The 121,896-nt window shown below is 34.3% G+C and overlaps 2 protein-coding genes across 3 annotated transcripts; both read right to left on the reverse strand.

The window, feature by feature from the left end:
- Positions 1-35,445: 35,445 nt before the first annotated feature.
- On the reverse strand, positions 35,446-121,650 carry LOC141451047 (uncharacterized). Of its 2 annotated transcripts, none has more exons than XM_074122066.1 (8): positions 121,439-121,650; positions 54,014-54,140; positions 45,148-45,244; positions 44,731-44,925; positions 43,975-44,032; positions 40,978-41,091; positions 40,819-40,899; positions 35,446-39,974 (listed from the first exon to the last, which is right to left on the reverse strand). In XM_074122066.1, exons 2-8 carry the CDS (start codon positions 54,135-54,137, stop codon positions 37,272-37,274), a joined length of 3,372 nt encoding a protein of 1,123 aa, XP_073978167.1. In that variant the 5' UTR covers positions 54,138-54,140; positions 121,439-121,650; the 3' UTR covers positions 35,446-37,271. The 2 variants fall into 2 exon arrangements, with proteins under 2 accessions (XP_073978167.1, XP_073978168.1); XM_074122067.1 differs by lacking the exon at positions 121,439-121,650 and adding an exon at positions 70,049-70,067.
- On the reverse strand, positions 94,889-96,658 carry LOC141451526 (general transcription factor II-I repeat domain-containing protein 2-like). Its single transcript, XM_074122964.1, has one exon. It carries the CDS (start codon positions 96,656-96,658, stop codon positions 94,889-94,891), a length of 1,770 nt encoding a protein of 589 aa, XP_073979065.1.
- Positions 121,651-121,896: the final 246 nt, after the last annotated feature.

Consider the following 121,896-nt stretch of genomic DNA (forward strand, 5'->3'; position numbering starts at 1 on the left):
TACTATTATAACATGAACTAGATATGTTCTGGAAAAACATTGAATTAAGCAATAAATTTAAATTTTGTACACAAAGCAAGAACATATTAGTTTTCTCTTCGTTTCAATCAACACTAGTTTTAAAAATAATTATTGCTGTTATAACTTTGTAAATTACGTGTCTCAAAGAAGCCGGTGTTTGGATGAAATGATGGAAAAGTTAGACGGTGGGACGTCTGATGTCTGCTTTTCAAGCAGATGTCTAGTCTTCTAGCTGGAAGTGACCCTGGTTAGTACCCGAAATTTTTTCAGGTTTTCCAGGCTGTGCTGAACAAGTCAGAATATCCATTAAAGCTAGGATGAAAATGTAAAACTAGATTTATGAACTAAAACAAGTGACAGCACAGGGACTCCAAGGAGTTTTTAGCTAATGACAGAAACTAAGTTGGCGAAGTTAGGAGAACCTCAGCCATTCATAGGTCCAAGTTATAAAGGTGCCAGAAACCAGAAGTGGAAATTAAAAGAAGTAGACATGAGAACCTTACAATTTAACTCTTCAGTATTATTAACTGAGAAGAAAGGTTTTAAGAAATCCATAGTGACACGAATTAACAAACATCAACGAGTGTCTTGTCACTTGTTTAACATGAAGTTGATTGCCGGCTAAGTCTGTGAAGTTAGAAGAATCTTTAGCATTACCGAGCGGGAATAAATGCTCTTACAGTTTTGCAAAATTAGGATCTTTAGAATCGACGAGATTCTCGAAGGACGGCTTTATAAACTTGTCTTTAACGGATTTGAAAAGTACTTTAAATGGATTTGTAGGTTTAAACCAGTGTGTAGAGCCAGTGATGGCGAACTTTTTGAGCTCGGCGTGTCACATACAGAAATATTCATAATTTTTGGATATTTGCAACTATAGTAGAAAGTTTGCCAGATCCTTATTCCCAATAAATACCGTAATTCCTTCAAAGCACCCCACAAATCGCTCTATTATTATTCAAAATTATATAATAATTTTTTGTCTCTGTTGATTCATGTCACCCACTGACACGCGTGTCATAGGTTCGCCATCACGCGATTGACTGAAGTGTCAAGACGGAAGTTACTGTTTTCTATCGGATAGGTTATGGCACATCTATGGCTTACATTCTGTGCCTTAATTCACCCGCCTCAAAATAAATAAATCACCCAGAGTAAAGACTAGAAGTTTCTTCCGAATTCAGTTTTACGGAAAAAGACGATTCCGAATGAGGTTCACTGTGGTTGCCCCTGGATAACAGTTTCAAATTAGAACGTAGTCCTCTCAAAGTGAACAATGTGCTTGCTTGCCCGAGAAATGTAAAATTTAAGAATTTAGTTACTTCAAACTACGCTTCTGGTAACTCCATATTTTCTCTATTCTGATTTTATAAACATTTTACTGCGCCAATGTCAATTTTGAAAACTGAATGCGATCTCGTTACTTCTTGTTAGAACAGTTGAAAAAATTTTAAAGTCCTGGATAAAAGACAGCTTTCCGTCATTGTAAGCAGCGTACTTAACCACATCGCTTTTATTTGAAAACAGTTTTAGAGAGTGACAATTATAGAAAGGCGATTGCGATAGCAGTGGCAGTAACAATTAAAAAAAGAAAAGTAATTATGCGTAATTTTTCGGTCGAATTTGGAAGGCTGTCAGCAGACATAAAATGAGTTCTAAAAAAAATAGTGCCACCAAAAAGAAGTAGTCTTAAAACTTTTACAGTTAACTTACTTCAAACTAATGGTCAATGTTTTCAGTGAGGGAAAAGTGACAATTAAAGTAGTCATCATGTAACATCATCTAACTCAATGGGATTTGCTTAGATTGAGGTGAACAATGTTTTCTTATGATTTCTCAAATCAAAAGAACTAACTCAACTATTAACTGTAGAAAATCTTGCTATGAATTGGGACATTATGTTGCCGAAAGATACCACCTGAAGGGCAAGAAACGCAACAACCCAATTATTGCAGAGTTTCGAATTCAACCCTGCATTGTTTACTTAATTATAACATCAATAATAATAGCGCAGCGTCTGTGACGTCTGGAGTAAAGGTTTTTGCTTAATATTAATAGGTGTTTGAAATCTTACTTGACCGTTGACATTTTCAATTGAAATTAGGAACTATTCTTTCTCCGTTGAGTCATACTGATTTGGAGTTCCGCCAGGCAACATTCCAGGTTCAAATTCTGCAAATAATCTACGTTTCAGACACGACGATTCTTTTAATTCATGCCGAGGATACAGCCGTATTACCTACCAATAACATTCAGTAATAGCGCTCAAAAACCTATAGACCTAATTCACCTTCATTTGAGAAATGGTTTAAAAGTACGCTGTAAAACAAAACGTGACAAATAATCTTCACTCTCCAAAGAACCACTCTTTTTCCTCTCATTTTTAACCAGATTCCTTTTCCAATGATCAGCGTAATCCTCAATGAAGTGTAGTGTTACAGTTGGATAGCTTCTTTTATCTTTACCTCGAAATAAGAGTAACTTGGAATCCTCGTCATGGACGACTTAAGAAAACATAGCTCAACAGAGATGCTTCCGCAAACTTAAAAAACTACTAGACAATAGGTAAAAACTCTCCCTAGAAAACCAAAGACTTACGAGGGTCGTTTGAAAAGTCCGTGCAAAGTCAGAGAGATAGCACCACTGGCGCGTATCGAGGTTATGTTTAGTTAGTAGCATCTCTTGGAAGAACACACACCAAGTTTCAGCCAGATCGGTCTATTTCTTTGTATTTGGCATTCGTTTGAATCGAGGAAGTCGAGTGATTTTCAAAAAATGGACGAAAAAGAATTTCGTGTGTTGATTAAACACTACTTTATGAAAGGCAAAACGCCTCAGGAGACTAAAGAGAAGCTTGATAAACATTATGGTGACTCTGCACCTTCGATTAGAACAGTTTATAAGTGGTTTCAAAATTTTCGGAGTGGCCATATGGGCACAAGTGACGCTGAACGTTCTGGACGCCCTGTTGAGGTTACTACTCCAGAAATCATTGATAAAATCCATGATATGGTGATGGATGACAGAAGAGTGAAGGTGCGTGAGATTGCTAGTGCTGTGGGCATCTCGAATGAACGGGTACATAATATTTTGCATCAACATTTGGACATGACAAAGCTATCCGCAAGATGGGTGCCGCGATTGCTCACGCTTGACCAAAAACGAAGTCGTGTGAAGTGTTGCAAGGACGGTTTGCAGCTGTTCCAGAAGAATCCGCAGGACTTTAAGCGTCGTTTCGTCACTGTGGATGAAACATGGATACATCACTACACTCCTGAGACCAAAGAACAAACTAAACAATTGATTACCAAGGGGGAATCTGCGCCAAAAAAGGCGAAGACCGTTCCTTCGGCCGGAAAGATTATGGCGACTGTCTTTTGGGATTCGCAAGGAATAATCCTCATCGACTATCTGGAAAAGGGTAAAACTATTACAGGTGCATATTATTCATCGTTATTGGACCGTTTGAAAACCGAGCTGCAAGAAAAACGCCCACGATTGGCCCACAAAAAAAGTCCTTTTCCATCACGACAACGCACCAGCTCACACCTCAGCAGTTGTGGTCGCAAAATTAATGGAAATAGGGTTCCAACTCGTTTCACATCCCCCCTATTCTCCAGTCTTGGCTCCCTCGGACTACTATTTGTTCCCCAATATGAAGAAATGGCCGGCGGGAAAAAGATTTTATTCAAACGAGGAGGTGATTTTAGAAACGAATGGCTATTTTTCAGACTTGGACAAATCCTATTATTCGGAAGGGATGAACAAACTAGAGCAGCGTTGGACGAAGTGTATAAGCCTAAAAGGAGACTATGTTGAAAAATAAAAAGGTTTACCCCAAAAAATTAAGTAGTTTTTATTTTTGCATGCACTTTTCAAACGACCCTCGTATTTTCGATAAGACTGATTTGGAGTTCCGCCAGCCAACATTCTAGGTTCAATCCTACACCCAATATACTCTTCAGATGCAACGTCTCTTCTAACCCATGGCGAGCATTCAGTCCATAAGGGACTATGGCCGATCAAACTATCATAAGCCAGAAAATCAATTTTATGGATCACTCTCCTATTTTTAACTTTTAATAAAATTCAAAACGCATCATAATAGAAAGATTACAATTTCATTAAATTGAGAAAAATGATTTTTTTTTTAGATTCTTTATATTATAAGCTTAAAACGCTTCATCCAAAATAAGCGGAGAACGGAGCGTGATAACAATTTGCAGGACAGGACAGCGGAAACAGAAAATAAAGTTTAGAAACACTCTCTAATTATTAGGCGAGTAATCATTTTAATAAAAACACACATTTCTTAAAAGTTTCGAAAACTTACCAATATATTGCCATTGTCAGTTATTAATGCCCCTTTTTTTAAGTACTAAATATTAATTTCCAGTTTTACATATTGTGACAACCAAAAAACAAAAAAGAAGATCATTGTAACTTGATGAATATTTAATATGAATAATGTATTATAAATGAATGGATTGAATATTTCAACAGTTCCTAATAAATAATACAAAAGCAAGACTGCTTGTTTTATTTCTCCGTCTATATCAATAAGTTTGTTTTTATTTATTTTGCCATTTTCATTGTTAGTGAAAGATTTTAAAGAACAATAACTGAACATTCATTTACAGATAACGAAACAATTAGTAATAATAATTTTACTTTGATAAAAAAAATGTAATAAAATCTTTTATTGCACAATTAAACAATAAAAACAAACAATAGGTAAGTTTATGATAAACTTGAATTACTGTTGAGTAATTATTTATATGAGAAATTAAATATAATAACCTTGAAGACAAGATATTGTATAAAAAGAGGCTGTAACATCCATTTTACTATAAAATAAAAATCTACTACAGCTATCTTTTATTAGATAGACATAATGTGGTTACTGTAAATTGTACAATGTATGAAGGGTGTGCAGGTGAACTTTAGTTTGCAAGTGGGTTTAATAAACCCAGGTGGTGTGTTATACTGCAGCACAATATGACAAAATGAAAAAATTCTGTGCTTACACTTTGAATATGGCTGTTGAAAAGCTATAATTGAGCGATATGGATCAGTGGCGTGGCTTCCTATTTCAGCACAAATGAGCATATTTGCAAAACTTATTAATGAAGACTCAACGTTCAATAATTATATAAAAAACGCTTAAACCAGCCATTTACATTCTTGCACTTGTCTACTCTGGATGGAAATTGATGATTGTACGTACATCTTAAGGAGCCGAAGGTTGCTTTTTTCGGCTATTTTCGGGAGTTGTCGAAGAGATGAGGCGTGCATAGAATTCAATCATTTCGCCATATAAATATTTATTTAAACACTGGGCAGTAAATGCGTTTGTCAGTTCCTGACAAGCGCAAAATTCCCTTTTTTACTTTATGTGATTTTTATAAAATTTATCATTCCTATTTTTTCAGGCAGGCTTTACGTCCAACTACCAATTTCGCAGACGGAGACGAACAACAAACATACTTTACTATAGAGTTCTCATATTAAATATTAAATAAATCCAATGCCTGGACCGGTAATCGAACCCAGTACCACAATACATCTTGCCCCTGGCTACTAGTAAAGCAGATGACACTAAATCTGACATCAGAGGAGTACCTACCACCTATCGGTGGCTCTCCAATAATTGGACTGCACCGCGGGCTCTTTATAATTCGCTGGATCAGCGCCATTTCAATCGACAGTTTTGATTATGAGGAAGAGTCAAAGATGAAAGTTGGAGGGTGTTATTTATTTAATTTTTTCATCGAATTTAACTTTCAGCTATTTAATTTTTTTAGTTACAGACACCCACACATAGATGGAAACCACTCACACCGACGAATTTGTAAAAAAATTTTTTATTTCGCTCAAAGCATATTTCCGTCTAATTTTTTTTTTTTTTTTTTTTAATTTAATTGCTATTCACAATCTACAAAAAGAATAAAATGTAATCAATGAATGTGATCAAATCAGACGTCATGACTGGATCAGCTTGAAGAGACAAGCTGCTCACTGGTAACACTCTCGCTGGAGGTTCTTACATTACTGGAGATGTCACGAGGCCAACAGCATTTCAATCGTCGTGGAGGACGATCTGGAATCGTTTTGGAAGCAAGATTTTGAACAAGAAGACTTGTACAGAATGGAAGAGAGTCAATGAATTTTCTATATTTAGATTTAGATTCGTCAGTTACGTATGAGATTTTGAGGTCGTTATGGAGGGTGGAGTTAGAGACATAAAATGGAGAATTCGTAATCTGACGGAGTATTTTGGATTGGAAGGACTGTATTCTTTGTGAATTGGAAAGTTTGGCTGAACCCCACAGCTCAAGACCGTAAGTCCAGATCGGTTTAAGTTCGCTCTTGTATATTAGTCGTTTATGTTCCAGTGGTAGCTCTGATTGTCTGCCAATTAGTTGTAACAGTAGTTTGTTTCGTCGGTTGAGTTCAAGTCTTTTCAGTTTAGTGTGCGGATTCCACGTTAGTCTTTTGTCGATGTACATCCCAAGGTAGCGAACTAAATTAGCAGAAGGAAGAGGAATTGAGTTAAAACTTATAGAGGGACAAGAATTACGACGCAGAGTAAAAGTTATCTGTTCGCACTTTTGAGTATTGAATTTGACTCGCCACTTTTTAGCCCAGGGTTCTAGTTTGTGTAGATGAAACTGTAGATGAGAGGAAGCTGTGGTGGCGTCTGAGTTAGAAGAGAGAATAGCAGTATCGTCAGCGTAAGTGCAGAGCAGTGTGTTTGAGTCAGTTGGTAGGTCAGATGTGTACACAGTATAGAGAAGCGATCAGGAGAATACTACCTTGAGGTACACCAACCCATGCCAGAGAGTAGTCGGAAGAGGCAGATCCACAACTTATCTTAAAGAAGCGGTCGGTAAGAAATGATAGTATAATTAAGTAATAAGTTGATGAAAGAGCTCTCTATAACTCCCACAATATTCCTGGGTGCCAGACTCGATCAAAGGCCTGAGCCAAGTCGAGAAAGGCCCCGCAGTATTATTGTTTCCGCTCCAGAGAGGAAGCAATGGCGTCTACTACTCTGTGACACTGGTGAATAGTGCTGTGCTGTTGTCGAAAGCCAAACTGATGTGTTGGAATTACAGTCGTCGAAATCTTAAATTTGAAAAATCTTCAGTAACAATTCCTTGAATTACTCTAGTAAAAATTACAACAGTATCTTCTTCAGATTCGACCTTGCTGCAGAAAAAAAATGAAAAGACTGAAAATGTTCGTTAGATTGCTTAATTCTTTTTTTTTAATTTTAACTGGAGACACTAGATTACAACCATTGAAGTTACCTGACACCATTAGTTGCGTTTAACACCAAAGCGAACAATAACATGAATAAGTAAGCACCAATTACGTGAAGTATACGAAAAGGGGGAGTTAGGTTTGTACATTGATTTTAGTTGGGTTCATATTATGTGGCTTCTTGCGGTTTTCAACTTCTCCACATTCTAATTATGGCCGTTAACTTCAACTATCAACAATGAAATCGCACTTCTGCGACGAACTTGTTTTATTTTGTAATCTTTTGTTTGTTTGTATTTTTTCCTAATGTTTTCTTGCTTAAAAACGAATGTGCGCACATTCTTTTTAATGTTCATTAAGGTCCTTCCAATGTGTGATGTTCGATTTCTTACCAGTCATAATTCTCCTTTACCCTTTATTTCTTCTTTTCCTTGGTACACCTGTATTTTTATTTATAATTTACCCCCCCCCCAAAAAAAAATTAGTGAATGTGCAATTAGCGAATTAGGAGGTTTATTTCATTCATAAATTAAAACAAAAAGTTGGTCACACTGCTTAGATAACCTTCATTTATCAGCTGATCTGCCTGGCAAGTTACCGGCGGCCATCTTTAACTTGTTAGAATTACCTCTTTATTAACACGATTTTTTAAGGGAACATTAGTGCGTGATAAAGTGAAGTTCTATTTTATAAATTTTGTTTAAGTTATACTTAGTGCGTGATATTCAGTTTTAGTGCGAATAGTGTTGTGAATATTAATTGGCTAAAACTATCTCCATTTGGGTTATGATTGTTGCAGTTTTGTGCTGACGGGTCGAAGTCCGGAGTTATGTCGATCTAGCTCACTTCTTGATCTTTCTAATTTTGTAAAGCAGTCCAACGGGTCAAAATTGTCAAATACATCAGCTAAATCAAGAAATATAGCTGCTTTGTACTTGCTGTTTTCTACTTTATGCATGATATGTTCAGTTACTTGCTTTACTTAATGTAATTGATAAATACTTTGACCTGAACCTAATTGGTAAGATGGTATTTTGTAAGAGTCAGACCAGTAATAGTTGTTAGCAGATAAATTTATCCTGACGAAATTATTTAAACTAATACATCCAATGCTTGAGTTACAAGTGATTGTCGACAGGAGCACTTTATGTCAGTTAAATTACTCTAGTGTTTTCAAATTTCTTTAGTTTGTCTCACCTTTCCTTTGTGGAAGTATTACAATCGTGCAGATTTTCGATATGCCGGAAATAAATAACTTCTGGCCCTTGAACATGACGGAAGTAGTTGGTGCAAATCCTTCTATATAAGAATGCCTTTTTTATTTTATTTATTTATTTATTTTTTGTACAATTGCTGAAATAAAATTAAAGAATCCTAGTAGGTATTGAAGGGATATGCATGTTTTGTGTGTAGGTACTGTTTTAGAATTGTAAAATGGAAGTTGTGAGAACGTAAGCTGGAAAAACTGAATCATACTTTATACATATGTCTCGTTTACGAAGTAAGTATACGTGGCGAATATCTTGGGAAGGCTATTGTTTTGTCCTCGGTTTGGGCAATGTTGGTTGTACTTGGTAATTTATTCATAATGTTTGTGGTATAACTGCTATTTGTGGCTATTATGCGAATGATGTTGAGTTCTCACTCATTGTTGGTCAGTACAAGAGGTTTAATTTTCAATCTGTCAGGTGTCTGAGAGCGACTAGTTTATGTTGAATAGGATGGTAGGAACTGTTGTGTATAATAGTGTCAGTGGACGTGGGCTTTCTGAATATTCCGAATTCTAAGTTGTTGTCTCTTATAGTAAGTGTGATGTCCAGGAAGTTAGGAGTTTTGTCCTTTTCCTATTCTTTTTTTAAAATTCTTTCTTAACAAACGTGCTAAATCATAGACGCAATTTGAACTCACAGCAGTAGGCGTTCATTATCTTTAATCTTAAATTTAAACGCAAGCATTGAGTAAGTAAATATAAAAACCCTTTTTCATTTTTGATTTTTAAAATGTAATTATAAGAAGAAGGATGAAAGGGCTGGCCTTTTGAAATTTGATCATAAGTAAATGGGAACAATGTGAGAGCACTGTTGAGAAGTTTGGTTGTTATCCTTGGAGCAGGAGGTGAGCTCATTGCTTCAAGGTGATCGTCTGCTGTAGCCAAGATATATATAAACAACTGTGAGTGTAAGATAGATGAGAGATATCTCGGTAATGGATGTGATGAGAGTGGATGAGAAATATTTCAGGTGATAAATGAGGAGATATAAGGGAGTGGCTGATTATAAAAGAACAACAAGTAGTAAAAAAAAGGTACAAGAAAGATGATGAGGAACAAGAACTAAAAAGGAACAAAAAAAAATCTATTTGGTTAGGAGCAACCGAGCTATGGAGTGGGAGGTCTACGAAGGGGTACAAGTTGGGGGAGAGAGGGGCTGTAAAATGGCCGAGGGTCAATGTCCCTGTTTTATACATGGACCAAGCGCGGTGGTAACTCGGCAGGCTGTTGAGGAGGACGGGTGGACCAGCCACGTGCCTCGATACTCACCAATACAAGCGCACTTTCCCACCCGAGTGAAATTCCTGTTATCCGTCGTCGAGTATTCACTTGAATTGAGCTCCAAATTTAAGTTTTCCTGGTCTTTTGTATTCAAATTCACAAATTTACCTAAATTGGTTGTTAACCTCGGAACTTTAAGTATTTATAAGAGCTCACAAACCTATTAATAATAATTATTCTAAACAAGTTAGCAATTTTCTTCATTAAACTGGAGGCATTTTAATGAAGTATTGAGGAAGACCTATTAATATATTGTTTACCAAAAGCACATGAAATGAACAGCTTCTTTCATTAAGCAGAGGCGATGCCTCCGAAAGCATTTTTCCTCACCCAGATTTAAATTTGCTGGTGATTCTATTTCAACTTAATATTTTTCTTACAACTTTTGTCCGTCTATTTGGTCTTGAGACTTAATTCAATCAAAGACCTCATGAGACTTATTTTTTCATGTTCGGACAACAAAATCGACCAAAATCAAAATTAGAATGCCATAAATACCTTTTAAATTTAATAAAGAACAGAGTAGATGTATCTATCATTTATTATTTAATGATAATTAATATTTTGTGAAATTTTAAAATGTTAACCATTTGCATTTAAATTGAAATAAATTGAGTTAAATTATTTGATAAAAAATTAAATTCTAATACTTTCTTGACTGGGTCATTTTCATAGTTATTATAACTAATATTGCGGCTCCAGAAAGCTGGAACTAGACACTTGTTCCGCTGCCTTATTATTTTAAACTAATTTGTTTGGAGATTGAATTGCGATTCTATTCTTTATTAGAACAGTCACGGCACATCTGAGCCTCAAGTGATTTCTTTTAGTGATCTAATCATTCCTCTAAAATTAAAAACCAATATCCCAAAACATTAATCCTGGCGACTTCGCCAAACGAGGAATGTACGAAATACTAGCTTTAAGATATCCTAGCTATTATACTATGCTTCTTCAGATACAGAGAGCAGTAGATAACTTCCTGGCTAACCTGGCTTGCGAACCAGAGAAGGCACCTTTGAAGGCACAGTACATGCTGCACAAGCTGCGTAAAGTGCATTATTTAAAAAATTAAGGAATAAGTTTGATCCTTTAAATGAAAGATATTGATCTCTTAAATATGTGGCAGGAGGTTTCCAATTTTTATGGTAATTAAACGCAACTCTCCCAAAATTATTAAACCTTCTTGTTTGTAACATATGTAAAATTATTTTTTAGCCATTTTGTGTATGCTGAGAACATTTAAAGCTCCTAACATTTGATTTTTTTTAGAAACTTACTTCCCAATATTAAGAAAAATACTAGCTTTACTGTCTTGGCAATATTTTCAGTAGAAAGGAGATGAAAAAATACATAAAAATGACCTATCGCGTGCTCTTCTTTCTCTTTGATAACTAGTGAAAAAATTGAAATATGATTAATAAATATCAGATTTTGAAATGGCCTAGCACCTTTAATTTTAAAGATATCGAATTGCGCTTTCCGGTTCCTTTCATAACTTTTTATACTCTTTAAAACTGTGTATATGAAAATGGGGGTCAACTGCAAACCCTTACTTTTGGACGCGCGTCAGCCGCGTATGCGGGCAGGAATCTAAAATCAAGTCACATATTCTGAAACTAGAGGTGACGGGTAACAAATTTTTCCTCTACCATTTTTTTGCTCAGATCAACCGTTTAAGCATGAAATGCATTTTAGCCGTCTTAAAATGAACACCCTATAGAATTTTATACATACTCGTATAATAGCAACCACATACGAGGGTCGTTTGAAAAGTCCGTGCAAAAATAAAAACTACTTAATTTTTTGGGGTAAACCTTTTTTATTTTTCAACATAGTCTCCTTTTAGGCTTATACACTTCGTCCAACGCTGCTCTAGTTTGTTGATCCCTTCCGAATAATAGGATTTGTCCAAGTCTGAAAAATAGCCATTCGTTTCTGCAATCACCTCCTCGTTCGAATAAAATCTTTTTCCCGCCAGCCATTTCTTCATATTGGGGAACAAATAGTAGTCCGAGGGAGCCAAGTCTGGAGAATAGGGGGGATGTGAAACGAGTTGGAACCCTATTTCCATTAATTTTGCGACCACAACTGCTGAGGTGTGAGCTGGTGCGTTGTCGTGATGGAAAAGGACTTTTTTGTGGGCCAATCGTGGGCGTTTTTCTTGTTCGGTTTTCAAACGGTCCAATAACGATGAATAATATGCACCGGTAATAGTTTTACCCTTTTCCAGATAGTCGATGAGGATTATTCCTTGCGAATCCCAAAAGACAGTCGCCATAATCTTTACGGCCGAAGGAACGGTCTTCGCCTTTTTTGGCGCAGATTCCCCCTTGGTAACCCATTGTTTAGATTGTTCTTTGGTCTCAAGAGTGTAGTGATGTATCCATGTTTCATCCACAGTGACGAAACGACGCTTAAAGTCCTGCGGATTCTTCTGGAACAGCTGCAAACCGTCCTTGCAACACTTCACACGATTTCGTTTTTGGTCAAGCGTGAGCAATCGCGGCACCCATCTTGCGGATAGCTTTGTCATGTCCAAATGTTGATGCAAAATATTATGTACCCGTTCATTCGAGATGCCCACAGCACTAGCAATCTCACGCACCTTAACTCTTCTGTCATCCATCACCATATCATGGATTTTATCAATGATTTCTGGAGTAGTAACCTCAACAGGGCGTCCAGAACGTTCAGCGTCACTTGTGCCCATACGGCCACTCCGAAAATTTTGAACCACTTATAAACTGTTCTAATCGAAGGTGCAAAGTCACCATAATGTTTATCAAGCTTCTCTTTAGTCTCCTGAGGCGTTTTGCCTTTCATAAAATAGTGTTTAATCAACACACGAAATTCTTTTTCGTCCATTTTTTGAAAATCACTTGACTTCCTCGATTCAAACGAATGCCAAACACAAAGAAATAGACCGATCTGGCTGAAACTTGGTGTGTGTTCTTCCAAGAGATGCTACTAACTAAACATAACCTCGATACGCGCCAGTAGTGCTAACTCTCTGACTTTGCACGGACTTTTCAAACGACCCTCGTACATCCCGGTATATACTTGAGTTCAAATTAATTTTAACTTAAATTAATAATAATTTTCAATTATTACTAACAAGATTTTAGAAACTGTAATTAAAGAAGCTAGGTTTGGACCAATATAAAAGTTTGCTAAAAAGATACAAGATGTACTATTTCTGGTAAAGATTTCATATTGATATTAGGGTGAATTTCAAAATTTGTAGAAATCCCTTTTTAAAGATTTAGAAAGTCAAAGACAGAGACATTACACAAATCTCATCTTGAAATTTGATAAATTTGGTGTCTTAAATTTATAATTTAAAATTCTGTTTGATTTGATAAATAGACGAAGCATTTCCTTAATAGAAAATCATTTTCACAGCGATCAGAGCGTAACAAAACGCTCATCTTATTTGTTTCTTATGTCTATTACAAGGTAGACATTAAAGATTTGACGTAGAGGTTTATTCTTCAGCGTCATTACTGTTTTGTTGTCACGGTCGGTGCCACAGACTAATTACAAACCGGACCGAGCGGTTCGGTTCCCTTTTATCAAACAATAGGCCTAGGGTGTCTTTGTGTAGATTTTTACTTCTTGACACAAAAGAAAGTTAACTTCTAAAGGTTGAATGCCACTCGCTTCAGTGATTCTATCTTAGTCATTCAATTATTATTTAAAATAATTATTTTAACCCTTTATGTATCTATTATTTTAAATAGATCGGCCCAAAATGCAGAAAAGTATGCAATCAACTTTAAGAAAATATTGTGTTGTAGAGTAATCTTTATCGTTTTTGGAGACTTATCATTAATCCAAAAAAATCGGAAAGAATATTACCAATTTCAGTCATTATTTTCAGTTTTTCCCGAGCTTTCGACTTTGGGATTAGGTCACCTTCAGAGCTAAAGAGAGGTTACTATTGAGAATTATTTTTTTCTCTACATTGTAATATGTAAGGTTAATGTGTCTTCTATGTTATCCTGTCTGCATAGAATGTACAATTCTATTTCGTAAACCTTTAAAAGGAGAGGCTTTTTTCTTTGGAGAGAGTGTAATAAATAATAATAAAGCATTATCCTTAATATTATTATTAAAATTAAATAAGAATTCGTGCCAAACAAAACTTAATGTTGCGTATTTGAAAGTATGTTCTTCATTTTATATAATCAGTGTTTGGAGAAAGTATAGGAAGAAGACGAACTCATGTTGCAGGAAGTTAATGATGTGTTCATTTGCACGAGTGTCATTATAACAAAAAATAATGATTAATAACATATATGATATAATGATAGTTATTATAAGAAAAAAATTATTAACGCAATCATTCAAGTAAAGAAAGAAATAGTTGAATAAATTCAACTCATTCATTCATTAATAGTAATCATACACAATATGTTTTTGATGCAACACAACTTCAAGACTTCTATAAAATTATCGCCTGGTTGGAGCTCATATTTTTAATCGCAACTCATTATGCCCAACAATCAGCCTTCTCTAGCTTAAAATCTAGGAATACATTCATTTAGAGATCGCTAAAATGGTAAAAATCTGAAAACTTTTACATTGAACAGAATTTATATTTATTGATTCTTAAATTTTATGCCTAGAATTCAAAAATTCTGTATAATTGTTTGTTTATAAATATTTTTAATTCATTATTATGTTATTTTCAGTTCTAATTACGAGGGTGGTTTGAAAAGTACGTGCAAAGTCAGAGAGATAGCACTACTGGCGCGTATCGAGGTTATGTTTAGTTAGTAGCATCTCTTGGAAGAACACACACCAAGTTTCAGCCATATCGGTCTATTTCTTTGTGTTTGGCATTTGTTTGAATCGAGGAAGTCGAGTGATTTTCAAAAAATGGACGAAAAAGAATTTCGTGTGTTGATTAAACACTACTTTATGAAAGGCAAAACGCCTCAGGAGACTAAAGAGAAGCTTGATAAACATTATGGTGACTCTGCACCTTCGATTAGAACAGTTTATAAGTGGTTTCAAAATTTTCGGAGTGGCCATATGGGCACAAGTGACGCTGAACGTTCTGGACGCCCTGTTGAGGTTACTACTCCAGAAATCATTGATAAAATCCATGATATGGTGATGGATGACAGAAGAGTGAAGGTGCTTGAGATTGCTAGTGCTGTGGGCATCTCGAATGAACGGGTACATAATATTTTGCATCAACATTTGGACATGACAAAGCTATCCGCAAGATGGGTGTGCCGCGATTGCTCACGCTTGACCAAAAACGAAATCGTGTGAAGTGTTGCAAGGACGGTTTGCAGCTGTTCCAGAAGAATCCGCAGGACTTTAAGCGTCGTTTCGTCACTGTGGATGAAACATGGATACATCACTACACTCCTGAGACCAAAGAACAATCTAAACAATGGGTTACCAAGGGGGAATCTGCGCCAAAAAAGGCGAAGACCGTACCTTCGGCCGGAAAGATTATGGCGACTGTCTTTTGGGATTCGCAAGGAATAATTCTCATCGACTATCTGGAAAAGGGTAAAACTATTACAGGTGCATATTATTCATCGTTATTGGACCGTTTGAAAACCGAGCTGCAAGAAAAACGCCCACGATTGGCCCACAAAAAAGTCCTTTTTCATCACGACAACGCACCAGCTCACACCTCAGCAGTTGTGGTCGCAAAATTAATGGAAATAGGGTTCCAACTCATTTCACATCCCCCGTATTCTCCAGACTTGGCTCCCTCGGACTACTATTTGTTCCCCAATATGAAGAAATGGCTGGCGGGAAAAAGATTTTATTCAAACGAGGAGGTGATTGCAGAAACGAATGGCTATTTTTCAGACTTGGACAAATCCTATTATTCGGAAGGGATCAACAAACTAGAGCAGCGTTGGACGAAGTGTATAAGCCTAAAAGGAGACTATGTTGAAAAATAAAAAAGGTTTACCACAAAAAATTAAGTAGTTTTTATTTTTGCCCGGACTTTTCAAACGACCCTCGTATGTTCCTTTTGTTATATTTATTTAGTACAAAAAAGGAGTAAAGTAATGCCTATTTTTACAGGCGATCTTTACATTCAGTTACCTTAGGTGTCATGGTCGGAAGCGACTAGCAAAACGAACTTAACTATTAATTTTTTAAATCAACCATTAAATAAAATCTGAGGTTTAAACGGGGAATCAAACACAGCACCACAATACTTTAAGGTTTCCAGGCCATGCCTCTAAACGCTCGGCTACCGTGGTGCCTTTTTTATTTTGTATTTCTGTTCTAAAAAAAATTGTGTCTCAACTACAGAATTAAATTTATTTATACATCCATTCAATAATCAAGTTAATAATATTAAGCTTCTTATATTCTTAGTAGCACTCTTTTTTTGCGACTGGATACAACTTGCCGACTAGCGTAACATATCTTCCAATATAGAAGTGGATAGATATTTTATTTGGCTGCAATCGCTGAATTATGGGCCAATTATTGTACCATTATTGTAAATCCATTTGATTGATGAAAAAAACATCAATAAAAATCAATTTAATTTTGAAGCAACTAAAGCTCAAGTTGATCTAATATTTTAAATTCAATCATCTAACTAACCTTTAGCAGATATCCTTTTCTTTTAAGAATTTCTCTTCTAAATTATTGAAACGATTGCAGACCAAATTCAATTTTTATGAGTGTTTTGATTCCCTCGTCTAGTTGCCAATTCTCTGCGCTAAGGTGGATGAAACCTGAAGTCGGTAAATGAAATCTCAGCTTCCTAAACTGTAAAACAAATAACCATTTATTCACAAATATTTACATTTATGTAACTGACTTCTCTTTTTAAAAATTTACACGTGAGAATATGCAAACAGTACCTAGAAACTGTATAAAGTCGTTGATTTTATCCGTATTTTAGCGCATATTTATTATATCCATGATCAGTTTCAGATTTTTATTTACCATCAGAGGTAAATAAATATGTTTGGTATAGAGATTTCACCTCAATTATACTAACTGACTGACAAATGCTTGAGTACGACGGTTAAAATAAATTATATTATCTACCACTGCGGACAAAATCACATTTTCAATATACATTAACACTGCATTGCCAATCTGGAGTCCATTTGACTGCAGAGAAATAGGAATGGCTCTGTTTGCCCACATCTCATAGCTATCCCGAAATTTTCTTAGATATGCTATCCCCACTCTCTCACCATTCGAAAGTCACTGTGCTGAAGACCATGGAATTCTTAGTTTCTTTTTGCAGATTAGTTTACTTGAATCATAAGAGTCATTTTGACTCCAGATTGGCATTACACGTAAATATATCGGAGTCATTTCGACTCCTGATTGATAATATAAGTAGAATTTCTGTTATTAACTTGGCTCCAGATTATTGCCTAAATGCTTATTTGATAAATTTACATAATTTCCATAGAAAGTATCAAGGCACAAAAGAAAGCCTCTTTCTAGAATTGATTTTCTGTCCGAATTGCAGCCAAAACTTGCAGCGAATTGGGTAATTTCCGATCCATGTCAACAGCGCACAGCAATTGAAAAAATAGTGAATGTAATTTAAAAGAATGAAAAAGTCCCTGATCAGAAGGCAGTCAATCAGGGTTCTAGAAAATACTGAAATTACTGCGATCCTAAGTTGAAGTTAATTCCTTCAGCGTGAAATGTTAAAACCGATTTGTGGACAAAATTTGTTTTTTCGTTCTTAATTCCTATTCTTTCTCATCCTTTAATGCAAATTTTATTATTAAAATTGAAATCAATATAAAAAAAGATAAAAATATATTATGGAGTGAATATGACTCCACATTGGCAATAACTAAGTTCGAGCATTGGCAATGCAGTATTAAACAGTTACAAACTACAGCAAGAATCTTGTTGCACCTGTTTAATAAACTCCTTACAATTCAAAAGTACGAGATAAAGAAGGCGCTTTTCGGCGTAATATTTTTTGCAAAAAGTATCTTGACAGATTCACACGCTTTGTAGGGTTAATTAAAATAATTAATTGACCTTAAATCTTTTTTTTCTATATTTCGCTTATCAAAATCCGCGATATGTAAATTATTCTTAGATTACTTTGATTAATCGCCCAGACATTTATTTATATCTGTAAACATATTTTATAGAATAGGAAATGAACTTTCTAATGTTGTTGGAAATATTCCTTTTTTGATAAATGTTCAGTTAGATCATTAACTTCGGCACGTAAGGTTAAAGTGCAAACACTAATTCATTAAAGACATTAACTTGTCTTCCGATCCACGCGTCCAGTTAATTTCTGTTTTATGATTGTCACTATAAAGAGTTTCTGTAAATGTTTATTTGTCTATCAATAACTTTAAAATAAATAAATTAAAATTTTATACTTTAAAAGGAATTTTCAAATAAGTGACAAGTTTTTTAAGTAAGTACCGCTTTGAAATTCGGCCGCTAGTGGCGGTCGGCATTTAGCACATGCGCGATGTGTACCTACATCAGTCAGGAAGAAACCGGACATTATTAAGGAAACATTCCACCGTATTTACATTTGTTTGTGAGTATTTAAAATGCCTCCGCCGATTGTAAAATACGTGCTATGATTCTTTTTCTTAGTGCTATAGATGTGAAGTCGAATGAAATCCATCGTGGTACGGAAATAGGTTAGAGATTTTAAAGATGGCCGTATGAATCTTCATGATGTGAAACGAATTTGGCGACAATTCAGTCTTTACTGGAGACTTGGTGCAGAAAGTTGACGGAAAAAGTGAAAGAGTACAGAACGCTTTATGATTTCATCGTTATCAAAATGAGTTTCCTCAAAGTGTCAAGAAGTGTTCTCTATGAAATTGTGACCGGACGGTTAAATTATCGAAAGTTGTGTTTACGTTGGGCACCGAAAATGTTGACTAAGGACGGATAGTCCTGATCTAGAGCCCAGTGACCATCATCTGTTTCTGTATTTGAAGATTGGGCAATCAGCGCCACGACAACGATGTCTAGGTCAAAACGACCGTGTTGCAGTGGTTGCCACATCAGACGGCAGACTTCTATGAGGATAGGATTCGAAAGCTGGGTTGTACGACACGAAAAAAGCCTTAATTAATGTAGAAAAGTAGATTTAGGTACCAGGCTTTCATATTCTCGTGTAAAGTGTAAAATACGCCTCTTATTCTAGATTTTGATAAATCGTATTTTCGTTCAAAGCTGTCCCTTACCACTAATGATATAGCTAAGATTAATCTCTAGCCTCTTATCTCTTTTTATAACATACCTCAATAAAATTATTATTAATTTTGTTTGGAAAGGTAATAGCTATGCAGTTAGCGTATTGGATTCCCATGCAGAGGACCCGGGTTCGAATCCAGCTGCTGACCCTTAAATTTTCTCTTCCTTGGAGCTTCTTACAGCTAACTGTCCGGTGATGGACAATGTCTGTAACAAGAGAACACCATCCAGAGGCAGCCAGTGCACTGAAAATAATCTCAGATGTTGATGCGCGGTTCTGGATTCGGTTATAGACAATTCTGTGCCGAAGACTTCCTTAAAACGTATTACACAATAATATGCCAACTAAAAATTGCTTTAAAAGAAACAATTTTAAAACTAGATGAACAAATATTAGTGTTTCCAGTTTTTGTATTCATCCAGACTTTTCTTCCACTTCCTAGACTACTGTGCTAATAGTTGGATAGTTGAAATGTGTTAGATAGTTTGAAAAAAGTGTGTTTTAGGATCTATTGGGGGCTACACTTTAATACGTAACTGATTGAAATTGCATCCTCTTTTGTAGGGAAAAATTGGGGATGCATGTTTAGCAAATAAGCTATTTTGTGCATCTAAAGTGGACAACTATGAGAATGAAAAGGAATAAAACAGGAAAATTACCTAAATTACAATTTGTAATTCTTTAAAAATAGAAAATAAAAAAATTGCCGATGAAAATGGTACGCCAAAGAAGAAGAAGAAGACTTTGAATAAAGAAGGAAATAAGCGTAACAAAATTCTAAAAGCTTTTGTACCAATATGTCAATGACTGGGTTCAATAGAGCAGAAAGAAAAGTGGATTGGTAGCGTGCAAATGGGTCCGCGGGTCAACCACCGGTTAGACCCATTCATCCTGTGTGTACATATAGATATAGTTTGCTGTATTCACGCGATGTGTTCTACAGTAGCACTAGTCTGCAGTATATAGTTGGACTGATGTAGTTTTGTGTATATACTCGTACATACACACATACTACTGTATTTTCATCGCTCTTATATTGTGTTATTGCCACTGTTGCTAACAACACTTGTCTTTTATATTTAGTCCTATCCTATTCATCTTCGAGACGTCTCTTAATAGCACGTACTTTTCTTGTCATCGAATATATATAGCCGTGGGAATATGAGTTATTAATTTCATTAGAACACTCAACATACGAAGTATAGCTATTAAATAACGAGACTATTGCTTTAAAAAAGATAATTTTAAATTTATACATATTTAGTTATTATCACCTTCAATATACACCCCTCCCCTATCCCTACAACGCTCCATGCGAATTTACCATTGTCCGAAACAGTGCTGGAAGTCTTTTTCTGTGAGCTCCTGCATGACGCGTGCCGCTTTTTCTTTCACAGCTTCAACGGACTGAAATCGTATTCCTTTTAATGCAGATTTGACTTTGGGGAACAGATAAAAGTCATATGGGGCCAGATCAGGCGAATAAGGCGGTTGGCCTAAAACTGGGATGTTGTACTTGGCTTAGAAACGTCTTGACAGACAATGCAGTTGTCTTGATGGAGAACCCATGACTTGTTCTGCCACAAATCGGGTCGTTTTTTTCCTTACTCTTTCACGGAGTTGAGCAAGCACCTCACGGTAGAAATGTTGATTAATTATAATCGATATTTTCATCCGTTTAGGACGTGGAAGGGCGACCCGGGCGGTCATCATCTCCGACGACTTCTCGGCCATCTTGGAAACGCTTGAACCACACAAAAACTCGCGCACGTGATTAACATTCATCGCCATAAACTTCTTTTAATAAAAGATAAGTTTCAGTAGTGGTTTTACCCAGTTTCATGTGTAATTTCACGTCAATTCGTAGCTCTACTACATGTGTAGTATCATGTATTCAGCAAAACGAAACTAACACCTCTTACACAAACGACGGTTCCAGTCAGACAGATTTCTCTACAAACACGTGAGACGATGCAATCGAAAGAGAAGGCTTTACGCTGCACAGCTGTCGGTCGTATGATTTGGCGCATGCATCTGTATCAGCATCAGTCTCGTTATTTAATAGCCACACCTCGTATTTACTTTTTTTATTTTGTATTACGTAACGCAAGAGGATGTATTAAAAAGCTGCTATTTTTCGATTCAAAATTTTCGCCGAAACAATTTTCATTTGAGTATTCTTTTTTGCAATAGTATGATAAGTTCTAGCAAATAAGCGCGCGGAAAATGGTCGCTCACTTTACACTTGTAAATTGATATAGTGCGAAAATTCCTTTGATATATTTTTAGATAATAACATCGCATTTACTTTATAAAATAAGAGAAACCATCTCAGTTAGATTTAATAAGTCAGAAAATAATTCAGTTCCAAAATTGACTTACAAAATCACTTAATTTGTTAGCAATAATTAATTAACATAACAGTGTAGGTTAGAATAAGTTTCTTTGCTGTTTTTTTTTTAAATAAATTAATTAAAACTCCATTTTTCTGGATGTTTTTATAGGGATAAATTAGCTGAATGGAACTAAGTTGATTTAGTGTAAATAATATATCTATCTGCATGCAGCAAGTGGTTTGATTGATTGCGGAAAGTATATTCATAACGCAATCAACTTTTCGCCTTCCTAATCGTATGGTAAAGACATTTGCTCTTAACAATCATAAAAAGAATCATTTTTCACATTAGTAACACACTAAATTATTTTCTACACTTCTAAAAAAGAATGTTATCTTGAAAACAACGTTATCTTAAAAAAAAAAATGCGTTATCTCGGACTTTTTCTCGACAAGTGCCTTACTTGGAATCCCTATACTCGACTCAAGCGACAGGAACTTTACTTACGTCACCGAATGACCAAAAGACTCCTCGACAAACGCTTCAAATTGTCTCTTAAGAAGAAAAAGATACTCTATACAGCTCTATTAGCCCCAATCTGGACATACGGACTTGAACTGTACGTTACAGTAAAACGTTCAAATCTCAATCGTATCCAATCAATCCTTCAATCGAAAATCCTACGCACCATCATTAACGCTCCTTTCTACGTAAGCAATCACACCATCCACACTGACCTAAAAATCCCTTTTGTTCTTGACCTAGCCAAATCCCGTTACACCAAATTTCATTCCAAACTTTCCCAACACTTCAATCCGCTCTAATACACAACCTGTCTATTACTCTTCCCACAAATCCTCGCCGAAGACTGAAGCGTCGATGGCCTCGTGATCACCTGATCGCATGACAGAAAAGGGCATCCTTCGCATTCACTTCAACGGCATCCTGTGTTAGTCGACTCATGATGGACCATCGTTGGATGGCCCTCATTCAAATCTTTCAAACCATGTTTATTTAAATATTGTAATCCGATTTACTTGTTGCCAATAGGCAGTTTGTAAATTAAATAGAGTTAAAAAAATAAAAAATAAAAAAGAACCTTGAACCAAGAACCTGTCACACTAAACTGTGAATCTCAATCTTAAATACGAGCTGCAATAAAAATGATGTTGAGAATCATATTTCTAGTATTTCCTTAAATTAGGTAAAAATCAGAGTCGAATAATTTTGTATAAATAATTAGGTTTCCAACATCTGTGCTGAGTGCTGTGTGGACATTTTCAATCTCTTACAATTTTATTTAATTTTTTTAAATATATTAACAAACCGGTTGCAAAAGTTGAAGGTTGCACTTTTAAAACAAGTTTTTGTTTTTTGCTTTTATTATTATTATTAATAATTATTAATTCTCACATTTCAGATTGTGAAAAGGGCCTAATTCAGTATTGTTTAAGAATTCTCAACAATGATAATTCAAGTTTAATAAAAAGCTGACAAATATGTAGCACTTAAAACTTCACAGGTTAGACTCAAAGCTAAGAGATCTGTTAAGAGATCTCAAAGCTAAATACTTTTTAAAGTAACAATACAAAATATAATTTTTTTTTGTTTAACCACATAGTTACGAGTGCGTAAAGTCCCTCGCTAGTGACATGAACTTATTTAACGCAATAATATATCAATGATTGTTGATTAATATCAGTGATCATGTTTGCAAGCATATTGATATCGTGTCTAAAATTAGATAAACTTACTATATTTTACACAAATTCTTTTAGCCTATTCAGCTTTAGAAATTAACATGAAAATGGGGTTTTAATTAATTTTAATTAGGCAAAATAAGCAATAAAAAAATAACATAACTAAATCTTTATAGTTGGGTAAACTAATATTAATAATAATTGACTTTCATGAACACAGCAATCAATGGTCTCCCTTCAAATAATAATAGTAATAATGATAAAATTTGAACATTTATGTGCTGAAAGACGTAATTATAGAACTAATCAAAAAAATGTGGGTACGCTGCCTTTGAGCCTAAAGGAAAATTACGCAGATGGTATTTTAATTAATACATAAATTAATAATCAGAAAAGTGCCTGTCCTAAAATAACCTAGCTTGTAAGAAAATTTGGAAGTAACCTTTTCAATTCATTAGAAAATAGATAACCAATAGCAAAGCACATCTTTGCATTCACAATCAGAGATTGCTTGTTAGTAATTGAGGAGTGTCTTTCAAACCTGCTGAAGTATATCTGCTATCTAACTTCACTTAATATTCGAAACTGGAGACTGGCAGACTTGATACTAGGAATGGAATGGTTAGGAATTTTGGAAGCCAAAGAGATTATTCTTATAACTCATAGACCTTCTTCTTAAAAATATATTATCTGTAAAATTCGTTCTTTATAGTAATGCATTATAGAATATTGGTAGTTGAAATTTGTTGTAACATGTCGCCGTGTATTCCGGCCGTCTGACATTTAGACACTTGGAATTTAACAATGATGAAATGTCAGATGTCACTCGTTAATGCACAACTGAATTGACATTTCTAGTATTGATAGAATTTACTGAATGTTATAGCAAGTGATTGAATACTATAATATATAAGCCATAGATCTAAAGATGCATAAATTCAGGTTGCTACTGTACGTTTTTAAATACTCTTAAAAAAAACTATTATAAATTTTGGGGACTAAGCGTGATTTTTAGATATATCTATGTGTTACCTTACCTTTAATTCCATAAATTCCCCTACCTTCTAATAATATCACCTTTTTCTTACGTTAAAAATAAACAACTCAGCGCACTCAAAACATTTTTGACTAGAATGGCTGACCTCTTTTTTATTTAAATAATAATTTTTCTTAATGACCACTAAACATATGAATATTGTTGATTTATATTTGCCAGAGTTTGGTCAATAAATTTCTTTAATTATACACTGTTTGAATCGTTGTCTACTTCAAGGTTTGGATTGTTGTTAAGGCCTTCATACTTTGTATTGTGTACATGTGTGCTGGTTATTGTTAATAATTTATTTAAAGTAATTATTTCGTTTAATAAATAATAATAAAAGAGAATTTTTAAATTATGACTTTTAGATTTTTGGGGTGAAACATTGGAATTTGCTGAAGGTTGTACAGAATAATGGTTAGGTAGTGGTCAAGCCAAATTCTCTGGCTCCTTTTTAGGTAGAGTTTCATTGTTCCTAAGAATATGTGAAGTTATTAGGTTTTCTAAAGGAAGGAGATCAGGTTAGTTACGGTAAAGCGAGTGATGATGTCGAAAATAAGACAAACATCAAGTTCCTCGTCTTAACTTTGGACAACAAACTGCCCTTCTTTATACATGTTCAGGACAAAGTGAACTCTGGTAAACTGACTACAAAAATACTCTTTCCTTTACTCTCTCGAGGCTAGACAATTACTGTACAGAACAAACTGCTCCTCTATAAAGTGGACAACAGGCCGATGTTACTCTAAGCCCTCCAGACTTGTAGCAGTAACATTAAGAAACTCCAGACAATACGGAAGAAATTTCTCAGACTTGTGACAGACTCTCCTCAACTCATAAAACTTATTAAAAAAATCTACACAATGACAGTGGCTGAATGTCTCCCTCTTTTCTACTTTTAATAGAATGATTTTTTTTTTTCAGCGTTGTGTACCTTTTAGAAGGTGCGTATAATGAGGAAGACGAATTAAACAATGTGAAGTTGACGATACGGCATGACATGAAGGTCGCTAGCTATTGTGTTCTATCAGTGCACACCAACCTTATCGTCTACCTCATCCGCTTGTACATTCTGAGCTCCTATTTTCTCCGCCTTTCCGAGTATAATGGATTTAATCAAGAATTATAATTATTCTTTAGTTTTCACATTTGTAATTGAATCATTTAATTCAATCTAAATCATTCTCCTAAATTTTATTTTCCTTAATCATAGGAAAAAGTATCATTACAGATGGTAAGGAAACATAAGAGGAACCGTCTGAGATTCCGAGCCGAAGAGTTTTGTATTGGGATGATTGGATACGAAGGGAATTGGAAGGTTTGGTTGAATCCCCGTGTCTAGTTCCGTAAATCCAGAAGGTCGAATAATTGTAAAGCAAATTAGTCTTTTGTTTTGTTTGGAGTGTTTTCCTAGTGAACTTTGTATAGTTCGTAACTTGTCGTCTTATCTTTTATATCGGACCCGAGGATTACTGGTGAGTCGACGCCTTATCCCAGATATCGTACTTTGTCCGTAAATGGGGCAACTATACCTTATCATAAAGTAGAAGAGATGAAGTTGTTTTTATTTTTAAGTATTTTTCAATTGTGAAACCAGTTTACTAGATCCGATAGATGATTACGTAGGGCTCCTTTAGCGACAACCGGATCGGTGTTAAGAGGCAGGAAAGCTGTATCATCATCGAAGAAGGACACAACTAGTTAATGAATGTTATTTCTACACAGCTACTCTGTTCAGTGGAATGCAGATCAGAAAGTGAGACGAACTGCTGCAAAGACTTAGATAGCGTTTGAGGATATAGTTAGTCTTTTGAATGAATTTCTTGAATAATCATAATCTTACGTTTATTTTATTTTTTTCTTTGTGTTAATATAATTTTATTTTTAAATAATGATTAATCGAAATATTTTTACATTTTTTAAAATATAAATTTGACTTTTTTTCTTTTTTAAAATTGTATAACGTTCATAAAAATAAATTTTCATCTTTGTGCATCATAGACCACCGTATCAATGTCTTACTGTCGCAGCATGACGACCTCTTCTAGAGTGACAGTAAACTGTGTTACTACTAGAAATTTATTTAACCAACTGGTTTTCAGTTGGCTGTAAGTGACAAAAAGTTGACATATACCCGGTGATATCACATATCGCACGAGGATAAGTCAACTTAGCGGATCCAGAGAAAATGTATCGCAGGTAAAAAATGTATTTAACATCTATACCTACCGCAGTTAATATACAAATTGCGTTCAAAGGCAACCTCCGAGGGGAAAACTCTTAAGAGCAGTTAGATGAATTCCATGATGGAACCTCGCTTGTGAGTCCTATAGAAATCTTAGGGTACGTTTACAACGGAGCTGTGAGTATAGATGATAGCAGAGATGAAATGTAAGCACGATTTAAAAAACAAAATATTGTTTAAAAGTAAATAATAAAATAATAACCAAAAATAATGAGTAAAGACAGCACTAAATAATTTTTCGACGTCCATTTTGAAGCTCCGATACTGGAGTTCAGCTAGCAGAAAAATGAAAAATTCAATTCTATCATCTATGCTCGTTTATAGCAGTGCGTATAGAATCACTAGTCGAAGCTTCGTTGTGCACGCTCACATAAGAATGTACTAGGTTATTCTATAAGCGCTGATGCATCACTGCTATCATCTCCGCTATCATCTATGCTCACAGCTCCGTTGTGAACGTACCCTTAGATAGTAACCTTTGAACTAATTCCTTTCTTGGGTAGCTAATCCCTTTCTTGGGAAGGGATTAGCCCTTCTTAGGGTTAGCTAATCTCTTCCTTGGAATAGAATTAGTATGTTGTTGAGTTGTTTACTAATCTCATCACAATTAAACCCTATAAATCAGAAATTTCTATGGTTCTTTTTTTAATACTTATGCGACCAATAGAGAATGAAAATAAATGAAAAAAAAAATTAATTTATAAATAATAAAAAATAAAACTGATCTTGCATTCTCAGACCGAATTTGTAAAACTTTCACAAAATTTGCATATTTCTGAATTTCATATACATATATACATTGAAGTAAGACAGGACGACAATTGAGGTCAATGCCTGTCTTGCCCTACTGTCGCTATCGCCCAGATTGGAGGCAGTTCCCAAACAGGAGATATTATAACCAGCCGGATTTCAATCCAGGACCTCCTAGTGTTGACGCTATAAATCATTTTGATTTCACTAATTTATTATCTATCACTTTCTATTGAATGATATAAAGATTATAATTTATCTCGCCTTATCTTAAATGCATCGTTAAGATATGGCTAAAAAAACCGGATTATTTTTTGTAAGAAACAAATTAATTTTATTTAAATAAAATAAATATTTCCGATCGGAAATTTCTTAGGAGTAACAGGAGCGTGTGTAATGGCGTCCAAATCCTCTTCATTGCGATCTAGGGAATTCATGCTTTACGCGCTTTTGATTAATTCAATCATTTGAATTCCTTTCAATTCAGTTAATTAATCATAATTAAACTGATAAAGCCGTTGAAAATAACGCTAAAGGAAGTATACATGCTTATATCCAGACGAACTGGTAAGTTTCAATTACTGCGGCAATGTGAAACAAATTCCCTTCAGCTAGTAATTTATCTGTGATGTGGCCAGGCTAGAGCCCTTTTAGGACGCACTCCCGCTGACACCCTGCCTTGCACATTACTAGACCGCAACCCTACGCTAACCCTCACGGTTAGTTCGTGGCCCTAGGCCACCCTTATAACTCCCCTAAATCATTTTCACAACTTCCACACTATCCTATACTCTATAATGAAAATATATTTTCGTAATATAACTTCAATATAAGAAAATTTTATTAAATAACTAGCTGTAACCCGTTTATACGTTGCTGTGTTTGAACAAAAAGGCAGTTTTGATACCTCAAACATAATTTATTAATGATCAAATGTATACAATACATCGAAATGAAAATTAACAATAAAATTATCCCTACTTCAGAGTACAGTAGTGTCCTTGCAAAGGTAGCATTTCTACATAATGTGAAAAATTCAGTTAATGTTGTTGGCGGTGGTGACATTGCTCTTGCACGTACATTTTCTGATGTAAAATACACACTTTGTCCATTTTCAAGATGTAGTGCAAAATGAACAACCGTTGGATATCGCTCTTGAATGGAAAATGATAAAATACGCCATACAGCCTCATTGCTACTTATGAAGCGTCCCAGTTGATATTGGGTGACTTCATCGTTAGATGCAGTTGTATTTTCCTCTCCAAACACTGCCATATCGCTTCCTTTGTTCACATATTTGCAAATATATTTTATAGCTTTCACTGAATTGCAGTACCCAACATTTATGTGTGCGTTATACGTTTTTAGTAGTAATGAAGAATATGGTACTACCCAACGATTATCAACATCAATAGTATTGTTGAGTTCTTTTAGTTTAATGGATTTTCCACCATCTTCGGTATAATTTATTCTCGTATTAATAATTGCAAAAAACTGTTTTTCATGGTTTTCATGGTTACACTTTCAACAAATATTACTAATTAAATGTTATTTTGATATTTTTGGGATATTTGTTCGGGAGCACCTAGAGCCCCAACTATGATTTAAAAAAAAAAATCCAAAAACCTTCCCGGGGATATACCTAATACTTTCCCAAATTTTCACGGCGATTGGATGTATGGTTTTTGAATCTATCGAGTACAAACAAACAGACACACATTCATTTTTATATATATAGATTAAACAGATATTTTTATTATTGCCTTCTTTCATAAAAGCCTAAGTTTTTGTAGAATAGGAGGCTGTATTTTCGCATTTTGAATTTGTAGAAAGCAATATAAACAACAATTCTACCTACCATTCTTATATTTTAATTCTTTTATGGTTAAACATGTAATTTTTAAAAATCCACAACTAATTACTTTAAAAAAAAATATGTATTTACCTTCTTAAACGTTCATATAGACTGAAGACATTGTGGATTTGTATAAAAATAAGCCATTAGTTAGTCTGAAACCAATTTTTAATAAGTTTCGAAACATCCAGAGCTCATCATCAGTCTATTTTGGAAAGATTCAATTATAAGTGAGCCGTTCACTGCACAAATCGATTAACAACTTGTTGAAATATCTTAAATTTAAGTGTCAAAGCTCTTGGTTCAGTCACAGCTTTTTATATTTATTATAAATTTCCCAAATAATAAAGATTAACACCATTAAACGGTAAAACGTTTTCGGCCATCGAAGAATAAATAATTTATTTCAGAAGCTATTTTGGTTAACTCCGTGCTCTGATGTAATTGGTTGCAATAATTAAAATCATATTCAGTAGCAGGCTTCAATAACGGTAAATTTATTTGAATTTATACTATAAACAAAATTATAAAAAACAATATACATTATTTCATTGCAGTTCTCCATTTTTTGTTTTATGGAGCTAATCGAGTTGTGCTGTGAACGGCTCATGTAGTAGTAGAAATTTGTAATTATTTATTCCATCATACATTTCGACAAAAATTGTAAACAACAAAATTACAATTTTTGCCATCCATTCGTTGGTAATTTAAATCAATTAGGACAACATTATTATCAGACCATGAGGTTCGAAGTTTAAATCTGTTCCTTGCCATTAAAATATATTACTATGCTGTGAAAAGAATTTACTTACAGTAAACTAAAATTTACTTACCTTTATATTTACAATTCATTAACATTTTAGATAACACAAGTACGAGGGTCGTTTGAAAAGTCCGTGCAAAAATAAAAACTACTTAATTTTTTGGTGTAAACCTTTTTTATTTTCCAGCATAGTCTCCGAATAATAGGATTTGTCCAAGTCTGAAAAATAGCCATTCGTTTCTGCAATCACCTCCTCGTTTGAATAAAATCTTTTTCCCGCCAGCCATTTCTTCATATTGGGGAACAAATAGTAGTCCGAGGGAGCCAAGTCCGGAGAATAGGGGGGATGTGAAACGAGTTGGAACCCTATTTCCATTAATTTTGCGACCACAACTGCTGAGGTGTGAGCTGGTGCGTTGTCGTGATGGAAAAGGACTTTTTTGTGGGCCAATCGTGGGCGTATTTCTTGCAGCTCGGTTTTCAAACGGTCCAATAACGATGAATAATATGCACCTGTAATAGTTTTACCCTTTTCCAGATAGTCGATGAGGATTATTCCTTGCGAATCCCAAAAGACAGTCGCCATAATCTTTCCGGCCGAAGGAACGGTCTTCGCCTTTTTTGGCGCAGATTCCCCCTTGGTAACCCATTGTTTAGATTGTTCTTTGGTCTCAGGAGTGTAGTGATGTATCCATGTTTCATCCACAGTGACGAAACGACTCTTAAAGTTCTGCGGATTCTTCTGGAACAGCTGCAAACCGTCCTTACACGATTTCGTTTTTGGTCAAGCGTGAGCAATCGCGGCACCCATCTTGCGGATAGCTTTGTCATGTCCAAATGTTGATGCAAAATATTATGTACCCGTTCATTCGAGATGCCCACAGCACTAGCAATCTCACGCACCTTCACTCTTCTGTCATCCATCACCATATCATGGATTTTATCAATGATTTCTGGAGTAGTAACCTCAACAGGGCGTCCAGAACGTTCAGCGTCACTTGTGCCCATATGGCCACTCCGAAAATTTTGAAACCACTTATAAACTGTTCTAATCGAAGGTGCAGAGTCACCATAATGTTTATCAAGCTTCTCTTTAGTCTCCTGAGGCGATTTGCCTTTCATAAAGTAGTGTTTAATCAACACACGAAATTCTTTTTCGTCCATTTTTTAAAATCACTCGACTTCCTCGATTCAAACGAATGCCAAACACAAAGAAATAGACCGATCTAGCTGAAACTTGGTGTGTGTTCTTCCAAGAGATGCTACTAACTAAACATAACCTCGATACGCGCCAGTGGTGCTATCTCTCAGACTTTGCACGGACTTTTCAAACGACCCTCGTACACTACCTGTAACCTTATTTAATCAGTCAGCTAATATGTTGAAGACGGAAATATAGTTTGAAATCGAAATCTCTACCCCAATCTGATTAATCAACTTCTAGTCATGGTTGAATGTACGAAACGGGTCACAAATGCAACAAAACATGCCTGTGCCATGACGGATAAAATCAGCGAAACTATAGTTATTCTTGAGGAGTTTACATTGAAAGCTACAGTCACTACACACCGACAGAGCTCTTTCTGAAATTTTGGAACGTATTGAAAACTATAAAAGGAGATTTCAGACTGAATAAATAACTTATTTGGGTATAAATATCCATAAAACAAAATAACTCTTATTAAAATAATAATAAGAAAACTTAATACTTAATTAGGGAAATACCATGATGAAATCGATTTCAGGCCTTGTTTTATTCAAACATATTCACATAATTATAGTTTAGGTCAATATGTGTAGTTACTGGGCTTCACAGCTGACTGAATCGAACGTGTTTTATGAATTATTTCTAAGTTTTCTTCAACTATTTCCATATTCAGAGAAATTTCAACGCAATCATAATTATTTTTAATGATTTACTTTATTAAAAATTTAGTAAATGGTAGGTAATAAATGCAAAGTATATTTTGTTAAATTATGTAAATGCTTTTAGCTTTTCAAATTCAGGGTGAACTATAAGAAATAGCAAAAAACTAAGGACAGTTAGATATCCTTCATAAATTAATCTATTATATAAGAATTCTAATCCAATCAATTGATTATTGAAAATACTAGCCTAGGTGTTAACATTCAGAAAAGTTGAAACATTTAAGTTACTTTAACTTAACATGTCAATTGTATATAGTGCCAATTTCGATAAATTATGGAAATACGATCAAAGTTTCGGCTTTTATAACTTACTTACCCTTTGTAAGAACCAAAAAATATCAATAGCGATTTTAAAACAGAACCTAGTCATTTACAAACTATAATTTTAACTTACTGGAGCTTTCAGATGAAAATGGTTTGCTTCAGTGATAGCAACATTATAACAATGTTGATATTGTGCTTATTTATGGTTTTAGATACCGGGATGGTAATGCTCTTCTCGTGTTAATAGAATACCAACACGGAGATTTCCGAATGGACGTCAACATTCATTATGTTCCAGCCATCAAGTGGAACTAGTGATGCTCGTAAATATGGTGGTGTAAGGTGGTCCTATATACGTCTAGAGACTCGTGAAGAAGTCCAAGTCTAGAAAAATTAACCGAAAAGTATTTATTGATGACGCTTAGAAAAATGGCCTCGCCAAAACGTGGTTCGAACCATTGGTTGAAAAGCCATAAAAGTGGATGATTAAATTAGTTTGATTAACGATTGAAATTGAACTAATTCGGTGATTAAAATTAAAGTTCAATTTAATTCTCAGATTTAATCATAATTTTTTTAGTTTGATTAACGATTAAATCTGAAATTTAATTGATTAGGTAAATAATTGTCATATGATTAAAATTACGATTAAATTCGCTGATTAAATTCTGATTTAAATTAAAAATAAATTTAATCAATTAAATTTAGAATTTAATTTTTTTTTTAATCAGTGCCCAACTCTGTCCCCGGGAAGGTTTTTGCAATTTTTTTTTAATAAAATCAGAATTGGGGTTCTAGGTGCTCCCGAACAAATATCCCAAAAATATCAAAATAAAAAATAATAATTGGATGTAATGTTTGCTATGAAGAAAATTTTTGACATTTGTTACTACAGTTTACTCTGGTTATGTAAATAATGTTCATGTATTAACAAATTAAATGCCCCTCAACCACCCAAAATTTATTGGCGTTCCAAAAGAGAGTTGACAAAATTTTATTTTGTCTTTTATATAAACTTAGAAAGCGTTAAGCATTATAAATGATTATAATAATCTTTGCAGCTAAAATAAACTTTACTCACTGACTGTTTTATTTTCGGTTCAAGGTGCGTCAACATCTGAGGTTATTGGCGCCCGGAGCTATTTTCAGAGCACTTCCGGCCTTCAGAAAGTGTTCTTTCGTTACAGCAACAGTGTGGACGGTGAGCTTCAAGGAAGAGAAAATCTAAGGATCATCAGCGAACCCGGTGGCACTGCTTAATCTTTGATCGATAGCACTTCTTTCTCTTTGATTCACCAAAATCTAATCAAAGTTTTTGATTTTGTACTTTTAGCTGAATAGAATGTTCATTTACAACAGCATTCTTTACAACTTTGAAAAAAAGGAATTGTGCGAATAATAAACCAATCTCAAAATGTGTTCTTTCTGCAAGTTCTACAGCTCATTTTTTTAAAAAAATATTATACTTGGCATCCTTTTTTCACTATTAGAAGCAGAATTAGAAAAGGGACAGGACCTACGCCCCACGGCACCACAGCCACATGTGACTTATTGTGCCTTCTATTTTGGATCTACTAGACGAAACCTCCTCTAGTAAGGAGATTGAGGACTTTCCATACTAGTTCTTTTTGCGCTACTATCTCCTTCGGCCTCAACGTTCCAAAGGTTTCATAGCGCAACCACTCGATTGCAACTCAATCGAATAACTGGTGAGAGACCGTCTCCACCTCTTCCTGACGCAGTCTGCACAATGGTTTCGAGCTAATAAGCCCCCACCTTGTGCAGGAACCTGAACCTACCATGCCCCGTGAATAGGCCGGTAATCATAGTAATCTGATTTCTGCCCAAGCACAGAGTCTCTTCGGACCTTTGTTTAAACAGCCAAGGCATTATACTCTTACTATCTTTGGCCCTAGGACACATTATCCAGTTCTTTTCATACTCTCTCCAGATCAAATCTCTGAGAGCCGCAAAAACTGCACCCTTGGTGATCTCCAGTGCAGGTTCCGGGCCAATTTTTCATTATTAACTACTTGCCTGCTTTTAGTTACCTTTAACAAGTGGGCGGAGTTCCTCTCCAGAACTGGTCCTGCAGCGTTAGAGCTAAATTCACAGTCTATTGAAAATTTACGTAACTCTTTCCTTTAAAAAGAAATTAATTCAAATGTTTAAATTCAGGAAACTTGGAAAAAAGAAGCTATTATGTTTTGTTTAGTGCTTATGGAACTTCTAGAACCAAGTCCTTCTCACATTATTCGACGTCATCACTCCTACAGGTGCTTTAGACTACGCCGTCTCTCAAGAGGAGTTTGTTGTCCATTTAATCAACCATCAGTATCAGTTAATACTATTAATAAAACTTTTATTTAATTTTAAATCATTCTTACCTTTAAATTTTATTAAAGAATAGACTAATTAACGTTTTAAGATTAACATTTAAATGATGTAATATCTTTGTATTATTTTATAACGTATAATATAATTATATATTACATAGTAATATAATGTAAAATTGTACTTCGAGCTTCAACAACAAAATAAGGCAAATTTACCTTCATTATAGAAGTGATTTTGAAAATTTTTGCTCAAATTATTACCAATTTAACAAGAATCTGCTGATAGAATCTAAGCTTTTTCTGCAAATAGAGCTTCAAGTTGTTTACCAATTTCTAACCTAAACAGTCGTCGGATGTTTCATCACAGACAAAAATAGTTCTACCTAGAATTTGCTTCGTTCAAATTTTGTTCCTCCACAAATTGAGCAATGTGATGGCCAGGATTGCAAAATCTTGGTTTGAATGTTGTAAAGCTATGTGGATAATGGAACTATATTAAAGTAAAGGGCTTAGGCTAAGGCTTCTCTTAGGTTTCAAGGCTGTGATTATCCAAAATATTTTTTATAACAAGAAAACGTTTTTATTAATCATTTTAGCTACCTTTATATTTACAGCTTCTAAATTAAAAATTAAAAAATTTAGAAAAATTAGATGATGTTTTTCATCGTAAAAATAAAAAAGTATTGCTGCCATTTAAACATAAATATTTATTCTTTATTCTCCTCTTCTATCGATTATTTATTAACTGAAAACTACTAAAATTATTGAGATATTTAGGAAAAATTGTTTAAAAAGAATGTTAGAAAGATGATATACAAATCTTGAGATCCTTCCAAATCTCCTCTCTCCAAGAAGGTAGAAATTCCAGATCTATAATCCAAAGTGTCCTTAGCTAATTCAAAACTCTTAGTTATTAATATAATTTAACGCACGAATCTAATGTTTTTGTTACAAGCTGTTCGCTGTTAAATTTAATGTAAAGGAACACACAAAATCTAAAATAGCAATTCTATTTTAACACATTAAATAAAATCTAAGGCCACAAAGACCGGGAATCGAACCCAGCACTGCACAACACTTCTATAAACTTTGGTTAGCGCCGTTAACCACTCAGCTATCATGACGCCTCTTATCACGTCTCCAACCGAGTAGTATAAGGTAAAGAAATTAATAAATAAGTCAAGAAATAATAATTTTACTTTAGCTTATTACAGGAAACAAATAAAGAAAACTATAAATTCACATACTTAACTAAAAACAAAACAAAAATTACAATAATTAGGAAATATATTCGAATTAAATTGTATAATGGAACTTCATATATTTAGTTTATTGTATAAAGTTCTTTAATTGCACCTGATTATAATATTAATTAAAAAACAAAACAAAAACCTATAAGTAGTCTATATTTGCGAAACATACTAAAGTAATACATAAATTCAATATGTAATAATGTAACAAACCCTTATACTTCATAAATACCAAAGGAAATTCCCCACTACTTTACAAAGTAGAATTTAAAAATTCAAGCATTTATTAAACGAATAGGAAAAATTATATATATATTTATACTTTTTTTTACATAAATTTAATACTAAATAAATTTTACATATTTTATAATAGGAATACATTAAAAGGAACAAATATAATGCACTCTTCATAATAATTTTCTTTCAATTTATAATACAATAATTACAGGCTTCTTTTATTTACATTTAGGTAATATTATTTGTTTCGTTAATATGACGATTTATTTTATATTAATATTTGTTCTTTCTAGTTTAATTTTTTTTTATTTTAAATTGCTGAAAAATAATATTGGGGATATATTTGTCCAGATGTTCGGGACAATAATATCAGAGTTGTTCTCGTAATTCCGTTTGAAAGCTACGATAATGCCATGCACCATTTATAAACATAAATATTCTTAACAAAATAAGAAATTATTACAAAAATTCTACAGATGAAATATTAGCAACGATACAATTACAAAGAAACACTTTAGATCGCTAGTCTAGGACCGTCCGTATTCCAGGGTACCTTCTCAGAATTTAATTGCACTCAACATGAAGTCAATTAGACCAGGAATATTAAACTCCATCGAAATCATGATTTGACAGGTAGATGAAATTAAAGGATTCGGTTCAGAAAACCGAAATGACTTGAATTTTTTGAAAATATAGAAAAAATATTGACGGAACTCATTGGTTTGGAGCCGAAATATTGACGGAAAGGTCCACTTCAGCTGTAACAGGTATCGCGCTAAATAATTTCGAATTTGTCTAACTGATTCGTTTAGTTATTTCTTAAACTAACCGATCAGTCAATTATATGCACATCTTGTTAGGCTCTTTTTCGTATAACTTTTTAGTAAATTTCTACAAACAGAAATACTACATTTTTGAAATTACATACAATGGACAATAAATAAGACAACTTCAACATAATAAATTTCCTTCAACTTTTCTTATAGACATCCCAAACATCGTTTTACAATTATTAATTTTTTTTTTTTAATATATTTATTTATTTTTTCTATATAAGTAATAACTACTAATCTATTACGTATAATATATAGATAGATTTACTAAACGCTAAGTTTATATGTTTTTACGAATACGTACGATATTGTGTTGATAAAATGTTTTGTAACCTCTCGTTTGGTTATTAATTTTTATAGATAATGTTCGCGTGATAAGAGTTAATTTTTATTACTATCGCGAAAAAATGGCTTTTTATTTTAATTTTTTAAATTAAACATAATTTTTGTACACAAAGGCGAATAAATATAAATATATTAATTCATTTTTCGCTATAAGTTTTGTATCGTATCCAATTGAAAGCACTCTATTTAGTGTAATTACCCTATTTTTATCATTTTTTGTCAATAATTTGTACTCTATTTTCTTTCTTTTCTTTTTATATTCGTGATTTCATCTATTCTTATTTTAGACTAGTTTGTTAATTTAGTTAGCATATTATTAGATAATATTAAATACCTTCTTTTATTTAGTAGCATAACCTGCCGCTTCGATAGCCTTGACGGGTAAGCCAGCAGTAACTTTCTCCAGATTTTTGGTCATGCTTTCCATCTTTCTTAAAGAAGAAAGCGGAAGAGCTGGAGGTGGGATTAACGATCTTCCGTTGATCGTTTGCTGTCTGTACATCAACGCTGATGGATTTGGAATCTGCCTCACTGTTTGATTCTGTCCCGGCTTGATTAATCTTTGATGGTGTGATTGCGGCTGTTGATGTTGTTGCTGTTGTTGTGAATGATACACTGGTTTAGTTAGGCCTGGCATTGGTATTTTCAGCTGGGAGATGTTGCTATTTGAAGTGGAAGTTGTAGTATTGTCCATTGGATGAATACCATTTCTAATCTGAACAGCCGTATCGGATAGAGTGACTAAATTGCGCATTGATAATGGATCAATATCGGGAGATTTACGCGATGATTTACCAGATAGATCCAAAGCGCCGCTGTCATCGTGACAAGTTTTAGGGGCCGCCAATACCAAAGGTGGTGGCGATCCTTTTGCACCGAAATTAACATTTTTACCAAGTCTGGACAGAGGTATTGATGGGGGAGTTGGACGCATCACCTTCTTTATGACTTCCACAGGTTTGGTGTTGTCGTTATTCATTTGTTGGACACTCTGGATTAAGGATTCCGGCTTTTTCGGTGCATTAACCAACATTATCTCCAACGAAGGTCGTTTAGAATCTAAACCATTGTTATTGTTGCGGCTCATTAACAGTTTCTGTTGTTCCATTTGTCGCTTTTCTTCAGCTGTTATCTTGCTAACTGTAATGGTTGTGGAGGGTGGCATTTTTAGCGGTTCCATCGTGCCATTCATTTTTGGAGTAATTTGTGGATGCTGTTGCTGGGATTGTTGTTGCTGTTGCGATAGTGTTGGTTTTGGTGTTGCAACCGACTTAGGTGGAATGGATTTCGGGCTTGGACTCTGTCTTGGCGGTGGCGATTGCATTTTTAACGGCGGTGATTGCATTATTGGCTTCACGTTGGCTACATCCTGTTTGACATTGTTCTGTTTTGTTATCGTTTGCTTAATAGGAATCTTTGGTCTAGACTGCCGGATCTGTTGTAATTTTTCTCGGCAAATTGTCTCCAATTTAGAACTATGGGTGTAATCATTTTTATTATTAATAATTTCCCCGATCAGTTGCGGTTCATCACTTTTAATTTTGTTTTTCTCCTTTTCCTTCTCTTTATACTTCTCCTTTTCAGCATACTTGTCACCGGATTTATGGTTATGTCCATTCTCCTTAGGCTCTTTCCTATCTTCACTGCTGCCGTCAACCACGCTATATTTAGGAGATTTTGAATTTACCTCGGTTAATTTGATTTTCAATTTCATGATATCATTTTCAGATGAATGTAATATCGTTGCTGCAGGTGGTGAATCTCTTTTACGATCATGATGGCGATGATGATGGTGATGTTTTGCTTTTTTATTCTTCTTTTTCTCTTTCCGCCGTTCTTCGGAACGCATCATCGGCTGAACTTCAGCGACGGGTGGCGGAGGAGCAGGTTCTGGAACTTTTTCTTCGACCATCATCTCTTCAACCGGTGGTGTTAAGATTCTCAGTCTATCTTCGTCATCTTCTTCCTCTTGGAATTTCTCTATGTAGGATTTCTCTTTAAAGAACTTTTTCGCTTCACTACGTACACTTTCTTCATTGATTTTCGTTTCTTCACGCGTCTTTTCTGAAAGTTTTCTCTTTTCACCGTTCATTTTCTTCTCTTCAGAATTTCTCTTTTCTTCAGTCTTTTTATTTTCAATAAATTTCTTTTCATCCTTTAGCCTTTCTTCTTTGAAGCCACTTCCTTCAGGTAACAATTCCTCATTTTTCTTACTTTCTTCAACTTGTTTCTTGTCGTGAAGTGGTTTCTTTTCTTCACTTTTAGCTTTATCATCCATGTGCCACTTTCCAATTTCATACATTTCATCATCATCGTAATCCTTTTTCTCTTCTACAATCATCTGTTTTTCCTCCTTCTTTCTTTTCTTTTCCTCAACTTTCTCTTCATACACCTTCTCATTTTTGTTTACTTTAAATGGTTCAATTTGTGGAGGATTATCTAGATTTTTATTGGTATCATTTCCTAATAATTTCGACTTTTTCTTTTCTGGCTCGTAGTAATCATCCTTTTGTTTCGATGCTTCGTTCGTTTCTTTTGAAACAACTTCCACTTGATGATTTCTCTTTAAATTTACACGCTCTGGACTGGTTTTCATTACAGGTTTTGGTTCCTGTTTTTGTTTCTCAGTTTTAGATTTTGGTCTAGGCTTTTGCCGAGCTAATGGTTTTGCTTTTGGCGGACTGTTATTGTTATTATTAATATTATTATTGTTACTAATATTATTACTAGTATTATTGCAGGCTATTGACGATTCTTTCTCAGTTTTACTCGATTTAGTTTCACAGTTATTTATCACTGGCTCGGATATTTTGCTAGATAATTTCTGTACTTGTACAGTCAATGTTTTCAATTGTACTTTAGCTGGTAGTTCCTTTGGTGCTGGTGGCAGTGGGAGTGAAGAAGGTGAAGGGGATTCCGGTTCTGAGGGTACAGTCGGAGGTGATGAAGCCTCTTGGATGGTTGTTTCTTTCGCCGGCGGTGGATCTGGTACAGGTACTGTGTACCTTTGTAGTAGGCGAAATTTAAAACGCATCGGTGTTGTCTGGAAAAGAAACATTTAATTGGTAGAAACCTACAGTTTAACCAGTAAAAAGAGGTGTGGAATCACTCAGTAAAAGCTCTTTGAATATAAATAGTTATAAAACAGGAGAGAGCCTGCAAATTTTTTATTTGTCAATACAAAATGGTCGGTTAACTTCAATTTAAAATCAAAGAAATTATGCTTTTAGCTATTAAATTTTTAAAGTCAAAACAAAATGCCTTTCAAAATTTACCGAGTGTGTGTAAAAACTGAAATAACTACTTTAACAGTAAAGATTAGGTATTTTTAGTTTAATTTTTATTAGAATCTCAAAAAAATTTCATTTCTGCGCAAAAAGTAACAGAGTTAAAAATAATAAATTCGATGGAGAGAGGGGATTAGCTATGTGGTTAGCGTACTGGACTCCCACGCGGAGGTCCCGGGTTCGAATCCAGCTGCTGACCCTTAGATTTTTTCTTCCTAGGAGCTTCTTACAGCTCACTGTCCGGTGATGGACAGTGTTGTCTGTAAAGAGAGAACACTGTCCGGAGGCCGGCAGTGCACTGGAAAAAGCTCCGGGCGCCAATAACCATAGATGTTGACGCGCCTTAAATCATAAAAAAAAAAAAAAATTAAAAAAAAAAAAAAAATAAATTCGATGGATAAGCGGGCTTCTATTGAAATTACTTTTTATTAGTAAACGATTTTATTAAATTTATCACTCTAATAGCGACCAGTAATTTTGTAGCTTTAAATAAGAGTTTAAGTCAATTGTAGAGGTAAACAATAAAGTAATCAATAGTCTTCTTATCATGGTGATAAATGCCAAAATGATAGTATCCATAGAATTTGGAAATGACAATACCTTATTCCAAGCGAAGGTGTACGCTACATCCATCAGGGAAAAATCATCAGTAAGAACTTCACCACCGTAAATGATGTCCACCTGATTAAAACGAAACAATTCATTAATTTTCGTAAATATTTATTGATTTAATATAGATTTAGCCAAAAGTGAACTTACTTTGTGATCATGGCTAAGACAGTATTTCATTCGTAGGAATTTCTTTAAATGTGACATTGTGACCGCAGCGGGACACTGCAGATACCGCCTATGATGGACACTGTTTATTCCACCCTGAAATAATATTCTCATTTAATGTTATTCTTTTTTTTTAATTCAGAAAAAAAGTTAATGTTTTATTTGCAACCAAACTTGCGACAATTACAAATCCTTCATCAGCTCCTCACATATTGCAGACACACTATTCACGTCAAGAACCATGGACAAAACAAAAATGGAGATTTAAAATGAATCCTCAAGAATGCCAGTATGCTATCCAAGTACACTCTTCTGTCTTCTTTTAATACAATAACAATCCTGTCCTTTGCAAAGAAGTGGTGCGTTACCTTAAGACTGTTCATAAAAAGAAAAAAGACTAACATAAAACCTGCACACAACACTCAAAAGACAAAACGTTCTAAATTTCTTACCGACGACTTGGAGAAAGATCTAAAATCTAATCTAGTCTACTAATCTACGAGGGTCGTTTGAAAAGTCCGTGCAAAGTCAGAGAGATAGCACTACTGGCGCTTATCGAGGTTACGTTTAGTTAGTAAGCATCTCTTGGAAGAACACACACCAAATTACAGCCAGATCGGTCTATTTCTTTGTGTTTGGCATTCGTTTGAATCGAGAAAGTCGAGTGATTTTCAAAAAATGGACGAAAAAGAATTTCGTGTGTTGATTAAACACTACTTTATGAAAGGCAAAACGCCTCAGGAGACTAAAGAGAAGCTTGATAAACATTATGGTGACTCTGCACCTTCGATTAGAACAGTTTATAAGTGGTTTCAAAATTTTCGGAGTGGCCATATGGGCACAAGTGACGCTGAACGTTCTGGACGCCCTGTTGAGGTTACTACTCCAGAAATCATTGATAAAATCCATGATATGGTGATGGATGACAGAAGAGTGAAGGTGCCTGAGATTGCTAGTGCTGTGGGCATCTCGAATGAACGGGTACATAATATTTTGCATCAACATTTGGACATGACAAAGCTATCCGCAAGATGGGTGCCGCGATTGCTCACGCTTGACCAAAAACGAAATCGTGTAAGGACGGTTTGCAGCTGTTCCAGAAGAATCCGCAGGACTTTAAGCGTCATTTCGTCACTGTGGATGAAACATGGATACATCACTACACACCTGAGACCAAAGAAGAATCTAAACAATGGGTTACCAAGGGGGAATCTGCGCCAAAAAAAGGCGAAGACCGTTCCTTCGGCCGGAAAGATTATGGCGACTGTCTTTTGGGATTCGCAAGGAATAATCCTCATCGGCTATGGAAAAGGGTAAAACTATTACAGGTGCATATTATTCATCGTTATTGGACCGTTTGAAAACCGAGCTGCAAGAAAAACGCCCACGATTGGCCCACAAAAAAGTCCTTTTCCATCACGACAACGCACTAGCTCACACCTCAGCAGTTGTGGTCGCAAAATTAATGGAAATAGGGTTCCAACTCGTTTCACATCCCCCCTATTCTCCAGACTTGGCTCCCTCGGACTACTATTTGTTCCCAAATATGAAGAAATGGCTGGCGGGAAAAAGATTTTATTCAAACGAGGAGGTGATTGCAGGAACGAATGGCTATTTTTCAGACTTGGACAAATCCTATTATTCGGAAGGGATCAACAAACTAGAGCAGCGTTGGACGAAGTGTATAAGCCTAAAAGGAGACTATGTTGAAAAATAAAAAAGGTTTACCCCAAAAAATTAAGTAGTTTTTATGTTTGCACGGACTTTTCAAACGACCCTCGTAGTTCCACATAGGGTTAGAACTCTACAGTTGCATCCAAACAGATAAAAATACGGACAATACAGATATTTCAATCTAAAATACTGTGACAAATAGTTGGTGCCAGGTTCTACGTCCCAAACCTGTCACTACGCATCGATTTGGGCATTCACCTTACGCAAAGTAACTAGCCAAGGAAAAATACCAGAAATACCATCCTACACTCTCTCATTGTCCTAATCCTTTCGCCCAATCTCTCACCTCTTCTACCATTCCCAGACAATCCTCTAAGCCGACTGAAGCCCCAGTGGTTCCGAAACCTCTCCAATCTGGTCAGACCACAAAAATTGGTATCACGTTGAGAGTGTTATCAATGAGAAGGGTCTCGCTTGCTTCTCACATTTAACAGATTCCACTGTTCACTTATTTACTTTCAAAAAATGTTGTCTTTTAAATTTTAAAGAGCGCCGGGCCGAAAATCAAAGTTCATTTAAAAACAAAAAGTTTCGTCCGTAGTAGAGCAAAATCGATTAATATTTAGAGGTCGCTACCATTGATCAAATAATTTTTGTTTTGCTTTTTTTTAATAAAAAATCCTAATTAAATGTTTTGTATCTTTTCAAATTATTAGCAAAACATGTAATTGAACAAAGTTTATTTAAATATAATTTGCTGTAAAGACAGAGGCAGTTGGAATCATTTTGATGGCCTTTTTATTTTCAAAGTTATGAATAATTAAAGAAGCTGTATTTTTTTAAAAAAAATATACATTTTTGAAAAATTTCGATTAATTAACATTAAAATCAATTCATTTTTCGTTTCGTACAGAGTTCAAAAAACAAATAATTTTTGTTAATGAAACTTCTAAATTAGGGAATATTTTGCATTTATTGTTTTAATTTGAATTTGATTTACTATCAATCAATCAGTTTCAAATTAAAACAATAAATGCAAAATATTCCGTAATTTAGGAGTTTCATTAACAAAAATAATTTGCTCTATTACGGACGAAACTTTTTGTTTTTAAATGAACTTTGATTTTTTAAAATTTAAAAGTAAACGTTTTTTGAAACACCCTATTAATATTAACTATACAAATTATAAATTACTAAAAAATTAATGTAGTCTCGATTAGTTAAGGAGGACCTGCATACGGCCAGTTAAAGAGAAGTATTTGAGCAATTAATCTGGTGAAATTACCAACAGCTTAAATTCATTACCTGTTTGTCAATTCCTGTAATTTCTTCACTGTCGCTGCTAGAATCTTCTTCTTTTGCTCTGTTAAAGAAAAAGAAAATATTAAAAGATTATTTTTTTTAAAGAACTATAAAAAAAACAAAAACAAATAATTTAGTTTGTGCTTGAAATCAGAGATTAAATTTTCCGATGGCGAACAAAAAGGGGAGTAAAAGTGACATCAGGATTTTCCAAGACCATTGCTCTGCGACGGAAGATAATCTTTAGAATCCAGATAGGTGGATGAGAGCTTCATGGATCACTAAAAAGGGACGTCTTATAGGATATGGATTAGATTATAAAGAAAAAGCTTCCAGCTGTGGATTTATTTCTTTATAAAATTCCGGATTTTTAGCAGCACTTTTGTTCACCCACACACAGACCATTCTTACAAAACCCACTTTTTTTGGAACTTAGAAAACCACAAAACAGATATTTCCGGAAAACACCTTTCCGGTAATGGGAAATTTGACATGAACACAAAATTTACCAAGTATGAAAAAACAATAATAATAAACCAAAAGGACATTATTTATCTTCAACTATCTACAACAGCAGCAAAACGTTTTAATATTTATTTGTATTTTTAATCTCTGTACTCGACAACGATATTATGGTCACAGACAGTTAATTCATTTAAACACTGATGCTCATCGTACCAGTAAATTAAGTTCTTCCAGTTCATCATTATAAAGCAATAAATTAAAAAAAAAAAAAATCAACACCAAAATTGTACCAACCCATTGATAAATTCAAGTGATAAGCTTATAGAATCATCTGGTGAAAAATATTGATCACCAATTGGAAATACGCCGCAATCTGGATCGGAAGTTGGTCCACCAAGTTCCGAATAATATTTTCGCCTTCTAGCCATTTCATTACTGTATAGTCCTGGTATTAATTTATATACAAGCTGTTGTAATGTTGGGTCACATCTGTAAAAGAAGTTAAAATTCCTCTAGTTTTTGGCAATTGGCAACCTTAAATTTCAATTAGAATATTTGCATCCAAATCTAGCCACAAAACTTGTAGAAGTAACTATAAATTTAAGGTCAAATTTATTCATTATTTAAACATAAAATTTAATTAAGTTCAACAAGAAATCTAAGATTAAACAAAATATAATTGAAAAACACAATTAATACAAATTCCATTACCTGACACTCAATAAAGGATTATTTTTATGAAGTTGTACATCGCATATTGGGCAAAACTTGCTATTCTCCAAATATTTGACCAAACAAGATCTGCAAACTGAACAACGAATATACATAAAACTGTATTATTAAACTAATTTTGTAATATTTGATGTTTTAGAGTTTATTATAAAAAATGAAGTGTATAAATGATTGTTGGTCAAGAGTAAAAACAGAATGGTGGCCATGGTCAAGAAGAAGTGGAAGTAGAAGAAGTCGTCGGGCTAAATGGTCAGAGCGAACAATTGTGAAGATTATCCGCCCACCAAATAGGTCTCTTGTGAAACTCATTAAATGCACGATCGATTCACCACTAATCGATATAAACCATCTTCAATTATATTTAATAACGCTCATCGTTCTCTCTTTCTACCTCTCTTCCTAATCCACTTGGGTGCAGAAAGAAAGTGGATTATTAAAGATAAACTAACTAATTTTCATTCGATTAATTCAGCTTCAATTAAACTAAAAAACCTTTTAAATTGGTAAGGACATATTAATTTTGTTCTCATTTTATTTTTTGATTTCGTCAGCACTGCTGCGCATGCAATTGTTAAACCCACAAACTCTCATTTTTTATTTGATTTTTTTTTGTTTTGTTTTGTATTATACCGCATCAACTTCCGAGCTGCTTGGTATCATTAAAATTATAGACTCAATCCGTGATAGAGTCCTCTAGTTGCAGCTAACATTGTCTTATCCGTAGATTTGCCTAGAAAAAGAAAGTTTACTCCCTGTGAATTGGTAGCAGCATCTTCAAGCATCCAATTATCAATAAATCACTTAATTAATACGGGCGTCTCAAGTGAGGATGCTGTGTACATGAGGGCTTAGCAACAGTTTGGTAGCCCAAAGGTACCTCTCAGAAGTGTTATCAATAGGGAACGGATTCGTATGTATTTACATATTTTTTTCTAGGCAATTTACAGACGTTTTTCAACTAGAAGTATTCATACTGACACTCTTTAAGCCGTTTGAGTCTACTTTTATTTCACATATTTCCACATATTTGGATGTTATCGCATATTTATACATATTTGATTAAAATAAATAAATATTTCTACATATTTAATCTTGTTTCTACTTGTTTCTAAAACATTCTCCTGTACATTGCGTTCGGAAGTTTGTTTTTTTTTTTCCTTCTTTTCCTAAAGTGACAATTTATTAACAATATTATTAGCTAGTTTTATGTGACATTTATTATTTTTAGTGAGTATTTCGGTTTTAGGATCTAATAAACTATAATAGCAGTAGAACTTATTTTAAAAAAGTTCAAAAAGTAATTGTACAAATTTAACCTGGACAATAATTTAATTATTTTGTTTATAATTATAATCATATGTTAAATTGTAAATATTATTGTAAATATTATTATTAGTGTTAAGTTGTGTACATACGCATTTAGTTCGCTTTTCTTTTTTGTTTATTAACTTTTTATTACTCTCTTTCTGTTTATATTGTTATTCTCTTATTTATTTCTCTTTCACGATGAGCAATTCTAGTGACCGCACAGTAATAGCTACCTCCACGGACAACGAGTCCACTACGTCCACTTCTTACAAGAGGAACTATCCTTCCGGTGTCTCCCCCAAAAAAATCAAAAAAACCAAAAGTTCACGGAACGCCTCTGCCAAGAAGAGTCCTCAGTGCCCCATGCGCACTGCAACCTGCACTGCGGATCAACCGCAAAACCCTCCTGTTTTTGTTCAGCCAGCAACACCCCTCGCTCAGAAACCTGAAGTCTCAGCGACTGTAACAGCTCCCCCAGGAGTGCTAACCAATAATCCCTTCGCTCCTTTGGCTGATCTACAGGACATGGAAACTGCAGCGCCCGCCTCAATACGTGTCCACAAGCCACCTCCTATCTACGTGAAAAACCTCAGTCAGTACACTGTTTTATGCTCTGCATTATCGCAACTCGTGGGAAGAGATACCTTTATATGCAAAGCAAGAATCACAGATCTAGTCATACACGCAAAAACAATCGACAGCTACAGGGGTATCATCAGGTACCTCAAACAAAATAAAGCAGACTACCACACATTCCAACTGGAGGAGGACAAAGCCTACAGGGTAGTCTTAAGACACCTCCACCAAAGCGTGCCCGTAGAATATATAAAGGAAGAACTTAATGAGCTGGGCCACACTGTTCGAAATGTGGCACCAGTTATTCACCCAGTCACCAAACAGACATTGCCTCTCTTCTTTGTGGATCTCGAGCCACGGCCAAATAACAGAGATGTTTTTAATATAGAAACTCTTTGTTACTCGAGAATTAAGGTCGAAGAGCCACACAAGCAACGGATTGTTGTGCAGTGCAAGCGCTGCCAGGAGTACGGGCACACGAAGAGCTACTGCCAGCACAAACCAAGGTGCGTTAAATGTGCCGGTGAGCACTTTACTCAAGATTGCGGCAAGATGCCAACCACACCAGCCAAGTGTGCTCTCTGCAGCGGCGACCATACAGCCAGCTATAAAGGGTGTATGGTGTACAGAGAGTTGCAGCGAGCTCGGAGACAGCCTCCCGTGTACGAACATCGCTCAGCACAACAGAGTACTCCACAACCACCGCCGACAACACAACAGTCAAGAAACTTTCCTCCTCTGCATACTCCCATCACTAACCAAAATCTATCATATGCAAGGGTGGCCGCGGGACCTCAGCCGCCTCCTATTTCTCAAATGCCCACGACCTCATCCACAGGAGACATCAATACACTTCTCACAAGCTTCTTAACAGACTTCAAATCCCTCATCACACCTCTGATATCTCTCCTTACAACTGTCGTTTCCAGACTCCTTCCTAACCAATCTCCTTAATGGCTCTTTCACAACACTCTCTTACCATCATCCTCTGGAATTCTAATGGACTGACTAACCGCAGACATGAACTAGAAATATTACTACGAGACAAACGTATTGACATCGCCCTTATAACTGAGACGCACTTCACTGACAGATCAAGATTTTTCATCCCAGGATACACGACTTACAAGACCAATCACCCTGACGGAACTGGACACGGAGGAACTGCAATACTTATTCGAACTTCTTTACAACATTTCTTAATACCCTACAACGCTACACCCTTCCTACAATCTACAGTAGTCTCTTTACTGACAGAGCCCTTCTCCTACACTTTTGCAGCTGTTTACTGTCCTCCTAACCACAATATCCATCAAAACGATTTCTCATCCTTTCTCTCTTCTCTTGGGTCTCGTTTCATATGTGGTGGCGATTACAACGCTAAGCATCCGAGTTGGGGCAGCCGGGTGGCGAATCCGAGAGGTCGAACTCTTTGCACTATCCTCAATCAAAATAGTTACATTTCCTTATCCCCTTCTCAACCGACTTACTGGCCAACTTCTCCTCGCAAAAGACCTGACCTTCTTGACTTCTTTATCTGTTCTAATATTACCTCTTTACACACTGACATACAAACATTAAACGACTTGTCTTCAGATCATAGCCCCGTCATTCTAACCCTTGACATTCACCCGAAACAAGCTCTTCCCCGACAAACCCTAATAAACGGAACTATTGACTGGGACTTATTTCGAGAAACTCTTGACGAAAAACTGAACTTAAATGTGTCCTTAAAAACTCCTCAACAACTAGACGATAACGTGGCATACTTGACTACCGCTATTCAGCAAAGTATTTGGCATTCTACTCAACGGACTTCACATAACAGAACTGCACCATTACCTCTCAATCTACCTCTTCACTTGAGAGAACTGATAACGCGCAAACGTCGCGCTAGAGCTCTTTGGCATCGCACCAGATATCCCTCTCACAAAAGACTGTTTAACCAACTTACTAGAGAACTGACAACAAAACTAAGGGACTACTTTAACGACCAATTCTCTGATTATACACAATCACTTACAACTGAAGACAACTCTCTGTGGACAGCAACCAAAAGAATTCTCAAATACAGAAAAACTTCTCACCCACTAAGACGCCCGGACAATTCTTGGGCTAAATCCGACGAAGAGAGAGCCCAGTACTTTGCCGAACATCTTTCTACAGTCTTCACTCCTCATCCCGACGTACAAGACTTACAACATACTGAAAATATTCTCAAAGAACTGGAAATCCCTCTACAACTTTCACCTCCTCCTAAGCCATTCACTCCTAAAGACATCATGGACGTAATCAACTGTCTTCCCAAAAAGAAAAGTCCGGGCTATGATCTGATTACTGCTAACATCCTTTTACAACTCTCCAGGAAAGCAATAGTATTTCTAACTACTCTCTATAATGCTGTACTTCGAACCACTTACTTTCCTATTCTCTACAAATTCTCTTCTGTAACAATGATCCCTAAACCAAATAAACCTGCTCATTTCCCCAACTCTTACCGACCAATCAGCCTTCTACCCATCCTGGGGAAAGTCCTCGAAAAACTTCTACTACTCCGCCTCCAAACTGAAATAGCCCCTTTAAATATCATTCCTGACCATCAGTTCGGTTTTCGGAGTTGCCACTCGACTGTTCTCCAAGCACATCGAGTAGTTGATGTAATCGCTACTTCCCTTGAATTAAAGCAGTATTGCCCGGGTGTCTTCCTTGACATATCTCAGGCATTCGACCGGGTATGGCACGCAGGGCTGCTTTATAAACTCAAACGCCTACTGTCTTCTACCTTTTATCTCATTCTTAAGTCTTATCTCTCCGACCGTTTCTTCCAAGTTAAACAAGGTTCTTCTTCTTCTCTTATCCTTCCAATACTTGCTGGAGTTCCTCAAGGAAGCATTCTAGCCCCCTTACTTTATATTCTCTATACTGCCGACTTACCAACTCACCCGACTACAATTACTTTCACATTCGCCGACGACACTGCAATCCTTTCTCCTCATCTAGATCCTGTAATAGCATGCCGTGCTCTCCAAACTCACCTAAATCTTCTCGAGCCTTGGCTGCAAAAGTGGAGAATCAAAGTGAATGAATCAAAATCTAAATACATAGTATTCACTCTAAACAAGAAAACTCTCCCTCCTCTCTCCTTCCACAATACTTCTATACCAACGACTAACCAAGTACGATATCTCGGACTACATCTTGACAAACGACTGACGTGGAACCCACACACGAGACTCAAACGAATTGACCTCAATCTCCGATATAAAATGTTGAAAAGGCTACTCGACAAACGATCAAAACTGACCCTGACGAACAAACGATCTTTATATACCGCTCTACTTGCCCCAATATGGACGTACGGAATACAACTCTACGGAAGTGCCAAAAAATCGAACATCAACCGACTTCAGACCTTACAATCAAAAATCCTGAGAACAATAGTTAACGCTCCTTTCTACGTCTCCAATCATACAATACACACTGATCTCAATATTCCTCTCGTTTCTGAAATAGCACAATCTCGCTACACAAAACTCCACTCAAATCTACACAGTCATTACAACCCTCTTATCCACAACATGTCTACCACAACACTTCCTTCTAATCCTCATCGCAGACTAAAGCGGCGGTGGCCACGCGACCATCTCAACACAACGCCGACCTCCTAGGATGGTTGCTGTGTAAGCTTGCCAATCAGGCGAACTAACGGCTTCCATCACTGGATGGTCGTCGTTCACTCCACTCACGCCTCTTGGCGCACATGCATATGCGCGCGCGTGTATATAAGTGCATATATGTGCGTGCCCGTGTATTTGCGCCATTTCCTTACTCTCATCCCTTTTGCTTGTTATATCTATTATAGTTGCAAAATAAATAAACAAATTAAAAAAAAAAAAAAAAAAAAAACATATTTAATCAAAATATGTACATATTTTTCATTTTGGGCATATTTTCATAATTGGGAACTGTGAACCACAGACTGTGAATCACAGTGGTTAAAAAAGTGTTTTTAAAAGCACCAAGTCGCATTAAAATGCTAAAAGATCTCTATCCAGACTTGTGCCTTCCGCCAGAACCAATATTGACAAGATGGGGTACTTGGCTGGAAGCAGCTCAGTATTACTATGAAAACTACAATAAAATCAAGAATGTCCTTTCACATCTCGAAGACGAAGCAGTAGCGATAAATACAGCCAAGTCTTTATTCGAGAAACCTAATTTAAGGAACGACCTTGCATTCATTTCTGACAATTGCGTATTTCTTGCACAAGCCATTACCCAACTTGAGTCCCAAAATGTTCGACTGACAGAAAACGTGTCCAACGTTAAAAAAGTCATCGAAAAGGTGGAAGGAATACCTGGGAGTAAGGGAGATCTGATCAGATCAAAACTGGTAGAAGTACTGAGCAAGAACAAAGGGTGGGAGACCATCTGTCAGATTTCTGATATTATCAGTGGAACAGAAGTCACCTCAGAACATCGTGTACCCTTTACAACCAACGAGATAACTTCTTTCAGCAAGGCACCTATAACATCTGTAGATGTTGAACGATCTTTTAGTCGTTAGAAGTCCATCTTACGCCCAGATCGTCGTCACTTTACGTTCCAACATTTGAAATTTCATGTGGTTGCAAACAATTTCGAAGAGTGAAGTTTTCAAAATTGAAAATTTAACACATCTTTTTATAAATAGTAAAAATGTTCTTTGTTGTATAAATCATTATAACTTGTAAAAACAAATTATTTTGTTCCTAATAAATTATTATAAATTGTAAAAATATTCTTTTCTTGTATAATTAATTATAACTTGCCCCCCCCAAAAAAAATCCATTTTCATAAAAAAAAAATGTCCATTTTACTTAAATATTCCAGAAAATATTTTAAGAAAATCACATATTTTCCACATAATTGACGAAAATAAATGCATATTTTAGTTAAATATTTGGCATTTTTAAATACCTAAAAATCCGTTCCTTAGTTATCAAATTCTTTTTCCAGTACTAAGAACCTAAATTTTTCATAAGTTTGAATACTTTGCCAATAATTACTCGAATTATTCAGCCTCTCTCACATTAAATTTGAAATGGCTAATTAGATAACCAAGAATTGAATCTAATATTGTGTAGTCCCAGCAACGACACTCAGAAATATAAAAGGGATTTTTGTATAATTCACATTATATTACCCTTTTCTTGTTTTTAAATTAAGAAAAGATTGAAACTGCTACAGATACTGTGCAGAGAACATTAATAATCTTTATCCGGCAATAGGTGGATTAGTTTGGAATAAAAATAAATGTTTATTATTATGGAACAGAAACAAATGTAGAAATCGCCCCAAACGACCGTCCATCACTTAACTTTTTTATGATAATCAATGGTTAGCTTCACTTATCAGTGAGTGATATTGGGAGTTTATTGAATAGTAAGGTGATATTCTTTCAACAAGCAAGATAATGCCGGAAGTCATGGATTCAGCAAAACTTTTAAATTATCAACTAGCTATGTTAAATATTATCATTTGGGTCTATGATGTGTGGAAAACGTCATTCAAAACGTTTCCCCAAAAGATTATTGTTCAGTTCCTGATCACCGTCCAATTTTAAGATCTTCCGTCTTCAATGTATAAAAAAAAATGTTATATCAATCAAGTCAAGTAACCAGGACTATCAAGAGCAAGTTCTAAAAGAATTCTTGTATTTGAGGTGAGTTATCTTAGTTAGTTCCAAACAAGTACAAAATATTTCCCACTTAAGAGAGTGAATGGATAGTACAAAACTGTCGTTGAGGAGAAAAATTAAGGATCCATCACAGGGCAGAAATGTGATACGTTGCCTGATTTGTCTAGGAACACTCACGTATTTACAAGAAACCAGATTATTTTTTGCAATTTCTTCTGAACAAGTACCAGCTAGAAATTAGTGGTTTGTGGGATTGGTAGTTCTTTGTTTGCATCCATTTATCTATAGTTCTATAGTAGTCTATAGTAAAGTTCCATTTCATCTAAATATCTATGGTAAAGATAGTTCTCGACTGAAGGCTATTTCCTCCTATCTGAGAGCTATTTCCACTGTTGGCTATAGAGTTGGGACTATCCCAAGAAAAGAAGCTTCTCTTGTAGAAGACTGTCTTGCCCAGCCAGGATGGAAATAATGAAAATAAAATTCGATAGATTCTCCACGTTGAACCCATATTATGGACTTGCAGGAGCTTGCTGAAATGGACAAGGACTTTGTATGTATTTAGAGAAACAGACCTTACATTTTTTGGGCTCTTGGTTGTTATAGTGCAAGAGATTACAAACGAGACCATGGGTTCAAAAATCTGAAGGTGAGAAGCGCCCTATTGTAAATAAAAACCCTAATTACGCTATTTTTTTTTTTTAACGCAAATTTGTAAAATACTAAATTTTAATTTCAATTCACAAGCCAGAAATGTAATATCAACGCTCACGACATAATAAGAAACCAGAATAGATATTTTTACACATATTATTAAAATGTGGTTAGACCCACTGATAATGTGGCTGATTTTATTCGTCGTGGCACGCATGTTTATTTTATCTCTAACCAATATCGGATTTTCATCTTTCACCATCAGAGGCTGACGGATTGATCAGTTTGGTTTAAAGAATGGTGCAAAGACTGGGACATCAATAAATAAAATAATCAAACGTGTTACCATGTATAAAATCAGTTCCACATTATTAGTATTATTACTGATAACTTATAGGGCATTTATTATCCTTAAAATTTGAAAAAAATAAATAAGTTTTAAGCATCATTTTTACCTATTCTTTTTGACTTCTCTCCCCTTAACCCGTTAAAGATTTCCTTTTAATACCTCAACATCTCTAATAAACCATTTTAAAGCAGCAATTAATTAACATTTAAAAATATAAATTTCTTATTACTAATTAAATAATAAAGAATATCTTTTAAGAAGTAAACTAAATAACTTACAAGTATGCAGACACTCGACTATGGTAGTGGCTTCGATGAAATAGCCACTACAAAGCACGCAGATCAAGTGAGGATTCACTTCGCGTACCAGCGCTCGACGCTTAGGTGGCTTCGTCGCTGACATGGTCTGCAAAAAAAATAGCAATAAATTAAAATTAGCAACTACCTTCAATTTAAATTGTTAAACTACCAAACATGCAGTGAAGTAGTAAATATGTTGCAATTAACTTTTCTGAAGAGGATAAAGTTTTGCATTAATAAAAAACATTGGTGTGAGCAGACACACGAATTTCTCATTTCACTTCAATAACCAAAATTCTAATCTACAAATTCTCTCTGAAATTTGAAATTTCAAAACAAATTTAACTTACTCCCGTTATACACATTTTGTAAACCTTTATATTAGGAAATAACTCTAATGGAGAGCAAACCCTCCGTACAACTATGCCTAAAATGAATTCCTCTCCAAAAATTACTTAGATAAAATAATTTTAGATTTACGTACAGGCAATTTAAAAATGAAATTTGGCGAAATTCTGGAGGCCAATTTGGAGAAAACACTCAAAAAGTTGAAAAATCATCTCCTAAGTGAGGAGTTTTATTCAAATTTTGAATTTCATTTACATAAATAATTTTTATCAATATTTTGAAATGGGTGGAAATGTAAATTACACTTGGCTGACATTGTCTTCCTCATCTCTCCCCAAAAAGTGCCATTAGATTTTTTTTCTCGAAAAAATGTTCTAAAAGTCATATCTATGAACATACAGAGCTTTGAAAATTATTGGATCCGTTTTCGCCGAGATTCTACAAAAAAATCAAAGTGGTACCTCCCGATTGGCAGATTTATCACTCAGACCTTATTATGGGTCCTCATGATGCCAAAAATTCTAAATACTAAATTTGAATTAAATTTCAGCGATTTGAAGTTTCTATAAATAAATTGAGTAGAGAAATTTTAAAAAAGAAATGAAAACAAAGAAGAAGCTAAGTTTAACTCAACAAAAATGTAAATTCCCCTTTAAGTCTGCCTGTTCCTTTTAAATATTACTCTGACATTTATTGCATTTTATTTTAGACCTCATATTAATTCAAAACAATGTTCTAAAGTTTCGCTTAAATGTCTATATTATGCGCTACAACGCTGGGACATTTATCTCAACGTTTCTACCCACATGATTGCAACAAGTTTTAAGTTGTCAACTAGGCAACAGTTATCTTACTTGAGTTAGGTTTGACATCTGTTTTTTTGTTTTATAAAATACCTACAAAATTTTGCGCACTTTTGTTGTTATGTATAGATTCATGAAGTTGTTATTCTGTTTGTATTTTAATTATTTTGCATTTTGTCATCGATATTACCGATATTACAAACTGTTTGTTTTTTTAAATTATTTTTTAAAAAATATATTCTGTGAAAGACGGGCGACCCAGTCTGTAACATCCAGCTTTGCACTGTTAAATACTAAATAAGAGTAAAAATTCTATCAGTCAATCTAGGCCGGAATTTCGACTTTTTCCATTTTTTTTTTTAAACATGTTCTTTAAAATAAGGACGATCCAGTCTGTAAATCCAGCATTGCTCTGATAAATGGTTATCTGAGATTTAAATCACCCATTTGCAGTCAATCTAGGCCGGGATTTCGACTTTTTCCACTCTGTTTTAAACATATTCTGCGAAATAAGGACGACATAGTCTGTAATATCCCGAAAATTTAAAACATCTGGCACAAAAAGTTGTGAGCGCATTGGGATAAACTTATACCTGCGAATTGTTTTTTCCGAAAATGAAATTTACCAAACACAAAGTTACACTTAGACTTCCCGAAAATATAAAAATTTAAAGTACTCATTTACATTTACAATCTTGCACATTAGCAGCTTTCTATTTGTATTAATGAAGGAGATATAAGATGATAAAGTTTCGTTGATTTACGTTTCCTTCAAATTTCAAACTGCTGTATCTCCTGTCCTATTATTGAAAACTCTGCAAAAATATGTACAATTGTAGTACTCATTTACTTCTACAATCGTGCACAATTGCAGGTTTCTATCTGTATTAATGAAGGAGATATAAGTTGATAAAGTTTAGTGGTTTTACGTTTCCTTCAAATTTCAAACTGCTGTATCTCATGTCCTGTTAGTGCAATCCCCGCGAGAATATGGTCAACTAAAGTACTCATTTACTCCTATAATCGTGCACAATTGCAGCTGTCTATCTGTATTAATGAAGGAGATATAAGATGATAAAGTTTCGTTGCCTTACGTTTCCTTCAAATTTCAAACTGCTGTATCTCCTCCTGTCCTATTATTGTAAACTCTGCAAAAATATGTACAATTGTAGTACTCATTTACTTCTGCAATCGTGTACAATAGCAGCTTTCTACCAGCATTTATAAAGGAGGTATAAGGTGTTAAAGTTTGGGAGTTTTACATTTCCCTCATTTTTTAAACTGCTGTATCTCCTATTCTATTAGTGCAATCCATACGAAAATTTAGACTATTGTAGTACTCGTTTACTTATACAATCGTGTACAATAGCAGCTTTCTACCAGCATTTATTAAGGTGATATAAGGTGATAAAGTTTAAGGGTTTTACGTTTTCTTCAAATTTCAAACTGCTGAATCTCATGTCCCAATAGTGTAATCCCTGCGAAAATATGGGCAGTTACAGTACTCGTTTACTTCTACAATCGAGTACAATTGCAGGTTTCTATCTGTATTAATGAAGGAGATATAAGGTGATAAAGTTTAGTGGTTTTACGTTTCCTTTAAATTTCAAACTGCTGTATCTCCTGTCCTATTGGTGCAATTCCCACGTGAATATGGTCAACTATAGTACTCATTTAGTACTATAACTGTGCAGAATTCCCGCTTTGTAGCGGTATTTTTTAAAGCTATTTAAGGAGATACGACAAAAGTTTGTTAAAGAGATACTGACCGGACACGGAGATTTTGGGATCTACGTTTTAAAAAAACACTTTAAAATACTGGTATATGAAAGCCGTTTCTACAACGGTCTGACAGCAAGATTTATCTAGAATCTTATAGAAGGCTGTCAATTCTTTGGGTACTATAGAAGGCGCTTAATTCAAAAGGCTGAAAATTCAGAAATTTAATGGCGGCTGATTTAAAGCGTTGGGTTGAATCACAGAATGAAGAGTTATAAAAAAGTATAATTTTAAGGGCTTCGATTAATGTGTTCGTTTAATTTTAAATACATTTCTTATTTATTTTGTATTTCAATTGCTCTCTTTTGTCTATTTAATAAAGCATATTCTGTACTTTAACAAAGTATGGGTAAATGAACGACCTCGGGACAATATTATTATTTAAAAAAAACCTTTGTAAAAATAAAGATTGTTAAGAATTGTAGTAGTAGTAACAATTTGCACTGTTAGAGAATAAAGGATATAGGGATGAAAGTAAGGAGATATCAATGTTTGTAGACAGAAAAGGAACATGGTGGGACGCTTGAGAAACGCTCAGAAGACAAAAAGAAAGAACCTAACGTGAACGAGTGTGCTTTACAAAGTAAAGATGCTTACACAGTAAAGAAGTGGCTGTAAAAAAAAAAGAACAGCATTGTGATAAAGTGAGCCAAGTATGCTGTGAAGCACAGTCTGTGGTCGAGGGGAAGCTCGCCAGACAGGAACACGACATTCACCCCTATTCTCAATTAGGTTTGGAACTTCTCTTCTCGGACTTATTGCCGGGCCTTCATCATGTGACCAAACTGAAATAAAGACAAACCTTTTTTGTTTTTTTTATCATCTCTTATTTCTATTGGTTTGTAATGAAGTCCAGCCATTTTAGTTCAATTTAATCCAGAACTGTTCGCACTGCCGGTATCTTTACAGCTTTTTTTTTTTTTTTTAAAGTATTTGGTAAAAAACATTCTACTCTTACACCAGTAATTACTAGCAATGTCCAGGACACTGTGCGTGGTCCTGATAAAATAAACAATATAAAATCAATACTAAAGTCAGTATTTACCATCGAAAGGCATGAAATTTTAACTATTATTGATGCACACTTCTCTTTTCAGATAGAACTTTAGAAAAGCGACAAGTTTTAATGTAGATAGTATGGTTGTGAACTACTAGGCTGTGACGCAGTTGTCCTCCTCACCAACTGGTCAATTATTGGAGCTCTCCGTACTCGAATTTTTAGGCTTTTGAGTTCTATTTATAAGAGACTCCACTGTCCACGACATCTAATTTGATAGTTGGACGGAAAGCCCGCACGAAAAAGCAAGCATTACTTTAGTTACTTCTTATAAATATATATTGCGTCTTGCGTAGCTGTAAATATATCCAATAAAAATTTAATTTTTTTTAAAATCTTATATTGAAATGTTCAACTGCAACAACTGTTGACAAGCAAATGTGATACATGATAAAAAAATATTAGGATATACGAGCGGAGAAGGCACCCAGTAGTGTCACTCCATTATCGTGGACATATGTTAGTCTGCACCTATGATGACAGTAGATCGCGGGGCCATCTTCTTGGAGGATTACCTAGTATCGCAGAAGAAGATAGGTGTTCTATTAGAAAGTTAGGATAAGCAGCTACAGAGAAATGAAATTTGAGAAAACGAGTGTTAGCAAGATCTGTAATGAAAGGGATTTTGAGATCATCATGGATAGTGAGGTTAGATATATAGAACGTTAAGAAGTTTTCGTAGTATTTTTGACTGTAATGTCTGGAACGTTTCGTGGATCTACAATACTTCGGTGCCTTATGACCAAATAGGTCGCAGTAACAGAAAGTATAAGAATCTTTTGTTAGGTAGGTTAAGTTTCGAACGTTTGTCAAGTAGTCTGGCGAGAGGTTTGTAGCGTGGTTAGTTCCTTGTCTTTTCAGTCTAGTATGGGGGATTCCATGTCAACCGTTTGTCTAAGTGCAGTCCAAGGTAGTGTACTTTGTCCACAGTTGGTATTGGAGTTTGGTTCAAGTTGATGGGAGGTAGGATTTTTCGTCTAAGAGTAAATACTATATATATTATTTTGATTTCGTAACGTTAGTTTTGATTCGCAATTTGATAAGCCAGTGCTGTAAGTGGTTGATATGTGTTTGAAGGCCTTCTACAGGATCATTTCTGCAAATAAAGTAAAGTCGATTGCAAATAATGTACAAAATAAATAAATTTATTAATACTGAATTTAGCCATTTTTTTTAAATATACATTGCGTTACTTTATTTTAATGATTTCTGTAAAAATATAAATTGAACTAGTTTACAATCATAATTGAAATTTGACTGATTACTTAGCGATTGCAGAAAAAAATTATTTATTTAATCATATATTGATGGGTCCCCACATACATAATACATAATGAAATACGATACAATGTATAGAATGGGAAAAACATTTCAAAGAGAAGTGCAAGGGGGGCGGACGTGATCAAAGGGTATCGAACGGTATGATGTTTTTGCTTTTGATAGTAGACAGTGAGTGCGTTCGAGCATTCATAAGAATACAATATACAAACCCAGAAAGGGGGTACACAAATAATACTAGGAGAAACAGGGGAAATGCCATGTAGTAAGAGTGGATGAAATATATATAGTAGTGGCAGCCGTGGAGGGTATACAGGCTGTAGGACGGGTAGTATGTCGACAGACCGCAGTGTCAATGAGAGTGCCCTTAACGGAGAGTGTGACGGCAGGCCACCAGTACCGTACGTATGTCTGCATACACTGTAGAAACCCAACAATGTGTAGTAAAATGTTGTTGGGTGCGCAACAAAGAGGGAGCCATATAGAAGACAAGAGAGACATAGTGAGGCTAAGCGGGGGTGCCAGCAGCGGTCGGCTGCCTATTGGCCCTTTGGCCTCATGTATTTGTAATTATGTATTGCCAGCCACCTGTCAACTTCCTGACGCTCCGGCTAAAACGTTCAATATTTCCACTCATACAAACTCTCCTTCTCTATTCATCAAGATATCTGTATGTTATTGCTTTTACAATTCTACAACCAGTTGTACGTCTATCACAACCATAGTATCTTCGTAATAATATCGTCGTTGACAAACCAATATCAGCTACAACATTTTGACTACTATGACTAGTTTACTAAACCAAATTTTCGTATAAAAAGACTGCTATGTGATTCTAAGCATTATACGGTGAACTGTGGCCGCTAAATATGCTCTGTGCATCAGCCAGAATGTTGTCAAATAAAAACTAAGAAAACTAACAAAAACAAATAAGATTACGAGCATCTAACCACCAATTTTCAGTCTATCAGAGCTGGCAAAAAAGGTGATCCCACTGTGAATGAAGTCAGAGGATGTTTATACAGGTCTAATAGTGGAATGTGCTTCAAACTTCGCCATCCACATGATTATATATAATTAATTGAAGAAAACTATATTATTTGCGATAAAGCCAGATAATTATTACCTATTATTATAAACGTTTGACTACTACATAAAGTAACAATTACTTTAATCGAAGAATGAACTTAAACCGACGATTTTTATTTAAAAATAAAAATAAATAAAATGAAATCATTGATGTATGTTGGTGTGAGCATTTTTTAAAAAAGGTTTATGAATTTTTTAGCCTCATATTTTTTATAACGTTATCTTTTTAACCTGTAATTAATAGTTTGATTATTATAGATAAATAGATATTACAGTCAATCAAATTAAGTTAAATGGTGTGCTACTTGAACAAATATTTTGTAGATGAAAATGGCCAGCATAAGGGTATGTAACATCTAATAAATTCTAAAAAATATTAATGAAAATTAATGCAGTAAAATTACTTAAATAATATCAATGAAGTATTAATGATATGTTGGGTACTTGCTGATTTCTGTACCTTTTGGCGTTTAATCAACCCTTACACTTAACATTTTAAACTGTAAGTTTTTGTTAAGGTAGTGAAATGTACTTCAAACTTCGCCATCCACACGTTTATACAATACTTCCTTAACGAAGGCGTCTTAGAGAGAAACCCGAACCTTCAACATTGTATGACGGCTCATTGGAAATAACTCGATCTAAGTTCAATCAGTTACAGGAACTTAAACCGTTTATTGACCCTGACTACCATCCATTTTATGATTGTTTAAAGTATGTCTGATTAATGCCAGTTTTTTCATTCAACAAAAATAAAATACTACTGTAAATTAGACATGTTTTTTACTAATACCTGCTATATGCCAATAATTGACTATTTATAATCTGCTGTGAGCACAAATTACCCTAATTTGGTAATAGTAAATAAATTACTAAATTTGAATACCTAAAATTCAACTAAAATAACGTTTAATACACCCAACTTTAATTTAAATTGGTTTTCAAAAATCTGCTTCATATAAAATTTCACAGGTGAACGTTTTTATTCAATATCTCAAAGTTTTAATTTTTTCACATAGCAGATATTGCTTTGGCAACGACGTATAGTAAAGTAAAGGCGATTAGCCTCTTTTACTTTACTGTAAATTTCTTTTATTAACCACATTAAATAAAATCCAAGACCTAAGACCGGCAATCGAACTCAGTACCACAATGCATATTTAGCTTTACAGGTCTCGCCTCTAACCGATCGGCTAACTTGGCGCCAAAGACGATATATATTTCAATCCGCAAGAAGCACCGCTAGAATACAAGTGTAAATACCAAGACACCCTGAACACGATTTATTTTCTACTTTTATACTCTACAAACAATACTAAGTTTTACTTGAAGCGCAGAACATTGAAATATAATTTGAAATGTCTGGGCAAAGCTTTCAAAGTAAAGTATGGCAGGAAGGGGTATAGTAAGCCTTCCTCAAGGCTCATCTAAAGCCTTTCTTCAGATAATTCGAACATTATTCAGATTATTAACCAAGAAGCCAAGCATGAAGAGTATTAGAATACCAGAAGTGCCACTACTTGACACTTCTGAGTAAGGCAATATGCACTAATTGTTTAAACATATCTGTAGACCCTGTAAACCAGAAATTGTACTATCCACGATAAATGAATATCATGAAAGAAAAAATAAATATGTTAGTTCCACAGTTCTGTTAAATAACGCTAATTTTATCCATCTTAGCGTGTATGCTTTTCGTAACTACGATGACTTTAAGATACCAAATTCGTCCATCATCAGAGAGGTAAATTAGTCAGTTTGGTCTAGAGAATTCGACTTCCCACTATGTTTTCATCAAACAATACCTTTTTCGACTGAATGAGGGAGGTTATATAGTATGTATTTGTGTTACTTAAAATGTTAATCAACTGAAAAATATTACTGTAAAAATAGTGAAATAATGTAGAGCACTCAAGATCTTTCAATAATAGTTTTTGTCTAATTCACTACTTAGTTAATAACCTTTAATCAAGCAAATAAATAACAGATTACTTACTCAAGACTAAGAACTCAAAGTAGTAAAACATGAGATTTACTAAAGAAATGAAACGACATTATGAATATAAATGCAACAAACATCTTCAAAGCCGCTGGAATACATCTTATCACACTTTCTAAATGGCCTTGATTATTAATCAAAACCTTATCACAACTAAAGCGTTTATAAAACTATGCTTATTATTAATATGAACGATGGATATAAAATGATAACTCGTAAATGATATAAGAATATTTCTTAAGTGTATTTAATATTCTTGAAAGTGATATCTGCGAAAATCTAGTAAAACAAATGCGATATTTCATATCACAGGATGAAGGTTTCTTGAATCTGCATATATCATTAATGTTTAAAGCATTTAAAAGTTCCTCAGCATATCAATAGATCACCAGTCCAATAGCATTTTACTTGTTACACTAATTCAAAACACTATTCGCAGTAAAACTGTATATCACACACTAAGAATAACTTAAATAAATTTATGGAACTGATTTCTAGTCCTTTTCAATGAAAACATAGATCTTTTCTTTTTAATCAACTAGCAAGTTCTAAATTAGCATTCTTTGCTTCTCCATATTGATTTTTTCAGTGGATTTGATTTTTTTTTTAATAATTAATTCGTTAATCTTTTTTCAATGATAGACTGTAGGTTAAAATTAGCATTCTAGGTTTCCCCAATTGGTTATTTTGAAATTGATTTCTAATCCTTTTCAAAGTATTCTTTAATCACCTCACACTTCACAAAAAGATTTGACTACTAACAACAAGTTAGTCACTGCTAAGTTACCAAATTTAATCAGTTTCTATCAATTGTTTGGATCAAGTGTATACTTCTTTTTGTGAGGTTCGCTAATCTGTATCTTGTTTTTGGGTATAGAATGACTTTAAAGTGGATCAGAGTTTTAGTTAATTTGGACATTCATATTTGTTTGGCTTTCTATTAGTATATTTCTTAGTTTTCCATTTTTTTCCCCCCAGTGTGTAACAGAGTCATTGTGTTGTTGATAGTTTCCAGTTAATGATTGTGTTTAACAAGGAAGTACGTATAAGTTGTGTTTGTACAGCCAGATGTCTACTTTGTATATGTCTTGGATTTATCCCCCCGTTCTGGTTAATATAGGTACAAAGTTTGCAACTTTGTATCTTATTAATAATGTTGGCAGTATAACTGTTAATTGTGGCTATTATGCGAATTATGTTGAGTTCTCACTCACAGTTGGTCAGTACAAGAGGTTTAGCTTTCAATCTGTCAGATGTCTGAGAGCGACTGGTTTATGTTGAATAGGATGGTAGGAACTGTTGTGTATAATAGTGTCAGTGGACGTGGTCTTTCTGAATATTCCGAATTCTAAGTTGTTCTCCCTTATAGTAAGTGTGATATCCAGGAAGTTAAGAGTTTTCTAGTTCTCATATATTCATGGGTGAAATTTATGTTAGGGCGATGTCTGTTTAGTTAAGAAAATAATTTACATAAGTCTACATCTAGTTCGAGTATGCAATCATAAATAGCCTAATTGTTCTTGATATCAAGCGGAGTTGCTTGATTAAGCCCGCAAACCTCGTATTTATAAACCCAAAGAGGTTTTTTATAATAGTGTTTTCGAAAAGTCTTTTGGTTTTTGAGAGTTTCAAGCACCTGTCAAAAGAGTCTTGAAAGAATTCAGTACTGCCCAAAAAGTTCTAGGATTTTTTTTTAACCTCGTGAGTCCGTGAGTCGTGTTTAGAGATAAAGGCGAAGATATTTTACTTGATCATCAGTTGGTATGATAGTCGAACCTTTGAAGAGGATCGGAAAGTTAGTGGTGTTTGGGGTAAAGGTGTTATTGAAGCCTTTAGAGGACTTGACTTTTTCTTTCCAGATTATAAGCAGGTAATGCAGAATGTTAATGTGATCTTGTAAGGCACAGGATCACAATGTGGAGTAACTATGCAGGAGTCGTCAGTTTAGAAATGGAGAACTGAATCTAGAGATAAGGAGGAATATCAGCAGTACATAAGACAATAGAGCTCACGCCTTTATTTGAAAAATACAAAAATAAATTATGATAGTTTAACTTTTTCTCTCTTATAATTTATCTAACCAAGGGTGGATATTTAGAGCTCTTAACTTACAAGGCATACAGTAATTAGGATTGCAGAACTAATACAAGAGCCATTTTAATTTTCTTCTACAAGAAATTTCTTCCTTCTTGGTAGACAGATTAATTGCAGAATTTATTGTTCTAAAAAAACATCCATGATCTTGACTATTTGGATCAAATGAATTACGTACCATTTCTCTTTTCTCATCTACTTCCTTTTTTTAAATGTATCTCCTACAAATTCTACGCTTACTGACTAATGTTTATTTTTTTCTTTCTACAAATGAAGACCGCGGACTTGATTGACTTCGCTGTTCAACAGTCCAGGCACGCGCAACTGTTTTCTCCAGCGTACCGACATGAAATGCCTTCTGACTGGACACCACTGTCCATATATACAACTCTTTAACAAAACCAGCTTCCAAGGTCGCACTTTTGTTACATCCAAATTGTTACTTGTATAATGCCTAGTTCTGAAATGGCTTTTGAATGATAAATAGGACGCTGCTCCGTAGAAGGAGTTAATGTTCTAAAAAAATTAAAAAGACAAACTAACTTATACAGGAAAACGATTGCCAAGTACACTAATTCTACCTTAATAAAATTTTATCACCTCAGTAATTTTTGCTTTAGATTTTCCGTTAGTTTTTCAAGGTCATTTTTCTTGAATTTAAATTATCTCTCTGAATTTTATACCTTTTCAAGGCAAAAAAATAAGGTATCACAAAGGACAATTTTTCTTAAGGGAGAACTAGAGGCCATTTTCTTAACCTTGTCTTATCACTTCAATCGGCTCATCCAAAGATCACAGATTCCTTTCGAGTCTTCTTTACTATAACGAGTAATCTAAAGCTCAAAATAGCACACCAAAAAAGACTAAGTCTACCACGTTGGTAGATCACATCCTAAATAACTTGCCCTTTAACATTTTAAAAGATCCTTACGTTTGGTCCGGAAATGGGATAAAGAATTAGAATTTACTAATTCTGCTGATACCTGGGCAATAAATCAGAGAACATTGTTAAAGTTCAATAAATAAATTTGAAAAAACAAATCAGATTTTTGGTTCTTTCTCTTTCTGTAATAGATTTTAATAAGAGAATGTATTTTGGTCGCTTGAAATATTCAAAATTACGTTTTCAGCAACGTTATTTCGAAGATTTTGTATTTTTGGCTTTTTTTCTGGATCACTACAACCAAAATTAGCCGACCAAATGTGTATATTATGCACGTGGCATAAAAATAGAATGTTAGAAACAGTGTTTTAATGGTCCTTTAATTGCATAAAAGTAGTATTTGTATATAGTTTGGTCTGCAATATTGTAAAATATTTTCGATTTTATCCATCTTATTACTGGTATGTTTTTTAGTTGTCTTTGACGAATTTGGGATACCAAAATCATCCATTGTCAGAGGTAGATTAATAAGTTTGACATACAGAATTTGACTTTCCGTCAAAAAATTCACTCTTGCTGACAGGATGAAGGTGGTTACACAATATGTACGTGTGTATGGGTGAAGAGTTTGTGAAAACTTCCTCTATTGTGTGTTCAAAAATGTTATTACCACCAAAATGGTTACCATTTATAAAAGCGTAAATGCCATTGTACCCATAAAGAACCAGCTAGTGTTATCCATTCTCTAAAATTTAAACACTATTTTAACCAGTAACCCAGTAATTCGAAACATTTTATTATCCATCAAATCCTTTTATCCAAAATAATATTTATTTGAACGCCCGGATACTTTGGGATTGACGAGGAAGCTGACAGAATGGCTGCTAAAAGAACTGTTACTGGAGGTATACCGTATCGGAAGGTTCCTGGATCAGACAACACATCGCTCTTATTAAATGAAAATTGGTGGAACAAAAAGAGATGATACACCATCACTTACAATAAGTTAAGAAAGCTTACAAGCAATGTCAATAGATGGAGCTCCTCTTTCCGACCTAAACGCCGAGAAGAGGTGATACTGAGCATCTTCCGAATAGGACATTTGATCATTCGTGAAACAACAGCAACGTTGACTTAAATGCGACCTCAGATATTTACTCGAAATCAAAAACAAAAAATGTTTTTTATGGAGTTCTTGAGAGCTAAGATTTTAAGTTTGAACATTGAAATGAAGATGCAACCTGCAGTCGTCCTAAAATGTCGTAAACAACAAGCCTAACTTATACTTTAAATTATAAAGACGAGTAAAATAAAAAATATTAAAAAAAGAGAAACCATGGAAGAAGTAATAGAAGAATAAAGAGACACTTAGAGAACAGAAAGTTTTAGTGATATGTATTTGAAATAAGTCATGCAGAGAATGACTTGTGACCTACAGCACATTAGAATTGGTAATGTAGAACTAAAAGATCTCTTTGAACGGCTAACACTGTAAACAATAGACCACTTTGATGTTCAACAAACAAACAAAAAAGTTTCGTTCTTTTAAGGAATAAAATTTAAGATTTAACTATTCTGTTTTTAGAATTTAGGTGATTTTTGATTTCGTTTACGTGCTTTTTTTAAAAACATTAGGCGCTACAATAGCCGACGGTTAGATGCGAAGACCAAAAAGTTAAGAAGATTGTGAATTTACCTATTTATTGAATAATGTTTTTTTTCACTTTATTTAATTTGTTTTTAAAATGGCTTCAACGCCTTCTTTTAAATTTCCTATACAATTATTTATTTAGTAATTTATAACCTGTATATAAATATGTACAATGATAGATTTGGAGCGTGAAGTGCAGGAGGAGAGAAACTACCCAGCGGTAACTTTCTCTTCAGCAAATCGATGTTGACGATGAGCTTTAGTTTTCAAGGAAGTCTCGGGGAAATTGTTGATACACTTGCAAAGGAAGCCACCAATAGTGGGGAAATGGCTAATTCTAAATTACCACACACCGATATCAAGCGTATAATTGCAAAAGCAGCACTACAAAAATGGCAGACAGATTACAATAATGGTGATAAAGGTAGATTCTATAAAACTATGGCAGATCAGTTACCTAGACAACCATGGTTTAAGGGAACTGGCACTAATAAATGGGTTGTTACGACAATAAGCAGGCTGAGAGCGAACCACGCGGTGTGCGGATCGTATCTACACAGGATCAACAAAAGGTCCTCTCCTCTTTGCGTAGATTGCAATGAGGAGGAAGATTTCAAACATGTAATAATGATATGTCCACGTTATGTGGTAGAAAGGAAACGAATGTTTGACGATATATACAGGTATTTAGATGCACCATTTCGCTACGAAGACATTATATTCTCCACCAACAGTTATGTGCTTAAGTCGATAGCAGAGCTAGCAATGAAATATGAATGTATTTAGAAGCTATAGCCGAATTAGAATGAATGGAACAAAATGCTTAGAGAAGGATTACGTGATTTTAATTTTGGTTAAGCGAGAAGGATGGCAGGAGCACAGAGTGCTGCTCCATCCATTAGCAGTAGTTTATGTAAATAGCGGTATATAGTAGAATGATGAATGTGTGAAGCGAAAGTATTTGTAGGTAAGAACGGAGAGTAAGTGATATTCTAGTGATAAGCACCTAGACGATGCTGGCTGTATGGCGGAAGCCAATGCCAAAAAAAGAAAACAAAAAAAAAAAAAAAGTCTCGGGGTCACTGGCGATCCAGAAGGTGGATTGTTAGGAATAACAGGAGAGGCGAGAGACTGTACAAATGGATTAGAGCAATTAGAGAGAGCAGCATGGAGCTTTTCATATTTCGTCTTGGCGAGTTGAGGTCGTTATGAAGAGTAAGGTTTGTCACGTAGTAAGAAGCATCAACTAACTTGTCAGAGTAGTTTTGATTGGATTGTCCGTATGTTTGTAGGTTTGTCTAAACCCCACAGCTCTAGTTCGTGAGTCCGCATACTTTTGAGGATAGTATTGTTTTAAGTTCTATAGGTAATTTGGAGCGTCGTCCAAGTAGTCTGTAAAGAAGTTTCACACGTTTTGTCATTGCTTGTCTTTTATTAAGACTAGTGTGAGGGTACCACCGTGAGCCGTTTGTCTATGCGGAGCCTCTGTACAAGGAAGGGGTTAGCTGTTGAAGAAAAACAAGAGGATAGGAGTCCCGACGAAGAGAAAAAATGGCATGCAGGCATTTAAACAAAATGTAATAAAACATATATACTTCCTCAGTTATTTGTAACATTTTGACAGAGAAAATAGGAGAATTTATGGGAGATAGTGTTTGTTAGGGCTGCCTAAACCATTTAAGCGTGTTTGACGTGTGTACATGTCAAATCAAATCACTGTTACGGTGCGTTCGACGTGTATACTTGTTGTGAAAAATATAAAATTGCCATTAACTATAAAAAAATCGAGATTTTAATAAAATAATATAAGAATATTATTTGGTGGGATGTTTCCTTTATCTTACCAATAGAACTGCCAAGTATTTTATACGGAGTGGGTGGTGGGAGCCAGCCAAATGATAAGTGGTTGGTACATGTTTGATCTCCGCATTAGAGATCGGGAATTGGCACAAATAGAAGCTCTCAACCCTTGTGCAATGCCGTTTTTACCTTAGATAAAGGTTCAGACCTCAGCCCGAGCATGATTTCAAATTGCACAGAATTCAAAGCTCTTATCTTCCTTGTAAAATCTCTTTCATCTATAGTTAACTAGGTAATGCATACGTGAAGCGGTGCAAGATTTTGAATGAGCACAGAATGCTTTGTAACCTCAAGCCCCACAGGGATTGCAGAAAAAGTCGCTTGCAGTGACTATTATGACGTTGTAAACTTTTGGTTATTTTGCCCAGCGTTCGACGTGTTATGCACGTCATTGTCTGATTTTAATTCCGCACACTGTGGGGAGTTTTTTAAAACTAAATTCCACGCTTAACTGGTTAAAGGCATCATTTAGGTATAATGCACGTTCCTCCGTCTTATGGTTCAGTAAAGAGGATTAAATGAGTTGTTAAAATTTTGTGTTCGAAGAAAATTGCAATATCTCTTTACAATTTGGATTTTTCACTTTTTGAGACTTTTCCAAATATAATACTACAATTGCCTTTATTCTTCGAATGTAACCTTTATTTGTAGAATAAAGGTAGATCTGTAACCTTTATTTGAATAACTTTTTAGGACTACCCCAGGGCATTTTGATGAATGAAGAATTAAATATGGTTTGAAATTTGAAGGTGAAAAAAATGTATAAGTAAAAGAATATCAAGTTCGAGCCATATTTGTTTTTTGTTTTATTCAGAGGACCTCATTTCGAAAATTTGACGTGACCACTATATTTTTATTTATTAGGAGTGATGAAAACAACTTGTCAAACAATATGAAACTGACTTGGCTTACAGAGTGTTGAGGATAGAACAATTTCAAGATCCTCTTTTTTACTTTTAAAATGCTTTAAATAAATTATAGCGAAAGAATTGACGAACAGAATTATTTATTTAAAATGGCATGCCAGGATTAATAACTATTACAAAACTATATTATCCTCTCACATTTCAGACTATGGTCTTAGTATTAAATCAGACTGAGCAGATACCACAAGTGTTACAGTTAATACAACTGAATAACAGTTCCTATAGCTGCAGTGCGGGCAAGGCTTACGTTTAGTCCGTTATTTCTGACAAACACAGTTCTGCCAACCGAGGATCACCGACCTTAACATCGTGCTTTCATTCCATCCTAGCCATTTGCCTAGATTTTGCCAACAGTCTAAAAAAAAAAAAAAAAGGAAAAGTTAGCCATCTGTTTTTCTTTCTCTAACGTAGGAGAAAGTTTCGAGAATATATAAAATGTTCACCAAAAAATTTATGTTTCAGCATCTCAAAAACATTCAGAAAATTAAAAAATATTTGGTGAGAAACACACATGGCTACAATTTCGAGAATTCCAGAAAAATGATTTTTTTAAAAATAAATACGATGTTCAGAAGACTGTTTCGAAAAATCATTCTCAGAAAATTTAAAAAATCTAAATAGTTAATCTAATAATTTCGGTAGTTTTTTTTTTTTTTTTTTTTTTTTTTTTTTTTTGGCGCATCAACAGCTGAGGTTATTAGCGCCCGGAGCTTTTTCCAGTGCACTGCCGGCCTCCGGACAGTGTTCTCTCGTTACAGACAACACTGTCCATCACCGGACAGTGAGCTGTAAGAAGCTCCTAGGAAGAGAAAATCTAAGGGTCAGCTGCTGGATTCGAACCCGGGACCTCCGCGTGGGAGTCCAGTATGCTAACCTCATAGCTAATCCCTTCCCTTTCGGTAGTCTTGATTTATTTTCTAGAACTCGGAAATTAATCAAACATTTATCCACCGTTTTATAATATAAAACACGCGTACCAAATGTTCCGAAAGCGTAAACCTACTTTGGCCTACCACCGCCAGAAAAAAAATTAAATAAAATTATTCCATTCAAAATAAAAAGTTTTTTTTTTGCATTTATTTGCGCTACAATCAGCGCGTAGCGCAAGAATTAACAATGACAACAGAGTAACAAATGAAGCAAACGAGTGGAGAAGTTACCCAGTGGTAACACTCCAAAACATTAGACTGTTAGTCCCACTGTCTTCACTTGAGAGGAGATCACGAGGTCACTGTCTTTTAAAGGCGTCTTGTCCGGGTTATCAGGAAGAGTTCTAGATGAAAGATTTTGAGCTAGAGGATTTATATGAGATTGCAGGTTGAAGTGGACGGTTCTGTATCGTGTTTTAGCATCTTCGGTGACAAAATGAATGTTAAGGACAGTGTATATAGTCAGGTTGGAGATATAAAATGGAGCGTGTACAATAGTTCGAAGCATTTTAGATTGAAGGGACTGAATCCTTTGGAGATTGGAGCGTTTGGTTGAACCCCACAGCTCTATTCCATAAGCTCCAGATGGGTTTCAAAATAGAAGTATAAATCAGTCTTTTGTTGTCCAGAGAGAGTTTTGATCTATCGTCTAAGAGTCTTTTAAGTAGTCCGATAGCGCCTGTTTAGCTCTGTTCTTTTAGGACTAGTGTGGGGATTCCAAGAATGTCTTCGGTCTAAGTAAAGCCCAAGGTAGTGGGCAACATTCACTACTGGTAGAGGTATTAGGTAATAGAAGACTGGACAAAATAAAAGGTAAATTTGATATTTCGCTCTTATCGGACAGTACAATGTTTAGTAAGGCTGATTGGATATTGTTTTAGGGATAACTTATGTATTTTATAACAATTATGCAAGAAGGCAAGAGGTTAAGTGGTACAGAACTTAGCATTGTGTGAAAGTTTAAGAAAAAGTGCAAAAATAAAGATAAACAATTGTTTCAACAACACTCTATGTTCCTGTTTACAACATTTAACTTGTGGAGATTCAATGGACTGAATGGCCATGTCCAAAAAAAGGCATAGATATGACCTAAAATAACAGGATCAAAAATTAGAATGTGAATGGCTGATATTAAGAGAAAAATAAATCCTCCCAAGTTGCTGGACAAAAGAGGAGGGCATGCACTTCATTGTTCAAGTGATGTCCCTAATTCAAGTAATTTTAACTTAATTTTTATCAGTAACTAAATGTTTTGTGCGAAATATTTCGTAAGTTTTAATCTTAGTTTAAGTGTAAATAAATGTGACCATTAAATTAGTTGTTCAAAAATTAGTTGAGTCATTTTTATTTTAAAGTAAAATGATGCCGTCTTTGTACTTAATGATTGATTTCTCGTAATAGTTTCATTTGATATCATCAATCACTTTCTATAAATTTTGGTTTAGATATTACACCAATGGTAAGCTGATTTCTCTGTGATGCTAGCCTTTGAGGAAACCACGATTTCATGATCTAAAATCTGGACCAGATTAAGGAGTCGACAATCTTTTAAGGCCAGAATTCCTGTAGTTCTTCAAAGCTTTCAAAGCAGTCATTGTATGATTGGAAAGAGTAAAACATTAAAGTTCTTATTATAGGAATTACATCTACTATTAAACCTAATATTTCTACCTTGTTTCAGACCTAAAAGAAACACAGTGTAGAATTTAAAAGAAACAAAAATCGATTGTCGGTGAAATGTAGGTTTTTAAGAATATTTCCCGTGGTCTTGGATCCTTCATAACACAATCACTTCGAGATCAAAAATATCTTCACGATTATAAAATCTGCATTTTAAAAATAAGAAAGTGATTATGGGTAATGTGGATATTAATTATTATTTTTTTCCTTTTTTTGTTTAGGACCTCAGACTTGGTACAAGTTTTAGAAGAATGGGCGGTGTGCCTCGTACATCTAAGTGGGGGAGAGAGTTCTTTGACTTTTTTCTGAAGCGCGCGTCCCCTCGGGGCCAGCCTACATCTACCCGCCCCTAAACTTCTATTAGGTACTTCAAACCTAAGTACCCAGTTTTTATTGCTGTTATAATCTTATTCTACAACAAAATTAATTTAGCTAGCTATAATAACAAATAACTGTTGAATTACTTACGCTGTGGATAAATTTCCTGCTTCGTTATAAGTAATACAATTTTATGACAGTTTAAAATGCTCTTATTTAGGTAAATATTGTCTACAAAGTTTCTTCAACAAAGTATACTCTATCCGTGATGGATTACTTAAGCGATTGTAAAAAAAAAATCATTTTAGAAATGGACTAAGAACGAATAAGTACTGTTTATTAAATCATACTTATTGTTGGTAATTAATTTTTAAGTTTTTTTTTTTAACCTAATCTCACAAAAATCGCAACCCCATTAACATCTTATAACGGAATAATTTACGCGATGTCGTAAAACTGGCAATATTCAGTCAGACGAGTTCTAGATCTGGAGTATGGAGAAGTTCAATTGTCATTTTAACGAATGGTGTAAAACTTAATTAGGATGAAGCTTAAGCTCCCAATTGGCCCTTTTGAGCGGATACGCTGGCCTGAATATTAATGAAAACAAAACGAAGGACAAGAAGAACTCTAAAACCCGTACAATTATCCTGGGAGTTTTCTTAACAGAAGAGTATCATGTAGAAGCTGTGAAAGAAAGCTAGATTAGCGTAAGTTATTTTAAATAAAGCAATTTTCATCAGCTTACCAGCCTAAAATTCTTATCTTAGACCTTATGATTTGGATAACCAACAAGAAGGCTGGTGAAGAAGCATTTTGGACAAAAAGACAGATCTAAGCTCGAAGCCACATCTAGAAACCATTGTCTTGTTTGTTACATTATTACCCTACTTGTCTTCCGACATTACCATCGATAATTTCAGTAGGTCGTTAAGCTCGGCATTCTCAATTCAATTTAAGTTAAGTTTAAAAATAAATTCGTGTTTTCTTTAATTACTTACTATTACTTTAATACTATTTATTTAATACTATTAATATATTATATTATACAGTTAACTTTAATACTATTTTAGGCGCAACAGTAGCCGAGCGGTTAGAGGCGAGACCTCCTAGGCTAATGTGTATTGTTGGTTTAGTGGGTTCGATTCCCGGACTTGGCCTTAGATTTTATTTAATGGTTAATATGAGAACTTAATAGTAAAGTATGAGCATCTGCCTCCGTCCACGACACCTAATTGAATAGTTGGACGTAAAGCCCACCTGGAAAAATAGCCATTACCTAACTTTACCATAGTTTTACCTCCAATGTGCATAAATCGTTTTCCTATCTCCCTAACACAGCGGGTATAAACTCATACGGACTTAAACAGAAGTGACTTTGTGAAAAACACTTGGGGATTACAATACATTCATTTCCGGTCCTTCTCTTCCTCTTTTGAGGGGTAAAAGAAAATAGAAATTCTATAAAGTTGAAAAACAAAAAATTTGAACTCGTAACATCAGCAAAAAAAAAATCACTCACATTATCAGCAAATAATCAAAGATCTAACGATGCATAACATTGATGGTATTATCTAAAAGCTAAACTAAAATAGAGTCATTTCTAATTATTGTGACGTCACACACTATGAGAGTATGAATGAGATAGTATGACAGAACAAAGCAGTCTATTGTTCCCCATCGTGAATGTAACACAGGGTTCATATCTTCATTGTGTACTCTACTAATTGGCTGTGTTATCTCCTGGGGAAAATCTAATTTGCCAACTTAAATCTATCTGATGATGGCACTTCTACCAAAATTTCTCCTCCAATAAACATTCTAATGATGGTGAAAGTAAATAGAAAACGTTTAAATTTTACTTTTGGAATTATTTCTTACAAAGTGTATTTTGGTATTGGACAGATATTAAGGGAAGATGTCAATTCATTTGTTTAACATTAAAATGTTCCAAGTTTTTCTTTAGACTAAGGTGGGTGGGTGTTGGTCTAGTGGTCAAGAGTGTGGCTTTGTGTGTCGGAGATCCCCAGTTCAAATCCCGCGTATAACAATTTTTTATTTATTAGAAAAAATTGTTGGTAGTAAAGCTTCCAACTACCACGACGATTGGTAGTTGGACGTTAAGCCCCGCCTGAAAAAAATTGACGATTACTTTACTTTAAAGGAAGATGTCGGTCAATTGTTGGGCAGTGATGCCAACCTATCAGATTAAAAATAAGCTAATTACGAGATCAAAAATGGAAGCCAATCAGAAGCGAAGTAAAATTAATAACAGCCAATCAAGTCCTATTAATTTGGTTCATTTTCTGGAAATATTCAATTAGCATATAAAAACGTTGAGCATTTAACGAAGTAATGGAATAAAGAATAATCCAAAGAGATAATATGATTTTTCAAACATCAGTGGAAGAATATGAATTATCCATAAATAACATCAGTTCGACAACAATCACCTAATCATTTTAATTTAAAAAAAAAAAATTCTAATTGATTGTATTTAAATTGATTTTTAATTGATGTAACTGATTCTGTTGATTGTATTTAAAGTTTGAAGTCCAATAATTAAAGTGATAAAGAGAGCTAAAACTAGAAAAGTTCTTGAATTAATTATCATGCTGGCTAAATTCAAATTTAACAAAAACCCTTTTAATGTTTTTCTTATCCTAATGTAAATTTAGTACAATTTAGTTCTAAATTATAAGCAAACATGCAAGGCTTTCTTGCAAAGGTCTCAAAAATCTGTTTGCATCCCCTCCATGGGCGTCTTCTTGATAGATTATCTACTAAGCCAATTCAGTTAGACGCTGTTTCTTTGACTATCTTTGAACTAAATATCCCCTTTTTAACTAAATCCCCTTTTAACTGCACGTTAGGGAAAAGATTTCTTTTTCGCTTCAATTCGTAATTCTAATTTACCCACTTTCATCGCCTTTACTGTTTTTGCAAGGCTAACCAACAATTTGATGAGGGTTTTCTTTATAAGAACAGAAAGCAAAGTGACAGGGTGTTCACTTGAAAGCATACTTTTTGAAATTAATAAATCGCTTCTTGGTCTTCTAATGCATTTAAGATTAAAGTAGAGGAATAGGGCGTTTTAATCTTAATCGTAACATCAATTTTTCTTACAATGGATAGTGGAAGTGATTGTAAATTGACGGTAATATACAGGGGTTGTTCATTTTAAGACGGCTCAAATGCATTTCATGCTTGAACGGTTAATCTGAGCAAAAAATGGTAGAGGAAAAATTTGTTGCCCGTCACCACTAGTTTCAGAATATGTGACTTGATTTTAGATTCCTGCCTCATACGCGACTGACGAGCGACCAAAAGTGAGGGTTTTCAATTGATCCCCATTTTCATATACACAGTTTTAAAGAGTGTAAGTTATGAAAGAAACCAGAAACCGCTATTCGATATCTTTAAAATTAAAGGTGCTAGGCCATTTCAAAATCTGATATTTATTAATCATATTTCAATTATTTAACTTGTTATCGAAGAGAAAGAAGAGCACGCGATAGGTCATTTTTATGTATTTTTTCATCCTCTTTCTACTGAAAATATTGCCAAGGCAGTAAAGCTAGTATTTTTCTTAATATCGGGAAATAAGTCGTTTTCCGAGTGATATTTCTAAGAAAAATCAAATGTTAAGAGCTTTAGATGTTCTCAAGCATACGCAAAATGGCTAAAAATTAATGTTACATCTGTTATAAACAAGAAGGTTTAATAATTATTTAGTAATTTTGGGAGAGTTGCGTTTAATTAACAAAAAAAATTGGAAACCTCCTGCCACATATTTAAGTGATCAATATCTTTCATATAAAGGATCAAACTTATTCCTTAATTTATCAAATAATGCACTTTACTCAACTTGTGCAGCATCCTTCAAAGGTGCCTCCTCAGATACAGAGAGCAGTTGATAACCTTCTGGCCTAACCTGGCTTGCGAGCCAGAGGAGTTACCTTTCAAGGCACAGTGCATGCTGAACAAGGTAGTGAGTTTGATTAAAAAAATGGTGCTTGATCATCTCTTTTCAAAATGAATTACATAATTCCAAATATACAAAAAAGTTTCATTTTTGGCCTAACAGATAGTGTAATTTATGTGCTTAAAAAGTGTACCACTTTTTGTACTAACGTTTAAAATTTAAGCTATTTTGAAATTTAAATAGATTTCTGTCATCTACTTATTTAAGGGACGAGTGGGCAATGGAGAGCTTTTATAGTACGCTGAATCTAGAAAAAGTTAATTTCATTTGCATATTAACTAGAGAAAAGAACAGATCGATTGTTTCATAATCAATTTTGCATCGAATATTATCTTCTTTTTGAAATAAGGGAGAACATTATGATTTTGAGGTTTACCCGAAATTTAATTTATGTTATTATTTAGAATTTATTATCCCCTCTTTGCCGTAAAGGTGAACATTATGTATTTTTAGAGCATTCAAATAATATAATTCTTCCTCAGTTTTGATAGTAGTACGGTAAGTTCATTTTAAAGAAGTAAAGAAGTACATTTACAAACGCTTATCGGTGTAATAAGAGCGCATTTCTGCGCGTTCGTTCCAAAGAATTCACTCAAGAATTATACATAATCCGACCTTGCATCAATTAGGCCATGCAGGAGCTATTTAGATTCATAAATCTGGTTATATTGGCACAAACCGGATTGTATCCGGTAGTAATTGCTTGAGAATCGCTAAATACTGTACGATTTCTGAAAACGGCTAGCTGCTATTGCATCAAAGTTTGACGTTTAAAAGGTATGCTTCAATTTTTTGAGGCCCTGATGAATGTAAAAGACTGAAAGAAGCCTTTTGAAGCCCCTTAATTTTAGGGTAATTAGTAAAAAGTCGAGAAACAATTTAAAAATCTTTATTAAAGATGCCTTAAGGGGCAGTCTTTCACTTCTAACCACTAGAGTGGTGTCTATATTAATATGCAAATTATTGCATATGTACATCGCATAAATAATGAGCTCTTTCTTTTCCTCAGCTGGATGTGCAGAGCTGGCGGGTATGCACTACTACTGGAGAAAATGAAGAGAAAGAGCATCATGATGAGTGCGTGGCAAGCAGAGTTGCCTGGCAGTGCGTTGGACGTTCGACAGAGCGGAACACAAGACGACGTGGCCTAGCCAGATCTGGCAACACTGTCCATTCCCGCGCCCGCCGCCACCCAGTAATAATCACTGCATCTCGCCCGCGCGCGCGGGCTACGGTCGCCGCCCAACAGGCACTTCTCTTCAACACACCGCCAAATATCTTTCTCCTCTCCTCTCTCTCTTAGTCTGACATAAAACACACACTAACACCGTCCACACAGACAGAGGCTGCCCTTTCCACCCATACCACTGTTTATTTATTACCCAGATATCATCTACTCCTTCGTCTCCTACTTTACCTTTCCCTCTACAAACCCTTCCCGCAGTAACTACATATATCTGTGTTCCTCTATCCAACATTCTAGTCTCCACACTCTATAAACCTATGTTCTAATTTACTTTTAATGCCCAATTTTAAAACATTTTTCTTTTGTACGTACACATACCTTGTTACCATTTATTTTTCACATACAACCAAACTGTAAAAGAAATTATTTATAATCAATCAACTAAATAATTTCAGATTATTGTATTAAAAAAAAACAAAAATTTAACAACACATACGACTATTACCACAGTAAACTAGTATTATATGTTCGTTAAACTAAGACTTTGTTTTCAACAGATAGTTGACTTCAATATTCTTCTTGTACGAGGTCTGTTCAAAAAGTATCGCGAATTTTGTGTTTTTTTAAATATTATTAATAGATATTCATGAATATCTATTTTGTCCCCTTGAAAGTAATTCGCATCAGATACTATACACTTGTGCCAACGTTTTTTCCAATCCTCGAAGCACTTCAAAAAATCATTTTTTATGATCTTGTTCAGCTCCTCCTTCGATGCCGTCTTTACCTCCTCAATCGTAGCGTAGCGTCGTCCTTTCATAGGCCTCTTCAGTTTCGAGAACAAGAAAAAGTCACAGGGGGCCAGATCTGGGGATAACGGTGGCTGCGGGATCATTAGTGTGTTGTTTTTGGCCACAAATTCGCGTCGAAATTGAGCAACCTCCCAAATGCCCAAATCATTGGTAAAAATCGAATGGGACGAGCTAATCGATATGTTTAAGTCCTTAGCAACTTCTCTAACAAGTGATTCGACGATTGGCCAATACTATTTTCTTCACTACATCAATGTTTGCGTCTGTTGTTGACGTGCTCGGGTGTTCCGACACGCTCTTCGTCGTTCACATCTTCATGGCCCTCTGAGAACCTTTTTGTACCACTGTTAAACGTTGCTTCGGTCCAAGGTAGCTTCACCATATGTCACAGTCAACATTCGGAATGCGTCCGCGCGCTTAATTTTGTTTTTCACATAAAAGATTCTTTGATCCATTTTTTTTTGGAATAGGCAAAAATCGATGACGAGCCAAAACACGAGACATGATTACCAACATAACGCCAAAAAAAAAAAATCGAAAATCGAATATAAGTAACCCGCGGAAATTCAAAATTCGCGATACTTTTTGAACAGACTTCGTACACTTAAAAGTAAACATTACTGTTGAAGGAAGATTGGCATCACAACTCCACCAGATTCTACATCATTATAATCTCTGAAATAAGCAAAAAGCTTTTAGACCAAACTAGTGGAACACGTTTAGTCTACATTCAAATGAATCCCATCGACCAGTTATTCAAAAAAACAACCGAAAACATTAAAGTCTTTTTATAAAGTTGCAACTTAAGATGAACTAAGATTCTTGCTAATCGGAATTTTTGGTACAGAACCGTACAATATCTGAAATGGCGCTTTACTGGTAAGCACCTCTCACGAAGAACCCCACGAAAGTTATGTTGCTTGAGAAAAAGGTTGAAAAAAAAAAAAGAAAATTAGTCATAAATTAGAATACAAATCATAAAGAACTGTTATTTACAAAACGTTTTAACTCTGAACAATCGATTAACTTAGCAACTACCATCAGCGAGTTTTTTCTTTAAATACAGAATTTTGGTAACATATTTTTATCCTGACATATTTCAAACGTAATAATTTATAATCCATAAACTTATTAATGACGTAAAACCTTCTCTAAACAAAAGTGCCTTTGATCAAATTTTCTTGGTTCAAATTTTGGTCATAAATGTGGATTTGAAAGTGGGAGATCCCCAGTTCGAATCCCGTGAGTAACTACTTTTTGTTAGAAAATAAATTTAGTAGTAAGTATGTGCTTACGCCACGACACCTAATCAGTAGTTTGACGTTAAGTTCTGCCTAAAAAAAAAAAAAATAGGCGATTACTTTAATCATTCATTAAAAAATATAAATATATAAATTCGTAAAAATCCTCAGCCATTGTTATTCTAAAATAGATTATATATAAATAGAATTACGAGGGTCGTTTGAAAAATCCGTGAAAAAATAAAAACTACTTAATTTTTTGGGGTAAACCTTTTTTATTTTTCAACATAGTCTCCTTTTAGGCTTATACACTTCGTCCAACGCTGCTCTAGTTTGTTGATCCCTTCCGAATAATAGGATTTGTCCAAGTCTGAAAAATAGCCATTCGTTTCTGCAATCACCTCCTCGTTTGAATAAAATCTTTTTCCCGCCAGCCATTTCTTCATTTTGGGGAACAAATAGTAGTCCGAGGGAGCCAAGTCTGGAGAATAGGGGGGATGTGAAACGAGTTGGAACCCTATTTCCATTAATTTTGCGACCACAACTGCTGAGGTGTGAGCTGGTGCGTTGTCGTGATGGAAAAGGACTTTTTTGTGGGCCAATCGTGGGCGTTTTTCTTGCAGCTCGGTTTTCAAACGGTCCAATAACGATGAATAATATGCACCTGTAATAGTTTTACCCTTTTCCAGATAGTCGATGAGGATTATTCCTTGCGAATCCCAAAAGACAGTCGCCATAATCTTTCCGGCCGAAGGAATGGTCTTCGCCTTTTTTGGCGCAGATTCCCCCTTGGTAACCCATTGTTTAGATTGTTCTTTGCTCTCAGGAGTGTAGTGATGTATCCATGTTTCATCCACAGTGACGAAACGACGCTTTAAGTCCTGCGGATTCTTCTGGAACAGCTGCAACCCGTCCTTGCAACACTTCACACGATTTCGTTTTTGGTCAAGCGTGAGCAATCGCGGCACCCATCTTGCGGATAGCTTTGTCATGTCCAAATGTTGATGCAAAATATTATGTACCCGTTCATTCGAGATGCCCACAGCACTAGCAATCTCAAGCACCTTCACTCTTCTGTCATCCATTACCATATCATGGATTTTATCAATGATTTCTGGTGTAGTAACCTCAACAGGGCGTCCAGAACGTTCAGCGTCACTTGTGCCCATATGGCCACTCCGAAAATTTTGAAACCACTTATAAATTGTTCTAATAGAAGGTGCAGAGTCACCATAATGTTTATCAAGCTTCTTTTTAGTCTCCTGAGGCGATTTGCCTTTCATAAAGTAGTGTTTAATCAACACACGAAATTCTTTTTCGTCCATTTTTTGAAAATCACTCGACTTCCTCGATTCAAACGAATGCCAAACACAAAGAAATAGACCGATCTGGCTGAAACTTCGTGTGTTCTTCCAAGAGATGCTACTAACTAAACATAACCTCGATACGCGCCAGTGGTGCTATCTCTCTGACTTTGCACGGACTTTTCAAACGACCCTCGTAATATAAATATTAAATCTGAAATATATATCCTCGTATACATAAAAATTCTAAGCAGATATAATAATAAATTAGAGAAACATATCTACGAGATTAACGCCCCATATAAATTAAATTTTAAAAATCCCAATTCACGGTGCGAGAGATACTGTTTCCAATTAAGATATTCTAAACAGATCTGTGTTACAAAATTTTTAAAATATAATAGTTCTTAGAAATATTAATTAATCTTAATTAACTTAATTGGATTAAAACTTGTTTAATAAAACTTTTCTAAATATTATTGAAGTAAATATTAAATCGAAAGATATACGTGATAACTATTAGTTAAACAAGTCGAAAACTAAATAAGGTCTTAATCTTTGGTAAATCCCACGTTAATGAATAGAGAAAACTTACCAACACATTTCGGAAGTATTGTACGGAGATTTGTTTGCTTCCAGTCCAAAGTAAACAAAGTAAAATAAAGAAATAATGAATATTTACATTTCTAGTTAAACATTCATGGATTCTGTAAGCGAGTGTTAGAAGTAAGTGCCAGTTGTTTACTGTCTAGTTATTGTAATTCCTTCTTAGCGCATTAATTTCTACATGTTCTTTTTTTTCCAATCGTTAAATTTAAAAAAATGGAATATATTTTCATTTAATTACTAGCTTAAATTATTAACACTTTCTCCACGTTGTAATGTTAATGAACATTAATTAGAAAGTATTTTTTTTTTTGGCTACTGTACGACTAATCGTACAGAGGTTAACTTAATAATTTAACAATATTTATTCTTATTAGGATAATAATAATTTATTAATATCAGGAATAACGAAAACAACTCAACGTATTTATTGCCCTATTCCCATAAATAGGATTTATCAACTTGTTTAAAGCACGAACTAAAATAGTATCTTGTTACATAACTACTAATAGTTAAGAAAGGGGCCATCAAGCATTGTGAATTCACTCTTGAGTTAATCTCAAGTGATTTTCAAAGAGGAAAACGCAAAGCAGAAGAAATATAAACAAAAAACAATCTCTTCTCTTAGAATTTTACGATCCAAAGAGGTTAACTTAATAATTTAACAATATTTATTCTTATTAGGATAATAATAATTTATTAATATCAGGAATAACGAAAACAACTCAACGTATTTATTGCCCTATTCCCATAAATAGGATTTATCAACTTGTTTAAAGCACGAACTAAAATAGTTTCTTGTTACATAATTCTGATCTATTCAAATTTTATATTTTAATACTAGGTACTACTTTAAATTTTTCAACTTATAAATTTTAGTGTAAATATACAGGGTGTTCATTTTAAGACGGCTTAAATGCATTTCATGATTAAACGGTTGATCTGAGCAAAAAATGGTAGAGGAAAAATTTGTTGCCCATCACCTCTAGTATCTGAATATGTGACTTGATTTTTAGATTCCTGCCCGCATACGCGGCAGACGTGCGTCCAAAAGTGAGGGTTCGAAGTTGACCACCATTTTCATATACACAGTTTTAAAGAATATAAAAAGTTATGAAAGTAACCGGAAACCGCAGTTTGATATCTTCAAAATTAAAGGTTCTAGGCCATTTCAAAATCTGGTATTCATTAATCATATTTCAATTTTTTTACAATGGATAGTGGAAGTGATTGTAAATTGACGGTAATATACAGGGTTGTTCATTTTAAGACGGCTCGAATGCATCTCATGTTTAAACGGTTAATCTGAGCAAAAAATGGTAGAGGAAAAATTTGTTGCCCGTCACCACTAGTTTCAGAATATGTGACTTGATTTTAGATTCCTGCCCGCATACGCGGCTGACCAAAAGTGAGGGTTTGCGGTCGACCCCCATTTTCTTATGCACACTTTTAAAGAGTATAAAAAGTTATGAAAAAAAAGGAAACCACAATTTGATATCTTCAAAATTAAAGGTGCTAGGCCATTTCAAAATCTGGTATTTATTAATCATATTTCAATTTTTTAACTTGTTATCAAAGAGAAAGAAGAGCACGCGATAGGTCATTTTTATGTATTTTTTCATCCCCTTTCTTCTGAAAATATTGCCAAGGCAGTAAAGCTAGTATTTTTCTTAATATCAGGAGATACGTAGTTTTCCGAGTTTATTATTTAACCATTTTGTGGTATGCTTGAGAACATCTAAAGCTCCTAACATTTGATTATTGCTTCGAAAATCACTCGGAATACTACTTATCTTCGGCTGCGGTGCTGGGGCACAGGTTCCGTCCCACTATTTTAATCTTAATCTTAAAGAGTTACTTGTGGATAATGAATTTCCTTTCAGCTCAATTTTAATAACACATATAATAAGCCGCTCCTTTCACTGAAAACTGTGGTTAGGATCGTCCATTACACCAAAATGGTACTTCTAAAAAAAATATATAAATAACCACCTCTCTACACAGAAGTATCCAAAATCGAATTTTCCAGATCTAAAAAGTTTCGAAATGATAACTCCGGTAGATCGCTTTTGACTTGAACCATACAATGCCATACTCTGACAGTAACTAAGCGAAAAATGGAATTACAACTTCTGCAATTTTTCGTTACAGAGAGTTTGAGTAGATACACAAATGCAAAACAGTTTTTACAAACTACTTTTTCACACTCAAGGGACCATAAAATAAATAGTTCTGGTGTAATTTCAAAATCAAAAATCCGCACGATTACAAGAGGAAGAGTTAGAAAAAATTAAAAAAATAAAATAAAGTGACTATGAGATTCGTTGGTAGTGTTTATGATTAATTTTAGCATTAAAATTAAATTTTTCTCAATAAATTACAACGCTCGATAGAGAATTTGAGAATATATATTATCATTTTTGCTAAAAAAAACTCTCAAAGTTTAGATGACATCATAAGTTGGCCCAACCAGCTGACCAGCTTCACCATTACTGATGAAAAAAAAAAAAATTATTTAAAGATGGGCGAATGACCTGAAACCGGTCTAAACACCCGCAAAATATAGTTTTGCTCTAAAAAAAACTCTTAAATTTGGTTTATTTAATTTTTTTAAATGGCAGTTAAAGGAATGCTTTCAATAGATTACCATCATCCGCACGATTAAAGACTTGTTTTTATGAAAACATTTACAGAGGAGCGTGGGCAGAGCCGTTCCACAAAGGCGGACTTGTAATTTACTAGTGGATCCCTCTCTTTTGGGCACCATCATCAAATAAATTAAAAAATAAACATACTAAGAGTAGTATCTAATTCGAAAAATTGATGGTTGAAAGTGGTCCCCAGTGTAATCAGTGCCAGTGGTGGTAAGTACTAAGTAAATGGTACCTTAATAAGGAGTACCAGCTGGCCAAAATAGGATAACAACCGCAGAAAATTGTTAAATTCTTCGCAATGTAAGGCGTTACTAAGAAGACACTTTATACGTTAAATGGAAGAACAAGAACTTGAAAATAAAATAAAATTACAAAGAAATAGTATTTTTTCTACAACTCTTTTTTCAAAAAACGTAATCTAAGTTCCTAGTTAACAAATTAATTTAAATTCATGTCTCTTTAATCAAAACTATTTACAGCATTTAATTCACAAGGTTCGTAAATTTGGTGTACGTATTTGCCCACCTTGTATGATGCATCAAAATTGATAAAGAGTTCATCAATCATTGCTTAGAATAAATAGGGCAAACTCCCTTCCATAAAAGGCACAGCGTAGAGACTTCTAAAATGAAAATCCGTACAAAATGTCGGTACGAATGACACTAGATTCATGAAAATCGGTTCACGCGTCTATAATTTGAAACGATTGCCATACTTCCCCTTAATAGGTGTAAGAGTAGAACGTCGCTTTAATGTTACTTATGGGGAGCCCTAACCCTTTTATCCTACTAAATTTTCTCCAAATCGGGCTGAGATTTACAGAGTTATTAGTAATTTGTAATTTTGGAGGGGGCCTAACTTACCTGGGGTTAACTCCTCTCCCATTCAATGTGCAATGTCGAAACCCCCCAAAAAGGCACATCTACATGAAATTCCAAATCGAATGACTCCTCATTCATGAAAATCGGTTCACGCGTTTTGGCGCTACGTTGTTTACAAAAAAAAGGTAACAACAAGAACAATTTTTGAAAAAGCCGTTTTTGCTCATTTTCAGCAACTTTTTTTTCTCAAATCTATTAGATCTGGGTGGTTGCAAAAAAATTACAGCTATAAAGGAGTGTTTGCTCTATATTTTAAAGAAAATTTGGAAATTTTATCTTTTATAGAAAAAGAGAAAAAAATTGTCAAAGTTGGGTGTTTTTCAACGTTACGCTTTTTCGTGCACTTTTTGACGATCAACCCTTATACAACTGTCCTACCGGACAGTTTTAATAAATAAGTCGTGCCACCATTACTGCAAGCAAAAGCCATGTTTTTTCTATGTAAGTAAGGCTTTCTATTTTCATAAGGCATCTCGATAAACTTAACAAAATTATTTTATAAGCTAGTAACTACAATATTTTTTTAATATTATTAATTTTATTGGTCGTAGCACGAATCTTTTTTTTTTAATTCTATTTTTTGACCAGTTTCGAAAGATCATCCATTATCACAGGATGAATCATCAGTTAAGTGTTGTTAAAATTTGACTTATACTGCGTTTCTAACGCTACCAAAAAAATTGAATCAATAAATCTCAGTTGGACGGAAGTTGGTCACAGGTCAGAAATACTATGGGGACTATTTTAACCACTTCATTATCATTAAACTCTTTTTTGAGAATTCAACCCAATCGCTGTTCAACCTCTTTACTACGTCTAAAAGAAAATTGGAATTCATTTCCCTCGTGTTTGTTAATTTTGTTTTACATTTGCTGAGGAGGTATTTTTCTTTTATTGTTGACGTCTTTACTTTTTTTAAAAGGCAATGAACTTCTAATAAATGGTTCCAATTATATTTTCTATTATTTTATTAATTTAAAAAAGCCATAGTAAATATGAAAAACAAATTTTTCAAGCTAAACAAATCCACTAGCAAATTAAATACACATTTTTATATTAGAAATAAATTACCGAGGTCACATTGGAAAAGCTAATCAGTTTTTTTTTTTGTATGAGATCTTGAATAAGGAAATTTTAAAGAAAACATTTTTCCTTAAAATACCTTGAGTTGACGTCATAAAAACGTAATTATTAAACTTCAAATTGCACGAAATACGAGTAATTTAATGGTGTAGCGCTTTTAACATCAGATTTTTAATTGGATAATTTTTTGATCAGACTTTGCTGATTTGTATAATTTAGATTAATAGTAGTATAGAAATTAATTCCAGATGGTTTGGAAGCTAAATTAGATAGCAAAGCGCAGAACTATAGTCACAAGTTTTGCTACGTACAGATAGAAACAGCAGTTCGCAACGCTTATCACATTTAACCTGATCAAAGTCTACACAATTTCAACCAGATCATTTGCATACAAATTATGACACTTTCAACTAACTCTTACTCTACTAAAATGAGAAGGTACTGTGATCGTGCAGGATTTTCTATAAAAAGAGTTTGCAATTGAAATAACCGTTTTTACACGAGTTGTTTTTGTTTTTTTAAACGGGTCTGTATGTGAGTTACATAACTAAGAAACAGGTAAATTGAAGTAAGTTCTAATTTGATAAGTCAAATCAGTGTCCACCATGAAGCTTTTTCTTTTTAATTTAAGTTACAACGGCATTAACGATATCTATTGCTTAAATCTCTTTCTTGCGCACAAGTAGAACTATAAATTTTATTTGTAAAACTTTACCCAAGAATATGCCAAGAATTTAGTGCTTAAAGTACCATCTGAAGCCTCAATATCTGCATAATGTAATTATAATTAAATATTTAAGTAAAATTCTAAATTTGACAAAAATTGTTAGAGGCGGAAGTGCCATTTTTCTGGACAAATTTCGTAGTTTAAGCTTCAGCTTTTTTTTAAAGTAAAACTAGTATTGTATTTTTAAAACATAAAATCATTACTGTTTCACACCAAATATACAAAAAAAATTAATTTCTTTAAATTATTGAATAAAAAGAAGAAAACTGTTAACATTTATCTTGCTAAGCACAAAAACTATAACTGCAGAAATACAGGCAACCGACAGTGAATGCTCAATAGAGCCGAATGTAACTGCCTTGATCACGTGATCACTCTAATCTAACACGTGCCTCACAACAGATAACTAACTTCTCACTTATCACCATTGAAACATACACAACATTTACTTCTCTTTTTCTAATTTTCTCCTTATTCAACTGCAAAAGTAAATTGAAGTAGAAAAATTTAAATTCAATATGTACAGTGACTCCCATTAATATTGGGACACCTATTACAAAATGATTTAAAAGAAAAATGAAAACAACATACAAAAGTTTGGATTTTTTTTTTTTTTAAATTACATTAGCAACATCTGTAGAAATTATATATAAGTATAAATCGATGAAATTCCAAACTGTTAGGTAGCACTTTTTGAAAAAGTGTGAAATAAGGCTCTCAAAAATATTGGGACACCAGAAGTGCTAGAGTTTAAATGTTCAATATTTAAAATCTCCTACTATTTAATATTTGGTTGGTAATAATTTAATAATTGCTTTTTGACTTACAATAGCCCTCAAACGATCAGGCATAGGTGAAACAAGTTTTTGGTTAATTCAGGTGGTGTTTTTTTCCCATTCTTCCAGGAAACATCGTTTTAATTCAGTTTTGTTAGATATTACTCGTTTGCTTAAAGCACTAGCTAAATATTGCCATAATTGTTCAATGGGATTAGGATCTGGTGACTGCGGAGAGGTTTGGAAAACTTTTCGGCAATTATATAACAGTCACTGACGTATCACCCAAGCCGTAGGTTTGGGGTCGTTATCTTGGTAGAATTTAAAAGACCCTAAAATACCCAATTTTTTGGCACTTTTTCCAAATTATTTTTTAATATATTACTATAAACTATTTTGTCCGACATTCCATCAATAAACACTAATTCTCCAAATCCTGATGCGGACATCCAGCCCCAAACCATAACTGACCCACCTCCACCCGGAGGTGCAGCTTTAAAACCCTTTAATGTTGGCTGTAAATTCTTCTTTTCGAGCTCAGCATTCGCTTTCCTCCAGCCCATAACCCATCCATCTGACTGGAAAACATTAAATTTTGATTCATCGCTAGAGTATATCATTCCAAAAGTCACTATTTCCATTAAAACATTTTTTGGCAAATTTCACTCTCTTAACACGATTTATCTTACTGACAAAAGGATTCTTCCAGGCTATTCTACCATGATAGTCGAGTTTTCTTAGCACTCTCCGAACAGTTTCTGCCCCTTTTTTGCTTTCTAAACATGTCAAAAATTTCACATTGAAGTTTTGGAGCACTAAGTCGGTGATCTTTTTTAATTCTTTTAATATATAACGCTGCTCTCTGCTGCTCTCTCTCAGAGAGCAGTTGAGGACGGCCTTTTTGTGGGGTTGAAACAATTCTTTTTTCTTTTTGGTAACGCTGAATGATGTTCCACGCAGTAGATGTTTTAGGTCCGATCAGTTTTTCTGTCTCTCTAACACTTTTTATTGTCTTTGTGCAAAGAAATTATAATATTTCTTTGTTCAATCGTTGTATTTGTATTTTTGCGCGACATGTTACACCTGGCTTGATTTATATAAACTAATTTAATTATTAATTTCATATTGAATATATGCTTAAGGTAAATATTTACAAATTGTATAAATATTCGGGCAAAACCTTGGACAAACTATAAATTATAATAGTGTCCCAATATTTATGAGAGGTAGAATTTGCACTTATTATAATATATATATTTTTTAATCTACCAAAACATTTTTATGTAATTATTTAAATAGTTTTTATTTAATTAATAGTAATTATAAAATGAAATGAATTTATAAAAATTTGAATAAATGGGTGCCACTTTTAATTTTCGTCAATTTTGAACTTCTGTATGTACTGTCCCAATATTAATGGGAGTCACTGTATATTTAGTTATTCATCAATTGTAATAAAAATTTAAAACGATAAAACTAAAGTTTATTAACTGAGATGATTATAAATGTCAATTATAAAGTGCAAGACCATTAAAACAAAACAAACCAAAAATCAAACTTATTGTTTGAGTTATTGCTAGGACAAACCACAGTCTGACAGATAAGTTATCCTGCAAGAATCTTCAGTACGGGCAATCCAATAAAACGTTAAAACATGATCCTTCAGGCAACACGATCAGCAAATAGGTTCAAATTTGCTAACTTTATAAATGTTTACTTATATTTTATCAGTACTTAGGGATGTAAACAAAACTTAAAGGAATAATCATAATAATTATCGGGTTTAAATTGAATATAAATTAATAGCTGATATATGTAAAACAAAACCTTAATTTCAGGTGTTGCTAAATAAGAGGCGATGAAAACAATCATTTTTAGCTGATTATGTCGCCATGAACTGGAAAATTGGTGCACAAAGGAACCTAATCTCGAGGTAAAGGATCATGATTAAGATTTGGAAAGTTTGGACAGCTTTGCTCTTCTATGATCGTTGATGGACTCCCAGTTACTGATTTCTTAAAAGAATTAAAAAGACCATTCTGACAACTAAAAGGCGTTATTATTGGCTGATTAGGCTTTCAAGGCTCTCATCAGCAGGAATTGACGCTTTACAAATGACCTAAGCTCACGTGTCGGAACTCTGTGGGACATTTCGTTGCCCCGGAGCCCTGTTTTGGGGTTTCGAAGTGTATTAAGGCTGCGGCTATTAATTTGTGGGTGCAGAGTAGGTCTCAGAAGTGGTGGCTTGCCGAGGCTTGCAGAAGCCGAGGCTGACTGCAGAGTTAATCCGTTCAAGGCCGTGGGGCTATAAGGATAATTGTAGGCTTATTAACTGGCCATTGCAGGCTCAGAAAACACATGCATCGCATGGGCCTGGCAGGACGATAGCCTTTGTAGGTTCTGCCAGGAAGAAGAGGAAACGGCACTGCACGTTTTGTGTCAGTGTGAGAGGCTTGTATGGCTAAGAATGTTACTTCACGGGGAGGAAAAACCAAGGCCGGAGAGCTTTACCCAGGAGTCACTTTCCAGAATTAAGAGTCTGATTAAACGGACGGATCTGGAGGGCGAGCTCTAAAGTCGGGGAGCCACAATAGATCCAAAGGGGTCGCAGTGGCGTAGGCCTTGAGGCCGCCCTAATTTAATCTATTCTATTCTACGTGTCGGAAAGCTGAAGAGAAAACAAGATAAAGGAACATTAGTTAAAACATATTTGAGAGCGACAACGATGAATTTTTTGAGGCCCTTTTACGAGAAAAAAGAACTAATGGAGAATTGGGCACAATTAAGAGCTTAATGAACTCTACAGCAAAATGAGTGCTGCTAAATGTGTAAAATTTCAACGGTTTTGCCTTTTTTTTTAGGCTATGCTTAAAGAATGGAAATTGCAAGTAATTGATCGAGAAATTGGAGAGCAAGAGAATTTGGACTCCCAAAGGCAAAATGGTCAAACTTAGAGTGGAAACCTGGGTAGAAATTGGCAAGAACAAAAGGGAGATTTTAATGGAGGCCAGAGTTCGAGACGAGCTGTAGATCCTCTGATGAGTCCTAAGTAACCCACGTAAACCCAAATTTAATTTTAATAAAACTTGCTTGAAATATTTTGTCGCTCTTAGAAATGTAACTAAATATATTGCATCATTGATTTAGAATTTAAATTTATATAATGTTCTTTAACACAAAACTGTTTGACGTAAATTTGTATATCTACCTAATTTGTGTAAATAATTGCATAAATAAAATTACCTCGTTCAAACATTTTGAATAAAACGATAACACAGTAAATTAATGATTTAAATAACAAACAGAAGGCAATAAAATGTACAAAGTGATTTACAATGATAATAAAATGCAATCGGTTAGTTATAATTGAACAATATTCTAACTGCTGCTACCATATTAAACTTAATTTTTATGGTCTCTGAAAACAGACGTTCTAATTTAAATTTTTAATTATTTTATTCCCATTGTTATTATATACGCTGCTTAAATACACAAGTTTTATTTTAGCGTGATAACGTGCCATTAAAAATGATTCGTACAGAGTTTGAGCTGAATCAGAGGTATTGCAAAGAAACAACTACTACTAATCTGGCGAGAACTCTAAACAATTAAACAGTAAATTTACTGCAAAGTGTAATAGACTTTTCCATAAGCTTAGAATTGGGACTAATAAGACAGTTGATATCAATAATTGATAATGATATCGTGGTAATAATTTGATGTTGAAAAATATGTATCATCAATAGCTTCCCCGCGAGCTTACCAAATTCTATAATCCTTGAGAAATAATGAATTTGAACTCAATATTTCAAGATGAAATCCATTACAGACTGTGAGAATTAAGGCGCCACGGTAGTCGAGCTGTTAGAGGTGAGACCTGTAAAGCTAATATGTGTTGTGGTAATGGGTTCGATTCCCAGTCATAGGCCTTGGATTTTATTTAAAGGTTAATAAAAGAAATTTACAGTAAAGTGTGTTTTGCTAGTCGCCTCCATCCACGACACCTAATTGGTAATTGGTCGTAAAGACCGCCTGAAAAAATAGGCATTACTTTATTTACTTTTACTACTGTGAGAATTACTCAAAAAGCCATTCTGTTCACAGACGCAGTTTTGTTTGGCTGTCTATTAGGCGGAAGCAGAGGGACTGACTGAGCTCGGCGAACAGTAAGATATATTGTGCCACGTTTTTTTGGTGCTAGGAGAATCTCTGTAGCCCAGTCTCGGATAAATCGCAGTATCTGAGTGCATTCTAAGGAGGGTTTGTCCTCTAGCAGCACTTAGTAATTAACCAGGTATCTGAATCCCTTCTTGGTTAGTGGCATTGCAGTCACTTAGAAGGTGAGTCGGAATTTCCACCAACTTGTGCGATTATCATTGCGTTTTAGACTTCAACTTCTTAACACTCTAAGTGGACAATGTCACGTAAAGATACCCCGTTAGTAGGTGGAATTGGCTGAACTGCCTGAAACAAACTTAGAGGTTATAGAGTACGTGAATTGAGTGTACAGACCAGAAGTTTTAATCATATCTAACTTAAGATCAATTCCTGAGATTGACTTTTAAACAAAAGTAATTCTGAACCTTGTTAAAATTTAAATAACAATAGTTTAAAAGAAAAACAAATTATCATTGGCTCTAAATGAATAAATCACAACCGAAATTAAGGAAAAACGCTCAGTCAACACCCTCGCCAATACATTAAACTGAAGGCCAGTTAGACTGTTTACATTATCCCCACCAACTATCTCTGTAATCGTCTTCTCTCCAAAATAGTTGGCAGCCTCCTTTGTTCAAGCTTTTACTCTTGTGGCAGCAATAAAATGCTAACAAAACGATCGCTTTAACCAATTATAATGTGTTTAATAATTGCTATTAACACATTTACCAAATAACACGAGGTACGAGGTGTGGCTATTAAATAACGAGACTATTGCTGTAAAACATTTTATTTTAAATTTATACATATTTAGTTATTATCACCTTCAATATACACCCCTCCCCTATCCCTACAACGCTCCATGTGAATTTTTTTTTTTTTTTGTTACATTTTTTTGGCATTGGCTTCCGCCATACAGCCAGCATCGTCTAGGTGCTTATCACTAGAATATCACTCACTCTCCATTCTTACTTATAAATACGTTCGCTTCACACATTCATCCCTCTACTATATACAACTATTTACATAAACTACTGCTAATGCATGGAGCAGCACTCTGTGCTCCTGCCATCCTTATAGCTTAACCAAAATTAAAATCACGTAATCCTTCTCTAAGCATTTTCTTCCATTCATTCTAATTCGGCTATAGCTTTTAAATACATTCATATTTCATTGCTAGCTCTGCTATCGACTTAAGCACATAAATGTTGGTGGAGAATATAATGTCTTCGTAGCGAAATGGGCATCTAAATACCTGTATATATCGTCAAACATTCGTTTCCTTTCTACCACATAACGTGGACATATCATTATTACATGTTTGAAATCCTCCTCCTCATTGCAATCTACGCAAAGAGGAGAGAGAGACCTTTTGTTGATCCTGTGTAGATACGATCCGCACACCGCGTGGTTCGCTCTCAGCCTGCTTATTGTCGTAACAACCCATTTATTAGTGACAGTTCCCTTAAACCATGGTTGTCTAGGTAACTGATCTGCCATAGTTTTATAGAATCTACCTTTATCGCCATTATTGTAATCTGTCTGCCATTTTTGTAGTGCTGCTTTTGCAATTATACCCTTGATATCGGTGTGTGGTAATTTATAATTAGCCATTTCCCCACTATTGGTGGCTTCCTTTGCAAGTGTATCAACAATTTCATTCTCTTTTATACCACAATGACCCCTTACCCACAAAAAAATTAATGCAGACTCCCTTCTCTTTAAAAATGGCAATAGTTTCTACAATCTCTGCGATAATGTGATTCATTCCTGCAGACTGGTTGTGTATATGTGATAATTTACACAACGCACTCTGGCTGTCACTAATAATGGTATATTTTTTCTCCGACAACGAATAAATATATTTTAAAGCCGTTAAAATAGCAATTAGCTCCGCTGTATAGATGGACGCCTCATCTTCTAATGTGAATTTACCATTGTTCGAAACAGTGCTGGAAATCTTCTTCTGTGAGCTTCTGCACGACGCGTGCCGCTTTTTCTTTCACAGCTTCAACGGACTGAAATAGTGTTCCTTTTAATGCAGATTTGACTTTGGGAAACAGATAAAAATCACATGGGGCCAGGTCAAGCGAATAAGGCGGATGGCCTAAAACTGGGATGTTGTACTTCGCTAGAAACGTCTTGACAGACAATGCAGTGTGAGCCGGCGCGTTGTCTTGATGGAGAGCCCATAACTTGTTCTTCCACAAATTGGGTGCTCTTTCACGGAGTTGAGCAAGCATCTCACGGTAGTAATGTAGATTAATTATAATCGATATTTTCAACCGTTTTGGACGTGGAAGGACGACCCAGGCGGTCATCATCTCCGACGTCTTCTCGGCCATCTTGGAAACGCTTGAACCACTCAAAAACTCGCGCACATGATAAAGATTCATCACCATAAACTTCTTTTAATAAAAGATAAGTTTCAGTAGCGGTTTTACCAAGTATCAAGTGAAATTTCACGACAATTCGTTGCTCTACTACAGGTGTGGCCAAACTTTTATCTCTTGGGGGCTACTTATTCTGAAAAATTTAGTCTACGGGCGACTTTAAATATGGGCAAACTATTTTAGGATTTTTCAAATTTTTCATTGATATTTTAATAAATACGGGTAATTAACAAGAATTTCAATTTAAAAAATATTATGACAAATAAAGAAAACAATTTTATTTTTTGAGATGAAATACTTATTAACTTAAAAAAAAAGTAGGTACATTGTAAATAAGCAAACGAATAACAATGTTCAATTGGACGAAACCCGACATTGCATAAGTGCCGCAAGTTTTTCAAAATTTGGCTCATATGAACTTAAGGCAATTCTCAAACATGATTCCAAATGTTGATTTGTTAATTGCGATCGATGTTTTGTTTTGATCGCATTCATAAATGAAAATGCGGATTCACATAAATAAGTTGATCCAAAGAAGGCATTAAAACGTGCAACAATTGTCCAAATATTTGGATATTTATCTTTATTTATCAGTTTCCAAAAATTACAATCTGAAACCAGTGACTTAAGATTTATGTCGCATTTAATATTTATTATTTCTTCTTCTAAGCCTGCTAAATTCGTAGTACCGAGAAAGTTGTTTAGTTTCTGAGCTACATTTTCAACATCGATGTTGTCATTAAATGGGCAAGACAAAAAAAAGGCAATATCTTCGAGTTCACTTAATGTTAGAAATCTTCTTTCAAATTCTTTTAGAAGCAGTGCAATAATATCGCCATATTTGTTATAAGTAAGATTCTTTTTATTTTTAGACTCATCAGCCAGATTTTGATAATGTTTTAAATCACGACGTTTTAATTGCATTGCAAGCATATTTAGTTTCTCTTTAAATGACTTCAAAATGCTTATCATATCTATTATTGTTTTACCTTTACCCTGTAGTTGCAGATTTAATTGGTGTAATTTTTCAGTAACATCGCAGAAAAAAGCAAGATCAAGAAGCCATTCTTCATCATTTAATAGTGGATATGAATCGCCTTTAGTTTGTAAATATGAGCATATTTGTGGCAGAAGTTCTCTAAATCTCGTTAAAAATGTAGCACGGCTTAACCATCTTACGTCAGTATGTAGTAACAGTTCACTGTGTTCATCGCCGCATTCTTTCAGCAAAGCGCGGAACTGACGTCGTGACAAACTTTTAGATCTTATGGAATTTACTATTTTAAATGCAACATCCATAACATGATCAAATTTCAGTACTTTTGAACATAGCACTTGAGTATGTATAATACAATGATAATCCATAAAATTTGGAATGTCATCATCACGTTTACACAGAGCAACGAAGCCACTTTTATTCCCGATCATTGCCGGAGCCCCATCTGTGGTTATTGATGCCAACTTGCAAATTGGAAAATTTGTACGGGCAACATAATTTTTAAATAAATCGAAGATATCCTGACCTCTTGTGCGTTCATGCATTGGAATAATAGTTAATAATTCTTCTGTGGCCGACATATCATCGAAAACCATTCGAATAAAAATACATAATTGTGCAGTGCCGATATAGTCAGTAGATTCGTCAAACTGTAGTGATAACACAATGCATTTATTAATGTTTTCATGTAAAATATCTTCAAGATTTTGGCTAATTCCTTCTGTTCTACGCATAACTGTATTTCGCGATAACGACATATTTTTGATGGATGCCATTATTTCCGATTTATTTTTAAAATTTTGGAACAACACTTCACCAGCTTTAATAAAAGCCTCCTTCCATACTTCCCCATCATGAAACGGTTTATTATGTTTAATTAAAGTATCAGTTACTTTGAATGAGGCAATCGTAGCAGTCTTCGAGTTCGTGTTGCATTTGAAAAAACTATTTTGTTGCGCAGTTAATTGTGCCTTCAGTTGTTGTATTTTGGCCTTTCTTAATGCAGTACCGCGTGGATAATCTTCTTCATAATTTTTGTGAACTGTTAGAAAATGTCTTTCAACGTTTGCTTTCTTAGGCAAAGCTACTGTTGCATTGCAAATAAAACACACACATTTATCCTTCATCATAGTAAAGAAATAATCTTCTTCCCATTCACCGTGATAATGATAAGTTTTTATTTTTTTCTGGTCTGTACTTGGTTTATTCATTCTAAAATAATGGGGTTAAATATTAATGACATTAATTAATTACTTAATAATAATTAATAACTAACATACCTGCTTCTATTCGCTGTATGAACAAATAAAAAAAATAAAATAAAATTGAAAGTAAATACAAGTGGACAAACAAAGAGTAACAAGTGGATTGAAGTCAGGAGCTATCACTTTACTGTCCGGCACATGATTTTGCGCCATTTTTTGCCATTGCCATTTATATGCTTATGCAATGCAACTACAATTAATTTAAAAAGTTAACATTCATTAGCATTGTTCATCGGGATAAATACAAACAGTATGGGTACATTGCACAGACAGGCTATTATTGTAAGAATAAATAATCGAATTAAGGTTTTCATACATTAATTTAGGTGAAAGCAAGTTGTTCAACTTTAGCTTCGCGGGCTACTTTAAAAACCTTCGCGGTCGACCGGTCGACCGCGGTCGACGTGTTGGCCACCCCTGCTCTACTACATGTGTAGTATCATGTTTTCGGCAAAACGAAACTAACACCTCTTACACAAACAACGGTTCCGGCCAGACAGATTTCTCTACAAACACGTGAGACGCTGCAATCGAAAGAGAAGGCTTTACGCTGCACAGCTGTCGGTCGTTAAGATTTGGCGCATGCATAGTTCTTCTGTAGCAGCATCAGTCTCGTTATTTAATAGCCGCACCTCGTATTGGCAATCGTACAGATGTTTAATTTTTGAGTGTTTAAAAGGAAATATTGCTTTTCACGAAAATGTCAATTTGATATTTAGTTTAGTTGCTAGCAGGGGAAAGAGTGTTAAAGCCTTTTTTTAAAAAGGGCGTGGTCATCCTAATTTGCAGAATCACATATCTAACAAGAGGTGCTCCATTGAGTCTGGGTAACGCTGAAACCAGATGGTTTTAGTCCTTCCTGGAGAATTGAAAGAAAGGTCTGCGCCAGAAAGTGACCATTTTAATTCACCGACTAGCCAATCCCAGGGATTTAGCTAGATAATTAGAGGAATTAGCGGAGCTAAAGGGATATATATATATATATCCTTCTTAAAACACTCTTAAACCTTTAATATGAGGCCAATTTTGTAATTCTGGGAAGGGATGAACAGGACATCAAAGTCCAGTGTACCTCATTATCTCTGTTCTCAAAACGTCCCTGGAAAGTTTTGTTCCATACTGATTTAGGGAAGCCATCTTTAGAAATCTAGTGAAGCATGCTGAGATTGAGGATCCTTTTACTCTTCCTAGAGAGCTTTCAATAGAGTTTTCAAAACTTACCTATACCAAAAATTCTCTTGACGTGAGCTTTCTTCAGAGTATTTTGGGAGAATAACGAAGGGAGGCTTGAGTTGGCTTCTGGGGAGCGGTTATCCATAATTCCTGGCTTCCACTCCTGCTCCTAGAACATCTTTGACTCTGGTTGAGTTGTTTAATCGGCTAGAAATGCAGGGTTACACCTGACACTCGAGGAGCACAATAGATCTAATTAAAGATCGCAGTCTAGCAAAAACCCCTGTTTACATAGTCAAACATTCAAAAACGCGAACAGCACCAGCTTGAGTACAGCAAGCGCCGGCAGCTTTTAAGTTTTAAGACGATGTTCTTTACTTCATTTATCTCAGCATTACGGCAATAAATCTTTACAATCAATTTGCCGTAAAATTAGGAGAAATAGAAATATCAATTATTTTCTTATTTTATAAGAATTCTGTTTAATTAAACCAATAATATCAAAAATAAATAATCTCACGGGTGGCCGTCTGAAGAACCTCCTACGAAGTGTGACGATTGACTTTTATAGTTGAAGACCTCCAGTTGTGTACGTATAGATCCGTGACTAAACGCCTTTAACTGGTCAATGACTTTTTATTTTATTTTCAATGGTAGCATTTGATTGATTTTAGGCCCAGAAAATAGTAGATTCTTTGATTTTTGAGAATTATTCAAGTATTTTTGATAATTTCACTTTAAAAAAAAACTAAATCTATTTATCAATGATATCATCAACCAATCAGATGCGTTTTACAGCGATGATTTCATTCATAAATCTAACAACCAATCAATTTGCTCCATTTCAATGATTCCAACCAATCAGATGAGTTTTATCTCGATAATATCCCACCATAGTATCTACATTAATTAGCTGAGGTGTACACCTAACAAATTGGCAGTAAATTTTGAAATAACTTACTAAAATTTGTAGTAAATATTTTTTTACTTAAAAAAATTAATTAAAATGCATTAAATAAATTATGATTCATCGTTGTTGGTGACTGATTAATTCTGTGGCTTAGTGCAAGAAGTGCCAAAGTCAATATTTCTGGTTTTGAGAAATTTGGAGTTGAAAATAGACGTTAGTATTCACTTGTATATAACAAATAGTACAAAAATCCTAGTCACTCCTAATTATGTACCTAATGAAATAATTTCGAATGCAAACTATTGACAGTGTTTTGTCGGAAAATGTTGGATAATAATGGAAATTCTCCTGACATTGGCACCTTTACTAGAAATTTTTATTTTTTATTTTTTAGACATAGACTATGAAGCAAACTTTTTTTTTTATATACGAGCATGAATTGATTTTTTATTATTTGTACAAACATAAAACGATGTTATTGTTACATTTAAATGATCATTTTATTTAAATTCTTCCGTCACTTCTTTCACCAGGTAAAATATCTTCAGTTTCTTCGCTATTAGCTAACGACTGATAAAATGTCTTGCTAGTGTCGCTCAGAAATGTTGATAAAAATTTCAGATCTGAAACTTTTTTCCGAGGCAAAAGAATGGGAAACTTATTAATAGGGGTAATTGTGTGATGGAAGATTTGGATGGAAATGGTTTGCTTCGGGGTGTCCTGCTTAATTGTAGAACGTGGAAGGGTTCTTCTTTTTTAAAGGTATTCTTGTAAAACATTTTACCCGGTGAATCAGCTTTATATTTAATCTATTTTACTTTCGCCCACTCCACACTTTGTCCGGAAGTGTTAATTTTGCGAAGGATATAATCATTATTTAACAGAACATCAATTGGCATATTTGGATTCTGTTCCCATTATTGTCAGATAAGAAATACTTCTTCGTAAAATTTCGACGACTTTTTGATTTGCCAGGCTTCCAAATCCTTTGCACCACTTTATCTACTTCTTCAATTCTCTGGGCAATAAATTGATTCTGTGAATTGCCCGATAATTTGTAAAATTCTTGAAAAATTTTATTTCTTTGTTCTTCAATAATCTTCATAGAACAATTGCGCCTACAAGAGCAGGGTGGTTTCAACGCTTAGGCAGGAACAGTTTCGCCTGCAGTAGATGTGTATTCCAAACCTTGAATTTTTGCTGACATTCGAACATTTCTTTCCCATTGTGAACTATCGCGCCTCCGTTTTCGAGTAATTTCTTCTTCTTTCTGCTTTTTCTTTCCGCTACATAATTTTTTTGCTTTCTCTCCTTTCCCAGTTCTTTGCTTTTTTGTGAGCACCGATATTTGTTTTTCCTTATTATTTTTTCATATATATATCAGAATCTGATGAAATATCACTTTGATGTGGTATACATTCTTTTTCTTTAATCGAAGTTGAAGGCAATATAGCTCTTTCGTGTCCTGTTTAAATTAAAAAAAAAAAAATACTTTTGGCAAAAACTACAAATAGTTAAGATTTATTAATTAGAAAAATTAATAAAGCGAAATTTCTAAATAAGTTACAAGTAATTTCAATAAAAGATTAAAAACAAAAAAGTTACAAGTAAATTAATTCAGTAAAATGGTATAAGAAAAAGAAGCATACTTATTTCATTCCTTTCTTGGCATAGCGATAAAATCTTCTTGCTTCTTGAATACATATCACTAATAATAATAACCACTACTAAAAAAAAATTAAATGAAAGTTAAAATTCCAAACTTGCAAGCGAAATTTTGGAGCACTAAACTGATGAAGCGCTTGAGGTTACGGAAATCAGCTTTGGTAGGCGGGAAACAGAATAAAAAAGCGGTAAAACATATCATTGCAGTGCAGCCAATATAGATTAGACGGAAAAAAATTTAATTCAATAAGTGCCAATGTTGACATTGGTACTTTTATCTCAAATATTACTTTAGGATTACGAGTCTATGTCCTATTTGGTTGTTCTGACAAAAAAAGATATTGATGCTAAATTTTGACATTGGCACTAGTAACTTTCAATATCTCAGTTACTACTTTGAATTTGACTTTGACACTTCTTACAAGAAAAATTCTGATGGTTTATATATCAAAACAGACTTTAACTCATTTTTGCCAAAATCTGACATTGGTACTTCTTGCACTAAGCCACAGAATTAATCCAATTGGTTGAAAAAATAATGCCAATTTCACTAATTTTTATTTTATTTTCGCCGTGCTTTCGACCTTGGGACAAGGTCATCTTCAGGGCTTATTGCCAATATAATATTTTTACATTATTATAAGGTTGGTGTATCTTCTGTCCTGTTTGCTTAAGATTTATTTAAAGCAAACTAATGTCAGTTAGGTACACATTATTAAAAACACTTTTGCCTTATCCCACTCAGTGGCGGGCAAACAGCTATGAAGTGAAATAAATCTTCAGCTCCAAACCCTAACACAGATCACATGTATAATATATTTAAAATGTTCATAATTCAAATCAAACAAATCCCCTGAAGAATTAATAACCCAAATGATACAATAAAATGGAATGTTTGTATCGTTTATAGGCCAAATAAAATTAAAAATCTTTTCCGGACTCAGAGAGTCTAAAGTCGGATATTTACGGGTACAACTCAGACTTCAAAATCTGCAGGACTTCAGTTCCTTCTATTTCTCAGCAAAACATTAGAAAGAAAAAAGAGAAAAACGAAGTAGTTTCAATATCCAATTCTTACAGCTACAAAAAAAAAAAATTATTTTTCCCCCCAGATGTTACCAATGTGCATGTGGTAAATTGAAGAAACCACTGTATAGGTAGCATATGCGATGGTAAGAATACAATAAGGGGTGGAATACCTCTTTCAGAGGGTTCGGCAGACCTAATATCGCATTATATCTTCAGTGAAGTACACACTCTCTAATAGAGTTCTTTTTGCTTTCAGTAAACAATTTCAGCCAGACTGTATTATAAACAAATCTTGAGCGAACTATGAGTGTTATCCTTACTGAATTATTACAATTTTATTTTACCAATTAGCTATTAATACAGAATTTTCAAGGACACGGTTCCATCCTCTTGAATGTCTGATACACAGAAGATGAATACGACTACCTACACAACACTTCACGTAACTACAACTCAATGGAATGAAGAAGTATATTTAAAGTTACAACTTAACCTCAAGTTATTTTTTTCCGTAACAATCTACCAAATTAAATTAATAGTTCATAATAATAAAAGTTAAGATGGCGACAAGTTTAATGCAAATTCTTGTAACTGTATTCGAGAAAAGATACAAAAAAATAAAGGAAGCAGATTTAACTTATTTTTTATTCAACCAATCTGAGTTTAGTACAGAGTAAAACCTCATCATGTTGTCAAATTTTATGCAAGAAAGATTACTTATAAAAAGATTTATTCGATAAAAGTTTATAGTTTTCTGTATTGAACTGCTCAGTTCATTTCGCATCGTTGCTAATCGAACGAGGAAGTCTAAAACATCAACAATTTAAACAATAATTCATTTTTTTTTAGATCAATAATTCTTAACAGTTGCAGTTAAAGTCAAACCGAAAAGAAAGATTAAGAACTGTCCAAGTTAATGACAGAACTGTTATAAGAAAACATAATTTGGTAGTATAATTAGGGAGTACTATAGTTTGTTCACTTTTTTTTTTGGTAGAATAAAGAACATGAAGATGAGCTTCTGCTCATCAAATTTCACTTATCTACGCGATGAATTCAAAGAATATTTTCTTTGCAGAAAATGATAAGACAAAAAAAAAATTTAAACTTACAAATTGAAGATCGCCCATTACTTTTCTATTAATGAATAGAGCATTGTTAATTTAATATAGTAAATAAAATCGACAAAGCGTTTCAACGCCTCCCGACATTACAGTCAAAAATACTTAGAAAACTTCTTAACGCTCTATGTATCTAACCTCACTATCCATAATGATCTCAAAATCCCTTTCATTACAGACCTTGCTAAAACTCGTTTTCTCAAATTTCATTCCTCTACCGCAGCTCATCCTAACCCTCTTCTTCCAAATTACCAGGTAATCCTCCAAGGAGATTGAAGAAAAGATGGCCTCGAGATCTACTCTTATCGTGAGAACAGTATAGCAAAGCCCGTTACTGGAGTGACACCACTGGGTGCCTTCTCCACTCGTGATTTTCACGTACTTCTTAATCAGGTACCATATTTACTTGTTGCAACAATCGTTGCACTTGTAAATTTCAATAAAAGATTAAAAAGTTAATAAAAATAATTTTTACTTTGTGTAAATATTAGGTACTCTGGGACAACAAACTTCTCTACTCACGTTCAGCTCACAAAAAAAAGTGAACAGAAGAAACTCCTTCGCTACAAAGTGGTCATTAGGCTGTTGTTGCACCTACGCCTGCTTCGTCAGAAGTCCTGACTTGTAGTAGCAACATCAAGAAACTCCAGACAATACTGAACAACTTTCTTAGATTGCTTCCCGTATTATTAATCTCAGATTAATCCCGTAAATTCCTTTATCTAAAACCTGAAACTCCTTTCCACTTCTAGGTTGTCACCTTTACCCATACTGCTGCGAAATAGCCGCTCCTTGCGATCCTTCCATTCCCTACAGTCTGTAGGCTACAGACATAAATGAATTAAAAATATCCTTCTCCTCTAGCTGCAGGTTTTTTTCTATTCTTTTGTTTCCCTGCATATTAAGCGTTCTCTTAACTTAATGAAGATATTTTCTATTTATCGAAAAGTTGGTTTAAATTCTGAATTGCTGTTATTTATTTTATTTTGACCGAATTCCCGCTAATATAATTCCTAAATATTAATAGTTTACGGTCACTAAGCTAATACAAACTAGAAAATTTTGACATCAGTATGAATTTGGTCATAGAGTAATAAAAGAATAATATGTTGACAATAACCGTAACATTTGTTTTTTGTGACTCCAAAAAAGCTCTATTTCTGGCTTGAAAGAAAAGTATAAGAAATTTTGTTGACATGATCGATAAGGGGCATGTCTTTCACAAAAAAAAAGAAAGCAAGAAAATAACAAACAAGGTATAAATTACAGTATACAACAGTGTCCTGTTCGATGGAATGGACATTATAAAGCGGATTGGATGGATGGGATGGCGGAGAGATGATAAAAGTGTTCCATCGAGCTGCACACAGAGGGCAGCAGCTCTTTTGTGGGTTCGACGACCAATTCAATTTAATTAGAGGGTTGTGCAGCCCTCAAACTGTCGTCTGTGTTGCACCCTTCTTCGTCCTTATCAAACACCCTTTACTGTTACGCCTGTTTCGTCCCTATAACACCCACCCATTCTTTAGCCTTCATCTCACAGAACTCTAGCTTCTTTTTTTATTATTAGATTCTCTTTTAACACACTCATTATAATGTACGCAGTTACGAGAGAACAAACTAATGGTTCATAACTACTCATTTGTTAATAATGTTTTTCTTTTTATTAAATAGGTAGCGCGAATTCTTGATCCAGTTTCGACAACTTTTAGACCCATTTGAACATTTCAGACCCAAATCAATGAACGGAAAATCGATTTACAAAATATTTTTCTCATTTACTACTGGACAGACTTTGTCTTTATTTCTATATACTTTATTTAGGCCTTTTATAACTGTATTATATGTTCAATAAGTAAAATAGTGGTAGATAGACAAGTCTTTATTAATCATTTTTATAATATTACAAAACTTAATAATAAACAAATGCATAAAGACAGACTCAATGGCCTAGGCCGTCTGAGGAGTCTTATCAATTTACCTTAACAAACCAAAACATATCTTAAAACATAAATGCAATATAATAATAATAATAATAGAAATAAGATTTAAAAAAAAGACAAAAAGAAAACAAATAAAAACTAAAAATATTTTATACCTCTTTGATGTAGATAATTAATAAGTAATATAATTGAAAAGTAATATTTGATAAATTAATGATAGAATATAAGTAAATAATTGATAAGTAATATTACTGTTATATATTTAATAAATTATTTCTAAGTTCGTAAGCTATTTTACAATAGTTTACTAATAAAGACCAGTTTTTTCCATTTAAGAATGCCAACATATTATCTTTACTTATTCTAGACGTTTCAAATATTTTGATCCTTATAATATCTAGGGCACATAAGGAGGAAATGATAAAGATCTTCTCTTTCTTTCAAATTACAAACAGGACAGACAAAAATGACTTCTTCAGATTCATTGTAAATAAAAGGTTTATAACTTAAATGTAAAAGTTCACTCCTAAGCTTAAATATTAATCTTTTACTAGAGAGAGGCAGAGCATTGTACAAATAATTATTTTGTGCCAAATTATAACATAATTCCCTACCCAACATATAATTATTTGAATTCTTAATTTCATCCATAAAGTAAAATAGTGGTATGTTCACAGTCAAACCACGGACCAAAAGACTATTGGAAGTAACGCCAGAACAGGTTTCTAATATTTTAGATACAGAGTTTGCAAAAATAAGTAAATAAATAATAAAATAAAATCAATTCTGTTCCTATAAACAATGTACAAGAAATGCAGTACAAGAAAACGCAACGGTTAACGGAATATTTTATGGAAGTTTATCTATTTAATTTATTTAAAAGCATTTTTCAATTTTTTTTTTTAGAATAAATCAGGTTACAATAAAATAAGGATGTGCGAATAATTTTTATAGCCACTGCTTAATGGCTATAATAAATTTTTAATAAAAACAAAATTACCTCTTTCTAGTTCTATGAACTCTAAAAAACATCAATTAAAATAACTAAAAAAAAATTAGCGAATCAATAAACTAATCTATGAAAATAAAAACTTTTTGATCGCTAAGGAATCGTATTAAGTTTTGATCCTCCAAACTGCTTCATAAATAAAAAATTCAGTAGAAAATAAGTGAGTTAATAAAGGAACCTTCAATAAAAAATTTATAAGAATAAAACAATGTTTGAATGATAAAAGACCTCTGTAATAAATAATACAAGCTTCGTACTATGTGACCAAAAAGTTAAACTAAAAAAAAGTTATTTTTCATTGTATTAACATAAATTAATAGTAACTTTTAATTATTTTTTGGTTATTTTTATGGGTTTTAAGGCGTGTTTTTTTAATGGAATATTTAAAAGTAAAAACTTTAGATTCATTGTTTTGTTTTAATGCTTTTTAGTAATTTTAGACTTACGAACAACACTTTGTATAAATGAGTAGGTATTAATTATTTAGAAAAGTAATTACACAAGTTATTGTTGTGTCTAGCATCGAGAAGTTCAGTCGTTAAATTATATCTTTTTGGTTTTATAAAAGCCACAAAAATAGTTATATTTTATTCATCTGGCAGTGAGTAAAGTAACAAAAATCTGGTTTGTCCACGCACCTCGTCTTTCACTCATTACAACTATTTCCTGCATTGAGTTGCACTCAAATAAGTATGGCGGGAATGTAGTACGAATGGTTCTTGCGAAGATATGCATAACAGGAGCATATCATTGCACATAATGCCAGCAGTACAGGAAGTCTTGTTCACTTCCTTAAAAATCGTAGACCGACAGTGTCATAAATTCTCGTAAGAGTCAGAAACTAATTACAATTATTTCTGATCATAAAATGGGGCATGATTTTTTTTTCTTTTTTGCACTTTTTGACTTATTAGTAATTAAAATAGCTAATTTTGTAAAATTAAATATAGCAAAAACTAAATCAGATCTATGTGGATGTTGACAGCAAAATTGGAATATCGGATTTTAGAAGTTGGTTCACTTACCCAATTTTAACAATTCCGGAACGTACGGCAGCTCTAATTTTAATAAAGCACAGTTAGCAAAGAAATTAACAGAAAATCCCAAATAAATCAAAAAGTCTTTTGATAGGATCTATCTACTTAAGTTATTTTCCTCATACCTAGAATTTCGGCATTGTTCTTTAAAGTTATTTAAAATAAGCGTGTACTAAATTGTTTATTGAAGGTGCACATTATTTTAGGGAATCATAACGTTGAATTCACTACAAAAAAAAGCCCTTCAAAAACACTATTTTGTGGAAAACATTTCAAATAAAAGAGATTAAAATTTTGGTAGGGTAAGGTTGCACAAGTCGGACCCCTTCAAAAAACGTTCACAGAAATCAGAGAATACATTAGTAAACACATACTTATGGGTATCATTAGAAACCTTAGTAAACCCTGTTTTTATTTATTGCAAAAAAAAATTAAATAATCTGCGCACATTTTTCTTAAAACCCTAAAATTAAAAAAAAAAAAATTGAAATCGGTACGACTAAGGAAACCAGTACCTTAAGTTGTACCACCAACTGCTTAAGTCGTACCTTATTTATTTTCAAATAAATATATTTTGAAGTGGAACCGGAGCCACTTTGTCTCGAAGCCTGGCGTGATAAGTTGGAGACTGAATGTGACAATAATATCGATAGTATCGACAGCAAGTGTTTCAATTTCTGAATTTGTCACGACTAGTGTAGGTGCTGTCCTAGAGTCGATGGAAATGAGTAGGCTGACGGACTTTCAGTTTCTTCTGGAGTTGGTATTTGGACAATGGAGTCCTCATTATTTATCATTGAAGCTGAGAAGTCTTTATTCTAAAAGATATGTCTATTACATGGCCACAATACAGAGGATTAAAAGCCGTTTAATGCGATATCCGTACGAACAGATTTTGGGTATGCTTTACCAAATAACCCCCAATCGGTTACTTTGTTTGTTTCGCCAGGATTAAATTGATGGGGCTTCGTTAAAACTCTTAAGTGATTTAAAAATAGAACGGCTCAATGGTTGAAGACGGTGTGTTCATCTACCTAGCCTCATAGTTACTGAAATGTTACCGATGGTACGACTTAGGAAGCGTAAGTGGATACGTGATAAGTCACAGCGTGCATGTCAGTTAATAAAACCCCAAAACTATGTTGAAAAAATCTTTCGCAAAACTTCAAGAGGCAAACAAATCACTAATTGATATACATAACTTATGCTAAAAAAGCAAAATGTATTTGACTAGTTTTCTTGCCTTAGGAGCTTCCACACACCAGATGAAAATTACACTCGAATGGCTATAAATGAAGTTGTTTACCAAAAACAGTCTTAATTCATTGAAGAACAGAGTAGAATAACTACATACTGTTGCAATTTGTATGGCGAGAAAAGTACTTTTTAAGCACCGGTACGACTTAGGCGATTTTTCCCCATATGAAGTTGAAATTTGATGAAAACCCAATTACAAAAATTTTAACGACGATTCAATACTTTCCCTTAGTACATAGAATAGTAAATAGAATTCATTGTAGCTTGGCTAGAAAAAAACTTTTACGAGATTTAGGTAAAAGTTGCGTAATGGCCAAACACTTGTGTAGATAATGCGGCTAATCCAGATAACACAAAACTCCCTCTGTTAATGCAGTTAACAGCATTGCTCACAGTATTCCGGAGCTGTGAGGGGTTGGTCGTCTCCCAGCTTAGGGCACTTGTCAACCCTCCAACACGTACATATGCCCTGGTGAGAGAGAAGCATTGCCACCCTTACTCTAGGGCCCATTTTCATTTCTCACTCTGTCAGATCTGTCCAGCCTACATTATCCAGACGGTCTGTGTACACACATTAGCTCGCATCCTGAACATTTCCTGATAATGCACTTCCTCCCACTAGAAATATACCACCTTCATCTCTTAGTGGTTTACTTATTAAATGATAGCTTACTTAGGGTTAAAGAACCGGTCCTAGCCTATCGCTCCCTTCAATCCCATATAGACTCTCTGGAGCCTTGGCTAAAGAAATGGAGAATTAAAATAAATGAAAGCAAATGTAATTACATTACATTCTCTCTAAGGCGAACTATTCTTCCACCCGTTTACCTAAACCTCACTCCTCTTCCCACAACAGATTGTGGTAAGTACCTAGGACTCTTCATGGACAAGCGCCTAACCTGGAATCCACATACTAGACTCATACGGAAAGAACTAAACAGACGATTCAAACTTCTCTCTAGACTTCTCGACAAGCGATCTAAACTTTCACTACAGAATAAACGACTTATCTACACTATGATACTGAAACCTGCCTGGACTTACGGAATGGAACTTTGGGGCTCAGCCAAAGCTTCCAGTATCTATAGAATACAATCCTTCCAGTCAAAAACACTCCGTAGAATCGCTAATGCTCCTTACTATGTTTCTAATCTTACCTTGCACCGAGATTTCCTTGTTCCTTATGTTTCAGAAGCTGCAAGATCCCGTTACATTAAATTCCACACATCAATCACCTTACATCCTAATCCACTAGTATCCCAACTTACTGCATTGCCTGGAAAAATACTCCAAGAGGGCTGAAGCGTAGGTGGCCACGCGATCTACTCTATGAACTAAGTGCCAGTGCACAATAGTGAACTGTTTTTCTTTGGGAGTTTCACCAATGGGTGAATTCTTCCCACACATTACTCATGTTCTCAGTTTACACCAGTGTCATATTGTATCAGTTTCACTTATTGCAGAAATATACTGCAGTTGTGAAAATAAATAAATTAAAAAAAAAACTTGGAGTTAAAGAGATGATAGAGTTTTCAATGAATTACAAAATTTTATAAGACATATCAAGGAGTCTTATCATTTCTAGTCACAATAATCAAATCATAAATATGGAAATCAAAGAATTATCGCAATTTACGTTTAAAAAACGGAGTCCGCTGTTTAAGTAAAAAGACTGGTGCACAGTTGCATGATTTTCTCTTAACGTAATTTATGCTAAAAATTTTCCGAAAAGCGGCTAAAAACCAAATTGATTCAGTAAAGCGGAACCGATTTTCATTCGTTTTGGAATTTTACTGACAAATGGAATTCCTGTTAATACAATAATGATAATGAAGTCTTAATGTACACCTAAACCCCTCATTAGTGGAAAACTTAACCCATCCAACTCTTCTTTTATCATTTCATTAATTTACAGCTGTAGAATAGAACTACATGTAAAAGTAACAATAAAGAAATCTAACAAAGATGTGACATCTGATGAAGTAACATCCAGTGATGTTCCTTATTTAACGTTAAATGATTTCTAAGCAACTTGCGCTTCAAAAAACGGCTTGGTTTTCAGGGATATAGATTGTTAATAATAAAGATATCAGGCAAGGGTTAACAGGCTGGAATGAAATTTCCTAAATCGAGAGATAATGAGATCTAAAACGAAAGAATATTAAGGTCATTATAAAAATAACTAAAGTTGGAGACATAAAATAAAATGTCAGAGATAAGATGGAGAATTTTGAATTGAGATGACTGGATGCAAAGGGAATTAAAAGGTTTGGGATGGAACCAAATAGTTCTGCTCTGAAAGTCAAGATGAGTCGAATAATTGTCAAGTAACTCAATCTTTTGTTTTATAGAGTTAGTTCAGGGTGTTCTTCTAGCCAACGTTGTATTAGCTTGTATTGTTCATTATTTTCGGTGACTGATTCATTATTTCATAAGGAAAGAAAGAGTATTGCCATTTTCAGTCATTATTTTTTGTTTTCAGGGCTAATGTTATTGAAAAATTACAATATTTTTTTTAAATTGTTATTTGTAAGGTTCTATGACAATAGAATGCTTAGCGTTAATATTAAATTAGTAAGTAATCCCAATATTTATTAGTGTTAGTAAAAATATAAACTGAATAAATAACAGAAAAGTTCCCTCATTTCAGCTTTGAATAGCTTTTTAAAGTGAACTGAAGTTTGGAAAAGAAACGTTGCGATAGAGAAGAGACAGGTGCAAATCAAAAAACATACCTAATAAAGGTGAATGAGTGGACAACAATTACGGTTTCATGTATTTACATCCAGTAGGCCGGGAGAAACGTTGGCTCCTAAACCTCCTTAAATCATTTTCTGAGAAATAAAAGGAAGTAAAGAGAAGCAATTATTTAATTTAAATCAATTTAAACCAGTTCAAACGTCACGCTTAAAGAAATATGTTTGTACAGATTACAAAATGAAACTTCATTGAAATAGTGACACCTAAGGCCCGTAATCAATACAATTTCTCAATTACTAGCTTAACTTTAAGTTTGTAAATGAATGCCTCTGTACGGACCAACCCTTATGTTTATTGTGAAACGTCAGATATTCTGAAATTGCTCAACTGATATCAACTTTTTCATAAGTTATATTTTGAATTTCAAAAAAACATTGTAATTATTACTGATTCTATCTTAAATTCTAAAACGGCACTTCATTATATTTCCTCTAAAAGGGTCGTTTAGTACGATAAATAGTTCCAACTCCTTTCTTACTTACACTTAAAGCAATCGTTAGAAACCTAATTGGAAGAAAATAAATTGATCTAAAGTATGATTTGAAAGAAAATACAAAGTTGTGGCAGAGATTCTTCATAACATTCAGGAAAAGAATTTACTGCAAGAAAAATGCGGGTTTTTTACACAATTGATTTACAAAGAAAATATTTAACAATTAATAAAAGAAAAAAACAGTTAATAAAGAAACTTTTATTTACAAAATGGATAAAATATACCCAGAGAGGATGGATGGCCAGCAAGCCTAAACATCAGACACAGGATACTGGCTGGTCTGACGGCGGCCAAGAACAGAAGGGAGGTAATTAAGTTTGTTTTATCAGTGGAAAGGGTTTGTTCTCATCGCTCACCCTGTTAGTCCCAGTTAGGGAGTACCAGGGTGTTCCCTACTCACCCTAGCGAGCATATTCTCCCTTGGCCCTACAGTAAATCCACCCGAACACCCACCCAGCGGAATTGGGGCCCACCCTTTTTACCTCATATATAACCGAGTGAGCTTTCTCTGCGCGAGGTTAATATTTCTGCATTCATAGTTAATTCTGTATCAGTTCTTGCCAATGTGTAGCCCCAGTTTCCGATCATATTCAGCTACAAATGTCCACCGAAATTGAATTAATTTCTTAACATTAGCTTGAGATTCGCTTCCACATCAGTATTTAGAAGACTTGCCCACCTTCTTAGATAGATAATCTTTATTAACCATATTTAAAATAAAAACTTAAATGAAGATAATTAGAACTATCACAGCTTAAGGTATAACCTTATACCAGCACATTGTAACACGATTAAACTTTTATTCTACGAAATTACAAAAAGAAAATTTACAAACAACCCTAGCTACATAGCAATCTACAACACTGCGTTCTTCTCACTTGTATGTGCCTGAAGATCCATAGTGCATAATTCTCCAAACTCTTTGCACAGATCATTGTCACTAAGTCTGCACTAGTCGAAAAAACTTCTGCAAGGTAATTTAAATGCGACATATAAACATATTCTGTGCTAGTAGCAAGGTGCAGATCCGTTATGCTACGAGTATTAGGTGGAGAAGACAACACCAATCTGAGAAACTTGTTCTATATCACCCAGCAGCGAGGCGAGTTCTTTTGTAAGACGAAGTTTTCGCCACACTGCTAAAAGGACAGTACCCACCGAAATCCTCTTGTGTGGTAAATGGTATTTAATGGGATTAGTAAGAAGTGAACTTGTTAATGTGGCAACCAGGAAAGGGCAGAACAAAAAATCGTGTAGTTCAGTTTCTCGTAACATATTCGACTGCCTAAAAAGCAACGGAAATAATACCTAACTTCGGCTACCCTGCTACAGGGTAAGTAGAAAACGACTTCCTTTACTTCTGAAGTCATAATAAACGAAGTTCAATTTTATTTTTATTTATAATTTACTTCCTATAAGTTGTTTTCATTAAGCCGGAAAAAAAATAAAAGGGGTTTACTTTTTGATAAGAAAGTGACTTGAGGAAACCCATAATCGAGTCAAAGCATGGTGTTCCTCAAGTACTTGCCTTAATCTAGGCATCATTGCAACGTAATCTCAGGAAGCCCTCCTTAATGGTAGTTCCTATATTCGTTTCCAGAAATAACGGAGTTGCAGACAGTCTGGGAAGTACAAGGCAATGCTAATGATTCGTTTAACCAGTTATGTTAAAAAACAATCTCTAAGAGATTAATAACCAATCAGAATAACTTCAATCAAGGAATCTCATCAAGAAAACGTCAAGAGTGATGTCTCCAGATTATCGATTTATGTTCTAAAAATGATAGTTGTTTATTCAATAAACTTTAAAACCCCAACTTAGGTAGAAATGATTAATTCAATAAAACAGAAAAGAAAAGCTAGAATTAAAAGAAAAGTTGTTGAAGTGGACAGAAGTAGCTAGTTGGAAACTTTTGATTAGTTTAATTAAGTAACTTTCTCTGGGAAACCGTGAGGGTGGAGGAGACTGCATCCATATTAACACAGAAAACAAACTTTTTGTCCGTATTTTCGTGAAAACTAACAAACAACTAAAACGTTTATTTGTAGACTAATTTTCATTTTATTGTTAGTTTTTAATGAACTTGTTTAACAACCATTAAAAGTAGAAAAATTTATATGTATATTTATAGAATCTGAAAATAAAAAATATTCTTCTCCTCGAAAAATAAAATAGCAATTCGAATAATGTCCACTACAATATTAAAATAGAAGAAACTACCACTAATCTTGAATTAATAATACATTCTATAATCAATGTATTATAAAATAGTTTAATATAGTGCTCATATAGAGTTGTACTAAAATATTTAAAAGAAAATTACTCTATAAATGTGTACAAATAGTGACGTATACACACCAGAACTATTGACGTGCGCTCTCGTGGTGGCCCAGCCCACAGTGTGTCTAGGCACCCCCTAATATTTTATTGATGCTCTAACGAGGGAAAATCTCTGTGCAACTGGACGGAACACAGGGTAGCAGCAAGGGAGGTTATAAATGTTCAATGTTTATTTATTTATTTATTTATAAACTACATTATCGATTGTTTATTCCGATCAGAAGATAGTAAAATATAGTTAGATTAAGGAAAAATAGTTTTCTAATTGATAAATAATAGTTATTTTAAGATCTTTTTTAAAGTATGCTTCACAATTTTAGTTGATGAGAAAACCACAAATAGTTATTTTCTTCATTTTAAATGGATTAAAAATTCTTTAAAGTTTTACAAGATCTCTTATTAAGAATAACATCCATTAATACGGTAATCATTATTAGATTTTTAAGATTTTACTCTCACATTTACGTTGTGAACTCTTGTTCATTAAGTACAGATCTTGAAAACCTGTTTTATTTAACTGCCAAACGTAACCTAATCAATTTTTGGTGGTCTATGGCGAATATTAAATCAATACAAGTTAAATTTTTCTCCATTTTTCCTGAACGCATAAAGTGTTAATTAAGAAAATGGTATAATCAAAAAGAAAACCAAAAAATCTGAGTTACCCTCGAAACAACCAGACACAAGTACAACCGTTCTCTGAATGGTATAAATTAATTTTTTTTTTTTTGGATTACCAACAACTAGTCCGCTACATTGGACTAAAAACATTGTCTTGGAGTCCACATAAACGACTTAAAAGAATAGAACTTAATAGATGCTATTTTAGATGCTTTTAAAAACTAAAAAGACCACTGGACAACAGATTTAAACTCTCCCTTAACGATAAAAGTCTTATTTTTAGCAAGTTTATTAAAGCCAGTCTGGGCTTATGGCATCGAACTGTGGAGGTTCAACCAAACGCTCAAATCTGCAAAGGATCCAGTCCTTGCAGTCTAAAATTCTTCGCTCTATAGTAAACAGCTCCTTTCTACGTCACCCAATCAAACCATTCACACAGATTTAAACATTCCTTTCGTCATACAAGTTGCTAAAACACGTTCCGATGGTAAATTCCATCTTAATATTCAATCTCTCATCACAATTCACTGGTACAACATCTATCTTCCAGGACATTTCCAAATAACCCTTCTCTAGACGTCTTAAAAGACAGCGAGAATCAGAAAACAGTGAAGATTTCACCTTTGAACAAAATGAATGACTAAAAAACAAACATTCAACATGAAACTCAGAACAATCTAAATTCTGTCCAAAAGTAATTCAAATCAAAGTTTAGCTCTGACTAACCTAAGATAAATTGATCTATTCACATAAAATCTTTTAATATTCGTTTCCATTGTCTGCATCCATCAGCGGGCAAGTGAAATGAGATAATGTGTTCAAAGCAAAGAAGATACATTAAATTCATTGTCCCAGATCACCGACAATACTTAGCCATTGTCTAAGTCGCTAAGTGTTAGTTGATGGCCTCTGGCAGTTACAGAGAAACAGTTTTGACAAAGTGAGCTTCTAGCATGGAAACAAGAAGTGGTTGAACAGGCTGAACGTATCATTACCTCTGAATATATATTTATTATAAAAAAAGATCTAATTAATTACAACATAGTGGAGACTGCCATGAACAATAATACCAAGTGCCATCACACCAAGCTAGTGGCTCAATAACGCAAGCATCAGGTGTATCTGACAGCTCCATTGTGTTCCCACCTAGTCATCCCTTTGTTAGCCCTGCTTAACTTCCTTCGGTAATACGGCATATTTTTTTTTTATATTCTCTTTTCAAAGCCACCCTTTTACAATTCTGAATCGAATGTTAAAAGAAAATATGTAAAACTACCTTGATATTGTTTCAAAATATATTGTGTAAACACTGTTGGATAAACTTCCACATTAAAATAGTATTTTATGTTTGTACTCATTAGGATGAGTGTATGAGTGTGTATATAAATTTTGTGTAAATAGGTGATCTTAAAATTTAGGCTAGATCTCTATGGGATGCGAGGAATATCGAGTAGTCCACCCCAACATTAGTTAGTTAGGTTAGAAGGAAAGAGTTAGGGCAACCACTAGGTTAGTTTCGATTAGATTGACTAGGTGTAGATTAGGCTGTGCAGTAAAGCGTCTATTCTCCAGTATAGTCTAGGTGCAAAGGGACCTTAGATGTTGCGCACCTTACAAAACCAAAAAAAAAATTAAAATAGCCTCCTTGGGCGGAAACGAATTCAGGAAGCAAACAATGAAACAGGAAAAGAAACAACAGATTAAATTATTATTATTTTAACTAGACACGAATGGGATCAAACTACAAGTTTAAGACTAAAAGTAGTCCAGCCTTTTAATATATAGTTAGTAAAATTACGATCAAGTTGTTGATGTAGCTTCTAAATATATGATGATGAAATCGGTCGTTTTTATTGGTTAAAAAACTCTTTTTTAACCAACACTTTATTAATTTTTCCATTTTTTGTTTAGTTTTCCGATGTTTCGACATCAGGTTTCATCTTCAGGAGATAATAAAACAAGTTATTTTTGAAAAACAGTAAGTTAAGTAACAACCAAAGTAAGCAAGTTAAGTAACAAACCAACCATATGATGGCGCTAATGTCTCAGAATGAACATTCTCATTTTACAGATTAGGATCCATTACAAACTCCTCAAAAACCTATAATTTCTTAAGGTACAAAGATTCATTTTGAAAATTTGCATACTTAAGAATTACTTAACTTGAGTTGGGCGCCACGGTAGCCAAGCGGTTAGAGGCGAGACCTGCGAAGTTAATATGTATTGTGGTACTGGGTTCGATTCCCGGTCTTAGGCCTTGGATTTTATTTAATGGTTAATAAGAGAACTTTGTAGTAAAGTATGTTTGCTAGTCGCCTCCGTCTACGACACCTAATTGGTGGTTAGACGTTAAGCCCTGCCTGAAAAAATAGGCGATTAGTTTACTTAACTTGAGTGAACGAAAGATGGTTGAAAAAAGCTACTTTTGTAGGGTTAGGGTTCTGCGGGACTCAACTCTATAATTGATCTCCTAAACTACTCAAGTGTAATCTTGCAATTAACCAAACAAATCCCTTTTAAATCCCCCTCTTTTCTTCATTTCACTAGTCTTTGAAGAAAATAACTTTACATTTCAGAGTAACAATCAATCTACCTACCCGTAAACAACAACTATATCAGAAGTCTTATTAAATTGTATCCATTGAAGATGGTTAGGCTCTAGTAAACAAAAGATTTTGTAAACATAAATTTAAAGTTTTTTTTAATATAAAATTTAATAAAGTTTCATTAATTAAACAATCGTCTCAATTCAAAGAATCCAGCGTAACAGGAAAAGACAAGGCGTAACCTAAGTTTGTTTCTGAGAGCTTAACTTCCGTTAAAAAAGTTTGAATTATGTTATATATACATTTTCTCAAAGAACACGTTAAACTTAATAGTGGATATCACTATAAATGCAACTAAGGAAAGAGTTAAAACTTTTGAACTCTTAAAAAAAATTACATAAGTTAAAGATCAACTATTACATTAGTTAAAACTCTATTACTGCATTTACATGGCATACATTTTATAACAATCAACAAGTAATCAGTAAGAAGACACATGGTATGAAGTTGATGAAAAATCAGAGACAAGTCACAATTAATGAGCAATGTTCAATGTCGAATAAAATCATCGACCTTTTAAGCGACCAACATTCGATTCAAGCTGTAAAGTAAGAAAGCTTTACATTGTTTTAATATCAAAGCAATAAACTGCGGAAGATTAATTTCAGAGACTCTTTTTAAGCCAATGTTTGACTCAAAATATTTGTTTTTAATCAATCAATCATCGAACAATTAAAAGAAGCTTTTAAGTAAAAAAAATTAAACATTATTTTAATTCAGATTTTTTTTTTTTGCTTTGGAGTCAATGAAGTAAGTGAAACATAAATTTAAAGTAAAAAAACATCTTGCTGTTGGGTTTTTCTCCAATAATTAGAAATTCAAAGACGTTGAAATCACAACACTATTCCAAAACTGCTCACAATAATTAAATATACTTTGTTTAAGAAAGAAAAATAATGACGATCCCCGTCCGCAATCTTTTAAATGAGCCTAACTTACGCTCTACGAGTCTTTGTTAGTCTTTAAGGTTGTAGAATACTACTTATACAATTAGATTTGAAGTTATTAAACCATTTTTTTAATAAACTGAGGGTTGCAAGTAGTCAAAAGCATGTTTTATAGATTTAGCGTAGATGTAGCTCAAATTAGACATCAATATCTACCTGCAAACGGATTAATAAACAATTTAAACATGCCCTGACAAAACTGAACTGTAATACGTTGATTTCATGCATAATCTTCTATTCAACACCGCACAGAAAGAATTAAAACATATATAGTTCGAAAAAATTAATAAATTGCTAATATTCATTATAACAAATTCATGTGATGAAGTAATAAGCGATGAGCTATAACGTCATATTTGTTACAAGATATTCAAATAATTAAGTTATAGTTGTACACCATAAGGCTATCACCAATTGTCCAACTTCTAATGTAAATCTAAAAACGTTTTCATACTTCTGAAGGTGGATCGGAAGAAAAGAGAGGGCGTACAAAAGGAGGAACCAATGAAGTTTCTATCCTTTTGTTGATAAGGAGTAATTATAAAGCCAGAACTATTCCGACTCTCTGCAGGATCAATGTTGGTCTATAATAAATGTAGGCGTCAGTACAAATACAAAATGTATATGTGTGAATGACTGAGTTCGTGGTAATGAGCTCAAATTTGTCTGTAATTACGCTAAGTGAAAGTAATTGCACATATCAACTATCTCTGCTGGTTCTATGTTTTAAGATCTCAGGTAAATAATGTTCGTTTTCTTAGACTGTGGCATCCATCCTCATGAATGCTAGGAAACATGATGGCTTGTCTATTTAGGGGCCCCTTTGTAAATGTCTATCAACAAGAAATGGAACCAGTTAGGGATCTGAATGTAAGCCCTTGTATTCACTAATGTGCAATTATGCAATGGAGCAGGGAACTATTTACTGTGCCCAGTCTTCCATGTAGTTTTTGACTTTTGGATTTTGTTCATTTCTTGAGCGGAAAGTTCGAAATTACGCTAACATTTTTCTAGCAATAATGCCAATATTTATTACTGTTCATTTTTTTTGGTGACTGAATTATAGTTTCAATTGGATGAAATAATTAATGCCAGCTTCAGTCATTACAAAATTTACTCTGCCGAGCTTTCGACCTAGGGACTAAGTCATCTTCAGGGCTAATTTACAAAATACTGTTTTACATTATTAAAGGGTTGATGTGTCTTCTGTTTTTCATGTCCATGAACAGACAAGACAGAAGACACATCAACCCTTTAATAATGTAAAACAGTATATTATTTCAGCCAATTTTTATATTATCTTTAGCAGAATCTCTAAAGATTTAGAAATTACTGATGAATAACTCCCTTTAATGTTCTTTTTGCTTAAAGGGTGCTAAAAAGTAGAAACAACGCCTGCCTCGCACGACATAATTAATAATGTTATTAAGTCAAATCAAAGTTGACCCTGCCTCGCACTGTAATTGAACTGAGTATTTACAGCTTGCATGTCCTGGGATAGGTGAAGAATAAATAACAATAAGAAGTATCGAGAGGAATATAGAGTACTCCACTCAATATATATTTATTAGGATGAATGTGTTTATTAGGACGAATGGAATAGAAATAGAATAAATATTTATTATAATAAATATATACATAAAATAAATATAGAAGTATAAATGTATAAAAACATTTCAACCTTCTTAACTAAGTGAAATAAGAGAAAAGTTAGGTGAGGAGGATTGGAATGCAGGGAAAAAACGAGGAAAAACCTGCAGCTAGTGTAGAGAGTTAGAGTAGGGTATGTTTCAGTCTTCTGGTCTGTATGTTGTAGAAGGATCTGTAGGAGGCTATGTCGCGGTATAGTGGATTGGGATGGCCGTCTAGGATGGAAAGGAGTTTGAGCAGACGATTTTGGATAAAGGAGTGTACGGGAATAATGGACGCAGTCTCGCGGAGTGAGTCAATCCTAGGGCGTCGTGGAGAGTCTGTTGCAAGTCTCAGAAATTTGTTCTGGGTTATCTGACGTTTCTTGATGTTGCTACCACAAGTCAGGGCTCCAGGCGGAGCAGGCGTAGAGTGACATCGGCCTAATGACTACTTTTTAAAGGAGTAGTTTGTTAGTCACAGTCATTTTGGAGTCACGTGTAGGACGAATGTACTTATTAGGATGAGTGTATCAGAGTGTATATAAACTTTTTGTAAATGGGTGATTTTAAAATTTAGGCTAGATCTCTATGGGGTGCGAGGAATATTGAGTACTCCACCCCAACATTAGTTAGGGTTAGAAGGAAAGAGTTAGGGCAACCAATAGGTTATAGTTTCGACAAGATTAGATGTTGAAGTAAATCAAGTAATTCTCCGATATAGTTCAGGTGCAAAGGACCTTCAACGTTGCGCACCATTTCAAATAAAAAATATAAATAAATATCATCAGCAACCAACAAAAATAGGACCTTATTTAAAAACAATTCATTAAGGACGCGTCAGTTTCGATGAAGAAAAAAAAAAGTACTAATAAAAGGCTAGACACAGGGCTACAGTAATAAAGGACGAAAGAGTGGGAGAGGTAGTCTGAATTGATATGCACGTAACTAGAACTTCAGAGGGATGGTAGGGAGGAAGCCACCCTCTCCCTACGCAACAAGAAACTATCCCCACTTTCATGATAAACACACCCCACCTCTCCTGGGGCATTCACATAACCCGCACTATCCCTACTCCTATACAATATTACCCAACCTCCTCCTGTTAAAAACTTTTAGGCCTCACACTAGGGTGACCGCTCGGAGAGGGGGAGCATCGGGGCCACCCAATGCACCATCAGACTCTCTTGCATTCTACTGCTCATTCAGCAGTCCCTGAAAGCGGCATATCAAGAAACCTACCTCTTCTTATACGATAGTTATTATGTTTTACATTAAGTCATAAAAATGAACTTTGTCCTCAGCAAAGTTGATAATTCAATATTTCATACTAAAATAATTTATTACTAAACAATAAATCATGCAAAATAAATACAAACCTTCAATTTCTATTTCCCATCTGGTGAAACAGTAGCAAAACCTGAGATGTTGTGGTTAATATAGCGAAAAACTTATTTAATTTCAATTAAATTAAAAATTAGGTAATTATTTTGGTTTCGATATACACGTATAAACTTATTATTTAAAATAATTGAAGTGGGATGTCAATTTGTAATTTTAAAACTAACTGAATGAATATTAAAGTACAACTTTCATAGAAATCATACATATTAAAAGTAAAAATGACTGTGAAGTGTAAAATTTCCTGATAAAAAACAAATTAAAGATAATTTCATTTAAATAACAGTTAAATGGTTACTTAGGATACGACCACATACTCTTCATATTAAAGTTTAAATTTATCTAAAATTCAACTCCCGAATCAACTACTTTTGAGCATGCTCAATACAATATACATAAATAACCCATGCAATGGGCCTTCAGCCTGATTTGGGGGAAAGTATATACACACATATATACATCTAGAAGGTGGAAAGAGGTAGCTTGATTGATAGCAAGACAAAGTAGGGGATTGCGTGCGCAAGTTTTAGGTGATTACTTGGTGGTGGGAGAGGGAATTAATGTGATAATAGGATCAAGAAGTGGCCACAAATAAGTTCTAATACACTGTAATATACAATTCATAAACTGATATCATCTGAAACCAGATGTTACTGAAACTAAAGTGAAACATGCATTTATATCAAACTGAATATACTTACTGTCAGTGAAATTGCTGTAAATTTCACTTTATTTATCCAATTTCAGTTAAGATAATTTGTGGTAATCCTTATAAAAAATAGAATTCCGCCTAACTCACTTAGCACCACTTACTTTTTTTAAAAAAAGTAACAACCCAGAAAATAAAAGAGTAGTCAACGTACGGCCCTTCTACAAGTCCACACGGGCGCTGATGCTCGACTGAAGCGCCTGGTGAGAGTTACCTCTCCCCCAACGCTACGAAAGAGAGGACTATCGAGCCATTGCACTACGCATGCTTCAACTGTCGGCCAATGATATTATAGAACGTCACTGCCTCCACTACTTCGTCTAATCTTCCTCTCACACGTTTACCAACAAATGAAACATTACATTCTTCTACGACCGCCTTTTTATTTTCTTCTTCTTCTTAAGTTTACATTGGACCCCCCTCTACACTAAACTAAAACTGTATCAATAC

The sequence above is a fragment of the Rhodnius prolixus genome, unplaced genomic scaffold, assembly GCF_049639745.1.
Source record: "Rhodnius prolixus isolate KJV_2025 unplaced genomic scaffold, Rpr scaffold_8, whole genome shotgun sequence".
NCBI lineage: Eukaryota > Metazoa > Arthropoda > Insecta > Hemiptera > Reduviidae > Rhodnius > Rhodnius prolixus.

What these genes read in the sequence shown, in the direction of transcription:
- LOC141451526 (XM_074122964.1), bottom strand. Translation starts at nt 96,658, where the DNA reads ATGAAGGATAAATGTGTGTGTTTTATTTGCAATGCAACAGTAGCTTTG.
- LOC141451047 (XM_074122066.1), bottom strand. Translation starts at nt 54,137, where the DNA reads ATGTCAGCGACGAAGCCACCTAAGCGTCGAGCGCTGGTACGCGAAGTG. An exon ending in AATCCTTTATTGAGTGTCAG is followed by an intron (nt 44,926 to 45,147) that starts GTAATGGAATTT and finishes CTTCTTTTACAG; the next exon opens with ATGTGACCCAACATTACAAC. An exon ending in ACACCTTCGCTTGGAATAAG is followed by an intron (nt 39,975 to 40,818) that starts GTATTGTCATTT and finishes TTTCTTTTCCAG; the next exon opens with ACAACACCGATGCGTTTTAA.